This window comes from Jaculus jaculus, chromosome 16, assembly GCF_020740685.1.
Source record: "Jaculus jaculus isolate mJacJac1 chromosome 16, mJacJac1.mat.Y.cur, whole genome shotgun sequence".
Lineage (NCBI taxonomy): Eukaryota > Metazoa > Chordata > Mammalia > Rodentia > Dipodidae > Jaculus > Jaculus jaculus.
The window spans coordinates 25,994,204-26,138,382 of NC_059117.1; the positions used below are offsets into that span (position 1 = coordinate 25,994,204).

Sequence of the window (144,179 nt, forward strand, 5' to 3'; positions counted from 1 at the left end):
TTTCCTTAAAGAAAGACAGATTTCTGTCTGAGTACTTGATGACCCACCAAAGGTTAGTGGTAAGACCCTACTGCTGAAGATGCCTTATGTAGTTGACACGTAAAATGGAATGGCATGGCTGGAAGCTGGAAGAGAGTCAGTCCCCAGACAGTCAGCGCGTCTAGTACCAGAAGGTGCTACATGGGCAACTGGGGGAAAATGACCAATATCTGTCCAAGCAACTCATGGTCTAACCTACTTAGCAGCAAATAACCTGTTGTGATGCCCACACAAGTGCAATAGTGGCACATAGCCATGGTGGGGAATCAACTGCTCTTGATTCAGCTAACTGATCCCCTCAGTGGTACGGGACCCATAGCTGGAGCTGGGAAACAAGTCAGAACCATATCCAAACATAAGCCCACTCTCTATTATCAAGCCACCATCAAGCGTGGACTACAAGAGGGCCTACACCTATTAAATTCTCTATAGAAAAAAGTAAGGGTTATCTCATTTGTCCTGGTGTTAACTTACTCTCTGTTGGAGAATCTGCTTCTCTTTTTCAAATAGATGTAGGTCCTAAGGAGAGAGCCACCCCATCATACCTCAAAACGGCCCTGGCTGAAACTAAGAAAAATTGGTGAAACAAGCAAGTGTGCTGTTTTCCTGGTGAACCGGGTACCAGCACAAGGGGGAAGGAGATCAACACAGAGAAAAATCAACTCCTACCAAATCAGAGAGCCAGAGACACAGAGGCCCCCAACACCTTATCACTGAAGCAGACCAAAAATGAACCCAACATGGCTCAGGGAAATTTTGCAGAAGAGGGGGCGGAAAGAATGTCAGAGCCACATGTTGGGTTATGATATGCATAGACATTTATCCTACCCATAACAGGGCTAACTCCACAATGCATGACCCATTTACCTCAACAAGGTGGGGCCAAGGGGAGGGGGTAGGTCACGGATGAGCCTAATAATGGTAGCAAACTGACTATATTTGCTGAATACAAAACTAATTCATAAAAAAATAAAAAATTAAAAAAAATAAATAAGAGAAAAAATAAAATCACCTCATTTTTATTATATTTAAAAAAAAAAACTTGACTTGATTTTTAAGCTGTGTTCAATCTGTAAACCTGATTGTAAATTACATCCATGGAAGAATTCAAGTTTAAAAGCCACAGATCCCAAATGTGTACTTATTGTTGAGACACTAAGAGGTAGCTATGTCTGGTGAGAAGCCCACACCCATGTCTTGGGGGTATAACATCCTTTTTGTATGCATCTCTCTGTCTCTCTAAATACCTGAGCCTAAGTCTGTAGCATATACTATCCCTTCTCTCTCTCTTCTTAAAGATTTGTTTTTATTTATCAGAGACAGAGAGGGAGGGAGAGAGGGTGAAAATGGGCATGCAAGGGCCTCTAGCCACCGCAAACAAACTCCAGACACATGCGCCACCACGTGCATCTGGCTTAGACAGGACCTGGAGAATTGAACCTGGGTCCTTGGGCTTCACAGGCATGCACATTAACTGTTAAGCCCTCTCTCCAGCCCTCCCTTATCTTTCTCTTAATAGAATTGCTAAATATGCTTCATTCCGAGATGCTTCTGTCCAGCACAGTGCAGGGCCTGGCTTTCCCCCAGAGGCGAAGCTGGGCCGCATCTCCCCTCTGCTGCCGACAAGGCCATGACAAAGCAGCACAAGCTTAAATCAAGCATGAGAGAACTACATAGAAAAAGCTAGAGGAGCCATCAGATGCGTGAGGCTACTGCCAGAGAAGCGCAGCTTACTGTCTACTAGCACACTTTCTAAAAATAAGCAAAGGAATGGGCTAGAGCTATGGTTCAGTGGGGAGAGTGCTCAAAGCACAGGCATGAGGACCTGCGTTTGGATCCCCAGTTCCCATGAACTGGGCATGCTGCTGAGGGGAACTCAGATAGCTTTGTTAGGCAGTTAGGGTGACTGGGCCCCTGAAAATATCCTTGCAGTCTCCACTTTGCTAGAGATCAAAGATCAAAGCATGATCTGACTTCTTATTTCTTCCCTAGATTTTTCCACAGACAACCTGGATTCCCCCCTGGGAGGGAGGTCTTCTTTCTTACAATTTAATCCTAACATTGTGGTTGGTCAAGTGCAGCCCTCAGAACTTGATGTCATGGCTAGACTCTTCCAGAGACAGTCCCCTAGCCCAGATGAATCAGCCCTCACTCTGGCTCACCTGAGCCAGAGGTAGGGCCTATCACCATAAGGTTATATATAACTATCAATACACCATAGGTTATAAGATGGGGGAGGGTAAGCTCTCTGGGCTGCCTGACAGCTCGTGAACCTCCAGCCTCTGGTGAGTTTCTCCTCGTTTTTCCTTCTCCTGTGCTCCACAAGGCAGGAACTCTTTGTACTGTCTTGTCTGTCCTCTCTATGGTTTTTCCAGGCCCACCATGTGGGCTCTCAGGCCACGTGGGTGTATTCATTTTCCTTCCCTTGGTTCTGTACTTCCCTCAATAAATATAATAATAATTATTATATTTAGGTTGGTTTGCCCAATTCTTCAGTTAAATGCAAATGTGAAGGGGTTCAAGGATTTTCCTGAACCCCTGACACCCTGCTTCAGTGCCAGGCAGAGTAGAGAGTGTGTCCATATTCTCAGTGTTGGGGAGATAGAGACAGCAGAGATTTGAGGCTCACTAGAGTCTAGTCAAATTAATGAGGTCCAGGTTCAGTGAGATACCCTGTTTCAAAAATAAGGTGGACTATATCCCTGATACTGAAAACCTACAACAGGGGTAGTCATGAGCCCTAGGGGTGTAACGTCTGCTGCTGTCTGGCTAAATGTATATACTATGCTCACCAAACTGCCCAGTAAGCACTTCTCTCAATGTTCATACCCATATATTACTGCTACTCTCACTTTTGGTTAAAGAAACTTCTCTCTTCAGATGGCAGTGACCTTGGGATGACTCAGAAGACACCATGGTGCTCAGAAGAAGTGACAGAGGAGTGCTCAGCACTGAAATATCTCTATCATACCTTCCAAGGCTCAGGGTCTACTGTGGAAGAGGTGTCAGAAAGAATGTAAGAGCTAAAGGAAGGGTAGGACTCCTTACAATGTGCTCCTTCAGATACAAAGTGGCCTGGATATCCATGACCTCGTAGTGCCTGACACTACCTACACAAGACCATCATAATAGGAGGAAAAGATCATGACATCAAAATAAAAGAGAGACTCGTTGAGAGGGAGAGGGGATATGATGGAGAGTGGAGTTGCAAAGGGGAAAGTTGGGGGAGGGAAGGAATTACCATGGGTTATTGTCTATAATTATGGAAGTTGTTCATAAAAAAATAAATAAAAAATAAGGTGGATGGCGATAGAGGAAGACATTCTGTTGACTCTGGTCTCCACATGTGCATATACATTCACATGTATAACCACACACAAAAATAGGTAATGCATTTTAAATTCACAGTGAAAAATTTAATATAGAGCTGTGTGTAATGGCTTAGAATCTGAAATCCTTGGGAGGGTGAGAAGGGTAGCTAGTTTGAGGCCATCTTGAGTGTAATATCATAAAACCTTGTTTCCAAAAGAAAAAAGAAGTCATACAAATATATAAGCCAGTAACACAGCCATTGACTAGCATTATCTAGCACGATGTACTGAGTCATGCTACGGTGACACCAGGAAGTAAGAAGCTTTCAGCTCCATCCCAATCTCACAGAAGCACAGTCACATATGCAGTCCGATCTTGATCACACTGTCACGTGGCACATGATAGCGCAGAGATAAGGCTTTGCACAACTGTAGCAAAGTCACATACTGCCTGTGGCTCAGTGTTGTCATCTGTGAATGGCTGAAGAATTGTTGTGAAATAACTCAATTTTCTAGTTATGAATAGCCTAAGTTTATGAAAACCTTGGAACATAGCACCTGGCACTGAATAATTGCTGTATACATATTCTATGAATAAAACATTTAAAACTATGTATTCGCATGTACAAAATAAAAAAAAAATATGTAAGGTTCAAGCCAAATGAAAGGAAGCCTGAAAGCTTTATGAGGGAGTAATATTCAGTACTAATTCAAAACTAATATATTTAGAAGTGCTAGTCTGTGGGCTGTGTGAGGGGCCACATGGAGTAGCAGTCCTCTGACTTCTATCTCAAAGAAGATAAAGGGGTAATCGTTGTGAAGAGGAAGAGGAGTCGCAGGGGTGACAGGAAAACTCAAGAGATAATAGTGAGAATGAATATGATAAAATGCCTTCTTAGCACGTGCATGAAAATGCCATCATGAAACCAATGATGCATAATTAATATGTGCTAATAAAACATTTTTAAAAGTTGACCAGAAAGCTTTCTTAATGTGGGCAAGGATAAAATTTTGTCTATGAAAGATGGACATGGAATAAATACTAAAATAAAAAGGCAAGTGGGTCCAACAAAAAAATAACAGATTTCACAGATCTTATTTAAACAAAATAATGTATTAAAATATCCCCATGTTCAAAAGTCATTAGAGAAATTCAACCAGATGTCCAGTGGACAACTACGCATGCTTTACCAGAACTGCTAAAATGGGATGATGAAAACAGCATGAAGGACTGGCGGATATGTGGGGTAACTGGAAGGTCTACACACTGCCTGACAGTAGAAGAAGTGCTCATTGAGATGATACTTTTGGAAAATTATTTTATAATCTATTCTAGCGTGTATACATAACATATGACACAGAATTTCATTCTAGTTATGTCTAGCTAAGATACATTTGGGTCCTATGTATATGCACTTACTGTAAGATAGGCATAGGAAGATATGCATTGCAAAATTATTTGGGAAAACCTTTAAAAACAAGCCCAATGTCCATTAATAGCAGAATATTGGATATATTAATAGTAGAATAGTGGATAAAATGTAGTATATTCGTGCACTGGGTTACTACATAGTCAAAAAAAAATGGGGCTGGAGGGATGGCTTAGCAGTTAAGGCGTTTGCCTGCAAAGCCAAAGGACCCAGATTTGATTCCCCAGGACCCACATTAGCCAGATGCACAGGGGGACACATGCTTCTGGAGTTTGTTTGCAGTGGCTGGAGGCCTTGGTGTCCCCATTCATTCTCTCTCTCTCCCTGCCTCTTTCTCTGACAAATAAATAGAAATAAAATATTAAAAAAATAGAATAAATTATTTAAAAAAATCAACAAATTTTGCTATATGCATATCATATATGAGTTTCAGAAGCATACTAATAATTTTTTACAAAGCTATGTGCATCATTTTATTTATATGGAGGACTTAGTATTCCATTTACGTGCAGGAAAACATCTGTTCATATGTAAGGAATCTAGAAGATAGCTTTCATTTGAAGGAAAATAATGTGAGAACCTCCTTGGTCCTTCTTCTTACAGTCACCTCCAGTTTTTATAAATGTCTACACTAAGCACTCATGAATTGGCTTTCTGGAATCACTGGTTTTCTTTCCTCAGGGAATCAGAATGGGTCTTCTATAGGGCTTCCCTCCAAGGACAATAATGCCTACAGAGAACAAACAAAACAAAACAAACAAACAAACAAACAAACAAACAAACCCCCTCCCGAGTTCTAATTGCTATTTTCAATGGAGTAGAGGATGAACGTACAAGATCTGGCTAACGCACCTTGGAGAAAGGCCGGCGCATTCTTTTTGTGGAACGTGCGTCTATCTCCTAGCGTTTTCTTCTGGGCTTTTGCGTATTTGGAGAAGTAGCAGGAAACATCCCATTTCCACATCCTTATATTCCTTTGCTAAGGGAGCTCTGATTTCTTCTCATCTAAGTGGGACGCCACATGGTAACATTTCTCTGTCCTTTCAACCCCACTGGTGTGGGGGAGAAGGAGGCATTAGGCGCGTGAGACAGGATGTGTACAGGAGTCCTTCGTGTAGTTAGAACGCTTTGGTGGACCTTTACTACGGAACTGAGCCATGGGCAAGCCTCCCATGTGCATAACTTACCCAATTCTCTCGAGATGATGCGATGAATACTTAAGCATTATTGTTATTGCCATCATTATAATTTTATAAACCAGGAAACTAATGTCCCCATTAGAAACATTTTTATTTTTATTTTTATTTTACTTTTTGAGGTAGGGTCTCACTCTAGCCCAGGCTGACCTGGAATTCACTATGGAGTCTCAGGGTGGCCTAGAACTCAAGGCGATCCTCCTACCTCTGCCTCCCGAGTGCTGGGATTAAAGGCGTGCGCCACCACGCCCGGTTTACCATTAGAAGGTTAAAAAAAATTATTTATTTATTTTCAGAGAAAAAGAGAGAGAGGGAATATAGGAGCACTAGGGCCTCCAGCTACTGCAAACAAACTGCAGACATACGCACCACCTTGTGCAGCTGGCTTTCTGCGGGTACTGTCCTTAGGCTTTGCAGGCAAGCCCCTAACCACTAAGCCATCTCTCCAGGCCCAGGAACTTAGTTTAACGTTAATATTAACAGCACTTACTTGAGACAGCACACCAAAACACCCCTATCATGTTGCAGGCCTCAGCTGTGTGTGTGTTAACCACGTGGACTACAGTTCCTAGAAAAAAAAGCCACACCTGTGTTAAGAATTCTACAAGATTGATTGATTAGAACTTTGTGCTTGGGGAGAGTTGGAATACTGCACATCCAGAGCCACGACTATATTGTGCTATCTTTCCCCATTACAGCCACTAATGGCCCACCTCTATGTCTGACCAAACACCTTTGGACTATCAGGTGAAGCCTTGAAATGTATTCACTCAGCAGACCAACGGCATCTCCCAACCTAAAAGCCAAGGATAGCATCAGATGACACCTGAAGCCTATAGCAGCATTTTCTCTGGTTTGCTGACACCTGCCTTCATGATGTTCCCACCGTTGTATTTGGTAAATGCCTTGATTTATAACTTTCTTTTGTTCTGGGAGTATGAAAGTTCACGTGACTGCTTCTACATTGGGATATAGAACTCAGATCAATCTGAATCCATATTCTTGTACAGACGCTGATATTTGACTCAGAATAAACAATTTTTTATTCCTTTTGAGGTGAGAACTATTTTTTTGTTTTGTTTTTGTTTTTTGAGATAGGTTCTCACTCCAGTTCAGGCTGACCTGAATTCACTATTTAGTCTCAGGGTGGCCTTGAACTCACAGTGATCCTCCTACCTCTGCCTCCCAAGTGCTGGGATTAAAGGCATGCACCACCATGCCTGGCTGAGAACTGGGTTTTGTATCAACCACCAACAATCCACTTGACTGGCTAAGAGTTGGTCCTCAGCCCATACCATAGTTGCAGGCAAGTTTGCTGTTGTTACCTCTATGAGCTTAGCTTTAGGTAACTATAGTGAAACGTAGGGACTGAGTAGATGCTATTTTGTACTTGCAGTCAAGATTGTGGTCCAACCCAACATTGACCTCTCAGTTTAAGTCCTGACCATTGCAGAAGCTGAGTTAACACATTTTGTTCTCATCTTTGTTGTTCTTTGGGAAACCCAATGTCCTGAAATAGCCCCTGGCCCATTGTGTGGTACCAGCCTAGATTCTAGAGAATTCTACTGTTTCCAAGAAACACAAGAAATTTCTAAAGCAACAACTGTTTTCAGATGAGAGTTGCAAAATTTTGCAGGGACATAGACATGCTTTATTTGTGGCCTAAATTTCTTAGATAACTTCTTCCTAGAAACACATTTTATTTCTTAGGATTTCTTAGAATCTTAGGATGACAGGTAAAGTTTATAATAGTGCTTATTTCTTAAGAAATAATCATGATGTGTTTGAGTACTATATTTGTATATAGAAAGTGGCATATGGGCTAAAACAAAATTTATTTGGTGTGTTTATGGCCCATTAAAAGCAATGTCTGAGCCGGGTGTGGTGGTGCACATTGCAAGGTCTGAATCTTTTTTTTTTTTGTGTGTGTGTGTGTGTGTGTGTGTGTGTGTTTTCCAATACATTTTTAGAAGCTTGCTTGAAACTATTTTATATATATTAAAAAGGAAGATGATCTCCAAGCAGGAGACAGTAAATGCTTTTTTTGTTTTTTCCCCCAATGTAGGGTCTCACTCTAGCCCAGCTGATCTGGGATTCACTCTATAGTCTCAGGGTGGCTTCAAACTCATTGCTGTCCTCCTATCTCTGCCTCCTGAATGCTGGAATTAAAGGCATGTGCCACCACACCTGGCTGCTAATCTTGAGTATCAGCAGGTTTTTAAAAAAGAATTTCATTATTTGCTTATTTTGAGAGAGAGAGAAGGAGAGGCAGATAGAGAGATTGGGTATGCCAGGGCCCCCAGCCACTGCAGACAAACTCCAGACACATACACCACTTTCTGCAGCTGGCTTTATGTGGGTACTGGGGAATTGAACATAGGTCCTTAAGCTTTGCAGGCAAGTACCTTAACTGCTAAGCCATCTCTCTAGTACCTCAGCAAGTTTTTAACATATTGAAATCATTTTCTAAAAGGCTGTTTAAAGTCAATTAGGGAAATGAAACAGATGACTTGAAATTTCTGCTTTGTTTCTGAGCAAGATTTGGTAAATATCATATTAAATAAAAGAGGAGAGAAAGTTGAAAAAATATTTTATTTAATTATTTGCAAGCAGAGAGAGATAGAAGAGAGAGAAACAGAGAGAATGGGTGCACTAGGACGTCTAGCCACGACAAATGGACTCCAGATGTATATGCCACTTTGTGCATCTGGCTTTATGTGGGCACTGGGGAATGGAACTCAGGACATAAGGCTTTGTAGGCAAGCACCTTAGCTGCTAAGCCATCTCTCTAGCCCTTACTTTTCATTATTTATTATTTTATTGTTTATGAAAGAGAAAGAGAAAGAAACAAAGAAAGAGAGAGAATTGGCCTGCCAAGGCCTCTAGCTACAGCGATTGAACTCCAGACATGTGCATCACCTTGTGTGTCTGGCTTATGTGGGTTCTGGGGAGTTGACTCTAGGTCTTTAGGCTTCACAGGCAAGTGCCCTAACTGCTAAGTCATCTCTTTAGCCCTTATTTTTCACTTTAAGGCGTATTTTTGTTACAATCATTCATGTCTATTGTTTAAGTAATTAAATATTACAATCACATAATAAAAAGCAAACATGAAAGAAGAGAGCATTTTGGATGAAACATAGTAGAAAGGGAAGAAATAATTTTCTACATTTGCCTTTCTTTTTTTACTCAAAATACTCACAAGCACTTTTCTTCTTGCTAACTTGACTCATTAAGTCAAAGTGCTCCATGGCTTATTATAATCTTTGTAGCTAGATAGAAAAAGCCAGTATCAATGCTATATAAAGTACATTGTCTTAATAATAATTTGAATTTTTTTGGGAATGATAGTTTGCAAGCTATAAGATCTCTGGTCCTAAGAACAGTATTTTTTTTCTACATATTCGTAAACCAGATGGTAATAAAATAGTCAATGAGTAACCCAGATTTCACAGTTCATGTGACATACTTCCTGAATTAACATGCTTTTTGGTATGAAAGCTAGAAGTGCACATAGGAAAAAGGCAATTAGGACCACTACATTCATCTCCAGTGATTCTCATCAGTTCCACTGTACTATTCATCAGGCCTCTGAGACTTCTTTAGATCCCTGAGTAATTTTTTTTATTATACCATCTCTAAAATTCACATACTGTTATTTCTAAGTCTACTCTTTAATAATTATGTACTAATATACCAACATTAAATATCTATCATTTAAACAAAGAGAAATAGACTTAAAATTTATTTATTTATTGTTATGATTGTTTTCATTTTGAGACAGGGTCTTGCTATGTAGCCTAGGTTGGCCTAGAACTCACAATTCTTCTATCTTGGCCTCTCTTGTTCAGAGATTACAGGCATGTGTCATCTCTTCTAGAAAAAAAAATTTAAATGTTTGTTACTATTTTTGTTTGTCTTTTGTTGGGATTTTGAATCTCAGCCTGCATAGAATGGAATTGATAGCATTGTTTGGTTCAGAGCTTAAATTTTTTTTTTCTTTTTTTTTTTTTTAGTTCTGGTGATTGAACCTAGGGCCTCAAGTATGCTAGGCAATGCTCCACCACTGAATTATATCTCTGACCTCTTTTTACTTTGCTTGAGACAGTGTTTTAGTATGATGCCAGGCTGGCCTTGAACTCATTTGGTAGACCTAGCCTGGCCTTGAACTTTTGATCTTCCTGATTCAGCCTCCTGAGCAGTGGGGAATCACAGGCCTATACCACCAGGTCCAGTGAGCATGGATAACCAGAGCTCCTTTCCTCTCTTATGCATTATTGCATGGTTCCCAGTCATCCCTCTTTCCTTATAACCCCCTTTCTACCCACACCCACACCTCCTCACATGCACAAAACACGCCTCTTCTAGGCTACATCCATGCTGCACAGTCGTTTGCAAAGGTGCACATCCATGAACTTGCTTTTATCAAATACATATGTTTTAAAAAATATTTTATTTATTTATTTGCAAGGAGAGAAAGAGAATGACAATGGGCATACCAGGGCCTCGAGCCACTGTGTTTGAACTCAAGGCACGTGCAACACCTTGTAGGCATATGTGGCCTTGTGCACATGCATCACCTTTTGTGTGTGGCTTATATGGGTTCTGGGGAGTCAAACTTGGGTCCTTAGGTTTTTCAGGCAAGTGCCTTAATCTCTAAGCCATCTCTCCAGCACATGAAATGCAACTTTTATTTTTTTGTTTTGTTTTTTTGAGGTAGGGTCTCACTCTAGCCCAGGCTGACCTGGAATTCACTATGTAGTCTCAGAGTGGCCTTGAACTCATGGTGATCCTCCTACCTCTGCCTCCCAAGTGCTTGGATTAAAGGCATGTGACACCATGCCTGGCTTGAAATGCAACTTTTTAAAGATAAAATTTTTATGTATCAGTCTAGGAATGATTTTTTTAAATATAAAGATTCTTGGAATGTAGTGGCCAATTATGGAAAAAGTGGTCATCATTATACACTGGTTTAGAGAAAAAGTGTGGAGTTTATATACACCTATAATCCAGTGTGGTGGAGGCTGAGTGAGGAAGATCAGGAGTTCAAGACCAGCCTGGACTACATAGCAAGATCTTGTCCTAAGAACTATAACAAAACAAAACAGTTGAAGTCATATTGCCCAGTAATTCTATTTTTAGAAATCTATTTCAGAGAAATGTCATCCTCTAGATACAAAGATCAATATGCATGGAAAGCTGTTTGCTAACACATTATTGGAGCTGTTTGCTAACACATAACTGGAGACAATTATAAGTATATGAACATTCTGTTAACATAATTCAATACAAAGCCATTATTCCAGGGGAGTGCATGTTTTCATATGAGAGAGGACATTCATAATTTAATAACACATAATTTTGCTGCAAAAGGGTAAGCTACATGCCCACGTTCACTCCACTTTGGCAGACATGCATGTGGGTAGATGCAGATTTATATTTTAGTGTGAGGGATATAAACGTATCGAGAGGTACATTATCTGGCAAGAGCAGTTGTAAGAATTTCATCTGTACAATCGTTTACCTCTCACACCAATCCCGTCACGTGTTTTTTTTTCTCATTTTAGATCTCAGCACATTGAGTTGCAGAACATTTTCTGCCCATGACGCAGCTGGGCAGAGTGGGAAACCTGTGCTCCCGTCCACCGACACGGCGAGAGAGCCTAGACAGGTACGCAGATGCCATGTGGGGACGTCAGCATCATCTCAGAGTTTTTATAAAGGATATGTGTAGAATTGTTAAAGCGCTGTAATCTCTCGGAGATGGAATTTGATGGCCTAAAGATGGGCATTCACTTCTTAAGCAATGTGTGTGTCAATATAATAGAGCCAGAGAGCTGGGATTGTGGATGCCACTGTCATACAGGATGTGTAATGCTTTCATAATTTCCAGATGAAGAGTTAACATTCTACTTTCACTTGAAGATCTGCGTGATGCCTTACAAGCGGGTAAAGTCAGGACTACAACCAAACAAAACTGAATAAAACGTGAATTATGATTATTAGCAGAGAGGTAGAATTGGAAAATAAAGCAAAATAAAAACTCACAGCTGTCATCTCAAGCAGCTTTAGTCTCAATAAAGATGCCTGATGAAATGCAAGCCCCACTTTAACCACTTGTAATCTTAACTATGTGCTGCCTTAGAAAACACCAGCATCGGGCTGGAGCAGTCGATTAGTGGTTAAGGCGACTGCCTACAAAGCCAAAGGACCCTGGCTTCCCCAGGACCCACACAGGCCACATGCACAAAGTGGCACATGTCTCTGGAGTTCATTTGCAGGGGCCAGAGACCCTGGCACACCTGTTCTCTATCTGCCTCTTTCTCTGTCTCATATATAAAAAATGGTGAACCAAGGCTGGGGATGTGGCTCACTTGCTAGTGTGCTGGGCTGGTGTGCAAAAGCTCTGGTTTGATTCCTACACCCCATGAACCAGATGTGGTGACACAAGCCTGTAATCTCTACACCCAGAAAGTGGAGGCAGGAAGATGAGAACTTCAAGGTCACCTAGGGAGTTCTAGGCCAGCCTGGGACACATGAGTTCCTGTCTCAAAAAAAAAAAAAAAAAAAAGTTGAATCAAATATAAATAAATATGCATAATGGCCCTTCTGAATCACAAAAGAAATGATCCTAATAGCAGACCTTCAAGATGCATTAAACTTTCACCCAGTATTGAACCGTGAAGTATGCTTTTACAGGTATTGTTTTAAAGCTGAAGTGTCTTATTTATGAAAGGAGGTGTTGATCCGGATTGAAAATTTAAAATAGAACAATAAGTGACTGAAAAAACTTTTACTTTGTCTACCCTAGGTGGATGAAAGGCAATTTTCCTTGAGTCTCCAGGCTTTGCAGAGGGTCCCTGCTAATCATTAACCACGTGTATTGCTTATGTGCTTGGGGTGGAGCCGTGCATATTCTCTCTTAATCCTGGCAAGGCTCAAGTCTTCTGACTCTAGGTTCCTTGTTTATCCTTGTGAGTAGTTTGGGTAATCAACCACAAATTATTACAGTTTAGCAGTACTGCCACTAAAAGAAATGTACTTTAATCACATTATTTCATTATTTATATGATTTATACTGAAAGGAAAATAAGTGAACAGCACATTTGAAGCCTTTTCTGCCAGGGAAAGAGAAGGTGCACTCTTGTCTTTTGTATATGCCTAGATTCAACCGTCCTGTGGGTGCAGTGAGGTCACAGGAATCAGATGCTGATCAACTCTGATTTTGTGACTTGATTGGAGATCAATTGAAGACAGTGGTTTTTGCTAACCCATTTATTAACCCACTTGCACAAAGACACGGTTATTTTGGTCAAGAGTCAAACAATAATGTCCCCATGGAACACCTGTCTTTTTTTTCCGAGGTAGGGTCTCACTCTAGGCCAGGCTGGCCTGGAATTCACTATGCAATCCCAGGGTGGCCCAGAACTCTTGGCAACCCTCCTACTTCTGCCTTCTAAGTGCTGGCATTGAAGGTTCGTGCCACCATACTTGGCACCAGAACACCTATCTTGAATCAGCCACAATACCGCAACCCCCGACTCTTTGGACTCCGTAGAAGCCTTTTCCCTATTGACGGTGTCCTTCTGGACTGGAAACTGAAATTGTTCACAAATTGATGAAAAAAAAAAGTAGAATACTCCACAAAACTAACGGTTTGCTTGTACCTACTCTGCACGTATTACTGTAATGCCAATGACTTATTAAGATGTTGAGTTTCTAAGTGGGCCTGTGTTCAAAAGAGAGAAAGCCTATGTCAGAGTGTGGTGACTGGGGTAAGGTAAGAGCCCATGCAAAACCCGGGGGGCTGGGAGCAGAGGGCATGCTGGGATTTACTGGCCCGAAGCAGATGAAGAAGAAGAAGGAGGAAAAGGAGGAGGAGAAGAAGGGAACCTTTTAAATTAGCTCATAAAGAATTATAAAAAGGGCTGGAGAGATGGCTTAGCGGTTAAGCGCTTGCCTGTGAAGCCTAAGGACCCCGGTTCGAGGCTCGGTTCTCCAGGTCCCACGTTAGCCAGATGCACAAGGGGGCGCAGGCGTCTGGAGTTCGTTTGCAGAGGCTGGAAGCCCTGGCGCGCCCATTGTCTCTCTCCCTCTATCTGTCTTTCTCTCTATGTCTGTCGCTCTCAAATAAATAAATAAAAAAAAAAAAAAGAAAAAAAAAAGAATTATAAAAAAAAAAAAACTAAAGAGAGAAGGGGTGAGAAGGGGAAAGAAATGTCGTTTGGAGGCCACATGGAAATGGGTAGTCCTTATCCAAGCTAGATTCTGGAAACATCATTCTTATCAAATTGGCTTAGGCGTAGGGGGCTAAGGGCTCAGTGTCTGCCTTTGTCAGAAGATTGGATTCAAAGTGCATTATCACTCTAACTTGAGTTTCCTGCCATCTGCTAGATGCCAACTATGATTCCAAGTTTGCATGTGTCTACTATTTAAAACTGACAGCCCCACAAGGTAAATTTTATCAGATTCTTATTCCACAGATGAGACAATAGAAGTTAACAATGTTGAGTCACATGCCCAGGCTCAGGCAGCTGAAAGGGGAAGTCACACTCTTCAGGAATTCCTAGAACTCGTGATAATTTAATTCCTTAATCCCTTAGCCCTTGTAAAGTTCACAGTCTGCATGACAATTTGAATAATGTTGTTCATCTTTAAAATTATTATTCAAAAAGTATTTATTTATTAGAGAGAGAGAGAATGGGTGTGCCAGGGCTTCCAGCCACTGCAAATGAACTCCAGACGCATGTGCCACCTGGCTTATGTGGGTCCTGGGAAATTGAACTTGGCTTTATAGGCAAGTACTTTAGCTGCTAAGTTATCTCTCCAGCCCTAATTTTTTTTTTTTTTTAAAATAGGATCTTGGGGCTGGAGAGATGGCTTAGTGGTTAAAGCACATGCCTGCAAAGCTTAAGGTCCCAGGTTCGATTCTCCAGGTCCCACATCAGCCAGATGCACATGGTGGCACATGCATCTGGAGTTTGTTTGCAGTGGCTAGAGGCCCTAGCGTGCCCATTCTTACTCTCTCTATCTCTGTCTCTCTTTCCCTCTCTCAGTCTCTAACAAATAAATTTAAAACAAAAGAAAAGGAACAGGATCTCACTCTGTACCTCAGATTACAACTCAGGCTATTGTGAACTCACTATGTAGACCAATCTGGCTTTGAGCTCATGTCCAATTTGTCTGCCACCATGCTTGCTCTTATACATTTGTTAGTATTTATTTTATTTATTTGTGTTTTTGCTTTTTGGAGATAGGGTCTCACTCTAGCCCTGCTGACCTGGAATTCACTATGAAGTCTCAGGGTGGCCTCTAACTCACAGTAATCCTCTGCCTCCCAAGTGCTGAGATTAAAAGATTGTGCCACCACACCTGTCTTTTTAAAAAATAAATTATCTCGATGTTCTATGCAAAGACACTTTATTTAGTAGTAAGTACTCTATCACTGAACCAAATCCCTAGTTCCCCGTCCCCCCCCCCCCCCCCGCTGCCTCTAACACAGTCTCCAGTAATGAGGTATTGGCTGGCAGAAGTTAAAAATGGCTAAACCCAAGGACCCAGAAAGGGGTAAAAGGAGCTAATGCTGTCTGGGCTATTGGGAAATTCCACCACTCCGGGACCTGACACTGAGGAAGGGTTAAGTGATGGAAGGAGAGAAACCAAGAGCAAGTCTCACTGCAAGGTTTTACAGAGGCCTCTGAGATAAACGCGTGTGAGTGGAAGCCACTCAGGCCACAGCGCAACCACGGAGCTACCAGAGGAGGAAGAGGAGGAGGGAGAGCCCCTCCTCACCGAAAGTCTCATGTGACGTGAGCCAAAACTACCAGATTGAAGTAACTGACCTTCTGGACCCTCTGAGGGTCTTACAAGTCTTAATCCCATTTACCTGGGTCTTCAAAGGCCTAAAAGTCAACAAGAGAAGAGCCCTCTCCTGCCCCCCTCCTCCCCTGAAAAATCCTTTCCACTTCAGCCTGGAGAGGCTAGATTGGGACAAATCCACATTCTAAGAGTTTGGGTTCTCACCCCTTAAGAGGGGGAATGATAGATGTATACAGGCAGACAGCAGGCTTGGGGGTCATTAGAGGACAGACTCAGGTTGGGGAGTTTTAGGTGAGCCCCGTGGATGGCAGCTGGTCTAGCCAGGCTAGTCACGTTCACATGTCGAGTTCAGGACAGAAGTCTTAATTCTCCAGGAAGAGTGTTTGCAGAAGGGAGTGGAAAGACTCCCTAAGGGGCAGAGTTAAGAAAAGGCCAGACCTTTACGACAGGTGTGACCTGTAGTAAAGCGTAATGACCTAAATTTCCCCCCTACAGGCCCAACAACAATTTCCATGTTTCGCCAACAAAAAGCTATTCACCCTGGGCCCCTACACTTCTTTAATATGTGTAGCTATCCATCACCAAAGCATAAAATTTTAAATTAGCAACTCTACTCTCTAAACTTTAAAAAATTATCCTCTAGGTGGGTATCTGTATGATGTGTGTGTACATGTGTATGTACATGTATGCATGTGTATGGTGTGTGTATGTGTATGACACGTGTGTGTATGTGTGGACATGTACATGATACGTGTGTATGGGCATGGCACCATGCGTAATGGTCAGAGGACAACCTTGCCTTGTTTGACCATTCATCGGGCCTTTGTTTTGAGACAAGCTCAATCTCTCTTGTTGTTTTGCCATTGTGTGTGTGCGCGGACCTGTTTAGCTGGACCACAAGCTCCCACATTCACCTGGCTCCACCTCCCATTGATACAGGCATGCTGGGATCGCAGATGTGTGTGCCACTTGCATCCAGTTTGGTGTGGGTGTTTGGAATTGAATTCAGGTCAGTGGGATTGCAAGCAAGCAAGCGTCTTTTTTTTTTTTTTTTTTTTTTTCAGAGTAGGGTCTCACTCTGGCTCAGGCTGACCTGGAATTTACTATGTATTCTCAGGGTAGCCTCGAACTCACAGTGATCCTCCTACCTCTGCCTCCCAAGTACTGGGATTAAAGGCGTGTGCCACCACGCCTGGAGCAAACAAGCATCTTTAGCCACTGAGTCATCTTTCTAGTTCACACAGAAGTTCTTTTTTTAAAATTATCTTTTATTTGTAAGGAGGGAGAGGAGAGAGAGAATGCATATGGGTGCACCAGGGCCCCTAGCTGCTAACGAACTCCAGATGTGTGTACCACCTTGTTCATCTGGCTTTACATAGGTGCTGGGGAATCAAACCTAAGCTTTGAAGACAAGCACCCTAACTGCTGAGCAATCTCCTCACCCCCTAACTTTATTTATTTATTTATTTATTTTCATGATCATTGCTATTACTAAAAATGTATTTCTTATGGATACATCATATGTTGGTAGCCTCTTTTGCATCATCCCTGCTCCTATTTCATTGGGAACATTTTATTTATTTCTTATTGTTAATTTTTTTTTTTTTTTTTTTTGGCGGGGTAATTCTGGGCTTTTCTAGTCCAGGCTGACCTGGAATTCACTATGTAGTCTCAGGGTGTTCTTGAACTCACAATGATCTTCCTGCCTCTACCTTCTGAGTGCTGGGATTAAAGCTGTGTGCTGCCATGCCTGGCTGCTGAGCTTCTTTTGATAGATTTTTCTAACTTCTTCAGGTCATCTGGCTATAGTGTGGTAAGACAAACTGATTTCAGAAATATCCCCCTTTTGATCAGGGCATGTTCTCCCTGCCTTACTCTATAGATGTTGCTGAATAAACTCACCACCAGTGAATAGGTTTGCTGTTTTACTGTTAAATATGCTTCTACATATCTAGTTTTTATTTTTTTATTTTTTATTTTTTATTTTTTTTGGTTTTTTTTTTCGAGGTAGGGTCTCACTCTGGCCCAGGCTGACCTGGAATTAACTCTGTAGTCTCAGGGTGGCCTTGAACTCACGGCGATCCTCCTACCTCTGCCTCCCGAGTGCTGGGATTAAAGGCGTGCGCCACCACGCCCGGCCTACATATCTAGTTTTTAAAAAAATATTGTATTTATTTATTTATTTGAGAGACAAGAGAGCAAGAGGCAGATACAGAGAAAGAGAGAATGGGCACACCAGGGCCTCTAGCCACTGCAAATTCCAATCACATGCGCCTCCTTGTGCATCTGGCTTATACGGGTCCTTAGGCTTCACAGGCAAACATCGTAACTGCTAAGTCATTTCCCCAGCCCTTATCTAGCTTTTACAATAAAATCTATTTGCTATAAGTACTTAAAAATTTTTTTTTCATCAGGAGTGGTAGCACATGCCTTTAATCCTAGCACTTGGGAGACTGAGGTAGGAGGATAGCTGTGAGGCCAGCCTGAGAGTACATAGTGAATTTTAGGCCAGCCTGGGCTAGAGAGAGACCCTACCTCAAAATTAATTTGTTGTTGTTGTTGTTGAGAAGATAGATTTGTCTACGGCCATACCACCCCGTTCGTGTCCTATCTCATCCGATCTCGGAAGCTAAGCAGGGTTGGACCTGCTTAGTACTTGTGTGGGAGAAGACAGATTTTCTTCTCTTCTGCTGTATTGTCCTTATGACACCATCCTTGAGGCTGAACTTAGTAGCATGTTTTTTTCATCTAATTATTCTTTTTTTGGGGGGGGGCTTTCTTTTGGGACATTGTAGGATCCATATTGTGATTTAAAAAATAACAATAGATAAGCAACTGTATTTAGTTTTATAATGAAAGTTGTTTGGCAGAGGGATAGAAAACAGGGCTTGTGACCTTCTATATCTCAGATGCCCATACAACATGGAATGGGGGCCTGACCATAAATTGTGACAGGTGATGCGTGAGTCACAGCCAAGGAGCAGGAGGACCCTTAGCACTAAGGATAGTTACCTGTCTTCCAAGTGACATTGGACACTGACTGGTGGCAATGGCAGGTAAAACCTTATTGATGATTGCTATGCTTCACTCACCAGGTCGACAGGAGCCCCTGTAATGTCTGATGCACATTTGACTGCCTGTGCTTGGAAGTTATCCCACTGGAAGCTGCATGCCTCCGTACAACTGCAGCCATACATGCATATAAGGAGCAAGGTCATACATGCTTATTTTGCATGCCACTGTGACATGATGTCACACTTGAGAATGACTCAATCAATTTATTTTTTAATTTAAAAATTTTTATTAACATTTTCCACAATTATAAAAAAAATATCCCATGGTAATTCCCTCCCTCCCCCTGACACTTTCCCCTTTGAAATTCCATTCTCCATCATATTACCTCCCCATCTCAATCTCAATTTATTTTAAAAAGTCACACAAAGCAGGGCATGGTTGTGCATGCCTTTAATCCCAGCACTCGGGAAGCAGAGGTAGGAGGATCACCGTGAGTTCGAGGCCACCCTGAGACTCCATAGTGAATTCCAGGTCAGCCTGGGTTAGAGTGAAACCAAAAATAAAAATACCTCATAAAACCAAAAATAAAAATAAAAATAAAAACACAAAAAGTCTCATAATGTTTTAAGTAAGTTTACACTTTTGAGTTAGGGCCACAGTCATAGCTATGGACAGTGTGGAACTGAGACATATACCCCGACCCCACTCTGTCTGGTCTCCAGCTAAACTCCAAGTTATAGAATATTATGGTTTGTATGAAGTGCCCCCCCCCCCAAAGGCTCATGTGTTGGGTCTTCCAGTGGTACTCTATTGGGAGGGTTTGGGAAATTTTGGAGGTTGGCACTTTCTGGGGGAGTAGGTCACTGTGGTGTGTATCCTTGGGATTCCATCCTGTCTTGGCTTCTTCTCTGTTTCATGACACCATAATATGAGCTGCTCTGTTCCGTTTCATCTTCTCTGCCATGTTGGGCTGATAGCTCTGAAACCGTGAACTAAAATAATTCCCCACTTTAAGTTGTTTCCGCCAGGTGTTTGGTCATGGTGATGAGCAAGCTCACCAATGCCGAGCATCAGAGCCCAGCGACTTCAGCCAAGCAGGTCATCCTCGAGGGGACGCACGGGTGGGAGGGGTGGAGGATGGAAGGAAGCGCAGCGCCATTCACCAGCGGGTCCTCAGCACAAGCCTTCAGCCACTGCAGTTGAGCTCCGGGTGTGTGAGCCACCTAGTGCGCATGTGTGACCTTGTGCACTCGCATCAGCTTGTGCATCTGGCCTATCTGGAATCTGGAGAGTCGAACATGGGTCCTTAGGATTTGCAGGCTAGCACCTTAACCACTAAGCAATCTCCCCAGCCCCCATTAAATCTTTTAAAAAAATTTAAAAAAATGTTTTAATTTATTTTTATTTATTTGAGAGCAACAGACACAGAAAGAGGCAGATAGAGAGAGACAGAGAATGGGCTCGCCAGGGCCTCCAGCCACTGCAAATGAACTCCAGACACGTGTGTCCCCCTTGTACATCTGGCTAACGTGGGTCCTGGGGAATCGAGCCTCGAACTGGGGTCCTTAGGCTTCTCAGACAAACGCTTAACTGCTAAGCCATCTCTCCAGCCCCTTTTTAAAAATTTTATTTTAAAAATTTTATTTACTTACGAGAAAGAGGCAGAGAAAGAAAACACACACACACACACACACACACACACACACAGAGAGAGAGAGAGAGAGAGAGAGAGAGAGAGAGAGAGAGAATGGACATGCCAAAGCATCTAATCACTGCAAACAAACTCCAGATGCATGTGCCACCTGGTGTATTTGGGTACTGGGGAATCAAGCCTGGGTCCTTACTTAGGCTTCACAGGTAAACGCCTTGACCTCTGAGCCATCTCTCCAACTCTTAATAGCAATCTTGACGAAAGCTATTCCAGTCTCGTTCTATGAGGATGCGAGGCTTGCCCTGGATAAGTGACTTGCAGAAAGCCTCGGAAGTAATGAGGAAAGAGGGGACTGAGTGTGAGCAATCGGCACCACAGCGCCTCACTGTGAAGTACTAGCCTGTTTCCTAATCATCACCCTCATCAAAACCACTTAATTCCAACTATGCTAAGTGGTCTGTCCCCCTGCACACATTTCAGAGGTTTCAGTCCATGGACACTTGGCTCTGCTGTTCTGGGGCTGTAGTAGGCAGAACACTAGGTGGGGAGTGGGAGGCACAGCCAAGCTGCTCACCTCCTGGTAACTGGGAAGCAGAGAGAGAGAGAGAGAGAAGAGGGAGAGGGGCGGGGGGGAGAGAGAGAGGAAAGGGCTGGGCACAAGGTATATTTCCCAGGGCAGTACACTCAGTGACTGATTTCCTGCAATGAAGTCCCACCCCCTAGTTTTCACCACTGCCTAATTATGCCATCAAATTATGATTAGGGCAGAGTCCATATGCTCCAATCACCTCTTGATGTTTGTATCCACTATCTGAGGACCAAATCTTCGACGTATGACCCACTTAGGGAATACTTCATATTCAATCCAGAACGCTCACTATGCTAGCAATTACGCTTCTTTTTTATTTCCCCTCTGCATGTTCAGGTGCCTCTGGGCACACATATGGGTGGATATGTGTGCACATGTGTTCACATACAGGCATGGTGGATGTTGGGTACTTTCCTCTATTGCTCTCCACATTTAAAAATTAATAAGTGATTAATTAAATTTAGAGAAAGACTGAGAGAATGCAGTGCGCCAGGGCTTCTAGCCACTGCAAATGAACTCCACATGCATGCGCCACCTTGCCCATCTGGTTTATATGGATCCTGGGGAATCGAACCTGAGTCCTGTGGCTTTGCAGGCAAGCACCTTAACCACTAAGCAATCTCTCCAGCTCTCCACCTTATTTTTTGAGACAGGGTCTCACATTGAACCTAGTGCTAATCGTTTTGGTCAGCCAGCCCCAAGGATTCTCTTGCCTTCACCTCCCCAGGGCTGGGATTACAGACACTTGTTGCTGCACCCAGTTTTTATGTGGGTGTTGGGGCTCAAACCCAGGCCATCACGCTTATACACACAGATCCAGAACACTGTGTTACCATTTGGGTTAAAAACTAAAAGTAATGGGCTGAGGAGATGGCTCGGCAAGGCCTACAGGCAGAGGTTTGATTCCCCAGTACCCACGTGAAGCCAGATGCACAATATTGCACATGTGTCTGGGGTGTGTTTGTGGTGGCATGAGGCCCTGATGCTTTCTCTGTCGCCTTCCCTTGCAAATAAATAAAAGTTTGTGAAAAATAAAAAATAATTGTATTACTTATATTCCTGTTGAAAAAAACAATTTCTCTGGAAGTAAGCTGACAACTTAGTTGCCTTTAGGGAAACCAGCTGGGTGGCAGTGTGATATGCAGATAGATAATTTTATTTATTTATTGTGTTTTTGTGGTAGGGTCTCACTCTAGCCCAGGCTGACCTGGAATGCAGATAAATTTTTATTGTACATTTTTTGTTTTGTTTTGAGACAAGTTCTTACTCTATATCCCAGTCTGACCTGGAACTCACTATATAGTCCAGGCTGGCTTTCAACTCAAAATGTTTCTCCTACCTCAATCACCAGAGTGCTGGGATCGCAGGACTGAACCTCCAGACCAAACATACATTTTATATTATTGAATTTTCTTCCCTCACCCCTCGAGGTAGGGTGTCACTCTAGCCTAGGATTACCTGGAACTATGTAGCCTCAGGGTAGCCTCGAACTCACGGCGATCCTCCTACCTCTGCCTTCCCAGTGCTGGGAAAAAAGGCGTGGGCCACCATGCCCAGCTATTATTGCATTTTTAAATGCATCGTGTAATACTTATTTAAAAACATAAATTAAGGAACAGTCTCATCTTTAATATATAACTTAGACATATTATTAATGACTTTCCAAATTTTGGAAGTAGAGCGAAAGAAGATTGATTTATATCAAAATCAGCTTTCTCAGTAACTGTGGGCTCCTTTGCTGTGTCAGAACCAGTGATTTTCCATCTGTAGTCTCTGGTTGCCTGCGCCCACAACTATATAGGTAAGACCCCGAGAAATCAGCACCTTGAAGTTAAATAACAGGTAATTTAGAAAGCAGGTCAGGCATAACAATTATAACCACAACCAACCTTGCTCAGAGCATCCCAGGAGGGCTGGGGTGTGTGTGTGCGCGCGCGCGCGTGTGTTCCCAGTGTGTTTCTTGGCTAATGGAGGCAGGTGGCACAACGTAACCACCGCTCCTGAACTCCAGGGGATTGGCAGAGCTGGGCCGCCAGATATGATAGATAAGATCTTATCTTTTCCAAGAAAGGTAACATACTGTTCTGTGTGGTGTTTTCAGAACGCATCCCCCAAGACAGCCTTTGGCCATCAGGATGGACAGACTGGCCAGTGGATGATAAACCCCGTGCTGCGGCCCATGGAGTTTTAGCCTTGCTCTGCGAATGGACGGTTCTAGATGGCTCTTTTCCTCTCCTGGGACTCCTGACTGGGGACGAGCTGGAGCAGGGGGCAAAACCACAGGCGGCGGGATGGGTGTGTGCGCTGGCCAGTCATTTCCATGCGCTGCCAGGGGTGGGGGAAAATGACCTTGCATTTTATTTGTTATTTATTTCTGTTTTAGCAATTATTATTGTTGTTAGTGGGGTGGGGGGCGGCATCTCCCGGAGTTTGTATGAATGCGGGGCTGGGGTTGGGGGGGGCGTGGCAGCTGACCCCCACCGGCCGGGGGCCCTCCAGGACCAGCCCCAGCCCCTCCCGGCCCCGCCTCCCGTGGGCGAACCCTATAAACCCTGGGCGAGCAGCTCCGGGCCTCCCTCCCTGCCTGCCTCCCTGGCTGCGGCTCGGCTCGGGGCGCGGTGGTGGCGGGTGCCGGCCCCATGGCCCACGAGCTGCAGCACCCCGAGTTCGCGCGCGCAGGCCAGCGGGCCGGGCTGCAGGTCTGGAGGGTGGAGCAGCTGCAGCTGGTGCCGGTGCCCGAGGGCGCCTACGGCGACTTCTACGTCGGGGATGCCTACCTGGTGCTGCACACGGCCCAGGCCAGCAGGGGCTTCGTCTACCGCCTGCACTTCTGGCTGGGTAAGCGGTACCGCCCCCCGCCCCCGCCGGCTTGGGCAGGGCGGAACCCCCGGGGCGTCGGAGCGCAGCTGGCCTGGGACGGGGCGCAACCTGCCCGTCGTCGGGTACCAGCGACCTTCTCCGAGCCAAAGTCGGCTGCAAACCCGGCGGGGGCGCGGGCTGGGGTCCGAGGAGGAGGCGTGCCCGCCCGCTGGCCTGGGCCTTTGTCGAGCCAGTTTCCTGGGCGCATTCCTGGGGCTTCTCCCCTGCTGGGTCCAAACCCCACTCCCTCCTCTGCGCACCCTCGGGCAAGTTCAGTCTTGGTTTCTGCCAGGGTGGACACAACGTGAAACATGTTTGCGGGCGTCTGTGTCGCTGGCTGGCAAAAAGTACTATTACTATTTTTAGTATGTATGTATGTCTGTCTGTCTGTCTGTCTGTCTGTCTGTCACTTTGGGGTACCAGCTTAGATTTCTCCACTAATTGCAGGGACTAGTCATCCGGGTTGCTCTAATAAAGATTCTCCATGCTCAACACTGCTCACCTATTTGGAGAGAGAAAAAAAGAGAGAGAGAGAGAGAGAGCGAGATCATCTATGGGAAGCAATAGCCCTATATGGTTGACTTGTTTACGTAGGTGGTGTGGTTACTAATTATTAAGTTATTATTCATCTGTTTAGACAAGGACATAGTGTGGAACAGACCTGCCCCTTTGGCAGGCTTAATTACTTGGGGCTGCTTGGAGCCAGGGTTTCAGGACACTAACCTTGTGTGTTCCACTTTCGCCACCTTCTACTTTTACTCGTAAACATCCTGACTGTCCAGCCTCTCTCCCTGTGAGGTCTTGTGCCAGTGGGCACACCCGTCTCACATCGTGCGGATTATATGAGCCCTTTTGCCTTCTTTTGACAACACTGGCTTCTCCTCTGTACCAACTGGAGTTGCTTTCAGTTTAGTATTTATCCCGAGTCCAGAGGGAAACGCACTATGCCACACACATACCCTTTTTGCAAGTCTTTCAAGGTCAACCCTTGAATTTCTAATATCTGAAGACTTTAAGAGACTCGTTCCCCAACTTTAGCAGACTCTGGGGGCAGGCGTGTGAGCCAGGGGGAGGTCCCAGAGGAAGGTAGCATTAGGTGGTGAGTCTTTGTCTCTACTGTACTCGAGGAGGCTGAGCTCCAAACCCTTTTCCATGTCACCTTGCAAATATCACTTCCAACCGTAATGCTAGACTCCTTCATGCTCTAGCTAGAGTTTACACCAGAAAGCACTGGCCCTAGCACGTTCTTGGTGTCCATGACTAGGTGACATCAGATAGAATAATGCCTTCACGGCAGTCTTCCCAGCCGGTCCCCGGATCAGGAGTGACTTTGTGTCTGAAACGGCCTATTTGCCAGTTGAGTGAACTTAAAGGGAACGGTTCTTCATGCTGCTGCTCATAGCGGGCAAGTTTGACTTTGTCAGGAGACGACAGGCATGCAGGCTTTGAGCACAAATCTTCCCTTCTGCAAGTTTCTTCTTATCGAAATAGGTTCCTTAAGCACTGTGTCCTGCAGGGTTTATAGACTCACTTTGACTGTCTTTTGTTTTGGGGGTTTTGTTGTTTGTGGAGACAGGGTCTACAGCCAGGCAGCCTGGCCACTTTGCCCTGCTTCTCCCTCCCTAGTGCTGGGATTCCAGGTGTGCCCCGCCCCACCCAGCTCACGCTAACTCAGACTTATTCACCGAGCGCTTCCCAGGTTCACAAGTACAGTAGGAAGTACTTCGGGCAGAAAAATTCAATGGTCTGCAAAAACTGAGGTTAGTAGCATAGTAATTGCAGGCTAATTTATGTTGTCACCTTGTAGGCAGCCCAGCAGTGTATAAGACACTGGGATAAAAAAATAATTTAGCCAGGCGTGGTGGTGCACGCCTTTAATCCCAGCACTTGGGAGGCAGACATAGGAGGATTGCCATGAGTTCGAGGCTACCCTGAGATTACATAGTTAATTTCAGGTCAGCCTGGTCCAGAGTGAGATCCTACCTTGAAAAACCAAAATAATAATAACAATAATAATAATAATTTATGAGGGCTGGAGAGATGGCTTAGCAGTTAAGTGCTTGCCTGTGAAGCCTAAGGAGTCCAGTTCGAGGCTCGACTCCCCAGGACCCACATTAGCCAGATGCACAAGGGGGCGCACGCCTCTGGAGTTTGTTTGCAGTGGCTAGAGGCCCTGGCATACCCATTCATTCTCCCTCTCTCTCTCTTTCTCTCTATCTGCCTCTTTTTCTGTTTCAAATAAGTAAACAACAACAAGAAGAAAATAATAATTTATGAAACTTCCCTGAGGATTTATCATTTTGGAGGCACAATAAGACAAAAATGATGTAACCCTAGTAGAATGAAATGATGCAAAGGGACGCTGGCTATGGGAAACAGTTGCCTTGATGGAATTAATGGGGGAAGAAGGGGAATTGGGAGGGTTCACGTGCCAAGAGGAAACCGTAGGGAGATGGAGAAGCTTTGAATAAAACTACCAACCAGACCTCAGAGGGAATTGTCCAGCCACCTTTTCTCCATTGGGTCCGTGAGCAAAATGAATTTCATCTGAAAGTGTCTATGCTGAGATCTGAAGTAGGAAGAGTTCAAGGATTAATCAGAGAGAAGGATGGAAGGAGAGCTGAGAGTTCAGGGAAAGAAGTGCTGGATTAAGGAGATGAGGATATCAGTGGGAAGGAGAAGAGGTTAGCGTCAGACTGGGAAGGAAGGAACAGGCCCAAGAGGGGAAAACAGGGCATGGAGAGTCTGATTCTGTTTTTCACAAAGGCCCATCTTGGCCCCATGAAGTCCAGTCAGTCTTTTGCAGACAAGGACTTGGGTGGATTCGCATAGCTCTTCCCAGGCCTAGCGCAGTACATGAACACCATGAGATGAGAGCATGACCTGATTCCATGTTTCCAGCTCATTCAGTGATGTCACGCCTACCATCTGCACCTACCTAAAGAGATTCGTGTTTCTTCTTGTTGAGTAAGAATGTTCTAGTCAATACATCATCCTTAATACCTTTGATATTCACCTTGAACTGAAGCTCTCTCTCTCTCTCTCTCTTCTTTTTTCTTTTTTGTATTTTCAATGTAGGGTCTTGCTCTAGCTCAGGTTGACCAGGAATTCACTATGTATTCTCAGGGCGGCCTCAAACTCACAGCAGTCCTCTTACCTCTGCCTCTTGAATGCTGGGATTAAAGGCATGCCCCATGCCCGGCTCTTTTTTTTGTTTTTTATTTTTATTTTTTTTAAGATAGAGCATGCAAGAGGGAGAGCTTGTGTGTGAGAGAGAATTGGCATGTGGGGGCCTCAGCCACTGCAGTTGAACTCCAGAGGCTTGCACCACTTAGTGGGCATGTGTGACCTTGCCCTTGCCTCACCTTTGTGCATTGGGCTTACATGGGATCTGGAGAGAAATTGAACATGGGTCTTTAGACTTCACATTCAAGCGTCTTAACCACTAAGCCATCTCTCCAGTCCCAAGAGGTTCTGCCTTTTAGGATCTCTGCAAATCTACATGTGTGTCTGTTTTTCAGCATTCTCAGAGTTGCAACAGTAGGCAGAAAAATGACACCAATGTCATTGCATGTGAGTTATATGTGTGTGGGGGGGGTGGTATGTGTGTGTGCGTGCATGTTCATGAGTGTGAGTATGCATGTGCCCTGGTGCTTGTGGAAGTCAGAGGAAAACTTGCATGTGTCAGTCCTTGCCTCCCACTACATTTTGAGGCAGGGTCTCGCATTATTCACTGTTTTATTTGTCAGACTAGTTAGTTCATGAGTTTTCAGGAGAATTCTCCTATTTCCACCTGGCATCTCTTGCTAGGCATGCTAGGGTTACAGAAGCGATCATACAGTCTGGCTTTTGAGAGATCCAAACTCAGGTACTCATGCTTGTGTGGCAAGTGTTTGATCCAAAGAGCCATCTCCCCAGCCACACATAGGGTTTTTTTTTTTTTTTTTTTTTTTTTGATGTGCTAAGATGCTTATGTTTGACCCTAGAAAGCTCAGAAAATTGTTATTTCAGGCTTTTTACCACCTACTGACTGAATATTTGCTTGAGAATACCCTTGAAATACATGTCACCTTTGCACACAAGAGGGGAATATTGTAAAAAAATTTGACTCTCTGTTTCACATAGCTGACTAGCTTTCTTTCTTGAGTTTTGGCGAACACTTTAGTTAGCGTTGTTCAAGTGAACAGTCACTGCTTGTAAACTTCTATGGATCAGTTATCCATGGGGCAAGTTGATATATCTTGCTCATCATGTAAGTTTACAACTAAGAAGGCATTGTACATACTTCCTTTCCCAAGAGCTGGTCTGTTAGAGTCATACAAAGGTCACCTGATGACATCAGGAAAGTTACTCAGGTGCTTTCATGGCAGAACATAGGTTCTGCTTCTTGGGATTACTTAAACATCACTCCGTTAAAGCGCTGATGGTGTCTGGCCTATGGGAAGAGAGCTACATATGTGTGAATCATTATCTCTAGGATCCCTTGTCGTTTTTGTATAGCTCAGATGTAGATTTTGAAGGAATTTTTTGTTTTATTTTAGTTTGTTTTTGGGGGTTTTTCGAGGTTGGGTCTCACTCTGGCTCAGGCTGACCTGGAATTCACTATGGAGTCTCAGGGTGGCCCCGAACTCACAGCAATCATCCTACCTCTGCCTCCTGAGTGCTGGGATTAAAGGCGTGTGCCACCACACCTGGCTGAAGGAATTTTAAAAAAAATAATAGTATTTCTCATGACTCTCTTGGCCTCACCCTCATGTACATTGCACACTGTGATTCTCAGGAATTGTTTTGACCTCAGTGAAGATGCCTGGATGACATCTGTTTTATAATTGCGTAAAAATAGTTGGGTATCATGCCTTCAATTCCACTGGTTATATTAATACTTCATAGATGCTATCACACTAACTCCTTTAATGTGTCTTTTCCTTCAGAGATTATTTTATACAAACAAATGTAATAAGTGAGTAAAGTGAGGAAACAGGTTCAGAAGTGGGGAATAGGTAAAAGCCTTATTCATTTTCCTATTTTAAAAACCACTCAATTTCATAGTTATTAGATTATGGTCATCATGTACATATGCCTAATACTAACACCCTGGCATATTGGAAACCCGAAATTTGACGTCAATAAAGCCTACTGAGATCTTATTGATTATATGAAATAAATCTAAATCTTGCTAGACTATATTGTTTTATGTCCCCAAGTATATCCAGATAACAATGTTTCTTTTTAAAACATTTAAACAAATTGGAAAAATAGAACCAAAAAAGTGGTTTTAGTTATGAACCAAGTATGTCACATGCTGTTTCTGATAAGATATCTTTCTGGAGAAGACCTACGTAATTGAAAAGACAGTTTCTGGTGTCCTTTGCAGCAACAGTTCTGCCTCCAGGCTTCTTCTGTCATGACTGAGGCCCTGTGCTTTGATGGTTTCAGGGAAGGAATGCTCCCAGGATGAAAGCACAGCGGCCGCCATCTTCACAGTCCAGATGGACGACTACTTGGGAGGAAAGCCAGTGCAAAGCAGAGAACTTCAAGGCTATGAGTCCACTGATTTTGTGGGCTATTTCAAAGGAGGTTTGAAGTACAAGGTAAGTGCATCTGCCTGACACTTTTCATTGTGATGGGTTCATTTTCTCTTCCTGGTCACCCATGCCCCGTGCCTTCATGGATTCATGTGTGGTACATTGGGTTTTGTCTTAAATCTATTTTGTTCACAGATTTATTCCAACTACCTGCCAGATACATAGCAGGTGCTCAATAAATGTTGTTTATTGAATGTATGTTGTGACATGTATAGTACTGACAGTTTATTATTATTTTGGGGTGTATGTGTGTGTTTATGTGTGTACAGGTGCACATGTATGTATGTATGTGTGGAGACCAAAGGACAATCTCAGATGTAGTTCCTCAGGATAATATTTTTATGGATAATTTTATTTTTTTATTTATAAAGATTTATTTAAAAATGTTTATTTGTTTGTTTATTTACTTATTTGCATGTGTGTGTATCACATGAGGGGATGGCATATCAGAGTCTCTTGACACTGAAAACGAATGTCTGTCTGGCTTTATCTGGGTAGCTAGGGAAAAGAGCCTGGGCTGTTAGACTTTGTAAGTAAGTGCCTTTAACTACTGACCCATCTCCCCAGTCCCTTAAGGGAACAAGCTTTTGAATGTGTCTTCACAAGGAAGTACTTTTATATTCTGTAAAGTTGTTTCAGTAATTTAATATTCATAACTTTAGTCTTAACAATTTTCATTTTGGTTAGTCTAGAGCGTCTAAATCTGTTGAAAGAAGCCCAATTTTTCAGAATCTCATTTGTTCTGGAATACCTTAATCAAGTAGTTAGAGCAATTAACATACATTGCACCAATAGTATATAGTTTTTCTTTGAAATGATACAAAGGAAACCACTGAGCTGAAAATGTGTGAGGTTCAGCCATCCAAACTCACATATACATGTTCTCACATGACCCACAAAACGTAAGTGGTTTTCCTGAAGCACCAACTGACTTCTAGAAATAGTAAATGAAGATTCACATTTAATATGCATACCCCTTTAAGGCAGCCTACACACAGTAAAGGACAACTATTTTCCTGGAATTCTCCCAGTGATCTTTACAGACAGTTCATCATTGTCCATCATCTCCTCACCACCTGCCCATGTGTTCAAGTGAAGTGTGAAGAGTACCTTCCCCAGATGAACATTCCAGAAATGAGCCTCTTCTAAAACAGACATGCTCAAGCAGGCACTCTGCCTACCCCACTGCCCTGAAGACATCAGAGCAAATGAGATTTCTGAGTAGATATAAATGACCCTTTAAGATAAGAGATTAAGCTATGCCCTGATGATGGTTTGAGGAAAGCCATACTCTCAGCATATGGGAGGCTGAGACAGAAGGATCATGAGTCTGAGAGCAGTAATTTAGTTATACTATATCTTTAAAAGTAAGCAAACAAACAAACAACAATAACCAAAGATGGCAGTTTTATTTCTGTTTTTACCTCATCGTAGCCTTGGTTGAATGTTTTGTAGGACCATGGGATCAGGGAAAATGTACATTCTCTTCAGCCTCTGGAAATCATTTTGCACTAGGATATGCGCCACTCTAAACATGAGATTACCACCACTCATTCTATTGGATCCATTCTATTGAATCTACTCTATTGAGTGCTTCCAGTTTGAGCTCATCGGAACATGTATATCTGAGTTTGAGTGACTAAACCTGAAGCTCCTTTACAACAATGCATCCAGCAGTTGAAGTGAGTGAGAGCTTACAGATGCTCAAAGCAGGGGCTGTGGCATTTCCTTGTCATAAACCCACTTCTATGTAGGATTCACTCGCCACAGGGGAAAATTGAAGCTTTCTGTCTTTGGTTCCTCAAAATGCACTAAGAGTATTAAATCAGCTTTTTCATACAATATTATAAGGACTAAGCATTGCATTCAATAATAAAGCACCAATTCATTACATACATGGTCAGTACAGACTTCTATTGTGAATCCTTCTTCCCAGTAACAGAACCTTGGAAGTCAAACTTCTGAATACATATTCAAAAGTGGACAGGGTAAAAGTAATTTTTACAGTTGTTGGGTAATTTTCTTTAAATTATTGGTGGAAAACCACTGAAAATTAGTATTTTTCTTTTTCTTTGTTTTCTAAAGAGAATATTGGAACTTTGGGTAAGATAGCAGAATAGTAGCCATGATAAAGTAGCTTAGGGAGGGAAATAAGCAGAAAAACAGCAAAATACACTCTTCTATCAAAAAGTGAAGATGCATAAAGAAATATCAACCACAGCAGAGAGACTCAGGTCTTCTAGCAAGCAGGAAAACAGCTAGAATTCCACTGAGCTGCCCTTGGCCCCAGTCTGTGCCTGACCAGCCAGCACAGAGCTGCAGGAGCAAAAAGTCAGGTGAAGGGATTTTCCACTCATACCAGCCTCCTCGTAAGTCAAGAAACCTGAAGAAGACAACAGGGACCAGCTGAGCAGCAACAGAAGGAGAACACAAATGGGACCAGCTGAGCAGCTCTGGTACAACTCCAGGCATCCTGTACAGCCTCCTGTCCCCCACCTTCCAGTGCTGTGAACCACCAGGAAGTTCATCCACCCCCGCAACCACACAGCATCCAGCACAGCCTATCAGAACACCAGGTCCAGTGACCCAAGCACCCTAACCGAGTCCACAGCACAACAGAGAGGGACCAAGGTGGGAACTCAGAAGGGCCTGGAATGATGTATTCCAAGTTCTGAAACTTAACAGCTGTTAACCAAGGTTACTTTATTCAGCAAAGCTGTCCATGCAGAATGATGGAGAAATGAGGACACTCTACAACAAAAACAGGATAAAGGAATATATGAACAATAAACCAGCTCTGCAGAAAATACTTGAAGGAACCCATGATGAAGAGAAAGAAAAGCATACACGTAAGGAAATGGGAAAAAATAAACCGTAGTCAAATAATACTTAATACAAGAGAGTAAAACTGAAAGAACTACAAAACAAGAAGAATGGAAAGAATAAATGCACAACTTTCAATAATAACTCTTAATATCAATGGCTTTAATGCCCCAGTCAAAAGACACAGGTTTGTAGACTGCATTAAAAAGTAGGATCCTTCTATTTGTTGCCACCAAGAAACTTTTCCACAAAAGATGGACAGTATCTTAGATGAAAAGTTGGAAAATGGTATTTTAAGCAAATGGGCCTAGAGAACGCTCCATCAGGAGGACATTACAATTGTAAACATATATGCATCTAACATGGGTCCTACCAATTTCATCAAAGAAAACACTATTAGAATTAAGGTCACAGATGACACCAAACACAGTTGTAGTGGGTCACTTCAGTACCCCACTCTTATCAGTTGACAGGTCATCTCTGAAGAAAATAAACAGAGAAGCATCTGGATTAAATGAAGTCATAGAACAAATGGACCTAACAGATATATATGGGATATTTCATCCAAATGTTGCAGAATACACATTCTTTTCAGCAGCAAGTGGAACATTCTCTAAAATAGACCATATATTAGGACACAAAGCAAATCTTATCACATACAGGAAAATTGAAATTCTTTGCAGTCTATCTGATCACAGTGGGATTAAACTATAAATCAACAGCAAGAAGAGCTACAGGGCATGCATAAAATCATGAAAATTAGGAAGTACACTACTAAATGATGAGTGGGTCAATGAAGAATTCAAGAGGCAAATCAAAAAATTCATAGAACCAAATGATAATGAGAACACAACATACCAAAACCTTTGGGACATAATGAAGGCAGTCCTAAGAGCGAAATTTATAGCTTTAAGTTCCAATATTAAGAAATTAGAAAGGTTGCAAGTAAGCAATTTAATACTTCACCTTAAGGCCTTGGAAAAAGAAGAACAAGGAAAACCAAAACTCAATGGACAGGAAGAAATAATAAAGATTGGGGCAGAAATTAATGAAATGGAAACCAAAACAACAAGACAAAGAATCAATGAAATGAAGAGTTGGTTCTTTGAAAGGATAAACAAGATTGATAAACCCTTAGCAAATCTGACCAAAAGAAAGAGAGAAAAGATACAAATTAATAAAATTAGAGGTGAAAAAGATACCATATTAGAATACATACTAATGAAATTCAAAAGATCATGAGGATGTACGTAAAGAACATGTACTACACTAAGTTTGAAAATCTGAACTATCAAAGTTAAATGAAGATGAGATAAACCATTCAAACAGACTTATAACAAGCATGGAGTTCAAAGCATTTATATATCTAAAAAAAAACCTCCCAGCTAAAAAAAAAGTCCAGGCCCAGATAGATTCACAGGTGAATTTAACTAATCCTTCATGGAAGAACTAACACCAGTGCTTTTCAAACTTTTCCACAAAATAGACAAGGGAGGAATACTACCAAACTCTTTCTGTGAAGTCAGCATCACCCTGATACCAAAACCAGACAAAGACAAAACAAAAAAGATAATACAGACCAATCTCCCTCATGAACATAGATGCAAAAATTCTCAACAAAACAGTGGCAAACAAAACATAAGGATATATCCAAAAAGCCATTCACCCCAACCAAGTAGGTTTTATCTCAGAGATTCAACTATGGCTCAACATATGCAAATCAATAAATGTAATACACCATATAAACCGACTGAAAGACATAATCACATTATCATCTTGATAGATGCAGAAAAGGCATTTGACAAAATACAACATCCCTTCATGGTAAAAGTCCTAAAGAAACTGGGAATACATTTCTCAACATAATAAATGCTATTTATGACAAACCTACAGCCAACATAATACTAAATGGGGAAAAAACTGAAGTTTTCCTACTAAGATCAGGAACAATACAAGGGAGTCCACTCTCCCACTGTTATTTAATATAGTACTGGAAGTCTTAGCTATAGCAATAAGACAAGAGGCACTCAGAAAAGGGATACAAATTGGAAAGAAAAGATCAAAACATCATTATTTGCAGATGATATGATTCTATATATAAAGAACTCTAAAGACTGTACCAGCAAACTGTTAGAGCTGATAAACACTTTTAGTGATGCAGCAGGATACAAAGTAAGCACACAGAAATCAGTGGCCTTCCTATTTACTAACAGCAAACATGTTGAGGATGAAATCAGGGAGTCACTCCCATTCACAATTGCCTTAAAAAAATAAAGTGCCTTGGAATAAACCTACCCGAGGAAGTGAAGGATCTCTACAATGAATACTTCAAAGCATTCAATAGAGAAACTGTAGAAGAAACTAGGAAATGGAAAGACATCTCATGTTCTTGGATTGGAAGAACCAATATTGTGAAAATGTCAGTCTTACCAAAAGCAATCTACACATTTAATGCAACCCCCATCAAAATTCCCATAGCATTCTTCATGGAAATAGAAAAAAAAAATCCCAAAATTCATTTGGAATGACAAAAAACCTGGAATAGTCAGGCGTGGTGGCGCATGCCTTTAATCCCAGCACTCAGGAGGCAGAGGTGGGAGGATTGCTGTGAGTTTGAGGCCACCCTGAGACTCCATAGTGAATTCCAGGTTAGCCTGGGCTAGAGTGAGACCCTACCTCGAAAACAAACAAACAAACAAACAAAAAAACACACAAAAAAACCTAGAATAGCCAAAACAACTCATTGCAAAATAAATAAATAAATCAGTCTAGTGGTATTGCCTTACCTGCCTTGAAGCTATATTACATAGCCTAGTTACAAAAATAGCATGGTAGCAGTACAAAAACAGACACATAGACCAACGGAACAGAATAGAGGACCCAGGTGTAAGTACAGGAAGCTACAGCTATCTGATTTTCAACAAAAATGCCAAAAATACTCATGCTCATCCAACTGCCCAGTGAGCACTTCTCTTAATGTTCATAATCATATATTAATGCTACTCTCAATTTCATAGCAGAGAAGTATCCATTTTTATATGGTGGTGACCTCTGGAATGACTCAAAAGGCACCATAGTACTGAGAAGAAGTGACCGAGGAGTGCTCAGCACTAAAATATCTCTGGCACATCCTCCAGGGCTCAGGTTCTTTGGGGAAGAGGTGGAGGAAAGGATGTAGGAGCCAAAGAAAGGGTAGGACTGCTTACAATGTAGTCTTCCGGACACAAAATGGCCTGGATATCCATGACCTCACAGTGTCTGGCACTACCTACACAAGACCCTCATAACGGGAGGAAAAGATGCTGACATCAAAATAAAAGAGAGACTAGTTGAGCGGGGGAGGGGATATGATGGAGAGTGGAGTTGTGATGGGCAAAGCAGGGGAGAGGAGGGAATTATCTGGGTTTATTGTTTATAATAATGGAAGTTGTCAATAGAAAAGTTAAGAACAAGAGGATGTTTATAAATGGAGGAGAAGCAGGGCGTGGTGGCGCATACCTTCAATCCCAGCACTCGGGTGGCAGAGGCAGAAGGATCGCCTTGAGTTCGAGGCCACCCTGAGAGTACATAGTAAATTCCAGGTCAGCCTGGGCTAGAGTGACACCCTACCTCAAAAAACCAAAAAATAAAACAGTAAATGGGGGAGAAGTCATTCAGTGAGGGAATCAGCTAACTCTATCATTAGCGACTTCATGCAGATGGGTATGTAGTCGCAGTAATGCTTGCTGGGACATGTGGCTGCCGAGAAAGTTTTGTCACTCAGAATAGCAAAGGTGGCCATGGTACACTGAGCTTCATCCCATTTTATTTCTAAGCCTGTAGAATACACTAATCACTCCATGTGTAATACCTCATTTACTATTAACCCACATGTGGCCATGTAATTTACCAAGGTCCCCGAGCTCACATGTGACCTGGTAACCATCTGACCCCAGTGCCTACGCCAGTAAACACTGTATTCCGATGCCCTCCACATACACCAGTGATTCACGCTGGGACAGTTTTGCTGTCCTGTTACCCTAGGAAGCACTGTATTATCTTGTGAGTGGGCAAAACTTGGCAGAACCTGTCATTACCAGGTCTGCAGAGATCATGCTATGTTGACATCTCCCGGAAAAGTCTGAGCTTCGGAGAGCTGCGGTCATCTTCCTGCCTCATCGGGCTGGCTGTGGCTTTTCTTTGAGCACATGAATTTCATGTGCTGAATTTCTGGCTAGCATACAGTTCTCAAATTCATCTAGTCCCTGTCTTCAGCCACCATGACTGTGGATAACGACTACCAGACCTATGCCGGCCTGCGAGCCTGGGTTTACGGTTGCCCGGGTGTAGAAGGCTGCCGGCCTGGCTTTGGTTCTGCCTGAACGCACGGAAGAAGGGTGAAGGTTTCCAGTGCTAAGTGTCTGTGGAAGAACTACTAAACCTCTGATAAAGACTTAGATCTGCCATTATTTTTCTCTGGGCATTTATGACATTAGATGTAAGAGAGAAAATTATTTTACAAAATAATGTTAGCTGGGCATGGTGGTGCACACCTTCAATCCCAACACTCTAAGAAGCTGAGGTAGGAATATTGCCAAGAGTTCGAGGCCAGTCTGAGACTACGTAGTGAATTCCAGGCCAGCTCGGGATAGAGTAAACTTCTCCCTCAAAAAGAAAAAAAAACATTTTTTTCCAGAGTACTTCCCAAATGCTGTGGTTACAAGTGTGTACCACCACATGGTGCCAGCTATTTTTCTTTCTTTAAAAAAAATATTTATTTATTTGTATGCATGTGTGTTCATGAGAGTGTGTATGTGTGTGTCTGTGAGCGTGCACATTCATTCATGTGCTTCAGGGTCTCCTCTTACAAAGGAATGCCATCTGGCTCTAGGTGTGTGGTTGGCAAATTAGACCTAGGTGTGCAGGGTTTACATTCACGTGCCTTTACCCACTGTGCACTGCCCAGAGCCCCTCATTTTTTCAAAACCATTATCATAGGTGGCCTTTTACTTACCAGTGCACAGTTTTGTTTATATTGCCCCATGATAAAGGGCATGGAAATAAAGACACAGTCCTTAGCGTTGAATTGGGAGTAGATGAAAAGGTAAAAAAATGGTTGCAAACACTGCAAGAAGATGGAGTCAGCAACTGCTAATAATTTTTCTTCAGCAACTCACGGATTTGTTTAGTTTAGTTTGGGGATGCACAGTCAAGATAATGCATCTCTCCTAGGGGAAAGCAAAAATATCCAGTTCTAGCATATCTGTTTCCTGGAAAATAAAGAGTGTATTCGATTTTGCTTTAATGTAAAAACCAGCCTGACCCTGGCCAGCTGTTCTGTTCTCTTCTCTGACCTGTGATGGTGGGGAGGTCGGGGCCGTTCCTGGCTCCTTGCTTGCAGCTTTTCCAGCCCCCTGTGGCCTTCTCGCCTGAAATTGTCTGCCAGCTCATGAGTCAGCGGGGAGTCATTCGCTCCCAGAGGGCAGGAGGCACTGTCTTTTCTTTTTGTTTATGCAACAGGGTTCTGCGCTGATGGTTCTCGGTAAATACTTTTAATTTTAAGTTCAATTACTAAGACAGGAAGGACAAGGAGGGAACAAACCAACCGGCCAACCCAACACACCTGTTGTTTCCCAAGGAGTCTCTCTGTCTCCAAACTTGCACACGCACTTGCACACGGGGGTGGCTTGCTTTATGCTGGCCTTGCTGGCACAGTTTTGGTATCAACACCTGCAGTGTTAACCCTTGTCATGGCCAGTGAGCAGCCTCAATGGTTTTCTGTCTGGTTTGTGTCGTGCTTCAGGCTGGAGGTGTGGCATCGGGACTAAATCATGTTGTCACCAATGACCTGACGGCCGAGAGGCTCCTGCACGTGAAGGGTCGGAGGGTGGTCAGGGCCACCGAAGTGCCCCTCAGCTGGACCAGTTTCAACAAGGGCGACTGCTTCATTGTAGACCTTGGCACTGTAAGTTTCTTATGCACACAGATGTTTATAGGCATATGAACTCATTTTTAAAATACCATATCCGATGTATGTGCCATTGAAGAGAATTACTCTTTCTGCACACCTGGAAAGAGGCCACTGGCAATTAGTTAAATGACATATAATGTGGGACTTCAAAGTTGTTATGTTCCTTTGGTAAGTCTAGAAGAGAAGAGTGATTTAGTTCTTCCTACCATGGAACAGAAATTCAATAATTTTAATGTATTTCCCCTTCTCTATGAACAGAGCTTCCGACAATTCTTTCTGTCTTTAATTGTGCGTAGAAAAATGTGACTTGGGCAAAAAAGTAATTTTCTAAGCAGTCAATGGTTCTAGAATTTAAAATGGCACAGGGTGAGTCCATAGCTGAGGAATTTGGGGGTCTATTTTAACGTATACACACGAGTATATATCATAATGCTTTAAACTTTTCATAAGCAATCTTCAGTTTATCAGAAGAAAAGCTCCAGGTATGAATATACAGGATCGCACTCACATCATGGGCAGTAGTACATCTGCCGTGTATTTTCTTCTGGGAAATAGGCTTTTCCAATGTCAGGTTTAGTTCTACGTCGAGGTCGTCATCAAGACAAAGACCCTCGTAGATAGGATTGAAGGCTTTCAAAATGGAAGTAAGGGGCATTCTCTGCTATGAAAATCCATGTGCCCAGGCACAATGAGACAGGGAATCACAGCGCCTGCTGATGATGTCTTCCTCCCTGCGTCTATCATGCCGTACACAACCACATTCTCAAGGTCATTTCACTGGAGACTTACCCAGCACGCATTGCTTCAGGTATGCTGCAGTCAGGTTCGCATTGCTGGTAGAAATCACCCAACCAAGTGCAGCTTGTGGGAAAAAGAGGTTTATTTGGCTTACAGACTCAAGGGGGAATCTCCACAATGGCAGGGAAAAAGATGGCATGAGCAGAGGGTGGACATCACCCCCTGACCCATGTAAGGGTGGACAACAGGAAAAGGGGAGTGTTCCAAACACTGGCATGGGAAACTGGCTATAACACCCATAAGCCCACCCCCAACAATCACACTGCCTCCCGGAGGTGTTTATTCCCAAATGATGGAGATCACCTGGGAACCCAGCATTCAGAACACCTGAGTTTATGTGGGACACCTGAATCAAATCACGGCAAGGTAGCACGAGGTTTGGACTGTCTGGATCTCACTTAGGGTTACACAGCCAACACATGTTGAAGCCAGAATTAGACTCCAGGTATATCTGACTCTCCTCTAAGCATTTTGTTTTACTGGCTCTACCTGGGTACTATTTTGGGATAAGGCAGCGCACAGAAGTCTAAAGAGCTTATTATGCATAAAGGAGGGATACTAAGGGTTCTAAAAGTGGAGGGACACAGTCAGGTTTAATCACTGTTATTTTGGTAACAGCACAGACATTAAATGTGTTAAGTTTATAAAAAGTATGGGGACTGGGGAGATGACTCAGCAGTTAAGACACTTGACTGCAAAACCTAACAACCTTATTTCCCAGTACCTACCTAAAGCCAGATAGATGCTCAAAGCAGCACATGCATCCAGAGTCCAGTTACAGCAGCTAGAGGCCCTGGAGCACCCAGGCTCATATACATACATTCTCCCTCTCTCTCCTTGCAAATAAATAAATAAAATACTTTAAAAAAAAATAAGCTTATGAATTCTTTTTTTAAAATGTTTTTATTTATTTATTTGGGAGTGACAGAGAGAGAGAATGGGTGCACCAGGGCCTCCAGCCACTGCAAACGAACTCCAGACATATGCACCACCTTGTGCACCTGGCTAATGTGGGTCCTGGGGAATTGAGCCTCGAACCGGGGTGCTTAGGCTTCACAGGCAAGTGCTTAACCGCTAAGCCACCTCTCCAGCCCTAAAATACTTTTTTTTTTTTTAAGTTTGGGAAGTAACCCCATGATATAAAATTCTATCAGTTGCTGTAAGTTAGGGTGCATCCATAGTTTTAATACTGTTAGTGTATAATCTAACTCTTTGATCATACCGGCTTGTGTATACAGTTGAGATCCCAGTAATATTAATGTGTAAAATACAGTTCCCTGTGTTATACTTGGACATCTGCAACCAGAATGGCAGTCCTTTCATCCCAAGTACCGTAGTAAATTTCATGAGAAAAATCCCTTTCAACTTCAAAACCCAGTCCACTCTCCTGACCCGATTTGAGTCCTGGCCTTATGCACAAAGTGGCTGTATTATTCCAACTTGCATTTCTCTTACACCAAAAATGAATAGACAGTACAAACACATGCCCATAGCCATCAAGCCACAGTTTCAAACATTAATTGCAGCCATTTCTCAAAGCCTGTGCACAATGAAGCATTTATTTCAACTTCTATTTTCACCAATTATATTTTAAAACCTTTTATAATTTATAAAATGGTATACATATAAAAGGATATATATATTTTTTAAGGACACATCAGTTCTCATTCCAGTTACTATAGTCCCAAGCTGTCACCTAGAATGGTAGGAATTTTGTCAGGGAATATCTAGGAACCCTGGCAAGAGGGGCATTTCCAATGGTAATGTAATTCAGCATTGCCATTGCTTGGAAGTATTTACTTCCTTTTTTTTTAAAAATATTTATTTTTTTTATTTGAGAGCGACAGACACAGAGAAAGACAGATGGAGGGAGAGAGAGAGAATGGGCGCGCCAGGGCTTCCAGCCTCTGCAAACAAACTCCAGATGTGTGCGCCCCCTTGTGCATCTGGCTAACGTGGGACCTGGGGAACCGAGCCTCGAACCGGGGTCCTTAGGCTTCACAGGCAAGCGCTTAACCGCTAAGCCATCTCTCCAGCCCATTTACTTCCTTTTTAAAATAAAATTTTATTTATTTATTTATTTGTGAGAGAAAGGAAGAAAGAGAAAGAGAGGGAGGAGAAGCTAGATAGAGAGAATGAGCACCCCAGGGTGCCCAGCCACTGCAAATGAACTCCAGATGCATGTGCCACCCTGTGCATCTGGCTTACATGGGTACTAGGGAATCGAACCAGGGTCCTTAGGCTTCAAAGGCAAGCACCTTAACCACTGAGCAATCTCTCCAGGCTGGAAGTCTGGGAGAGAGAGTGAGAATGGGCATGCCAGGGCCTCTAGCCACTGCAAACAAACTCCAGATGCATGTGTCCCCATGTGCATCTGGCTTCCATGGGATCTGGAGAATTGAACCTGGATCCTTAGGCTTCATAGGCATGCACCTTAACTGCTAAGCCATCTCGCCAGCCCCGGAAGTCTTTACTTTCTAAAAATAAAATTCATATGTAACATAATGACTGTACAATGGCCATAATCTATTTAATTATCATGAATGGCTTCCAATTCAGTATTCCAACTAGCTACTCTTTGACCTTGAGCAAATCATTAACCTCTGGAATCTTAGTTTCCTCATTTTTTCACATCCTGGCCTGGAACCTGATGCTATCTCCAGCCTTAGCTGACTGGGATTCAGTCAGGCTCATCTGACAACAGTCACACCTGTGAAATGGCAACTGTCATTCCAGGTCCCCAAAGGAACCAAAGTCTGTGAAGTTGTGTGCAAGTCACTCACATTGATGCCAGTCGAGCAGTGACCTCAGAAGGGACCTGGGTGGGTCTGCTCGTACATCACGTTCTTGTCACTGCACAATGCTAACTTGCTACCGATGGGGTCGAAAGGGATCACAAAATGTCTTGCAACAGATTCTGAATCTGCTGAAGACAGAGATGATGAGGCACAGTGTAGATGGGAGTCTACTGAAAGCAGGAGTTGTCACTAAATCACTTTTTACCTTGTGAGACAAGAATTTAGTTGACCTAATGGGCTAGATGGTTGGATGTTGTAGTTGGGCTATGGTCCTGGTGACACATGCTTTCTTCCCATAAGTAATGTCAGCACGTGGGAGTATGGCCCATTGGTCTAGCCTCCTGTAAAGGAACAGAATATCTATTACAAGGATCAAGGACATTAATTTATTTCATAGTAAGTGATCTTTACTTTTTATTTTTATTTAGATGTGTGCATGTGCACATATGCGCATGCATGTGGAGGTCAGAGTTCAGTCTTGGGATATTTGCCTCTCCTTCCGCCTTCTTTCTGAGACAGGGCTTCTTCTTGTTTGCTGCGGGTTTGCAAGTTTCCAGACTCTCCTGGATCCACCTCCACCCATGAAGGTTCACTGAGATCACAGACGCGCATGCCACGTTGACTCTGGCTTTATGTGGGTGCTGGGAAATCAAACATGGGCCAGCAGAGTTACAAGCAATTACCTTTAAGCTCTGAGCCGTCTCCCAGCCCCAATTATCTTTACTTCATATCTCTAACTACCTTCAACAACTCTTAAGTTGTCTCCTGTTTACAGACATCTGGAATGATCTTGCCACAAAGAAACTCATGTTTGATTATAGTTTATCACATGAAACTTTCCTTTCTGAAGGAATACCTGGGTGTCACAGTCAGCTTTGTGTTTCTGGTAGAAAACACCCAACCCAGAGCAGCTTGTGGGAGGAAGGGGTTTATTTTGGCTTACAGACTTGAGGGGAAGCTCCATGACGGCAGGTGAAAACGATGGCATGAGCAGAGGGTGGGCATCACCTCCTGGCCAACATCAGGTGGACAACAGCAACAAAAGACTGCCAAACACTGGCAAGGGGAAGCTGGCTATAATACCTATAAGCCCACCCCCAACAATACACCACCTTCAAGAAGATCCAATTCCCAAATGGCCGCCACCTGGGGACCTAGTGTTCAGAACATATAAATATATGAGGGACCCCTGAATCAAAACATCATACTAAGCTGGGTGTGGTGGTGCACATCTTTAGTTCCAGCACTTGGGAGGCAGAGGTAGGAGGATTGCCATGAGTTCGAGGCCATCCTGAGACTACATAGTGAATTCCAGGTCAGCCTGAACTAGAGTGAGACCCTACCTCAACAACAACAACAATAACAAAACAAACAAACAAACAATAACCCCCCCCCCCACCATGCTGGTACCCTAGTAGGGATTCTACAGGCACTAGAACCAATACTCACAAGATAAGTGTTTGCATCACTAACCTTTAACCAGTTGATATGTTGCCAAAAGCTTCTAAAAGTGATAAGATCTTGTGATTATCTTGATAATTTTATTTTAAGGTGTGACAGCAAGCAAAGTGCATAGGACAGAATTTTCGCTGAAGCATAGAGTTGCTATAGCATCACCGAGCTAATTATTTAGAGTTAGCCTTCTGTGTTGAAGGCCACTGTAATTTTATTGCTCAGATATGACAATTGTAGGATAAATGCTTGAAGCTGTCACTAAACTAATGCCAGCTAGTTTAAAACTAAGGTAATGGATATAACCTAAATCCCACTGGTGTATGTGCATGTGTGTGTGCGCGCGCGTGTGTGTGTGTGTGTGTGTGTGTGCGGACGTGCGTGAGTACAAATGTGTGTGTGTGTGGAGGTGCTTGAGTACAAGTGTGTGTGTGTGTATGCGTGGACGTGTGTGAGTGCAGGTGTGTGCGTGTGTGTGTGCAGATGTGCGTGAGTACAAGTGTGTGTGTGTATGTGTGCAGACATGTGTAAGTACAGGTGTGTGTGTGTGTGTATGTGCGGACGTGCGTGAGTAGAAGTATATACATGTGGATAGGCCAGAGGATCACCTCAGGTGTAATTCCTTGGGCACTGTTCTTCTTTTTTGAGACAGTGTATCTCAATGACCAGTGCTCAGCAATTAGGCGAAGCTGGCAGGACAGTGTGCCCCAGGGATCCTTCTGTGTCTGATTCTTCAGCTCTGAGGTTAAAAGTGAGCACCATTAGCGCTGGAGAAATGGCTTAGCGGTTAAGGCAGTTGCCTGCGAAGCTTAAGGATCCAGGTTCAATTCCCCAGAATGCACATAAGCCAGATGCACAAGGGGCACATGCATCTGGAGTTTGTTTGCAGTGGCTGGAAGCCCTGGTGTGCCCATTCTCTCTCTCTCTCTCTCTCTTTCTTTCTGCCTTTCTTCTATCTCTATCTCTCTCTACGTGAAAATAAATACATACAATTTTAAAAAATGAGCACCATTATGCCTGGGTTTTATTTTGTTTTAGTTATTATTATTATTATTATTATTTTGGTTTTTTGCGGTAGGGTCTCACTCTAGGTCAGGCTGACATGGAATTCACTCTGTAGTCTCAGGATGGCCTTGAATTCATGACAATCCTCCTACTTCTGCCTCCCGAGTGCTGGGATTAAAGGTGTGCACCACCATACCTGGCTTGCTTTAGTTTTTTTTTTTTTTTTTTTTAAATATATTCTATTTATTCATTCATTTGAGAGAGGGGGAGGGAAAAAGAGAGAGAAAATGGTTGTGCAAGGGCCTCCAGCTCCTGCAAATGAACTCCAGATGTATATGTGCCCCCTTGTGCATCTGGCTTATGTGGGTCCTGAAGAATCAAACCTAGATTCTTTGGCTTTGCAGGCAAACGCCTTAACCCCTAAGCCATCTCTCCAGCCCCCTTGGTTTAGTTTTAAATGTAGTTTCTAGGGATTGAACTCAGGTCTTCATGCTTGAAAAGCAAACACTTTACCAAATGAGCTATTTCCCTAACCCTAAATCTCATGTTTTTTAAAAATTACATTTAGGGAATGTCAGGTTTTATGAGCTACAGTCACTGTTATTATTAATTCCACCTGCCTTAGAAACATTTGTTCTTTTAGAGGATGGCAGGGGACATTGCCTAGGCTTGCCAATGTGAATTCTTCAGAGTGAAGCATGAGGTTATAAGATTATTAGTTTAATTAGTATGAAAGTAAAAGTCATGAATATTTCAGAGAAGGACTTATATGCATTATTTTAGTATGTTATTAAAAATAATTTACTAAGAATGGCTAGATCTTTGTCATTTTATAATTTACTAACCTTAGAGTAATTTTGAAAATTCATACCAGTGTTAATGAATTTGTTATTTTTTCCACTGTCAGAAAATGCCAGCTGGTATTTGTAGAAAGTAACAGAAAATTTAAAAATATTTTAATAGTTTTACTTATTTGCAAGGAGAGAGAGCGAGCGAGCGAGCGAGCGAGAGAGAGAGAGAGAGAGAGAGATAAAATATGCCAGGGCCTCTTGCCACTGCAAATGATCTCCAGATGCATGTGCTATGGTGAGCATCTGCCTATACATGGGTATTGGGGACTTGAACCCTGGGCCATCAGACTTTTCAAACAAATGCCTTTAACTGCTCTGAACCATCTCTCCAACGCTCAAATAAGAAATGAGTTAGTAGGCTAGGTGTGGTGGTGCATGCCTTTAATCCCAGCACTCAGGAGGCAGAGGTAGGAGGATCACCATGAGTGAGAGGCCACCCTGAGACTACATAGTGAATTCCAGATCAGCCTGGACTAGAGTGAGACCCTACCTCCAAAAACTAGAAACAGAAAGAAAGAAGAAACTAGTTAATAAAATCACATCTAGAACTACTGTAGCTGAGTGAGCAAGGCATGGTGGCAAAGTGCTTGTAACCCTGGCACTTGGGAGGTGGTAAGGAGTTCATCATTATCCTTGGCTACATAGAAGTCAAGGCGACGTGAGACCTTGTCTCAAAACAACACAAATAAAGCTAACAAACAAGCAAAAATTATAGCAAGACACCACCAATGAATATAGAATGTGAACGATGAGGAAAAAGCCCGTATTCCACGGTTTGAGGTGTAGGGTGAACTTTTAGAACTCCGTCAGCCACACATGGAGAATTAAGTCTCCCAGAAGTAGGGATTCCGGTGGTGAGCTACCAGGCTTGGTATCCCACGTGTCTGTATCCTTGCTGATTGGTTAGGTCAGTCATGCAGTTTTGCTCCGTCTCCTGGTGAGAAGTGCCCCCCCCCACCATGGCTCAGTCACTGCAGTTTGTCAAAGCGCCCTCCGCCTCCTCATTCACCAGGCTGCAGCCCACAGTGTCTGACCTGCACGCCCACCACTCCTTGGAGACTGTTTCTGTGGCATTGTTGATGACCTGGTACACCCTGTGCTAGTGCCCACAGGCTTGACCAGCTGCTGCACCATGGCCCACAGTCCATTCTGCTCTTAGTGATCGGGCTCAAGGATTCACATGACCAGTGAAGTTAATCAGCTCTATGTTATTGTTAACTAAAGATGTCATCAAAGAGTCGAGGTTTGTACTGGCCCATGGTTCAGTTCATGTTTGACACAGTGTCTTTTGAGCCTGTGTGAAACAGTACCTCACGGTGAGGACGTCTGGTGGAGGGAGCGGCTTGCCTCATGGTATGTGAAAAGCAAAAGGGAGGAGGGTGGGGGCTGGGATCCCACTATCCCCTTGATGGTTTATATTGATTATCAACTTCACGGGATTGACTTGAAGGGCTGTGGTTAGCGTCTGTGCATGTCTGTGGGGGATGATTTGGTGAAGTTAATAAAGGTGGGAAAGACCCATCTTAGCTGTGGATGGCACCTTTCTATGGGCTGGGGTTCTGGACTATATGAAGAGAGCTGGCTGAGCAGCAGTATTCATTGCTGCCTGCTGCCTTATTTTGTGTTGAATGAGACCAGCTCCTGCCTCCATGCCTTCCCCACCTTGATGGACTATAGCTGGAACCGTGAGCTGAAATAAACTCTTCCTCCCCAACCTGATTCTTGTCAGGTAGTTAATCCCAGCAATGAGAAGAGAACGGATACAGTTTCCTTGCAAGGGCAGGCCTCTGACCAGAAGACTTTCCACCAGGCCCCAACTATGGAAAGATTCCACAGCTTCCCGATAATGCCCTGGGCTGTGCTGCTTATCCACGGCCTGCCAGTGACAAATCAGATAAGAGGAAGTATCTTGATGTCTCAAGGATTCCGGTCCGATTTCCCAGTTCTTTTTCCTGCCTTATTTTTTCTTTTCATATTAGACAAACAAGTCTTAAATATTATTTTATCCTCTTGAGCAGTCAGTGGTTCCTGCAGTACACCCTAGCACCTGAAACCAAGTCTTCTCCTTGGTATGTAAAAATCAGTATTCTGTCTTATTCCCCGCTACCCCCACAAGAACGAAATATTCTTCTAGAAAAAAAAAAATCACACTTCTTTTAAATTAAATGAAACTATGTTGGGTTTTAGACCAACTGTGACTGCAAGTGCTTAGCTTAAAATTAAAGACTGAATAAATAATTTCTCTTTGTTCTGGATAAACTTGTCCTTATCCCAAGGTAACGCACAATACTAGATTCATAAGAGGAGAGCCTCGAGGAAAGAAAAAAAAAAAGAGATCAGGGGAAAGATAAACTTAATCTTCAAATCTCTACAGTTTTCCTGTAGTAAAAGCAACGACCAATGGCATTTATTGTGTGCTTGGCAAAAGGAGGCTAAGGGTGGGAAGCAGGTACCCTTCGACCTCTAGGTAGTACTGAGTGGTTGGAAGCGCAGAGTATGACAGGGTGGGATGCGAGAATGTTGAAGCTGAGACACAACCATGCTGTCATTGGAGAATGGATGAGGAGGGCCCCAGGAAAAACAACGCGGGAGGCATTAGGATTTCTACCTGGGCTAGAGCGAGACCCTACCTCAAAACAACCACAACAACATAATACTGGTGCTTTTCATTTGTTTCCTAAAGACTCTGATTTTAAAGTTTTGGGATAACATTTTTTTTTTGTACATGTAATTTTTTAAAACTCTGTCTCCTAGGGTTATTCCAAGGTTCTAAGATTGTTAAGAACCACTTTGGGACGGGAAATGTTTAAAGGTGTTCCTAGACAGTCCAGGGTCATATGCAGGAAGAATCAATGAGTCATTTGAGTAGCTGAGTCCCCAGTGTATGGGGCTGGCAGAAATGGCTTTGGTGAAGTGTGACCATAAACCTTCTTTGGCTTTTCAAATATGTTAGCATAACAGAGAGCATGACTTCCCCGACTCTCAGTGGTGCCAGAGCAAGAACCTCCCAGAGCTGCTCACCTGGTGCCAGTGGGTGGCATCGCTGCCAGCAGCTAAACTAGAATTGGCCACATTTGTTCCTTTTCCCTTTTCCCTCCAGGGCAAGTGTCATTGTCAGCCAATCCTGGAGGCTTTATCCTCCTAAATGTCCCTGATCTTTTTCTCTGCTACTGCAGCTCTGCCCGAGTTCCTATGCAGTTACTTTCTTCCTCAGTCTTCAGAGGCCTGGCACATCATGCCTTTCCTCTGCCACCCTTCATTTAGTGGTATTTAAAAAAAATGCATATGTGCTGGGTGTGGTGGTGCATGCCTTGAATCCCAGCACTCGGAAGGTAGAGGTAGGAGCATTGCTGTAAGTTTGAGGCCACCCTGAGAATAGGTCAGCCTGGGCTAGAGTGAGACCCTACCTTGAAAAATCAAAAACAAAACGACAACAACAACAGCGACAAACCAAAAAAATAATATGTTATTGAAGAATATTGAATTAAATTGGCTTTGAAGAAACAACAAAATAAGGTCTAAGCAAATATCTATTCAAAAATAAAACAAGTTGGGCTGAAGATATTAGCGGTTAAGGTGCTTGCCTGCAAAGCCGTAGGATCCAGGTTCAGTTGCCAGAACTCACGTAAAAGCAGATGCACAAGATGGCATATGAGTCTGGAGTTCTTTTCTAGTGGCTGGACACCCTGGCACACCCGTTCTCGCTCTCTCTTTCAAGTAAATAAATAGATCTTAAAAAAATGAAACAGTCATATTCTAAGTTTTTAACTGGAAAAGTAGATTTGCAGAGGTATCTCATGAACCATTTTTAAACTTAGAGATCTTCCAAGCAAAAGGAATATCTTAATGGATGTCCCTGTATTTCATTAATGAGGTTCTAAGGAAAAACTTAACCACAGTAAAAATAAAGCCAGATGTGAGGCAACAGGAGAATTCTGGGCTTCAGTTGTTCTTTCATAACGTTTTAGATCAACTTGGAATAACAACTTAGAAAAAGAACAAAATCACAACACAGCCCTGCCAGTTTCTTTGCTCATGTTGTGAGTCAACATCACACGGGCTGTCTGGGATGTCCCTTTAAACCGGCTTCTGAAATCTTGCTTCCTCTCAAGGGCATCATTGAGTACTGTTTTATTTTTGCTTTTATTCCCTGTCCCCAAATGATGTTTGGCTGCACTTTGATGCATACTTATTAACTTCAACCACATCGTTTAAAGGGTATTTTAGAAACTGCTCGTTTTCCATACCAATAATAGCTCTCCCCTCCTCAAATGTAGTCTCTATAATTGTCACTGTTTTCTTTTATTTCTGATTACTTCTAGACTGGACTTATACCCTTGTTTCTTCTTTTTCCAATTATGTGGAGTAATTCTGTGTATCTTCAAAGGTTTGAATACTAGGAATTAATGATGGCTTCATGAACTTCTACTGGAGGCTTTGCTAAAATTTAAGCTAGCTTCATTCCGTATTAACATGAAGCCTTTTTATTCTTTCCCAAAGACATCTGAGCCCAGTGTGGTGGCGCATGCCTTTAATCCCAGCACTCAGGAGTCAGAGGTAGGAGGATAGCCATGAGTTCAAGGCCAGCCTGAGTCTACATAGTGACATAGGGAATTCCAGCTCAGCCTAGGGGCTAGAATAAGACCCTACCTTGAAAACAACCAAAAAGAGAAAGAAAGGAAGAAATATGACATCTAATGTTGACTTGTTAGATGTCTTAGGATCTTAAGAGGTAAAATTAGAAATAAAATAATGAAAATTGCAGCACATTTTTGTTGCAACAATACATGTTAGCCTGTCACATCAATCTAGGGATTTTGTTTTTAGCTCTGTTCAGTGTTCACTTTTTAAAGGCTACGACCCCTAGTAAACAGGATAGGTGGAATTATAGGAGAGAGTTTTTTTCAAGCATAGTGCCAAGTGAATACAAAGTTTCCCTGTGTAGGGAGTGGTTGAGCAGTCTTAACCATCTACCTCTGAATAGAGCAAGTGTTGGGCAGTTCAGTTATTAATAGTACTATTCAAACTTATTTCAACACAGTAGGTCTTTGTTAAAATGAAATGTCCTAAATATATCATCCACATATGGTTTGATATAAAGTTTACCTTTAATGCTAAAGATCTGTTTACATTTTTTAAAGAAAAAAAATTAAATGTTATATTGCTACTGTAAAATGAGCTACTTGCATAGTAAATTAGTTAGATTAAATGACAGTTTGAGTTAACCAGTGAAAAATGTCTAGTAAGAAAATATGTCACATGTAGATAAATGGTAGTATAGAATGGGTGAAAATAATAACATAGAAATTATTAATTTTTTCATTAAACTAGAAAGTTTTCTATAATAATTTTAATAATTTAGTCATGTTTGAGTGCACAGGAAAACTTCCCCTTTAAAAGGTTTGTTTGGGGGTCTGGGGGGAATGCTGTACAATCATGAGGACCTGAGAGAGCCTGATTGGTCCTGAGTTTGACTTCCCAGCACCCATGGGAACCGCTGGGCACAGCCATGTGCATCTACAACTCCAGGCCCATGGGAATGGCTGTTGGAGAATTGCTGGTCTCACTGGTCAGCCAGTCTACCTGACAGTGGCAGCTCTGGGTTCAGTGAGAAACTTGTCTCACAAAAACACGTGGCTGGGTGAAAAGGGGAAAGAGGACATTGCTGTGCCCCTTGGCCTTCACCTGTCCTCCCGTAGGGGGCACGAGCATCTGCATGTAGCTGTGCACATACCGTATGCACACACGCTGGCGCAGTTTCCTCTTCTTGAGTTGGGGGCGTGGCTCAGTTGGTAGGGTGCTAGCTTAGCATGCATGAAGCCCCGAGTTCAGTTTCTAGCACTGCATAAACTGGGAGTGGAGGCAGATATCTGTAATACCAGCCATCAGGAGGTACAGCAGGCAGGAAGATCAGAAGTTCAAGGTCATTCTCAGCTAGTGAGTTGAGTTTGAAGCCAGTCTGGAATACATGAAACTGTCTAAAAAGAAATTTTGTCATTCTTGTGAGAATCTCCTACATAATTTTTTTCGTGTGTGTTTATGTGTGTGTGTGTATGTGTGCGCACACACACATGCATTTGTGTAGAGGCCAGAGATCCATGTTGGGTATCTTTTGTCCCTCAACTTACTTTCTGAGATAGGATCCCTTGCTTAACCCAGAGTTTACAAATTCGACTGGGCTGGCTCGCCACTGAGCCCCTGGGGTCCCTGCTCCACCTCCACAGCTCTGGACTGCTGGCGGGTCACCACACCCGGCATCTTAGATGGACGCTGGGTCTCTGGATTTATGTCCTCAAGCTTGTAGGGCAAGCATTGTATCCCCTGAGCTATCTCCCCAGTCCGCTTTTTTGTTTTTACTATTTTAAAGGTAGAAGCTAGTCTATTTATTTATTTGAGGGAAAAGAGCAGATGTATATAGAAATAATGGGCACACCAGGGCCTCTAGCCACAGCAAACAAACTCCAGACCACTGTGTACCTCCTGCTTTGTGCATCTGTGTGCTGGGGAATTGAACCTGGGTCCTTTAGCTTTGCTGGCAAGCACCTTTAACCACTAAGCTAGCCCTCTAGCCCTAGCAAGGGTGAGGAAAATTTTAATCTAACTGAATCTATCTGTGAGTTGACAAGCACATCAAAAAAAAAAAAAAAAAAAAAAAAGAAAGAAAGAAAAGAAAGAAAGAAAGAGAGTTCTTTGGAACGTATACAATATTATAAAACTCTATTATAAATAATGATGTTTGTGACATTATCATTAAACACAAACCATTTTAAACACATTCTACCAAGCCTCTATAATGCTTTACAAATGCTAATCAAATTTAGCATGATTTTTATGTAGATCTCTTTGAAGTAAATGAGAGGTCATTTATACAACTCAGGTAATGATAACATAACCATCTGTTAGATGATTATAAAACTATGGAGAAAGTCAATTATGAAAGTTGCTAATAAGTATCAAAAATCTAAAGAGCTAATTTCTAATCTACTTCCTCTGTTTCAGTATAATCATCACTTGTCAGAATGGTGTGCGGGCTCTGTTGGTAACTACTTAGATGTAGTTTGCCGTGTGTCTCCATGGTGACCCTCGGTGGCAGTGATCCTGGCTGAGTGCTAGAGGCTCCTGGCAAGCTCTTAATAAGCAGTTGCTCAGTGAGTGTCTCCGGGTAGGGCTCATAGCTCCGTGTTTTTAAAAATCACCTTCCTACTCCACTAACCTTAATACTCAGTGACTAATAGTCATTGGAAACTATTTGTTTTCATATGTTGTATTGCTGACCTTGGCGTGGTATTAAAATGGGCTCCATTTATATGCCTCATATTTTAGTGCCCAGATACAGAAGAGGCCAGAGAAGAAACAATAGGAGGGCACCATCCTCTTGTAACTATAAAATACACTTGACCATATCGAGTCACATTCAATCCCATGATAGAATGCAAAGAATTATAAGGCATATATTTTTTGGTTTTATTTTCTATAAAAGTTTAAATTCCTAAGAGGCACGTATTATTCTTTTTAAAAATTTTTTAATTTTTTTACTTTTTTGGTTTTTCGAGGTAGGATCTCACTCTAGCCCAGGCTGACCTGGAATTCACTATGGAGTCTCAGGGTGGCCTTGAACTCACGGTGATCCTCCTATCTCTGCCTCCCAAGTGCTGGGATTAAAGGCATGCGCCACTACGCCCGGCTCACATATTATTCTTAAGGAGAAATATAGATTAGGTCAGTCAGGGACGAGGTGAAGAAAATGAGTTAGAAAAACAGTTGCAAGCCAAGCTGTCTCCTTGGTATCCCGGAGAAAGACAACTCCATCTTTGTATACTGTTGGTAAGTGAGAAACAAATGACTCTGGCCTGGAAATATCTTGCACTCAGGGTCCTTCTCTCTGGATGTTTGGGTGCTGTTATTTTGCTATTGTCTATTTGTAATATTTTGAGGTTGGGCTCACTCTAGCCCAGGCTGACCTGGAACTCACGCTGAAACCCCACCTGGCCTTGAATTCACGGCAATCCTCTTACTTCAGGAGGCATGCGCCATCACTCCAGCTTCTGATGAACTTTTTAATTTTTTTTAATACAAGACACCGAGAGTGAGAGTAGAGAAAGAACTGGCATGCCAGGGCCTCCAGCCACTGTAATCAAATTCTAGACTCATGTGCCACCTAGTGTGCATGTGTGATCTTACGCACTGTGTCACCTTGCATCTGGATTACGTGGGACCTGGAGAGTAGAACCTGGGTCCTTAGGCTTCGCAGGCAGGAGGCTTAACCACTAAGCCATCTCTCTGGCCCTAATATACTTATTTTTGAAAATTGCAAATGCAGTATGCCGTACTCAGAGAATGGCAGCCCAAATCGACCTACCTCACACTTAGCTGCTATGATAACCAGCCCTCCACAGGTCACTAGTGAGGCACGTGAAAATGGACAACCAAGAGTGTTACAAATATTTGTTAACAAAGTGTCCACAAGTCACCCTCTCCTTGTGGCTTTGTCTTCTTCAACTCTGTATCCCAGTATATACTTCACTATAGGCACCTAGTATATGTCTGGGACACAGGGTAGGCATTCTTTCTAGATTGTCATGCCCCCCAATATCTCTTAAAATCATGCATTCATAAATATCTTTTTGAGCAGATACATTTTTAAACTTTTTTGATAAGTTCCATAATTACAGACAATATACCATGATAATTCCCTCCCCCATTTTCCCCTTTACAAATCCACTCTCCACCACATCCCCTCCCTCTCTCCATTAGTCTGTCTTTTATTTATGAGGGTCTTGTGAAGGTAGTGCAAGGCATTGTGAGGTCATGGATATTGAGGCCAATTTCTGTCTTAGCAGACATGTTTTTTGCCTACTTGAATGTGTCATTCTGTGGCTTACGCTTGTTGGTATCCTTCGAGCAGTTTTTGACCTCAGTAGTAAAAGATCTTTTTCAACATTTATTTCCTGATGAGAAATCTATGGGTATCCATGTGCGACTGTTACATATCTCTCTGTTGTTAGTTTTTTTTTTTTTTATTTTCGTTGTCGTAATTCATGTTTGAGCCTTTTTGTAGTCTAAATCTGTAGAAATGCCTGATATGAAACTACATTTACTTGCTTGATGTGTTACCAGTTTTACCTTCACAGAAAGCTTTAAGAGGTGCGTTATAATGCCTAACCTTTCCTCCACGCTGGGGTGCCATGAAATAACTTCTCTATTTTGTTAAACCACACTGTGTAGGTAAAATGATTTACTACTATTTTATATTTTTATATGTATACTTTCTGAACACAGTACTCAGACCTAAAATCTGCATTTCAACCTAAATGGTACCTAATGTTATCTCTACAAAATGCCAAAACCATTGTTTTTATTTTTTGGTATTTCTATGTTAAAACATAATTTTAATAGTTAAGTATACTTTTATGTCATAATTTATGTAAGTTATTCAGCTATTGAATATTTTATATCTTTCTATCACTTCATTAATATAGTCATATAGAATTGAAGATTCTTATGCACATGGGTTTTTCTTTTATGAATAATTTATTAAAATCAGCTATAGATAATGATATTACTAAGTTAAAGGTTTCAATATTTTTATGGCTTTTGATAAGAATTGGTAAAGTAGGGCTGGAGAGATGGCTTAGCAGTTAAGCGCTTGCCTGTGAAGCCTAAGGACCCCGGTTCGAGGCTCGGTTCCCCAGGTCCCATGTTAGCCAGATGCACAAGGGGGCGCACGCGTCTGGAGTTCGTTTGCAGAGGCTGGAAGCCCTAGCGCGCCCATTCTCTCTCTCTTCCTCTATCTGTCTTTCTCTCTGTGTCTGTCGCTCTCAAATAAATAAATAAAAATTAAAAAAAAAGAATTGGTAAAGTATTTTAGATATCTTAGTTTTCTAGATTTATCTATTCAATAATATGTGTATTTTAAAAGTATTTTTATTTATTTGTTTGAGAGAGGGAGAGCAAGAGAAAAAGGCAGATATAGAGAGACAGACAGAATGGGTGCACCAGGGCCTCTAGCCACTGCAAACCAACTCCATATGCATGGGCCCCCTTGTGCATCTTGTTTACATGGGTACTAGGCTTTGTAAACAAGGGTCTTAACTGCTCAATCGTCTCTCCAGCCCAATATATGTATTTGTAAAGCATCATATTACATACGGTAAATCTATTCAATTTATGTTTTGTAATTTGAGTGAATCAATAGATGAATGATAATTTGTGTTACAAAAGTGTTATATCAATTTTATGACTATCAAGAGTTTATTACCTCTTTAATCCCAGCACTCGGGAGGCAGAGGTAGGAGGATCACCTTGAGTTCAAGGCCACCCTGAGACTCCGAGACCCTACCTCGAAAAACCAAAAAAAAAAAAAAAAGAGTTTATTACCTTAACAGATTTTGATTATATTTCTAAGGTAATAACTTTAGATTTAAATAATCTGGGCTGGGAAGATTGCTCAGTGATTAAAGGTGCTTGTTGGCAAAGCCTGGCTCAATTCCCAAGCCACCCATGTAAGCTGGCCGCAGAAAGTGGCATAAGTGTCTCGTGTTTGTTTGCAGCAGCCAGAAGCCCTGACATGCCTATACACACACACACACACACACACACACACACACACACAAATAAATAAATAAAACATAAGTAATACATGTATTTTACTCTTATAAATTATAGTTAGTAGCTGTTATAATACATGAAGGAGAGCGAGAGATATGTTTGTATTTTCCTTGAAGTGCCTTCTTGATAGTGTTAGCAAATTAATAAGATGCAGAATGAGATATCACTTAAATATGTAAAATTACATAGTCCTCAATATTAACTATTTTACTTTTTGTTTATTTGCTATTTATTTCTGATATCTCTTTGATTTTCCCTTACTAATCATGATGAGTATTATAGTAAGGCTGGAAGCCCTCTGCATATATTTCAAGTCCAAAGCTCTTCTTTTTCTTTTAGGAAATTTACCAGTGGTGTGGCTCCTCGTGCAACAAATACGAGCGTCTGAAGGCAAGCCAGGTTGCCATTGGCATTCGGGACAACGAAAGGAAGGGAAGGTCTCAGCTGACTGTGGTGGAAGAAGGAAGTGAGCCCGAGGAGCTTCTGAAGGTGTTGTGACTTGTGGTGTTTGTTGAAGGGCTGCTGCTCTGAGCCACACACCGGTGCTGGGGGAAGGAGGGAGACAGAGGAGCAGAGCAGAGGGTTGACCAAGTTTCCTAAAGTGAAGTCTGGCCTAAAATGAGGTGAGGGGAAGCATCAGGGATGGCAGGTCGTGGTACTTTGAGAAGTGCAAGTCATGCCTGCTTTCTCTCACCATCTGTCTGTTGCTCGGAGAAATTCCCAGCACCCCCTTTTCTTGAGGGTTAGGAATGTAGCTCCGTTAGGAGAGTGCTGGCCTATTGTGAAAGAAGCTCTGGGTTTAATCTCGAGCGCAACAAATGGCCACTGGGGATGGGGGCACACACCTGCAACCTCAGCTCTTGAGAGGTGGAGGTAGGAGGACTGGAAGTCCAAGGTCCTTTTCCACTAAGCTCAAGGCCAGCCTGAGCTACCCCAGCCCTTTCTCAAAATATGTTTATTCATAGGCTGGAGGGATGGCCTAGTGGTTAAGGAGTTTGCCTGCAAAGCCAAAGGACCCATGTTCGATTCCCCAGAACCCACATTAGCCAGATGCACAAGGGTTGCATGTATCTGGTTTTCATTTGCAGTGGCTGGAGGCCCTGGCACGCCCATTCTCTCTTTCTCCCCCTGTCAAATAAATAAATAAATAAAAATAAAATAATTCTTTAAAAAAGTTTATTCATTTAGCCTTAAAAACTTTTTAAATACGCTAGTATTCTTCAAATTAAAATTTAACAATTACCTTATTGAGAATGAAATTCTTATAGCAAAGTAAAAATACACCAATATATGTCAATCAAGCTTAAGAAGCTTGTCTTATAGACAAGATATTTATGATTTTACTTGAGTTTTTATTTATTTATTTATTGGTTTTTTTGAGGCAGGGTTTCACTCTAGCCCAGGCTAACCTGTAATTCACTATGTAGTCTCAGGGTAGCCTCAATCTTTGAGTGCTGGGATTAGATATGCCCCACTATGCCTGGCTACTTGAGTTTTTTTTTTTAACTTAATGTGGAAATTAAATCTCCATAACTCAATAAGCCTAATCATTTACTTAACATTTATATTGATTTTGGGCATTTGGTTGTAACCCATCTTTTTTTTATGAAAATCATATGACTTCCTTAGTGTACATATTATATGTGTTCCTTAAGGAGTATTATCAATCAGAAATTACTAAAATGGGCTGGAAAGATGGCTTAGTGGTTAAGGCAATTGCCTGAAAATCTAAAGGACCCAGGGTCAATTCCCTAGGACCCATGTAAACCAGATGCTCAAGGAAATGCATGCATCTGGAGTTCATTTGCAGCAGCTGGAGGCCCTGATACACTCATTCTTTCTCTCTCTCTCCTTGCCTCTTTCTCTCTCTCTCAAAATAAGTAAATGAATAAAAATTTTTTAAAAGTTACTAAGATATCTTGATGTACATTAGAAGACTTATTCTCATTTATTCAACTCAACTGCAATGTGCTAGATGCTCAATGTCTACATCAAATACTACGGCCTTGGCTGACTTTTAAGAGAGCTTTTGGGATTCATTGCTATACTATCTCTTTGAGTCTTCTACATTTAATAGCTAGAAGTGTTCTGTCTTTGAATTTTCATTTCCCTAGCATCCTGGAATATTATACATTCCCCTAATGAGTTTTTGCAATTTGCATTTATATTTTTATAAAGTCTATCTTGTAAGTATAGTTTAATATGTTTGAGTGAGAACAGCTTAATGCAGTAGTTACATGATCCTACGATAGCCTAAATTTCCAGTGATCAAAACTACTATAATGTGTGGCTGGGAGATGGGTCAGCGGCTAACGCACTTGCCTACAAGTCCTTATGACTGCAGTTAGATTCCCCAGGGCCCACATAATGCCAGAAGCACAGAGGTGCATGCATCTGGAGCTCACTTGCAGTAAGTGGAGCTTTCTCTATTTCTCCATATCTCTTCTAGCTCTCTCTGCTTGCAAATAAAAATGTTTTCCAAAAAATTCATTAAAAATAATATAATTTGCTAACTTTGTTTATTATAATGTCTTTAAGCTTTATTTTCTTTTCCCTTTTTTAAAAATTATTTATTTATTTATTGGAGAGCGACAGACACAGAGAGAAAGACAGATAGAGGGAGAGAGAGAATGGGTGCGCCAGGGCTTCCAGCCACTGCAAACGAACTCCAGACGCGTGCGCCCCCTTGTGCATCTGGCTAACGTGGGACCTGGGGAACCGAGCCTCGAACCGGGGTCCTTAGGCTTCACAGGCAAGCGCTTAACCACTAAGCCATCTCTCCAGCCCCTCACTTTTTTATTATTGACAATTTCCATGATTATGGACAATAAACCATGATAATTCCCTCCTTACCCTCACTTTCCCCTTCACAGCTCCATTCTCCATCTTATCCCCTCTCCTTCTCAATCAGTCTCTCTTGTATTTTGATGTGATCATGTTTTCCTCCTAGTTTGATGGTCTTGTGTAAGTAGTGCCAGGCACTGTGAGGTCATGGATATCCAGGCTATTTTGTGTCTGGAAGAGTGCATTGTAAGGAGTCCTACACTTCCTTTGGCTTTTACATTCTTCCTTCCACCTCTTCTGCAGTGGACCCTGAGGCTTGAAAGGTGTGATAGTGATGTTTCAGTGCTGAGCACTCCTCTGTCATTTCTTCTCAGCACTATGGTGCCTTTTGAGTCATCCCAGAGGTCACTGCCATCTGAAAAGAGAGGCATCTATAACCCAAAGTGAGAGTATCATTAATATATGGGCTTACCAGACAGTTTGGCAAACCTAATATATGCATTTAGTCAGATACCAGCAGGCATTACACCCCTAGGGCTCATGACTTCCCCTGTTATAGATTTTCAATCTCAAGCATGTGTTCCCTCCTGTGGAGTGAGTCTCTAATCTAATTAGAGAGCATTTGGTTTTGGAGCTGGCAAGATGGTTTAGAGCTTGCCTGCAAAGCCAAAGGACCCAGGTTCAATCACCCAGGACCCACATAAGCCAAATGCACAAGGTGTTGCATGCATTTGGAGTTTGTCTGCAATGGCTCTCTCTCCAATAAATAAATAATTATAAATATATTATAAAAAGTAGAGTGGCTGGTTTCCCCCATAAAAGACATGCCACTAGTATACCCATTGGCTGACTGTTGTTGATATCCACTGATGACTTCTCTCTCTCCCATGATAAGCTTTACCTTCATGATAATCTCCAAACACAGACTCTTACATTAATAATATTATTTTTTGTTTATTTCAAAGTAGACTTTCACTCTAGCCCAGGATGATCTGGAACTCACTCTGCAGACCCAGGCTGGCCTAGAACTCACAGCAATCCTCCTACCTGTGCCTCCTGAGTACTGGGGTTAAAGACATGTGTCACCATGCCTGGCTAATAATATTTTAGAATTAATCTTAACTCATAAGGGAAAATGCTCATGGTATATAAAATTTTATATTCAATATTATCTTATGAAAATTTATGTGTGTTTATGTTCAGACATACATATATGTTAAAAGAAACAGGTTAAAATATTTCCAATATAATTTTGACTCTAGGGATATTGCTGTTTATTATTTTCTTTTTCGTTCTGTCCTTTAGTTTCAAAATATTATAATGAACATGTATAATATTCATTTTATAACCAGAAAAAAACAGTAAAGTTATGTTCAACATAATTTTAATAAATTTTCCATAATCATAATGGCAGATATTAAATTAGACTTTAAAAAACTGTTCAAAGTAAATATTTGAGCCTTTAATTTTGTTTTAGGGCCTCTGTTAGACTAGAGATGTAACTAATCATTTAAATCTTTACATTTTTGGAAAGAAAAATCCACATAGAGTGTATTTCAATAGCCATATAGTACATGTTCCTAGATACATTCCGAGTTCCCCAGGGGATCCACAGAGTGTACCAAAGTGTGTATATATTATGGATTTTTCTAGTATAACCTTGATAAGGTTGCATTTGCAGATTGTTTATAGAAGAATGAACAGTAAAAAACTAATATTCAGAACTGATGTAACAGAAAATTATAGGGATACATGGCTGTAACAGTTATGTTCTTGTGATAACTCTCAGAAAGAATATGGAATTTTCCATGTAATGTTTTTGAATGGTAGTAGGTCTCAAGTCATGCTGTGAACTGAAATGAGTTTTCAGTGAGAATCTTCCATCCTTAAATCAGAAAAAGGAGCATACAGCCACTTTTTAAATGTTTCATTTTGTTTGATTTTAGAGAGAGAAAAAGAGGGAAAGGGAGAGGGAGAGACAGAGAGAGAGAGACAGTTGGCCCACCAGAGCCTCAGCCACTGAAATCAGACTCCAGATGCTTGTGCCACGTAGGTGTGTGACCTCACCTTTGTGCGTCTGGCTAACGTGGAATCTGGAGAGTCGGACATGGGTCCTTAAGCTTCGCAGGCAGGCGCCCCATCCACTAAACCATCTCTCCAGCCCGGCAGAGCCTTTTTGATGTAAATATTTTCTGGCCTGGTGGCTGGAGTACGTAGTTACTCGTTGAGGTGAGTGTGTGCCTGTGGTAAACTAGTTTGACTTCTAGGACTTCTTAGAGTTATTAACTGTGAAGATAGAATTCAAAAAAGTCCTCAGCTTGGCTGGGAAAATTACAACTTTATTTTCACAAACTTGTAAAGTAATGTGGCATTTCCTTGAATTGTGAATGTAACCAACAAACTGAAGTAGCAGGAACATTCCTGTGACTTTAGGCCACAGTTTCATCCCAGAGGATAGCCTCAAAATATCACTTAGAATCACCAGTGCTTGTTAATTATCATTATCAGATCTGCTGCCCAGTAATATTATTTAATGAGTTTATGAAGAAGCTCATTTATTACCTTATCGGGTTGCATAAAAATATAGTTAGAAGCCTGGCATGGTGGTACGCCTCTGTAATCTTAGTATCACTTGGGAGGTAGAGGCAGGAGGATCAGGAGTTCAAGGCCAGCTTCGGCTATGTATTAAGTTTGAAGCCAGCCTGGGCAATATGAGACTCTGTCTTAAAACAAAATGGTGGGCTGGGGAGATGGCTCAGTGGTTAAAGGCACTTGCTTACAAAACCTGACAGCCCAGGTTAAAGGGTTCAGTTCCCTAGCATTCATAGAAAGTCCGTTGCAAATTGGCACATGTGTCTGTGATCCCAGCGCATCTATGACAGTGGGAGGTGGAGCCAGGAGAAGCTGAAGCTGGGTTTGCAGTTAGTCTCATGCTCATCTGCAGCCTGGCAGTTCTCTGGCAAGAGACCCTGTCTCAGAGAAGGTGGGGTGGACACCTTGGAGTTGTCCTGTAACCTCCACATAACGCTCCCCTCATGCATACACATGAATAAGTATTTAAACAAAAATGAAACAAATTATGTATAGGTGTCAGGTTCTGGCTTCGGGATACAGGAGAACTTGACACAAACTGTTTTCTTTGAGCCCAAGAACTTTACACCAGGAGAAACTGGAAGGATTTAGAGACAGGAAAAGAGACAGGTGTTTCAGAATGGAGAGAGAGAGAGAATGAATGAGAATGAATAACTAGTTGTATTCCATAATTTTTTTTTGTAATCCTTTGTATTTTCTCTTGTGTATTTTAAGAAAATAGTTTTTTTCAGGAGGGATCCCAAGTACATTCGTATATATCCATAGCATGCACACACAGTCTTCTTGTTCAAGATATCAAATGTCATTTTTTTTATTTTTTATTTTTATTTATTTGAGAGTGACAGAGACAGAAAGAGGGAGAGAGAGAGAGAAAGAAATGGGTGCTCCAGGGCCTTCAGCCACTGCAAACAAACTCCAGATACATGTGCCACCTTGTGCATGTGGCTTACATGGGTCTTGGGGAATCAAACCTCGAACTTGGGTCCTTAGGCTTCACAGGCAAGTGCTTAATCACTAAGCCATCTCTCCAGCCCAAATATCATTCTTTATCTGAGACTCTAATGCAACTAGTGTTGCTTTTGGAGGGTCCACAAGTCTAGGTAGCTTTCTTTTAAAAAAGATTTTATTCATTTACTTATTCCCTTATTTGAGAGAGAAAGAGGCAGATAGAGAGACAGAATGGGTGCAGTAAGGCCTCTGGTCACTGCAAATGAACTCGAGATGCATGTGCCACCTTGTCCATCGGGCTTACTTTGGTCCTGAGGAATTGAACCTGGGACCTTAGGCTTCTCAAGCAAGTGCCTTAACTGCTAAGCCATCTCTCCAGCCCTTTCTTTTTTAACCAGTTTTTTATTTATTAGAGTGAGAGAGAGAATGGGCACATCAATGCCTTCAAATGCTGCAAATAATGTCCAGACACATTCCCCACCTTGTACATCTGGCTTACATGGGTCCTGGGGAATCGAACCCAGGTCTTTTGGCTTTGCAGGCAAACATCTTAACCGCTAAGCCATCTCTCCAGCCCTAGCTATCTTTCAAAAAATCTTTGGAGTAGTAACATTGCGATGAGGATCTTTTATGCTACTTAACTTTAATCTTTACATGGGAAAGTTAGTAAAGCCTTGATATCAAAGACTTAATCAGTTTAATGTCCAGTGGTCATAGCCATGTATTTAATGCTGGATATTTGGAGCATGTCATAATCTACTGATCACATTATTCTCACACAATTTAGAGATGCCTTATCTCTATGTGTCCTTTCAAAGCAAGCATTCTATAGAGTGAAAACATCACTAAGGAGACAGATGCAGAATGGACAGGTTTACAAGACTGTCTGGCGAACAGGATGTGTGGTTACTCCCTTGTCTGTATATTTAGCACTTTTAAAAGCCTTGGTGCTTACCTGTGAAAGTCAACCCTGTGTGTAGAAGGAACTAGTTCTTTTAACTAAGGTCTCATTTTACCCTGCATGTTTCTGTTTAGTATGAACATACTTACCATGAAAGGTTGCACATAAATTATGTACAGCCTTTTCATGGTCTTTCTTCTTTTCATATTAAAAATAAACAATGGATGTGAAGGAAAGTTAAATACTTCACCAGCCCCGAGGCTCCAAACTTTATTCCTGGACTAGACTCATTCTTTAGAGTTTATGAGGGAAGGTAAAAGATACCCTAGGAGATCGATAATTTATCCATCTGATTATAGACTACCATTTTTTTAAAGATAGCATCTGGTGTTCATAATAAAAGACCGATGATCTTTTTTTTCTGATTCACAAAAGACACTTTAATATTATGTTATTAACTTGTTGAGCCTATAATTGTGGTAATTGCTGGTGATGGGACACTAACAGTAAAAATATCATAGGGCATTATAAGCAGATGCTGTGGGGGTTGACATAGTTGGTTTCGTGCTTTTATTGAATAAATAGTGGTGAAGCTTCTTGGAAAGTTATATGTATAATCATTGTTTTAGATTCTGAAAAAAAAGAAAGAAAATTTGAATGTCATATTGTGTCTCAGTTAATAAGGGTTTATTGAGCATTGGTTTGGTGCCAATAAAGTTTAGACTCAGCTTACTTTGTTTTCTGGTTGAGGATGTCAACATCAGATGGTTAAAGACACAAACATTAGAAAACAGAGAGTGGGAATAGATAGTGAGGTTCCCCCACGCCACAGAGCACAGATGTGTGGTTGGTTGCTGGACGTCTTCTGTATTGGATATCTTCTCATTGCTGGGACCAAACCCCTGACCCGAGGCAGCTTAGAGAAGGGAAGGGTTTATTTCAGGCTTATCGTTTTGAGGTAAGTTTCATCAGGATGGAGAAAGCATGGCAGAGACTGGGCATCACATCTTCCCATATATCATTTGGGAGGAAGTAGCAAGAGTGAGCTAAGCATTGACAAGGGAAACTGTATTACAAAATCCTGAGGTCCATCCCCAGTGACATACCTCCTCCAGCAAGGCCCCACTTCACAAAGGCTGTACTTGGTGGGGATCTAAGTAGGAGGCTTAATCCCAAACATGTGAGGCCACGGGGGACATTTTACATTCAGCCCATCACACATACCCTTGACAAAATTCATATTTTAGGCTCTTTCTGGAGCATCTCCAAATATAGGAATTGAGGTGCGCTTTGTTTCTATCAGCCTGTCTTTGGGGCAAGTTGGTTGGATTTTTACAGTACCCAACTCTAAGCATCTGGTAAGAAAAAAACTTGAATTGTTTAGATAGTTCTTAAGGCATTCTTAAGTGTTTTTTTTAAAAATAAAACCACCCCCCCCCAAAAAATTATTTCTCTTTAGGCAAAGAGCAAAATTTTAGCCATATTTTCATAAAAATTTGCCAAATAAAATTTATATCATATCCATGTTACCCCAAGGTCTTTGAGGGCAGACACACTGTCTTTTTTTTTTTTTATAGTCCTTACAGCTATGATTTACTGATTGTTAGTGTTTGGATAATTAAGCTGGGCATGGCATGCATGCTTATAACCCCAGTCCTTTGGGGAACTGAGACCAGAGAATCTCTGGGGATTGTTGGTCGACCAGTCTGTTGGAAAATGGCAGCTGCTATTCAAGGAAACAGGTGGATGTGTAGGGGACCATCCCTGACATTCCTTCTGTCCTTCACACCTGAGAGCATGGGGCACGTATCTGCACACACATGCATATTCCAGACACACGGCACTCCACGCACACAGACTACACACACGTGCAAAAAAATTGAATGATCAGTTCCAATGAATGAAATACGTGCCAGAAACAGTTTTTCTGTTTTCCTTTAAATGTTGCCCTGTGTTTTAGTGCTGGCACAGATGTGAGCAAAGCCATAGCATTGGCACAGTAAGTTTTAAGACCAATTCCATATATAGAGTAGCAGCTCATATTTAAATAGCAGTTTATAAAACTGTTGGATTCTTTTGTTTAGAAGTGCATTCCCACATTTAAACAGACAGATATATATACATACATACATACATACATATATATATATATATATATATATATATATATATATATATATATATATATATATTAAAATCCCCAGGCACTGAGAAAGCACAAAGCTCATATCTACAGCTTTATTTATTATATATATTACACATATAGTATATGTTATTTATTCCATTGATAAAAATGTACATTCTAAAAAGTTTGCCTGGATTCTCCCATCTATGGAAACTTCCTTCCCAGGTCAGGTCACCGCCCTTTATACTGACCAACTGCCACAAAAATCTGATCCAGCTCTCACTATTGAGCACTGCCGTCCACTGGCCTTGGCCACTAGGATTGGCTCTTGCCCCCTCAGCCCCAGTGCCCCTCGTTCAGGAACCGTTATGGCCTCCACAGCTCACTACTCTGGGATAAATTCAACTGCTTCCTAGACTCCAAGGATCTGAACTTTATTTTAAAAATATTTTATTTTTATTTACATAGAGAGAGGGAGAGAATGGGCATGCCAGGACTACTGCAAATGAACTCCAGACACATGTACCACCCTGTGTATCTGTCATATGTGGCTCCCGAGGAATCAAACCTGGGTCCTTTGGCTTTGTAGGCAAGCACCTTAACTTCTAAGCTATCTCTCCAGTCCCCTCCCCTTTTAAAAAAAACTACTCAGTATATATCTTATTCTTCCCCAACTTAATAGCAGAAGGCTGTGCACATTTCTAATGATTTGGAAGGTCCCATTAAATGTTAGAAGAAGTGACTTTGAACTTAATAATCTAAGCATTAGAGTATGCATACATTTCAGCAAGTAAAGGAAGATACTAAGAAAGAAATCTGATTGCCAATTAGGAATTTTCAAATTTTGTCAATATTCCTTAAAGTTTCTCTGTGGAAATATTTGTTTTGTAGCATAATATCAGGCTTCCTGAACTTATATGAAGTCACATTTTTATCTCTTAACTAGAATGTAGTTGTACTTTTCAATCAAATGTGACTGCTTTGAAAATGTACTATAGAGACAAAGGAGTGTTTTCTATCTTCATAGAATTGTGAGTGGGACATAAGAGGTGCTGACAAGAAAAAGGAGGTGCTGGTTCAAAAGCCTTCTTACAACCATCATGGAATGATATGTACTGTATATCTAAAGCCTTATAGGAAAATGTAATAAGAACAAAAATCACCTTGTTTCTTCTCCTCAGAGAAAAGGCATGGGGGTCTTGAGCTCCTTCATTGTTCTGGAGGGGTTGTAGTATTCATGTAAAACGTCACTTATTAGGGCTAGAGAGATGGCTTAGCACTTAAGGTGCTGCCTGCAAGGCCTAATGAACAGAGTTCTAGTCCCCAGTCCCTGGGTGAAGTCAGATGTACAAGGTGGCACAAGCATCTAGCTTTTGTTTGCAGTGGTTAGAGGCCCTGGTGTGCCCATTCTCTCTCTCCTTCCCACCCTCCTTGCAAATAAAGAAATACTTTTTCTTTTAAGTCACTCATCAAGCTATTTTATGTTGATCTCTTAGTCAGTTCATTGTTAGGCAAGATTTTTTTTTTTGTTGTTGTTGTTTTTTCAAGGTAGGGTCTCACTCTAGCCCAGGCTGACCTGGGATTCACTATGGAGTCTCAGGGTGGCCTCGAACTCACGGCGATCCTCCTACCTCTGCCTCCCTAGTGCTGGGATTAAAAGCACGTGCCACCACCACGCCCGGCAATTCTGTACTTTTTAAAGATGGAAACTTCAGTTGTTTGAGAAATTAATTTGGTTAATAGGAAGAGACAAGGTTTTGGGACAAAGGTATACATGGCCTTGTGCGTTTTCCAGAGTGTTAGGTCCTGTATTTGTTTCTCCTCTACGCTCCAGGGACATTTTGCAAGTTCTTGAGAAATCGTACAATGTCTTAAATGTTTTGGAGTCCTCCGTGCAAGTGGCCTGGTGCCTGCTGCGCAGTAGTACAGTAGATGACCTTGTGGTCATTGCAGTCCGCCATCTGGTTTAAATGGCATTAGGATGAGCCAGGTGGAAGGCCGTCTGTGTGCAGGTTTGCTGTTGCAAAACCTTTCAGTTAAAGGAATCCACGTATCTTCCAATCCCGCTGGATTAGTGCTGAGGCAGTACTACGTGGACATCTGAAGCAGCTGAGATGCTGGCAATGGGAAGCTTGTCTTTTCTCTGTTACTGAGTGATTGAGACATTTCCTCTGGCCTCCTTTATAACAACGATACTTGGTGCCCATTCGATAGTCACACAAGGACCGTGGCAAGTGGGTGCTAAAGGTTATGATCCTTTCAGAGCCATAGTAGCTACAACCATTTATGTCTACTGTCCCTTGCCACACACTGCATAACGTTAGCTGTGGTAGTTTGAATTTATGTCCCTCCAATATACTCAGATGTTTTATTAAACCTTATAACTTGGGCCTAGAGAGATGGCTTAGTGGTTAAGGTGCTTACCTGCAAAGCCTAAGGACCAGAGTTCGATTCCTCAGTGCCCATGTAAAGCCAGATGCATAAGGTGGCACGTGCATCTGGGGTTTCTTTGCAGTGTCTGGAGGCCCTGGTGTGTCCATTCTCTCTGTCTGTCTCTCTTCTCTTTATCTGCTTGCAATTTTTTTTTTTTTTTTTTTTAGAAAAAGCTTGTAACTTGGATTCCCAGACACCTGGCTGGAAGAGGTGTCACTGTGGGCAGATCCTGGGGTCCAGCTCTAAGGTGTTACTGGGGGCAGATTGTTTTCCAGCCTAGATATGCAGAATGCTTGAACTCCGACTGGGGTTCCTGAGGTGTGCCAGCTTGTGGTACTGGTGGTGTTTTTTCTCTTGTGTGTGGATCTGGTGAAGGGGCCAGCTGTTTCCACTATTATGGAATCTCCCCCAGATCCCAAAGTCTGTAATAAATGCCATTCCTTCCATGAACTGTGTCTCATTTGGAGGTGCATCCTAGGAGTGTGGAGTGCTATGAATTGAAATTAGGGCCTCAAGCATGCTAGGAAAGCACCCTTTCATTGACATATGTCCCATGCCTCTTTTCAGTTTTCAGCTTCAGACAGGGTCTCATTAAGTTACCTAGATTGGCCTTAAACTCATTCTGTAGCTCGGAAAGGTCCTAAACTTGTGATATCCTCCTGCCTCAGTCTCCCAAATAGCTGGGATCACAGGTCTGTGCCACCAGGCTTGGCTCATTCATTTAATCGAATGAATATATTATTTGGGTTTCTATTACTTAATTCAAATACCATTTCATCCCTCATCTACTCCTATTAAGGGGGAAATCAAAATATTCTCAACCAAGATAAGAAATGCATATTGTAATAACATTGGTAACCATATGTTACAAAGTAGCTGGTTGTGGTGGTGCACACCTTTAATCCCAGCACTCAGGTGGCTGAGGTAGGAGGATCACTGTGAGTTCACTACCACCCTGAGACTACCTAGTTAATTCCAGGTCAGTCTGGACCAGAGTGAGACCCTACTTTGAGAAAAAAAAAGACAACAAAAAGGGGTACCCATATGCTACAAAGTAACAATATTTGAAGTGATCTTTGTCTTACCAAAGTTCAGCATGAAGACTTATGACCTCACTGATACGATACCATTTTCATATAATCTATTCAACTTAATAACATGGCAATCATTTACTAATGAGTAATTTTTCTCTCTAGTTTGCAAAGGATGTGAGAAAACATCAGTTGAACCTATGAATGGGATGATGCAATTCCAAGACAGGTGAACTTAATGAGTAGCTCAGGGGGAGGAATGGAATTTAGCCCACAAAGTATACATTGTAATTGATAAGTTAATATAAATATTAAACTAGCCAGGTGTGGTGGAGCACACCTTTAGTCCCAGCACTTGGGAGGCAGAGGTAGAAGGATCACTGTGAGTTTGAGGCCAGCCTGAGACTACTTAGTGAATTCCGGGTTAGCCTGGGCTAGAGGGAGACCCTACCTAGAAAAACCAAAAAGAAAAAAATAATCTATTTTATGATTAGTACATTTTTAATGTCGTGAAGAAATATACTCGTTTAGTACAAAGACCTCCCTGAGGTGGAGGACATCATCAGTTCCCTTGCTGACTGCACGCAGAAGGCTGCTGTCAAGGTTTTGCCTGGAGAAGGATATACATCATCTGCCTTCATTTTGTAGTTTTAAATCTAAGACTTGACAAGGTTCACTATCATTACGTACATCACGGTTCCGTGAAATCATTTGGTGAAGACATGGAGGTGGCGGCAGCTCCGTGGATAAAGTGCTTGCTGTGTAAGCGTGAAGGCTGCCGTTCAGACCCCCACCACCCACGTGAATGCTGGAGGCTTGCTGAGGTCGCAGGGCTTGGGAGGTAAAGATAGGAGATGGCAAGGACAAACTGGTGGCTAGCTAGTCTAGCCCACTTGGGGAGCCCTAGGTTCGAGTGAGAAATCCTGCCTTAGCAAATAAAATGGAGAGTGGTCCAGGAAGATAACCAGTGCCAACCTCTGACCTCCACAGGCACGTGCATGTATGTGCACACACATGTCCCCATGTATTCTTTTTTATTTCTTGTAATATTTATCATTTATTTATTTATTTGATAGAGAAAAGACAGAGAGAGAGGATGGGCACGCCAGAGCCTGCAGCCACTGCAAATGAACTCCACACATGCGCCCCTTGTGCGTTTGTCTTACATGGGATCATAATGCTTTGGCCAGAGTAAGATGTGACTCTTATGCATATAGGTGTGAAGAAGGAGGACCTACCTTTTGTTGAGTTCTCATGAGGTGCTGGTATAAAAACTTATCACTTCAGCTGGGCGTGGTGGCACACACCTTTAATGCCAGCACTCAGGAGGCAGAGGTAGGAGGATTGCTGTGAGTTTAAGGCTGCCCTGAGACTGCATAGTGAGTTCCAGGTCAGCCTGGGCTAGAGCAAGACCCTACCTCAAAACAAAAAATTACTTTACATACAATGTTCTGCTTTAAAGTATCAATAATCGAGTGGTATTATTCACAGTGCCACTTTCAGTATGGAGACAAAGCCCCAGGGCCTTGTACTGCCCGAGTCTGCTCGATGAAGGCCTGTGTCAAGAAGACAAGGGGGCAGCACATAGAAACTAGGGAATCCAGAGGCAAATGTTGGAAGTGTCCATTCAAGCACTAGTCAGACGCTGACTGGGTCTGAGGTCTTACAGAAGACTGTTTAAAGATCCCAGAAAGGCAGATGGCCTAACACCTTTACCCGAGATTTGCCCTGGGGCCGTCTTTAGACCACCAGACCCTAAGAATTTGTATCCAGGGGAGGCGGGAATGTCCCTGAAGCCAAAGCAACCATCAGGCATGCTCTGCCCTGATGGATGAGACCGATGAGATGTGTCGGTGAAACCGATGCCACTACATGTTGAAGTCATGCCACCAAGTCAGGCCAAGAGGGTGCCTTAAATACCCTATGGCAAGTCTTCAACAGCAAAAAGCATCCGAATGTAGAAATGGCACTCAGACATTGGCATTCTCTTTTCTAGCTGCCCAGATGTCTCAGTATGCAGCCAGTGAAAATAGCTGTTTGCGTTTAGTAAGTTGGCATTCTGATCCCTGGCACCACAAATGGAGGAGAAAGATTGGTCTTCTGGCTTATGTATTTTAATAGCTTCTGGGTTCACTTGCCATGTTATGATAGCTTGTATATTAATTTTCATACAGGAATTTGGGAGCCTTATTTTATTTTTTTAGAGAGAGAAAATTGACACACCAGGGTCTCAGCCACTATAATTGCACTCCAGATGTTTGCTTCACCTAGCGGGCATGTGTAACTTTGCACTTACCTCACTTTTGTGCATCTGGCTTACATGGGATCTGGAGAGTTGAACATGGGCCCTTAAGCTTTGGCATGCAAGTGCCTGAACCACTAAGTTCTCTCTCCAGCCCAGGAATCATATTTTTCAATTGAGTCTGGTCCTCTCAGCTAAACCTCTCATACACTGATGTCATAGCAATTCTGAAGGTTAGACCAGCATCCCAAGTCCCGCAAGGCCCAGCATTCCCTGAACCTCTCAAACTTCATTGTCTACATAGCATTCTCAATATATATATATGGACACCTGAGCTTACACTTAGTTAAATTTAATTAGAAATTTAAATTTAGTTAGTCATATTAGCCATGCTTCATGTGATCAGTCTTGACAAACGGCTAGTAACAACTGTGTTGAATCGCACGCACTGTTGTAGGGTATTTTGTCATTGTAGAAGCTTCTTGTCAGCACTTCGCTGGATAAGTAACTAAACCTCTGGGGTTCGCTTTGTCCTGTTAGGTATGTATGTGCCATGTGCTTTCCTTCCTCTAAAACACTTTTACTCACCAATTACTACAGTAAGTTCCCCTGTATTTGGTGTGTCAGTAAAGAGATAAGAGCATTTAAGAGTTAGGTCAGCACATAGTTGTTCAGATGGGGTGGGGCTGCTAAGTGAGGCCCAGCCCTTCCTCAGAAGTCCCTCTGTTTATTTCTCTGTGAATCTTCCCTCTTATCAAATATTTACCTTAGCTCAGGCACAAAATGCCTTGCAGCGGGTAAATACACCATAACAACAAAGACCTGCTTCACTTTTAGCATTGATTTCTCTCCTCCCTATGCTTGCAATCCACTGATTATTTTTCAGCTACGGGAACGAACAGAGCATGACACAAAAATTATCCAGTAATTAATATTCACTCTTGGGACCTAAGAGCTTACTCTCCTTATTGTAAAATAAATTAATTAAGATAGAAAAAAAAGCCATCTGTATTAGAATGATTAAGAATGGGATGCTTCTGCCTCTGGCTTCTTTCACTTAACACAGTGTCCTGTAGGTTCATAAATGTTTGTGCAAATGACAGGATCAAGTCATATTGGTCAAGTTATATTCTTAAACCATAGGAGTCATGTGAAGTAAGGTTCCTCTAGCTAGCGTGCCAGGCAACTTTTAGGGTGAAAAGATATGGTGGGACTGAAGGCAGCAGCAGTGGACAGGAATAACTGTAACCAATGACTGGAAAGATTGGGGGCCTTCACTAGGGTCTGTGTGAATAGTGACAAAAGGAATTTGTGACTCAAAACCATGAAGATAAAGGTAGCATGAGGGCTGGAGAGATGGCTTAGTGGTTAATGCGCTTGCCTGAAAAGCCAAAGGAGCCAGGTTTGATTCCTCAGGACCCACATAAGCCAGATGCACAAGGTGGCGTATGCGTTTGGAGTTAGTTTGCAGTGGCTACAAGCCCTGGCATGCTCTCTCTCTTTCTCTCTTTCTCAAATAAGTAAAATTTAAATGTTACATTAAAAAAAAAAAAGGTAGCATTAGTGACAGCATTAGTGGTGGGGAAGATTTAAAGTCTAGAAAGAGGAGAATGACGATACTCAGACAAATGGCCAGTTCACTTTGCAATGTTAGATGATGGTAATATGTTAAATAGACACAGGAAAGGACTGAAAGAAAGGTGAGCTCTCAATTTATAATAGCTGGGAAATGGAACCAGCCTAGATGACCCTCAACTGATGAGTGGATAATGAAGATATGGCACATTTATACAATGGAGTTCTGCTCAGCAGTAAAGAAAAATGAAGTTATGAAATTTGCAGAAAAATGGATAGACCTGGAGAGGATTATACTAAGTGAGGTAACCCAGGCCCAGAAAGCCAAGCGCCACATGTTCTCTCTCATATGTGGATCCTAGCTACAGATGATTGGGCTTCTGCATGAGAATGAAAATACTTAGTAGCAGAGGCCAGTAAGTTAAAAAGGAGACATAAAGGGAAGAGAAAGGAAGGGAGGAGGGTACTTAATAGGTTAATATTGTATATATGTAAGTACAATGATTGAGATGGGGAGGGGATATGATGGAGAATGGAATTTCAAAGGGGAAAGCGGGGGTGGGGGGAGGGAGGAAGGGTAATACCATGGGGTATTTTTTTATAATCATGAAAAATGTTAATAAAAATTGAGAAAAAAATAGAAAGGTGAGCTCTGAGCTTGACTGACAGGTGTGGGGCTGAACAATAGGAATAGACTCCTTTGTTTTCTTACCGCTTTACACTATCAAACCATTTCAAACATGGGGATTACAAGGGCCAAATACCAATTACCAGGCAACCTAACATGAGAATTTTTTTTTCTTTATGCATGATCCTGCCAGTAAGGAAAGAGGAAAGTTGTGTCAACAAAGGTCAAAATGTACAGCATAGTTGATAAAATGAGCATAATTTGATGATTTTTTTTTCTTTATAAGCAAGGTGTAAAATCTTTAAGGGTTGAGCAAAGGGGTTTATAGTCCCTAGTGAGGTACTTGGCAAATGCTTATTTTAACTGAATTTTTAAACAATCCTTAGAGATATGTGACCTGGAGTTCAGCCTGTTTTCATTATCCCCTTTATCCCCTGGGTTCAATTCCCAATTGTGCTATAGTCCTTTGAGAGGCTAATTAAGATACCCGGTTGATCTTGGAATTGTTGTCTGAAAATTAAAAGTTAGCATGTACCCTAGACTTGGCTGGCCCTATGGGAGACTTCCCACTATTACCTGTGCCTTTAGGCTGAACTGCTTATTGCAACCACTGTCTTGGCTGGAGTAGAAATTCAGGAGTGTGCATGAAGAGATGTTGGATGGCTTTGATGACCTATATATGCCTCTACCAAACTACAGATAGTTTTTAAAGCTTTTATGTGCAAGGGTTTAAATTTTGTATATGATCCTACTTATATAAACAAGATGATGCCATGTTCCCAGAAGGCAAGTCCTCTACTGTACACAGTTCATAAAAGTGTTGGAGTTGAGCACATTTTTCTTGTCTGATTTTCAACGGTGGATATCATCATTGGGTATAGTATGAGGGACTTCAAATATAAGGCACAATATAGGGTTGGAGAAATGGCTTAGCAGTTAAGGTGCTTGTCTGCAAAGCCAAAGGACCTTGGTTTGATTCCCCAGGACCCGTGTAAGCCAGATGTACAAGGTGACACATTCGTCTGGAGTTTGTTTGCAGTGGCTGGAGGCCCTGGCACACTCATTCTCTCTCTCCCTCTCTCTCTCTCTCTCTCTCTGTGTCTTTCTCTCTTTGAAATAAATAAATAAAAGTAAAAATATTTTTAAAAACACAGTGTACAAAGAAATTGATTATTAAATATTTGTTGAGTCTAAATGAATATCCTCTGTCCCTTTTCTGTATTTAAATTTATACTTATTATGAAAGTCATGTTAATTTAGAATAGGCTTACATTTTATTTCTGTTCTTAATATATTGTCCATGGTATTTGTGTCAATTTAAAGGATTAATTAAATTTCTCATAAATATTTTATGATTTATTTAAAATTATTAAATTATTGTATTTATTGAGGGAAGTACAGAGCCAGGAAAGGCACCCACGTGGCTAGAGATCCCACGTGGAGGACCTGGGAAAACCATGAAAAAAAAAAAGAGAGAGAGAAAGAAAGTTCAAAGAGCTCCTACCATGGAGCCTAGTTCCCTAGACCTGTTTTTCCACAAACAACCTGGGCCCCTCTTGGGAGGGAGGTCTTTACACTCTGGTTGGTCAAGCTTAGAGCCCAGAATTTGGCTAGCCTCTTCCTGAGACAGTCCCTCGTCCTAACCAATCAGCTACCCCTCTCATTCACCTGAGCTAACTATTCCCTCTCATTCCCCACTCTCTTGAGAAGATACTTTAAATGCTGTTAGAGGAAAGAGGACGATGAGTGATCAGTCTTTTAACTGCTTTTGTCTCAACAGGGGTATAGACATATGGCAGTAAGAGAATCTCTCCAAAAGAGAGAAGCTATTCTAAAAGTACCCTGAAAGTGTATTGATGTAGTACAGGAAGATAGTCCTGGAAGAATATGTTGGGAAGAAACAATAAAAGCAAGGAGTTAATGAGCAGTGGGCACACAGCAAACTGGTCACCTTCAGGGTTGTCCTTGTGGACTTGTAGGCCTTGGGGAGCATTTGAGGGGACCCAGGTAGATGGACTTGGATTGTCTTAGGGCCATCTGAGCATGAGCTAACTGATTTCTTTAAATATTAGTAATTCAGGGCTGGGGGATGGCTTAGTGGTTAAGGCATTTGCCTGCAAAGCCAAAGGACCCAGGTTCGATTCCCCAGGACCCACCTTAGTCAAATAAATAAAAATAAAATATTTAAAAATATATTTAAAAAATAATTCACAGCAGATTCAAATGAATTTCCTCCTGAACACTGTACTTGAACTTCTGGATGGTAGCATGCATGCAAAGAACAGATACATTTATTCATCCAGTTGACAAATCCTCATGGAGCATTGACTGCGCCCTGGTCCTGCTCCAAGGGCCGGAACATAGCAGGAAACTGGTTATGTCCCTCAAGAACTTGGACTTCTCCTGTGGGTATGGTGGCCCATGCCTGGAGTTCCAGCACTCGGGGAGGCAGATGGAGAAGGACTTCAAGCCAGCCTGGGCTATGTAGTGAGAACCAAGATCGGTATTTCATCTATCATATTCCAATAGCACAATATTTTATCCTCAAAATAATAATTTTGATGAATTAATAAAAATAGAGGAAGCTGAGGCCAATTCTGTGGTAGAGCTGAGGTTAAGAACTCTAACTCCTGTTAGTTTAAAAAAAAATGGGCACCTAAATTCTCGCATGTGGGATTTGGACTTCTTGGAAATCACTAGCAGGTGTGTTTGTTTACTTAATGCCTTGGAGGTATGGAACATGAGAAAAGTCCTATGCTGGATGAATGATGAGATGTTTGAACCTGGTGATTTTAATCACAGTGGTTTTGTCACGGATGTCTTTATAGATGTAAAGTGTGCCGCTGTTTTGTTTTAGTTTGCATCCTTCAGTGATACGACTTTTACTTCTCGTCACATTTTCCAGGTTTTAGGGGAAAAGCCGGAACTTCCGGATGGCGACAACGATGAGGATGACATCGCGGACATCACCAACAGGAAGATGGCAAAGCTCTACATGGTGAGTCTGCCTGGGAGCCATTCTGGGGTGTCCACAGCACAGGATGGGGGGACTGTGTTGGAGGGTCTGTCTTTGCTCTGGTGGACAGTTCTCCCTTTGCTCTTATAGAGAAAAAACTATTGCAGACAGTTTTTTTTTTTGGGGGGGGTGGTTTTCGAGGTAGGGTCTCACTCTAGTCCAGGCTGACCTGGAACTCACTATGGAGTCTCAGGGTGGCCTCGAACTCACAGTGATCCCCCTTACCTCTGCCTCCCGAGTGCTGGGATTAAAGGCGTGCACCACCACGCCTGGCTTCAGGGTTTTTTTTTTTTTATCTTATTAAAAGTATTATTTCTATTATGGTTTGTTATATTTACTAAAAATAACAAATGAAAGTATTGCTGTGACTTACATAAAATTACGCATTACTACCATATTAGTTTGCAATAATATTTTGATATATTGTAGTCAGTAAATAATAGAGTAAAATTTTCGTAATATGATTCTTATGAATTCATAGTAAGATTATAAAACCTTCACCTTTTTTAGAACGTCCTCATCAGTCATGATTACAGATTTCTTTGTTCTAGGGCACAGCTCTGAAACTAGTTGGTTGGAAGGAACCAGGAGAAAACCAGTTCTGTCCTGGGCACTGGCTCACCTCGTGCTATGTTGACTGTGTGACCTTGGGCAGGTGACCATCTGAGTGTGCATGTCCTAGTCTGAACGGAAGAAGAGTGGAGAAGGGAGGGAGGGAGGGAGGAAGGAGAGAGAGATTTCTTTAGAAATGAGAGTGGTAAAATCCCCGGCTCACCAGTGTCGGAGACTAACAGGAAATTTCAAGCATTCTCCCCCCATACAACTTCTAAGCAAGTAATTTGGAGCAGGGGATAATCCACCAGAATACAGTCGTTTCCTCATTTGCAGCGGGAGGAAGTTGCCTTTGGTGCTCCTTAAAGGACTTTTTAGCTGATAATCTTCATAATTTTAAATAAAGGTCAAGCAGCCAGCTTGTGTACCATGACCTCCCTTTTGCAGTGAGAAAGTGGCCTATTTGCAGAAGAAGGCAAAGGAAAATATGGTTACCATTTCTGCTAAGCATTGGCAATTTTAACATGAGCTATATAGAAATTGTTATCTAAATACTCTGTGGTTTTGCTACTCTCTTGAAAACTTTTTTTTTTCCTACAGCCTAATAAATACCATTTATTTCACATCACCAATCAAACTTCTTTTTCCTCTTGGACAGCATTATGTATTAAAGAAATATTTTGAAATAGGAAAGTGTTGATCTTGAATCATGGCCCCCTCTAGTGGAATCATAACATATTGCACAAAAGTCCTTTTGGAAATAATTTGGGGCCAAATAAGATTGAGATGCCAAATAACCAAGGGCTCTTTCCAGTAATGCAGGATTCAAACTCCCCTCTGGTTCTGTCAATTGCCACCACTATTTTATAAAAGGTATGAGTTCTGCATATTTAACATATAGGTAGCAGACTGCCCTGCAATCCTGCAAGCTGACTTTGGAAACCAGTGCATTCTGCATTCTGATCAGTACCTGAATTTCACTTTCAGTTTTGTAAAACCGCTTGAAAATATAAAGCCAAAAAACAGAGGGGGGGGGGACCGGAGAGATGGCTTAGCGGTTAAGCACTTGCCTGTGAAGCCTAAGAACCCCGATTAGAGGCTCGATTCCCCAGGACCCACATTAGCCAGATGCACAAGGGGGCGCACGTGTCTGGAGTTCGTTTGCAGTGGCTGGAGGCCCTGGCGTGCCCATTCTTTCTCCCTCTCTCTATCTGCCTCTTTCTCTCTCTGCTTGTCACTCTCAAATAAATAAATAAAAAATTTAAAAAAATATTTAAAAAGTGTTACTTCCAAAAGGGATATACAAGGATTATCTTGATAATTTTCACAAATACATTATTCAGTCATAGGACTCAATATCTATAAGGCTACCTAGACTCTACCGAGGCACCCTGAGCTCCCCCAGTTCAGAACCTGACGTGTGACAGCCCCCCAGAACTGTGGCCTGAGCGAGTGTGGATGCTTCGGCTTTTCATGTGCACGCACCGGGTGTGGGATCCGTTGTTCTTCAGGTTACGAGCAGTGATTCTGGAAGGAAGGGACTCACGGTGCTGAGAACATGTGAGCCGTACAGTGAACACACACGTGTTATTGTCACCACGAGTTTCCTTATGTTTAAAAGAAACCAAGCAAACAAAACAAACCTTCGCGGGAGACTGGTTGGGGAGGGGAGGGGTGCTCAGAATGGGGGCGGGAGGGGGACTAGCGAGGGCGTGCAACATGATCGAAATACATTATAGATCTGTAAACTGTCTAATGAAACTCCTTACGTATCAGTGCTATATGCCAATAACACTAAAATAAAACATCTGGAGGTAAAAATCAGGTTCAGGGACTCTGTTCTGAGACGGTCCTATTGAGATACAGTACGGACACCACAGACTCCTGTTCTTTTTTTTTTTTTTTAATTTTTTTTTGTTTATTCTTATTTATTTGAGAGCAACAGATAGAGACAGAAACAGGCAGAGAGAAAGAGTGAATGGACTCACCAGGGCCTCCAGCCATTGCAAACGAACTCCAGAGGCGTGTGCCCCCTTGTGCATCTGGCTAACGTGGGACCTGGGGAACCGAGCCTCGAACCAGGGTCCTTAGGCTTCACAGGCAAGCGCTTAACCACTAAGCCATCTCTCCAGCCCCAGACTCCTGTTCTTAAAGCGCGCAGTCTGATTGCATGGCATTCACGCAGCTCTATAGCTACAGCCGTGGCACAATTTTAGAACACTTGTGTTCTCCCCAAATGCCATGGTGTTTTAAACACTTTTTCTTGACAATTTTCATTCATATACATAGTGTATTTTGTTCAGAATTCCTTCTTATTACTTTCTTTTGTCTCTCCTTCCCATCCCTTCCCACTGAACCCCTTCTTCTTTAGAACAAGCCCTTCTTCTAGTTCAATGCCATTTTCTTTTACCTCCTCCATCATCCAAGACAACATTTTGACAGGCCCAACGTGATGCACGTCGCGTGCAGGTAACAAGGTCATGAATACAACTGCCGCTTTGTGTCTGGAAGGCAGCATTCAGCATTCTTTGACTCTTGCATTCTTTCCACCACCTCTTTCTTTTTTAAATTTTGTTTATTTTTATTTATTTATTTGAAAGTGACAGAGAGAGAAAGAGGCAGATGTAGAGAGAGGGAGAGAGAATGGGCGCGCCAGGGCCTCCAGCCACTGCAAACGAACTCCAGACGCGTGTGCCCCCCTGTGCATCTGGTTAATGTGGGTCCTGGGGAATTGAGCCTCCAACCGGGGTCCTTAGGCTTCACAGGCAAGCACTTAACTGCTAAGCCATCTCTCCAGCCCTTTCCACCACCTCTTATGAAATGTTCATGGAACCTTGGGGTGATAGCAGTGTCTCATTTAGTGCTGAACACTCGACTGTAGCTTCTTTTTAGCACACTGATGGATTTTGAGTCTCCCCAGTGGTCACCACCATCTGAAAAGAGAAGCTTCTCTGAGCTGGGCGTGGTGGCTCACGCCTTTAATCGTAGCACTCGGGAGGCAGAGGTAGAAGGATCACCATGAGTTCGAGGCCACCCTGAAATTACATAGTGAATTCCAGGTCAGCCTGGGCTAGAATGAGACCCTACCTCGAAAAAAAAAAAAAAAAAAAAAAAAGAGAAGCTTCTCTGACCAAAAGTGAGAGCAGCACTAACATATGGACATAAACACAATATTTACAGGGAAATCTGATGGGCATAATATATCCATTTAAATAAACAACCAGTAGTACCTTCCTTTCCAGGGTTTCCTTATGACTAGGTTTTCAGTACTAAGCACGAACTCTGTCCTGTGGAGCAGGCCTCAAATTCAACCGGAGAGCAGTTGGCTATCCCCAACAGGCATGCCACTGTGGCGCCAGTGGGCACATCTTGTCTGGCTGGCCAGCTTGCAGCGTCCACTGAGCTCGTGGTTTCCATGTCAGGTTTCAGATGCAAGCGGGTCCATGCAGGTGACGGTGGTGGCGGAGGAAAACCCCTTCTCCATGGCAATGCTGCTTTCAGAAGAGTGTTTCATCTTGGACCACGGTGCTGCAAAAGAAATTTTCGTTTGGAAAGGTACAAGATGCCATTGAGATGGTGACTGCATTTCAGATTTGTAGCTACTTTCTCAGAAGGGCAAAGAAAACATCTTCTTAATTAAAAATAAAGTTGACCTTTTGATAAATGTTCTACGAATCTCTCACAAAAATCTACCCATGTTCCATATTCCTACTGGCATCATTTAGCAGGGATCATGGAGTCAAAGATGGCATTTGGGCGATACATATATGTTGTTAGTATTTAATTTAATTTGCAGGGAAAATTTTTTTAATGTTATGTGTTTCTTACAGTTTGACTTCTTTTTTAAAAAAATATTTTATTTTTCTTTATCTGAGAGAGAGAAATGGGCAGGGGGAGAGAGAAAAAGAGAGAGAGAGAGAGAATGGGCACACCAGGGTCTCCAGCTGCTGCAGATGAACTCCAGATACATATACACCCTTGGGCATCTGGGTTACGTGGGTCCTGGGGAATTGAACCTGGGTCCTTTGGCTTTGCAGGCAAGCGCCTTAACCACTAAGCCATCTCTCCAGCCTCAGGAGTTTTTGCCATTCTTGCAGTGCTATACTAAAATTAATTTTAATTATATTTACTTTTGGTGAGCAAGTATTTCCTTTTTATGAAATATTTATTTATTTGCACACACAGGGAGAGAATGAGAATGGACATGCCAGGGCTTCTTGACACTGCCAATGAATTCCAGATGCATGTGCCACTATGAGCACTTGGCTTTACTGGGGAATCAAACCTGGACCTTTAGGCTTTGCAAGCAGGCATCTTTAGCCACTGAGCCATCTCTCCAACCCCAGCAAGTGTTTCTTAATCCTAACATAGTTTCTCTGTCTGAAACTGTCTCTCCAATCTGTCTTTTATTTTAGGCAAAGATGCTAATCCACAGGAGAGAAAGACTGCAATGAAGACTGCCGAGGAATTTCTACAGCAAATGAATTATTCAGCCAATACCCAAGTATGTGTGAAATGAATTCATTAGAAAACACTTACAACATGAAAGTCATGGCATCTTCACAGAGCTCATGAAAAATTTGATTCAAAATAATGTATGTTTATGTGTGAACACATGCCGTGGGTGTCATACGTCCCTCGTCCATTCTTTGTGTAGGGGAGAGTTTTGCAGAAACTGGGCACCAGACCTTTTTAGGGCTCTATGGGGCTGCAGCTCACTTGGAAGAGTGCTTGCCCAGCATGCACTCTGGGAGAATCAGAAGTTCAAGGTCTTGCTCGACTATGTAGTGAGTTCAAGACCAGCCTGGCATACACAAGACCCCCCCCCACCTCCAAACAAACAAACAAAAACCAGCCCACTCATTTCCTCCACAGCCTTTAATCTCTAACTCAACATAATCAACCATGGCTCATTAACTAAGAGCACATACCATTAATTCTTGAGGCAAGTTGGGCGGACCTAGGCTGACACCCAGGTAATAACTGACTTCCTCAAGACCAGCTTAGACGCTGGCTAGCTGCTCTTTTCCCCTGTGAATCACTTTCTTTTATTTACTCCCTTTGTTTTATGACCTGGTACAAGTGCCACAGTGAGGTTTTGGACCCAGGTCTCTTATGAGCCTAACATATGCAGACTAATTTGGCCACAGTGGTAACACATGAAAGAAATTTCTTCTTACCTCTCATGCAGATTCCAAGGCAGTGACTTCTTAAGGTAAAGCAGCTTGCACAGTTTTCTGGATTGACAATTGCAGTCACAGGAACAGTGCTTTTATTTCCTTGGTTCTTTCTCCTACTCGAGTAATCTTGTTCCTTGAGCTCTTATTTTCTCATTTATTATTATATTATCTATTTAGTTTTGATTTCTCAATGTAGGGTTTCGCTCTAGCCCAGGCTGACCTGGAACTCACTATGTAGTCTCAGGGTGGCCTCGAACTCATGGCTATCCTCCTACCTCAGCCTCCCAAGTGCTGGGATTAAAGGCATGAGCAGGTACATCTGACTTATTTTATTTTTTAATATTTATTTGCAGTCGAGGAAGACAGAATGAGAGAAAGAGAGAAAGGGAATGAATATGAATGGGTGCATCTGGCTTTATGTACTTACTGGGGAATTGAACCTGGGCTGTCAGGTTTTGTGAGCAGGTGTTGCTAACCACTGGGCAATCTCTCTAGCCTGCATTTATTATTATTATTTTAAATCTCAGATTCAGGTTCTGCCAGAAGGAGGTGAAACGCCAATCTTCAAACAGTTTTTCAAGGACTGGAGAGATAAAGATCAGAGCGAAGGCTTTGGGAAAGTGTACATCACTGAGAAGGTGGCTCAAATACAACAGATCCCATTTGATGCCTCAAAACTCCACACTTCTCCACAGATGGCAGCTCAGCACAACATGGTGGATGATGGCTCTGGCAATGTAGAGGTATTTCTATACCTGTTTCTATGTGGGTAAGCCCCTTTATACCAGTATGGTGGGAATATCACTTTGGGAATCTACAAACATTTTTGAAGGTGATTCTAATTGGTAATGGAACTGGTCCTGCACTGTGTACTAAGTCATGAACATTACAGCTGGAAGGGACTCCAGCTGACCTTTGTATGCAGTTTACACATGTGAATGTTGACATCCTGAGGGGAGAGGTGATGTGTGGACAGCAGCTTTTCGTCCCAGAAAGCTCGTGTCTCAGGTTGTCCGATGGAGGGATATTGCTCACAATGTGCTAACGACCATCAGGTTTTCATTCCCCTACATGTTGGGAGACATTCTTGAAGCAAACTGAGCATGGATGATCTAAAAACAAATCCTTTCAGAGCATTCAAGTTGAGTGGGATGATTAACCCAGTTTAGGTTTAATATGTGTTTTGAAAAATCTCCTAATCATTCTAACTCAAATCTCTTCAAACTCAGTCCATTCCTTGATAGTTAACTCAATGAGAACTAGATGATGCCACTTTTTTTTTTTTTTTTTTTTTGAGGTAGGGTCTCACTCTAGTTCAGGCTGACCTGGGATTCACTATGTTGTCTCAGGCTGGCCTTGAACTCACAGCCATCCTTCTACTTCTGCCTCTGGAGAGCTGGGATTAATGGCATGTGCCGTTATGCCTGGCAGAGAGACAGAGAGAATAGGCACCAGGGCCTCCAGCCCAAATGAACTGCAGATGCATGTGCCACCTTGTGCTCTGGTCACTGGGCTTTGCAGGCAAGTGCCTTAACTGCTGAGCCATCTCTCCAGCCCTAGCTACCAGAGACTTAGATAATGTCACTTCTGACGTGTATCCATGGGTCTTGCTAAGTACATTCATCAATGCTGGACCTGTGAGGATATGAACCTTCATGACATGAACCTTGGTCTCTCGCTTCACCCTTCCAGCACTGTGGGGACTGACTTCCTTCTTCCCCCTGGTTTGTGTTCTCATTCCTCCCTCTACCATCTGGCTAACATTCCTTCTTTTCTCAGCAACTCAGTCTAGTTACAGCCACACTTCTTCTAGAAGCCTTGCTCAACATGGAAAAGGCCTTTCATGGAGTTCAACTCATAGGTAACATTCCCCCCCAACTCAGGACTTATTACATAAATATCCCAGCACTGTTCATTTACTTGCAGACTCTTCCTAGACTACCAGTTCCTTGAGGACAAGTGTTAAATGTTTTATGTTTTCGTTCCACGATTTTTCTACAATGCTTGGACCAAGCTATTTCATCCAGACACTTGGAGAATGATTTGTCCTCTTTTCTAAGACATGAACCATGACCCTAAGCTGCACAGGGTTTGGGGAGTGGGAAATAGCAAAGGAAAAAAAAAATTGCAGATGTCCCAGATGGCCATTGCCAAAGTGGCATCATCATCTGGGTCTGGGCATGTCCCTTGTCAGATGTCCTTCCTGAGCTCGCAGGCAGATCACAGAGGACGCTCACCGCAGACGTGACTCCTCAGCACGAGCTGGGCTCAGGGTGCTGTCTCTACCTCAGGCCACGGCGTCTCTGTGATGCCCTCCTGAGCCACCCAGAGCTGCTACAATCAGGTGGCTGTGTGAAGGCTCCCAGGGTCAGTGTGGCCATGCGGCTGGCCCTCTGCTCACCAGAAGGCATGGCGCAGGAAGGCTTCCCTCTTGCTCCTGCAAGTTCTCGCTGAAATTTAAGGCCCTGACCCTCCCCAGCCCCTGGGTGGGACGGCGTGTGCCAGGTGCAGGTGCATGCAGAACACAGAGTCTGGAAGCCTCTGGCTTACCGACCACTCTCTCCTTCCTCACCAGCTCTCACCTGTCCACCTTAGAATGCTTTTATTTTTCAGCATAAACAAGGGTTTACTGGGGAGGACCCAGGCTCAGACCTTCTTGGTGGCCACCTTGCGCATAGCGGCCAGCACGCTGCTCAGCTCCTCACATGTCCCCATGGCGTGCACGTGCGTCCCCACCAGCTTTTTTTTTTTTCAAAAAGATTTTTTTTATTAACAACTTCCATGATTATAAAAAAAAAAAATCCCATGGTAATACCTTCCCTCCCCCCACTTTCCCCTTTGAAGCTCCATTCTCCCCATCTCAATCAGTCTCTCTTTTGTTTTGATTTCATCATCTTTTCCTCCTCTTATGATGGTCTTGTGTAGGTAGTGTCAGACACTGTGAGGTCATGGATATCCAGGCCATTTTGTGTCTGGAGGAGCACGTTGTAAGGAGTCCTACCCTTCCTTTTCCATCACCTCTCCTGCTTTAGACCCTGAACCTTGGAAGGTGTGATAGAGATATTTCAGTGCTGAGCACTCCTCTTTCACTTCTCAGCACCACAATGCCTTCTGAGTCATCCCAAGGTCACTGCCATCTGGAAAGTGAAGATTCTCTACCAAAAGTGAGAGTAGCATCAATATAAGGGTATGAACATTAAGAGAAGTGCTTACTGGGCAGTTTGATAAGCATAGTATATACATTTAGCCAGACAGCAGCAGATGTTACACCCCTAGGGCTCATGACTACCCCTGTTGTAGGTTTTCAGTATCAGGGATGTATTCCCTCCCACAGAGTGGGCCTCCAGTCCAATTAGAGGGCAGTTGGTTTCCACCATGATAGACATGCCACTATTGCACCTGTTGGCTCATTTGGCCTGGCTGGCCAAATATAAGGCTTACAGTGTCCACTGCTGAGTATCTTCACTGGTGATTTCTCTCCCATTGAACTGCATGCAGAATGGCTTCTTCCAGCTTTCTGTCAGCTGGTCTACATGGAGGAGGTTTTCAGCTCAGTTCCAGCAGGATTTTTCAGTGGCCTTGTAGCCCAAGTATGCAGAGTCTTCAGCAATAGGGTCTTACCATCGATTCCTGCCCACCCGCTTCTTGATGAACTTGAGCGTGCGCCTATCCTTGCACACCCTGAGCAGCTCCTTGCGCCGGGATGAACTTGGTGTGCTTGGTCCGACACCCGCTCTGCTGGCTGCGCCTCTGCTCACGTTCTTTGTCACCTGTGGCCCTGGTTGAGGCCCACGGCCATGGGGTGGCGCAGAGCCATGGCTGCTGCTCGTCTGTGGTGGCTGAGGCAGAAGGATGCCCTTAGGAGCCCTGTCTGCTCTTACGCATATCGGGCCTTTTCAATTTAATGCCTAGATGGCCCCTCGTGAGAATAGAAGTCATGCTACAGCCACATCCTTGTCTGGGTACTGTAGGCGAGAGAGCATAGATTGAAGGCTTTAAGCAACACATATTTGCTCCTCGTCGTTCTAGATGCTGGGGCATCCAAAATGAAGATTTTTGTGGGTTTAATGTTGCAGTAGGTTCCTCTTCCTAGTTCATAGCTGTCCTTGCACGGTGGAGAAGAGCCCACACAACGTTCAGCGTATCTCTGTTAACGCCTCTGGTCCTATTCATGGAGGGGCCTGCGACTTTTCCTGGGAAAATCATAAACAAATGTCTGTTCTTGCTAGATAAGGTACCAAAGACAGATTAAAGGAGTTATTTCAACCAAGTTTAACTTGGCAAACCAATGAGACCTTTGGGGTTACTTAGGAGGAGTGTGAGTAAGGGTTTATTTACAGGAGCATGGGTGGCAGTTGTACCACCCAAAAGCCCACCCCAACATGAGTGATGACTCAGTAAAACTGCCAGCCCAACTTGCAGGCAGTTCTACTGAAGAATCTTCTTTTTCCCAGAAATTGTTTACTGCTTAATATAACCTCAGGGCAGGTGCTTTCCTGTCAGTCTTCTAAGATTTGTGAGCTTCGTGAGTCCTGTGAGGCCCCCTCCTCCCTCTAGAAGGGAGTGTTTCGACTGGGAGGAAAGAAGCACACAACATGATCCACCCTCATGGACTGACTGATCACTGCTCAAAGCCCCACCCCCAACTGCATCACACTGGGGGTTCACTCTCCGTACCAGTCTTGCAGGGGACAAAACACTCGGTCCATTGAAACGGTTTTATTATTTGACCACAACTCACCGTCTTTCATCTTGGAAAACAACAGTCTCACGTTTTAAGGAGTTGATAAGAAAAATATATTTCATAAATGAAAAAAAAATTTTTTTTTACTGTAATGTTGAGATCTAGTTATGAGCTGAATATTCAGTTTGTGTTTTCATTAGAGTGTGGTGTTGCTTTCACACATGGCTCAGCAGTGTGTACTTATTGAGCAATAGTCTCAGAACTGCTGAGCACAGTAGCATGCTCCTATCTGACACCTGGCTGGCTATGGTAGGAGGACCATGTGTTCAATGCTAGCCTGGACTTCCTGGGAAGAACCTCTCTCTCACAGTAAGTAAGTACGTAAGTCAACGATAGTAATAGGGCTGAGGAGATGCCTCAGTCCATAAAATGCTTACTGTGCACAAGAGAGGACTTGAGTTTGGATTCCCAGCACCCATGACCAAAGCTAGGTACAGTAGTGCATGCCTGTAGTTCTGGTGCTGAGAGACAGAGATAGGAGGATCCCTGGCACCTACTGGTTAGCTCCAGGTTCAGTGAGGGATCCTGTGTCAGAAAATAAGGTGGAAGACTGGAGAGATATCTTGGTGGCTAAGGCACTTGCCTGAAAAGCCTAAGGACTCAGGTTTGATTCTCCATTAGCCATGTAAAGCCAGAGGCACAAGGTGATGTATGCATTTGGAGTTCATTTGCAGTGATTGGAGGCTCTTTAACACCCATTCTCTCTCTCTTTCTGTTTCTACTTCTCTTCTCTCTCTCTCTCATAATAAATAAATAAATTTTAAAAATAAGGTGGTAAAAAGCTGGGCATGATGGTGCACGCCCTTAATCCCAGCACTTGGAAGGCAGAGGTAGGAGGATCTTTGTGAGTTTGAGGATAGCATGAGACTACATAGTGAATTCCACCTGGGAAAACCAAAATCAAAAACCAACAAATAAACAAAACAAAACAAAACAAAACAAAATGATAAGGTGGGGACTGATTGAAGAAGACATTTGAAATTGACCCCCGGCCTCCCCCCCCCCTGCATGCACATGCATACATGGACATGCATGCCCACATGCATGTACACCCCACACAAAAGAAAATGACTAAACAGTATCAATAACAACAAAATGAAAAGAAAACCAAAATTAAAAAAACAACACACTCTGGGTATGGTGGTGCACACCTTTAATCCCAGCACTCAGGAGGCAGAGATAGGAGGATCATGGTGAGTTCAAGGCCAGCCTGAGACTACATAGTGAATTCCAGGTCAGCCTGAGCGAGAGTGAGACCCTACCATGAAAAACCAAAACCAAACAAACAAAAAACAAAGATTAAGCAACAAAGCAGTCTTAGAACCAAGCTAAATATTATGGAGGAAGCAATGATCTAGAAGTAGTTGAAAGTCAACGCATTACCAAATTGATTGACCTTCTTCCTTTTACTTGGTCTATAAACTAGTTAAAAACGTAAATATTGTTTAGTAGTATAACCAAAGTAAAGTGATATAAAGCTTATGAGTAGTCTATAAGCCCAAGAACATTTTGGTAATTGTGTATGTCTACTCTACCTTTTCAGATTTGGCGTGTGGAAAACAACGGGAGGGTCCAGATTGACCCAAACTCCTATGGAGAGTTCTACGGCGGTGACTGCTACATTATCCTCTACACTTATCCCCGGGGACAAATTATCTACACATGGTGAGTTTGCCTCTTCCTGGAGGTCAGGTTCCACAGGGACTGGGTGATGGGACAAATGACTCAATCCGCTCTGCACGGGCTAGAATCATCTCGTCATTGCCCCCGTGAGGATTGTGTAGTAAGCATATTGTAATCAGACTATTTGCACTATGGGGGTGGGCTTCACATTAAAGTCAGGCAGACATAACTACCTAGATAAGGTATGTTAGGAGCTAAGGGTAGTTTCTATAATATGGAAACAAAAATTTCAACCTCCTACACATCTACCAAACTCGCAAGACAATTAAGTGTTGGTACATAGAAACCAACTGCGGTTTTGTTAGCTCCCTTCACATTAAAAAGTTGTGTCTGGGCTGGAGAGATTGCTTAGTGGTTAAGGTGCTTGCCTGTGAAGCCTAAGGACCCATGTTTGACTCTCCAGGTCCCACATAAGCCAGACGCACAAGGTGATGCAATGTGCAAGGTTGTACATGTGCTCAAGGTGATGCCTGCAGCTGGAGTTTTATTTCAGTGGCTGAAGGCCCTGGTGCACCAATTATCTCTGTCTATCATTAAAAAAAAAATACAAAAGCTGGGCGTGGTGGTGCATGCCTTTAATTGCAGCACTCAGGAGGCAGAGGTAGGAGGATGGCCATGAGTTCAAGGCCACCCTGAGACTCCATAGTGAATTCCAGGTCAGCCTGAGCTTGAGTGAAACACTACCTCGAAAAAACAAACAAAAAATACAAAAAAAAGTGGTTTCCTCATCTTTTTAAAAAATTTGTTTATTTATTTATTTAAGAGCAACAGAGAGAGAGAAAGAAAGAATGGACACACCAGGGCCTCCAGCCACTGCAAATGAATTCCAGATGCATGTGCCCCCTTGTGCATCTGGCTTATGTGGGTATTGAGGAATGGAGCCTCAAACCAGGGTCCTTAGGCTACACAAGCAAATGCTTAACTGCTAATCCATCTCTTCAGCCCTGTTTCTTCATGTTTATAATAACTTTAGTCGCTATTTAAATATTTTTATTTATTTACTTACAAGGACAGAGAGAGAGAAAAAAAATGAATGGACACACCAGGGCCTCTTGTCACTGCAAACGAACTCCAGATGCATGGGCCACTTTGTATATCCCGATTTATTTGGGTACAGGGGAATTGAACCCAAAAAGTTGGGCTTTGAAAGCAAGTGCTTTTAACTGATGAGCCATTTCTCCAGCCCTTCAGTCTCTTCTTGAAGTAGCTTCATGGCAAGGTCTTGAAATTTAAATATCAGCCAGTATCATTTAATTTCATTCCTCTAGGCAAGGAGCGAATGCCACAAGAGATGAGCTGACAACCTCTGCATTCCTGACTGTGCAGTTGGATCGGTCCCTTGGAGGAGAGCCTGTGCAGGTCGGTATGGTTTTATCTGCCAAACTCATGCATGCCCGGTCTTGCCAGCTTGATTTCTAGTTAAAGCTAACCTATGCTGGATGGGTTTTGACCTGTGATCTATATTAATTTTTTTATTTTGAATTTCAATTATTTCTACTCCCATGCCATACTAGTTCTCTCAGATTCTGGAGAGGAGGAAGCAAACAAAAATCAAAAATTTAAAAGCAGGGGCTGGAGAGATGACTTGGCACTTAAGGCACTTGCTGGCAAAGCCAAAGGACCCAGGGCCAGGTAAAGCCAGATGTACAAGGTGGCACATGTGTCTAGAGTTTGTTTGCAGTGGCTAAAGGCCCTGGCATGCTCATTCTCTCGTTCTCTCTGTCTCTGTCTGCCTCTTTCTTCCTTTCTTTTTTTTTGTTCTTTTATTTTCTTTCTTTCTTCCTCTATCTCTCTGTCAAGTAAATAAAATATTTAAAATATATTTAGCACTGGAGAGATGGCTTAGTGGTTAAGGTGTTTACCTGTGAAGCCTAAGGACCCGTGTTTGACTCTTCAGGCCCCACATAAGCCAGACACACAAGGTGATGCAAGTGTGCAAGGTTGCACGTGTGTACAAGGTGGCACACGCATCTAGAGTTTGATTGCAGTGGCTGGAAACCCTGGTGCACCGATTCTCTCTTGCTTGCTCACTCTCACATACAAAAAAAAAAAAAAAAAAAAGGCCAGTCTGTTGGGCTTGCCTCTCTCTATATAAAAATTTAAAAGCAACAAAAACCTAACAACCACCTTAAGAGCCCAAGAAGAAAGAGATTTCCCATCTATCAGTGAAGGTCATTACAACTGTTAGCACTTCCAGCTCTGTCAGACAGTTGTGGTGGATGGAGCAATGCCCCCAACATGTGCAGACCTTAATCCTGACAGCCTGTGGGTGAACTATGTTCAAGGGCAAGGAGATTGAAGGTTTGGACATGGAATCACAGTTGCTCACCAGCTGACTGCAAATGAGGGAGCTGACGGGGGGTTACCGGGTGGTCCAGTGGGGGCATCAGGCTTCTAGAGTAACCAGGGAGAAGGGCAGAGAATGAGAATGGAGCATGGGGAAGATTGCCGACAGGTGCTGGTCAGAGAGGAGGAAGTGCTCCCCCGCAGAAGATACAAGTACCCTCTGGAATCAGCAAAAGGCAAGGAAAAGAGTGCACCTTAAGAGTCTAGAGGGAGCCGGGGGTGGTGGCGCATGCCTTTAATCCCGGCACTCGGGAGGCAGAGTTAGGAGGATTGCCTTAAGTTCAAGGCTACCCTGAGACTATATAATGAATTCCAGGTCAGCCTGAACTAGAGTGAGACCCTACCTCAAAAAACGAAAACAAAAACAAAAACAAAAACAAAACAAAAACCAAAAAACAAAGAGTCTACAGAGGAGCCCAGTCCCACAACAATCTGGCTATAGCCTGGTGCTAAATTCTTATCTTAGCATTTATCCCACTGCCTCATTTAGCTTAATAGCTACTCAGCTCGGATGTCTGCCCTCCAGAAGTGTAACACGACAGATCTGCGCATTTGTTAGAGCAGCAGCAGCAATAAACACAACACAGAACTTGTGCAGATAAGTAATTTTAAGTTAGTAGATAAAAAAAAAAAAAGGTAGGGGATATTTTGCATACTAAGATCATAGGAGGCCCTAAGTTGTGTTTTGCACAAACAAACGAGTCAACTTTGAAAGAGTGATGTGAATATTATTTTTCCTGAGACTCAAAAGTGAAGTGGCAGAGAGGAGAAAGGGATAGAAATAGGAAGGGAGGGAAGAGGACAGAGGAATGACAATGGAGAGAAAGAAACGAAAAGCCATGGAGAGTGGGGAAATCAGCAGAAACCGAAAGGAGAGGGTGATGTGATGGAGGGAGAAATGGATTCTTGGTATATTTCTGAAATTGAAAAATAATTTGTTGAAAATGACTCAGCCTGATTCGAAGTCACAATTTTATATAAATATAAATGAGCCTACTTTTTCATGTGTATGTGAAGGGGAAGTGTATAAGAAAATACAATGTTTGTCTTATTGATTTCCTTATTTTTATTTGCTTGTTTGAGGCAGGGTCTTTCTTCTCTCTCTCTCTCTCTCTCTCTCTCTCTCTCTCTCTCTTTCTATCCCTTCCTCCCTCCCTCCCTCCCTTCCTTCCTTTCTTCATCTCACTCCAGCCAAGGATGATCTGGAACTCAGAGATCCTCCTACCTCAGCCTCCTGAGTGCTGGGATTACAGGCACATACCACCCTCCTGGCTTGACATATTTATTATAAACAGACAATATAAATGTCTAGTTCTAGATCCAATGTGTCTAAATGGTGATTCCAGACTGGCTCAATATCCTCTTTTTCTCAAGTTCAACTGTTCTCCTCGTGTTGATGCTAGATTATCTGCTGCTTCTATGTGTAAACACAGGAAATTGTGGTCCTGGTTTATGTAACTCCTGTCTCCCTACCTGCAATGTAGCTGTCTTCTCTCTTGTTAACTCTGGGAGTCGTGCTTGCTTGTTCCTTGTCCATACAGGCACCTGGGCTCTCTGTTTCTGCCTCCCACATCCTCTCTCTTGATAGCAGGAGCTGCTTGCCCTGCCACCTGGGTGTTTTTTTTCCTGGAAAGGCATCTGTTCCCTTGTGTTGGGAAAAGTATCTTCCAGATCCGCATTCCATTTAACCCATGTGGTGACCTTTGTGATGAGGTACCATGAAACATTCCTTTTCCAAGGTTGCGTTTGCTTCACTACCTCGTGCCCAGCATCAAATGAGCTAAGATTCTATGTGTCATACAAAATATTAAACATCTTTATAGATGTGCAGTTGAGTATTTAAGTATAATAATCAAGTAGAGAGGTAAATCATAATTTAAAACATAAAATTGGAGATGTGGAGGCTGAATTTGGACCTCAGGCTGTTTTTTTTTTTTTTTTGTTTGTTTGTTTGGTATGTATTAATAGATGTATAAACAAGTTGGACTTAAATTTAAAGGTGCATGGTAGCCATTTCTATAAATGCATTTGCTGTCTTTAAAAAAATTGCCTTTATCAGGCTGTAGAGATGGCTTAGTGGTTAAGGCATATGCCTGCGAAGACTAAGGACTCAGGTTCGATTCTCCAGGTCCCACATAAGCCATATGCACAAGGGGGCACATGCGTCTGGAGTTCATTTGCAGTGGCTAGAGGCCCTGGTGCACCCATTCTCTCTCACTATCTCTCCCTCTCTCTGTCTCTAATAAATAAGTAAAACTAAACTTTAAGTTATCTTTATTTATTTTAAATAGAGAGACAGATACAGAGAGAAAGAGAGAGAGAGCGAGCATGCAAATGGGCATGCCAGGCCCTCTAGCCACTGCAATGAACTCCAGACACATGTGCTACCATATGCATCTGGTTTACATGGGTACTGGGGAATCAAACCTGGGTCCTTAGCCTTCACAGGCAAGTTCTTTAACCACTAAGCCATCTCTCTGGTCCAATTTGCTGTCTTTTAACTAGTTAACAAGATTATTGAATTTTTTAGATACACTCAACTCCCTTCTCCTCAAGTACTTATTCATTTGAATATTTCTAGCTAAGAACTGAAATCGCCTATGCCATTTAGTTGACCTTTAAAGCAATAAAGTACCCTGGATTGAAATGATTCAAAGTTTTGAAAGATACGCATTGTCCCTCACCATATCCATTGCATCATAGTAGAAAAGATGGTATTTCTAGTTAATGAAATTCAGAGATTAGCCAGTTAAATCCTAGATCACGAATGGTAATTGCTAGATTGATCACTAGATGGCAGCAGTTTGCAAGCAAGCTCGGCCTCCCACCCACTCCTGACTTGCTGTTTAAGACATTCTTTCATCAAGACAGTTGACAATATTGAAGCAATTTAATCTACCTTATTTCTCTCTGGTTTGCTTTTATACTAACACGTGGGCCTTGATCAGTGCCCTCTTATTTTTATGTTGGCAGCTGAAGGTTTTCAGAGTTCCATGAAATCCTAATCAGGTTTTCAGTACTTCCTCCTACCCATTTCCAAGCTATGCAACAGTGACAGGGGTCATGCTGCCATCAGCAGCTGCTCCCTTATGGAAACATATCTAGTCAGTCATTTTAGAGTCCCCCCCCCACCCCTACATGTGGGCATATCTCAGCAAGTCCATAGCCCTAGACACTTACTGTCTTTCTCTAATGCTCCTGCCCTGTCCACCCAGGTCCGGGTCTCCCAAGGCAAAGAGCCTGCTCACCTGCTCAGTTTGTTTAAAGAAAAGCCGCTCATTATCTACAAGAACGGGACATCCAAGGAAGGCGGCCAGGCACCTGCTCCCCCCACGCGCCTCTTTCAAGTGCGGAGGAACCTGGCCTCCATCACCAGGATTGTGGAGGTAAGGCCCCGTGTTCTGTGAAACCCTGGCTATACATTTCCCAGGGGGACTCACCATCAACAATATCCTGTGCACAGTCTGCAAATAAGTGTCACTCATGCCAATGTGACAACTGCTCGCAATGTAAAACAGGAGGAACTGGAATGTTGAACAAGAAGCAAGCTCCGGTCCTAGGCCTCCCAAGTGTGTTCAGTGGCACTGAACGCAAACAGATTTTAAGAATTCTACAATCAGGGGTGGAGAGATGGCTCAGTGGTTAAGGCACTTGCCTACAGAGCCCAATGACTCCGGCTTGAATCCCCAATACCCGTGTAAAGCCAGATACACAAAGTGGTGCATGTGTCTGGAGTTTGTTTGCAGTGGCTGGAGACCCTGGTGTGCACATTCTCCCCCCTCCCTTTGCTTGCAAATGAATAAATGAAAGCATTTTTAAAGAACTGCCAGAGTTGTGAAGGGGAAAGTGAGGGAGAAGAGGGGCAATGTCATGGTTTATTGTCCTTAAGGATAGAAGTTGTCAATAAAAATTAAAAAACAAACTGCCGATAACAAAGCACAGCTAAAGTTAAAGTGTCTTGAAAGGTCTGGGATAGAAGAAGGGTTGTAAGGGATGGTCAGGTGACAGACCACACTGGGGAAGTCTGAGGGGAAGGAACCCTGTTTGTCCAAGTGTGACCCACGCATGGAGCAAACGCACTGGAGAAATCCTGTTATACTTTACATCCCAAATAGCACTGAAATCCAGGTCTCCAAGTCACCCCTAAACTGCTCTCTGGATATCCCCAAATCTGGAGCTGTCTCCCACCTCCTTCCCCTTGGCACAAACCATTTGGCTGAGCTCACAAACTTGGTCAGCCTTGCCTTACTCTACGGAAGTGTCACCTTCTCTGACGACGAGAGACTCCCGCAGCACCCACCCCTCTCCAGGGGAAGCGGTGGCCCTCACCCCCATGCCCACTCACCAGGACCCCTAAATGGGGCTGGGCAGTGCCTTGTTCATCCCAGCCCCTCTGGTTTTCTCTCCTTTTATCATGCCCTTCCTCCCCTGGCCTCCCTCTCGTGTCATTTGCTGGACCTTCTCCTCTCAGTTTTTGATGGCTTCAACTGCAGGCTCTGTCACCTTAATTTCGGCTTCCCACACTGTCACTCATTTATGCAGTGAATCCTGTTGCTGAGGGTAATCATGGCTCCCAAGAACTCTGTCCCAGTCATCCCATCTCTGACAACCATCTCCTGGTTTTGAGTAGCTTTACCTCAAGATTCACTTTCAGGGCTGGAGAGATGGCTTAGCGGTTAAGGCGCTTGCCTATGAAGCCAAAGGACCTATGTTTGACTCTCCAGATCCCCCATTAGCCAGACAGACAAAGGTGAGGCTAACACAAGGTTGCATATGCCCACTAGGTGGCGAAAGTGTCTGGAATGCGATTTCAGTGGCTGAGGCCCTGGCGTGCCAATTCTCTCTCTCTCTGTTTCTGTCCCTCTCTCTCTTTTCATTCTTGCTCTTTCTAAATTAAAAAATTTAACCAACCCACTTACAAAACCTGAATAAAACACTTCACACTATATAAGAATCTTTAAAAAAGAAGAGACATTTCCAACAATTCTCTAGTTCTAAAGCCCAGTCCATCAGCCCTCTGAATCCTTCTCACCTTCCCTGCCTTCATCACTCCCCAAATCTCCAGCACCCCCTCCCTTCTAGTAAAACTGATTCCAAGGTAACCAAGAAGGTAAATATGACCTCACGTGAATCACTGCATGCACTCCCTCTGGTTTCCCTTAAGTACATTTCTACACATGTATTATCTTTTCCTATGATTTATGAAATAAATTTTCAATTTCAACTTATTTATATTTTTAATTATCCTTATACTAGTAATCTACCTAAAAGTAATGAAGTGTTTTATCAACATTAATATTGTCCACATTATAATAAATAATATATTTTTATTAAGAGATTTCTCAGTAAGAATTTCCTAAGTATTTATTGCATAGAATAAAGAATGTGGCACCTATCTAAGGCCAATTGCTCTTGTCCACACCCCCACCCTTAACACCAACTCTGTCCAGCGTCCCCCTTTTGCTCTCCTGAGGTCTTTATTTGGTTCCTCTCTGGGCACACAGTCCACTTCCCACCCATCCTGATTGCAGACAGTCATCGTTTGCATCTCATCACTAATTTGTTTTTGTATCTTAGGTCATTTATTTTGAACCTGAGAGATACCTTTAAAAAAGTCTTTAAGCAGTCAGGCATGGTAGCACATGCCTTTAATCCCAGCACTCAGGAGGCAGAGGTAGGAGGATCGCCATGAGTTCGAGGCCATCCTGAGAATACATAGTGAATTCCAGGTCAGCCTGGGCTAGAGTGAGACCCTATCCTGAAAAACCAAAACCAACCAAACAAAAAAGTCTTTAAGCACTGCCTCTTTCGTAATCCTGACCTTCTTAAACCTGTTGTTTCTCTGTCCTATTTTAAGCCCATTCTCTCTGAAGCCTCTCCAATCAGGTGTCCACAGCATGGGGTGATCTGCTGGTGTCACAAAGGCTGCTTCTCTCATCATGATTTTCGTAGCCTCCCTGGCATTGCCACACTCAGCTTGGACTGTGCATTGTGCGTACTTTTCTTCACGAGGGTCTTGTCCTTCCGTAGATATCCATGACGTCCTCCAAAGCCCCTGGCCATCTTCTAGGGGAAGTTTTTGCTGGGTTTCTTGCTGCTTGGCTTCTAAGTGCTCCCGGTTCAGACTTGTCCCTCCTCAAGGTGATCTCGTGTAGTCAAATCATTTATATGTCACCATATGTATTAGTCTTGTCTGGAACATTCTGGGCACAACTTCTCATGTGTTCAGTAATGACTTTTTGTTAAATTGACAGTGAAGTTCTTTTTTATTTTTATTTTTTAAAATATATTTTATTTATTATTTTGAGAGAAAGAAAGAGGCAGAGAGAGAGAGAGAGAGAGAGAGAGAGAGAATGGGTGCACCAGGGCCTCCAGCCATTGCATATGAACTCCAGATGCAAGCACCCCCTTGTTCATCTGGATTATGTAGATCCTAGGGAATTGAACCTGGGTTCTCTTTGGCTTTGCAAGCAAGCACCTTAAGCTCTAAACCATCTCTCCAACCCCGACAGTGAAGTTCTTAACTGTGGTCACTGTTACAGTTCCTTCTTGTTGCTGGGACAAATGACCTGTGGCCAAAAGCAGCTGATGGGAGAAGAGTTTTTGTTTTGTCTTACAGTCTCAAGGGGAGGCTTCATGATGGCAGAGGAAAGCGTGGCATGAGCAGAGGCTGGACATGCCCTCTGCCATAGCAGGTGGAAAACAGTGGCAGCAGAGTGAACTGAATGAACACTGGCAAGCTTGTTTTTTTCTTTTTTTAGGGGTCATGAGTAGGGTGGAGACAAGATCTTGCCATGTAGCCCAAACTGGCCTCAAACTCATGACTCTCCTGCCTTAGTCTCCAGAGTACTGGGATGGGGTTATAGGTGTGAGCCACCATGCCTGGCCAGAACCCCCAGTTCTTGACACTGGCGAGCTAGGGCTACTAAACCTCAAGACCCACCTGTAGCAACCCCTCCTCCAGCAAGGCTCCACCTCCCAAGTTGCCACCAGCTGGTGACCAAACATTCAGAACACACGAGTTTATGATTGCATGATTCAGACCCCCACAGTCACTGAGTTGATTTCTGATCAAGACTCAGCCAGAAAGCTCCACAGTCAAACGCTCTCCTGGGCTCCTGCACGCCGGCCTTTCTCTCTGAGCTCTCACCCGTTGCCTGCCGTGCACTGCCGCGTTTCCGGGAAGCCGCTCCCTTCAGCCTTCGCTGCTCCGGGCTCGCTGACACGGTCTCATCATCATTTCACAAGGCTCTCTTTCTTCATCTCCTGATGTGGCAGGATAGTGTTTTTTTTTTTTTTTCAACTTTTTAATCTTTTCCCCCTCTTCATTTCCTTCCTAGTGGTTTCTCTTGTCCCTCTTCCCCCACCCCTTTCGTTGAACCCCTCCTTCTTTCTGACCTTCCACTTTGACGCCCCTCTTTGCCCCTCACCCTGCCATCATGTATGATAAACAGTATGTTAATGGACCCCATGTTGTGCAGGTCTTGTGCTCCTGAGGATAACAACAGCGGTGGTCATCTGGCTTCCATACACACATGTGCACTTGCACACACACAGTTCATCCTCACACGTGGCAACATGCATATACACATGCATACTCATACCACATGCGCGCACATACACACACACACACACACACACACACACACACACACACACACACACACCAGTTCTCCTTCCCTGTCTCACATCAGTCTGGGCACCAGCCTTCTGCCACCCTTTCTCTATCCTCTTTGAAACAGTCCTCTGTACCAAAAAGGAGAAGTAGGGATTGGAAATCTGAAGTTCTGAAGTTTAGGCGTGGCTGCAATCACTGACCCATGTTCCACCTGATGAGTTCCTTGAACTGGGTCCGGATGGCCTCATTCCTACTGGAGGAAAGTGGTTACCACTTCCCTGAATACCACTAGCCCCTGGGGCTTATCTGTGCAACCCCAACAGCCACTCCTTCTTCCTCTAGTGTTGTCTCTGGGGACAGGGTCCTGACGAAGTGGTAAACACCGTCTCTCCACATAGCATGAGCCTGTATCTGGGCAGTTCAGTGAGTGGGGGGAGGGCAAGCAGTGTCATTCAGCACAGAGGACCACCCTGCCTTCAACACATCCTTTCCCTTGTCCCTAGGCTAGCCACACGCCCATTTTCCTCCTCCCTCCTGGCTCCTCCATCTCAGGCTTGCTTACTGGTCCATCTTCAGCTTCTGAAATCACACTCCACACTGAAACACACGATTATGCAAAGTCACGGCACAGCTACATACGACCACACCAGTTCTTCCAGAATCCACCAAGAGTCATCAAGCCTCATGATCACCGTGAGGCATGCCTGAGATTCTCTATGTTGTCTAGTTTGCCACTGTCCTGAGGTTCTTTCCATCAGCCATACCTACGGATCTATGTCTGAGCCCAGCTGGGTGCCATCTCCCCTGTGGCCATAGGGACCAGGCAGCAGTCACAGTGTCCCAGTTAGAAAGTGATCTAGTCTTGGGCTGGAGAGATGGCTTAGCAGTTAAGCGTTTGCCTGTGAAGCCTAAGGACCCTGGTTTGAGGCTCGATTCCCCAGGACCCACGTTAGCCAGATGCACAAGGGGGCGCATGCGTCTGGAGTTCGTTTTCAGTGGCTAGAGGCCCTGGCATGCCCATTCTCTCTTTCTCTCTGTTGCTCTCAAATACATAAATAATTTTTTTTTAAAAAAGAAAATGCTCTAGTCTTCATTGCTATGCACAGTCTTATAATTAGAACCCTCAGATTTCCAAGTCTGAAGAAACTTTTAATGAATCCGAAGCCATCTCTTTGCCCTCCATTGGGCTAGAAACCCTGTTTTATGGGTTCCCTTTGATTATTATAAGACAAATGGGGAACAAAAACTGAACATCTCCACTTGATGTGTGCATTTGAGCATGAAGCCCTCTTTCCGGTAATCATCCAGTTATGCTTTGCCAAACATTTATTTCTGTTTTGGGGGATGGAGAACAAGCTCTTGCCATGTAGCCCAAACTGACCTCAAATTTGCCTAGTCTCCAGGGAACTGGGGTGGGATTCTAGGTGTGCGCCGCCATGCCTGGCCAGATCCCTCAATTCTTGACTAGTGTCATTGTTAGAGCTTGCACTGCTGTCTGTGGACAGTTGAGCATTAATGTGACATCGACCAATGTACTTCTCCATTATTTCAAGAGCCATTTTGCAGCCTGCCCTGAACTGATTTCCTGCAGGGGCCAGGGAGGAGTGGGGGAGGATGTGGGCAGCGAGACAGAAGGCTCTGAAGGGTTCATCGCAACCTCAGCTTCTGGAAGACTGTTTAGGGAGGGTGCAGCAATGACTTCGAATCATTGTGCTATTTTTCCTCACACTCTAGGTTGATGTGGATGCAGGTTCGTTGAATTCCAATGATGCTTTTGTTCTGAAGCTGCCAAACGACAGTGGCTACATCTGGGTAGGAAGAGGCTCCAGCCAGGAGGAGGAGAGTGGAGCCGAGTACGTGGCAGACGTGCTCAAGTGCAGAACTGAGAGGATCCAGGAAGGCGAGGAGCCAGGTGTGTGCTGTTGGACAAAGGCCACCGACCACATTGACACCCCGCATGCTTGAGACCTGGCTTTGCTCAATAGGCATCTGTTTGTGGTTAAAAGAGTTTCTGAATCCCTCCATTAAGGAGGACATGAGGTCCCTAGCCCTCCCCGAGGAGATAACACCTAATAATGGTCACTGAGGAAGAAGGGGGCATTTTCTGCAGTAGCTTAGCTGCTGGCAGCTTGCATATGGTCTAGTGCATCATCCCCCAGCCTGCTCATGTGGCGACCATAATTCAACTCAGTGGGTCACACACTTACACAAGTGAAAACAATCAGAGTAGAAAAAGGGCTACTTGGGAAGAAGGGAAGGAGTGGACGGAGGATGGAGAGAAGATACAAGATAAGGCAATGGGGGATAGTTATGATCATAATACATAATAGACACACATGAAATGTCAACTAAGAACACAGAATTTAAAAAAAATGAAAAGAAAAGTGATTCCTCCAGTAATTGAAGAAGTGGATGATTGCCCCTGGTAGATTTAAGTAACTTCTTAGTGTGAAAGTTGAGATAATGTTTCTGTTAGTGTATGCTCCTGACTGTAAACTGGGTAACTATTCCACAGAGGAGTTCTGGAACTCCCTTGGGGGGAGAAAAGAGTACCAGACCTCACCACTGCTGGAAACGCAAGTTGAAGACCATCCACCTCGGCTCTACGGCTGCTCCAACAAGACAGGAAGATTCATTGTAAGTGTCTGAAAGCTTGCAGTTGAACCCAACACAAAGCAAGGCATTCCGTGTTGATGGTGACACTTTCCAATCATGTGACATTCGAGATTCCTAGGCTCTGCTTCCCTGAAACCTACAGGTGGCATTCCTCACTCTGTATGGGGTGGTTTAAGAGCTGGTGATGTGACAGATGCAAGAACGGCGAGCGATCCGCAAAGCAGATACACGGCTCTGTGATAGAGGGCTCGCCTCCCATGTGTGAGGCCCTGGGTTCAATCCTCAGTATTGGAAAAGGAAAAGGGAAATGAAAGAAAAGAAAAGGGTAAAGGACTATATAAATTAAGGTGCTCTTAAAAATAGCCACGTTACATGTATGTCAGCATTTCATGTTGCTGTGCGAACTGTGTGTGGTTGGACTTTCTCAGGGTAGCCATCATTTCTCAGGCAAGTGTAAATTTTCTACTACACTTTCACAAGGAAGTGAACATTTTCTCTCTGTTAAGGGAATGAAAGTTGTTGTGGGAGTGCTAGGGTCACTGGACAAAGTCACAGGGAGACACGTGTGCCCCTGCAAACTCCCTGGTGGCCGCGTGGATGCTTTATTTTAGTCAGGTACGATTCAAGCAAATAAAGCAAACTTAGAAGAGGGTAGACATCTTACTTCGGTCTAGCGTCACAAAATCTGGTCCATGGTCAGCATGGATTTCGCAGAGTTCTGAACAGTGGGAGGTTCCAGGTCAGGGCAGCAGCACGAGCGACTTCCCGGGCCCTCCCTGGCTGCTTCTCGGGATCTTCCTATGGCCTAGACTGAGCTGAGTCTCAGTGTGGTCCTGGTGTCCTGCTCTCACCCCTGTGCTTTTGACCTCCTCCCCCCATCCCATTGGGGTTTGTGGTGTTAACTTAGGAATTTTAGGGGAACTCAGACATGAGAGCACAAGGCTGATTTAATGCAGTAGTTACCCTCTCACGACGGGGACGGAACACCAGATCAGAAGTGGCTTATGGAAGGGAAGGACTTATTTCCAGCCTAGAGTTTCTAGGGGAAGGTTCATCATAGCATGGAGAGCAAGGTGTGAACAGAAGTCGCGTGAGCCAGGAGGGAGCTTGTGAACACCCAGTGGGGCTGAACTAATCCCAAGGCCCACCCTCAGAGACACACCTCCTCCAGCAAGGTCCCCCCTCCCAGCTGCCCCATCAGCTGGGGATTAAACACATGAGGTTATAGGGGACACTTTACATCCAAATCACTAAAGGCAGGCTCCGATATAACCTGCAGATTGATTCAATACATTTCAGTGGATACAGGCTTCATTTTTTTGTTTGTTTGTGGGTTTTTTTTTTTTTGTTGTTTGTTTTGTTTTATCGAGGTAGGATCTCACTCTAGCTCAGGTTGACCTGCAGCTCACTATGTAGTCTCAGGGTGGCCTTGAACTCACAGAAATTGTCCTACCTCAGCCTCCCAAGTACTGGGATTAAAGGTGTGTGGCACCATGCCCGACTTATAGGCTTCATTTTTAACACACACGCAGGAAAATTTCCTGAATATTCTACCAGACATAATTATTACTAGAAATAAAATGTGTTGTAGAAGAAACTGTCCATGAACAGACCACACTTAGAGCAAATGAGGTATTTGGCCAAAACAATTAAAGATGTAATAGTGGATTGTGATAAATATTCAGTTATTCAGAATAGGTTGTTACCATCTTTGTAGAAATCCCTGTTCTTGGGCTGTAGAGATGGCTTAGCAGTTAAGGGCTTGGCTGTGAAGCCTAAGGACCACAGTTCAAGGCTCAATTCCCCAGGACCCACGTTAGCCAGATACACAAGGGGGCACACGCGTGTGGAGTTTGTTTGCAGTGGCTGGAGGCCTAGGTGTGCCCATTCTCTCTCTCCCTTTCTGCCTCTTTCTCTCTCTGTCGCTCTCAAATAAATAAATAAAAATGAACAAAAAAATTATATAAAAAAGAAATCCATGTTCTTGCTATATTTGATTTTATCAGAAAAATCTATGTTATTCTTTTGACTGTTAAGATATTAGATAAGTTGTTAAGATAATAAGATATTGCATTGCATCCAAGCATTTCTTGGTCCATGGTTTACACAAGGCATATGTAATCTCTGTGATCAGTGTCATTGACTATTGTTGCTGTACCTCAAATGTCTGTGTCTTAGGAAGATTTCTTTTATAAAAGCAAGCATGTAGGCTTTGCTGTGTGCATGGTTTAAGACAATCTTTGTGTCTTTTTTTAAATCCTATTCTTTTTAAAATTTTTATTTATTTATTAGAGACAGAGAGAGAATGAATGGGCACACCAGGGCCTTTAGCCATTGCAAACAAACTCCAGATGCATGTGCCACTATGTGCACCTGGCATAAGTGGAACCTGGAGAGTAGAACCTGGGTCCTTAGGCTTTGTGGGCAAGTGCCTTAACCGCTAAGCCATCTCTCCAGTCCTGTGTGTCTTTTTTTGTTATGCGCATGCTAGTCTTTAGTAGAAAGATATACCTCCTCAGTACCTCATCATGTTCTTGTTTGATATTTGGAGTTCCTCCTGTTTCCTTCACAGTTTAAGGGAAGGACTATTATTGATGTGGGTTTGATCTTAGATTCACTAACAGAAAGTTGATTCGAGACATGTAGATTACTTTGAACATTACGATCTATAAATACCACAAGTTTTAGAACCTACCTGTCTGTACATATCACTTAATTGTTGATATTACATGCTGGCTATGTGACTTTAGGCAGCTTCCTTACTCTGTTCTCTAGTTTCCTCATCTGTAAAATGTGGAAACTTGTAGTACCTACTTCATATGGTTGTGAATATTAAATTAATGATTTAATATTAAAAATTAGAACAAGGGTTGGAGAGATGGCTTAGGGGTTAAGGTGCTTGCCTGAGAAGCCAAAGGACCCAGGTTTATTTCCCCAGGATCCACAAAAGCCAGGTGTAAGGTGGCACACACATCTGGAGTTCATTTGCTGTGGCTGGAGGCCCTGGAATACCCATTCCGTATGTCTCTCTCTCAAATATACAAATAAATAAAAATAAAATATTTAATTTTTAAAATCAGAACAGTATCTGGCAGGGAGAAAGTGAAATTTAAAGTTTGTTCTTAAAATCCATCCTGTGTTTGCTAAATATGCTATGGAGAGCTTATAGAAACAAATTTCCTTGCTCTTTGAATATGCTTAGGTGGTTTTAAAAAATTATGTTAGATGTAATTCAACAGGTTATACTCTTATCCCCTTGCCCAGCAGCCATTACCCTGGTGGCCCTCCTCAGTGGAGTTATGGTATTCACTGTGGGGCATGAAGACCACAGTAGATTCCTGTGGGATAGTGGGGGACCATGTCTTAGGTTATTCCCACCCATTCTAAGGTTCTCAAAATTTTTCTACCCTCTCATCCACAATGTTCCCTGAGCCATGCAGGCCTGTTGAGATCTCTGTAGCCTCTGGATTTCTGCTTTGATAGGCTTCTTTCTTTCTTTCTTTCTTTCTTTCTTTCTTTCTTTCTTTCTTTCTCTCTCTCTCTCTCTTTTTTTTTTTTTTTTTTTGAGGTAGGGTCTCACTCTAGCCCAGGTTGACCTAGAATTCACCATGTAGTTTCAGGGTGGCCTGAAACTCTTGGCAGTCCTCCCTTTGATAGTTTTTTTTTTTTTTTTTTTTTTTTGAGGTAGGGTCTCACTCTAACCCAGGTTGACCTGAAATTCACTATGTAGTCTTAGGTCTCAGGGTGGCCTCAAACTCTCTGTGATCTTCCTACCTCTGCCTCCCAAGTGCTGCGATTAAAGGCATGTGCCACCATGCCCAGCCCTTTGATAGGTTTCTGATTGAACACCATGTCAGTCGCCATCACCCTGGAGCTGGTTGTCAGACTAGCAGTAAGAGCAGTGCTCATGGCTCCATTTCCACTGCATGTTCCCCTGGCCCCTGGCAGGTGTGGTAGAGATGGCAAGTATCGTGGTAGGCAGTCAGCTATCTCCTTGTTTTATCGATGGATCTCGGTTCTCCTCTTTTTTCTCTGCCATCTGTAAAATGAAGCAGATTCTCCAACCAAGAGTGAGAGCAGCTTGGGTTACATGGGGTTTGCAAAGTTATTTGAGAGATCTTCTGTTGTTGCTGTTGTACAAGCCCACACTTCTCTGGAGAGCAGTGTTGGGGGGTGGGGAGCTTCTCTCTGAAGTCTGGGTTTCCTGACCATGGGATTGTGACTTGGTTTCCAGTACCTGATATGTATTTTCTCCCACCGAGCTGGCCTCACTTTCAATCAGAGAACAGTTGGTTACCCACAGAGGCTGAGTGCCACTATTGCACAAGTGTGTACTTCTTGTCCTGCTGGTTGATTTTGTAGTCTGCAGGGTCCCCTGCTTATTCATGTTGTTGGTGACCATTGTCCCCGAGTGGCTCCCAAGGGCTCTTCAGCACTCGGAGGACTAGTGGGAAGGGGGGAGGGGAGCTAGTATCCCTTTTGGTACCAGCATGGTGTTCTGATGTGCAGGTGGTTTTTGTTTTGTTTGCTTTTTTTTTTATTGTTGATATTGTTTAAGGATCTCCAAATCTCATCAGAAAACATGAATTATGCTTGGAAATTAAGAGCACCCAGAGTACGTGTGCTTCAGTCTGGACTCAGCCTGGAAGCCCTGCTCTGGGTGCAGGTTGGGTTTCTGCCCATTTTTCTGTGACAGGCATCCAGGAAGGCCCCTTCTGAGTCGCCTTTGCTAATATGACACAGAGCAGGCTACAGTCAATTCGCCTGCTGACTGAACTGCAGAATCACAGGGCAAACAAAGGGAGGGTGTGAGGAATAGGGACCGACACAGAATTGGTTTCACCCTCTTATGAGTCAGGCAGAGTTTTGGATTCTCTGAAAACATTGAGCTTTAGGTGAATGTGTGTCCACTGGTGGTGGTGGTGGTCTGCTGGTCTTCCCATTTCCATCTAATGGGAGCTATAGAGAACACAATTTAATCCATTAGAAATAAAAACAATGAAAGTTTGCATGCATAGTACTGTATGCTAGAATGTCTTCTTATTAAAAATTATGGCCAGGCATAGTGACACATGCCTTTAATTCCAGCACTCTGGGAGGCAGAGGTAGGAGGATTGCCGTGAGTTTGAGGCCATCCTGTGACTACATAATGAGGTCCAGGTCAGCCTGGGCTAAAGTGAGACCTTACATTAAAAACACCCCCCAAAATTGTTCATCTACTGAAATGATTTATTGATTTCTTTTATATTGATTTATTTATTTGCAAGCAGAGAGATAGAGAGAAAGAGAGAGAAAGAATATGGAACCAGAGCATCCAGCTACTGCTGGTGCATGCAGTACTTTCTGCATCTGGCTTAGGTGGGTACTGGAGACTCGAAGTCAGGTCATCAGGCTTTGCAAGCAAGTGCCTTAACCCTTAGCTATCTCCCCAGCCCTAGACCTATTAATTTTTACTAAAATAATCTGGATTTACAAAGGAAGGACAACATCATACTGAGACTGTGATATCAAATATCTTTAGGCAGGCAAGGAAACCTGTGAAATTACTTGCCATAGGAATTGCATGCGCAGAAGTACTGACTGTACTGTTCTCCCTCAAGGCAACTCAGATCAACGATACTGGCCAACCTGTACCATCAGTTTGTGATCCTCCATTATACATATGAACACTTATTCAAATCTGTTACTCAAAAGAATTTAAAAAAAATGACAGAGCTGGAGAGATGACTTAGTGGTTAAGGTATTTATCAGCAAAGCCAAAGAACCCAGGTTTGATTCCCTGTACCCATGTAAAGCCAGTTGCAAAAATGTGGCATATGTGACTGTAATTCGTTTGCAGTGGTTGGAGGCCTTGGAGCACCCATCCTCTTTCTTCCTTTCTCTTTCTCTCTCTGCCTCTCTCTCTCTCTCTCAAATAAATAAAATATTTTTTAAAAAGGAATAAAAAATGGCAGACAGGTTCACTGCCATCCACAATACAGGTTGGCATTTGCATCCATCAGAGATGTCCTTGCTGTACTATTAGGCCCTAAAGCTCTTCATACATTTCAGATTGAAGAGGTTCCAGGCGAGTTCACCCAGGATGACCTGGCAGAAGATGATGTCATGCTACTTGATGCTTGGGAACAGGTAGAAACTGTACTTTGCTCATCACAGGAGAATGTTCTTGTGGTTGGGAACTGACAGAACTTGCTTTGAAAAATGGAAATTCTGTTAATAAATGGGCTTAATGATCTGGGAAAAGAAATTTTACATGATTTGCAAAAAGTCACACTGATGTAGAGGGCAAGATGATTTCTTGCAGTGGAAATAATTCCACAGGTGACAGTTATGGCTTTGTGGCTTTAGGAAAAACAAAACAAATCCTGTTTGCTTATTTGTAAAATATAATCACTCACATGTAATTTACTCATCCATTTCTATTCATTTTACTAATAAGTGCATAATATGTACACTAGTGGAAGAGAGACCAAAAATATGGATCATTCCTCTTGAATTTTGATAAGAGTTCCTAGGAAAACCATCTCCAGGGGAAGAACAGGTACAGAATGGGCTTGACTCTAAACAGCAAAATATGTTACTGTTATATATATCTTAATTTCAGAGAGAATAAGTAGTTATTTGATATGATACTTCTGATCGTCTTTTCAAATTCCTGTGTACAACAGTGAAAGGGGAAAACACACATATTAGAAATTAAATTATACAGAACAAGTGTGAAATAAGTCTGGTCTCAGAGTCAGCCACAGAAGTTGCTGGTCTTACGTCTGTCTGTAACGGCTAAGCCATTCGTCTGGGTTCCACCGTAGCCTCTGGTCTACAAGGACTATGTTTGAGTTGCGGTTCTCCTCACAGTGCATTTCACTTATTTATAGTTTACACTTTTTAATCTAAGGTGTCATGCTATCATGGTGTCTTCTGTGCCTGCACACAGGTATTCCAGCACTTTCTGTGTGAGGTAGAAGACAACCAAACAAGATTTTCAAACAAGTGATTTGAAAGGGATTTAAGTATAAAATGCTTCAGGAGGCTGCCTCAGCATTAAAATACTCAACCACACGCTTGACAAAGAAAATAATATGTACAGATTATATGTACATATATTTATATATTATACAGATTATATGTATTTTAATTTAAAAGTTTTAAAATCTTGATATTTAAGTACTGAGTATTATAGTACCTTCTTTATCCAAGTTATACAGAGTACAATAATACAGAAACTAGACTGAAGCCAGAGATGTCTGGAGACCTCCAGAAACAAGCTCTGTGTTGCAATGTGGCCCTTTCCTGCTTAGACCCACAGCAGGAAAAGGCGGTATAAGGACAGTCTGACGCAGCCGGGGCTGGGTCCAAATAGTGACAAGAATCTGTTGGTTTTCTGAAAGAAAACTCACTTTATAAACCAGAACATACCCTGTGAGCCTGTGAGAAGTGAACTGTACTCACACTGGCCAGATGGAAGTGCAGGCGTTTCTTGGCGGCAGTGAGTTTCCCCAGGCCCCGCCTCCACCTCCCTCCTCTCTGCGGTTGCTGGGAAGATGACGGGATTGTGGGTAAAGCACTTGATCATGGTGCTCAGCACTGATCTGTGTATTCTACACGGGACTTTCAAAACAGTTCATGTTGCCATTCCACTTTCAGATATTTATTTGGATTGGAAAAGATGCCAATGAAGTTGAGAAATCTGAATCCCTGAAGTCTGGTGAGTAGATCCCGGGGACCAGCATGGTAATTACTGGCCGCTCCCTTCTTATCCTGTCTTCTAAAATACATGTCAAGACTGAAGAGTAGTTCAGCCCTCTTCATCAGAACTCACAAGTAATGCTATCTTAAAATTAAAGAATTATAGATACAAGGAAAATGTTTCCTTGCCAGATTTAGAATGTGATTTTTTCTTTTTTTTTTCTTTTTATTGACAGCTACCATACTTACAAACAATCATTCCCTCCCCTCCCCCACTTTCCCCTTCACAAATCTGCACTCCATCATATCCCCTCCCTCTCTCCATTAGTCTCTCTCTTTTATTTTGATGTCATCATCTTTTCCTCCTATTATGAGGGTCTTATGAAGGTAGTGCCAGGCACTGCAAGGTCATGGATATCAAGGCCAATTTCTGTCTGGTAGATTGCATTGTAAGCAGCCCTGCCTTTCCTTTGGCTCTTATATTCTTTCCACCACCTCTTCCACAAAGGACCCTGAGCCATGGAAGGTGTGACAGAGATGTGTCAGTGCTGAACATTCCTTCGTCACCATCTTCTCAGCCTTTTGGGTCATCCCAGTGGTCACTTCCAGCTGAAAAGAAAAGCTTCTCTAAGCAAAAGTGAGAGTAGCATTAATATATGAATATGAACATTAAGTAAAGCACTTACAGGGCAGTTTGATGAGCATAGTATATGCATTTAGTCAGACAAGAGCAGGCATTACCCTCCTAATGCTCATGACCTCCCCTTAGGCTTCCGATTAGGTTTTCAATACCAGACATGTATTCCTTCCCGTAGAGCAGGGTCTGCAGTCCAAATAGAGAGCAGTTGGTTTTCCCCCATCACAGACGTAGCACTGTTGCACCTGTTTGGTCATTTGGCCTGTCTGGTCAAACTTGAGGCTTCCAGTGTCCACTGTTTTCACCACTGATGGCTTCTGTCTCCCATAAGGCTGCATGCATTGCAGCTTTTTCCAGCTTTCTGTCAGCTTGTCTACTGGGAGGAAGTTTTCAGCTCAGCCCCAGTTTGATTTCTCAGTGACCTGTTGCAGCGAGGCATATGGATTCTTCAGCAGTAGGGTCTTATTATCTATTCTTGGTGAGAAACCAAGATCCTTGGGGGCACCAGGGCCTCTCTGGCCCTGAAATTTTTATAGTAACAGTCTATGACTTCTGGGTGTGCCATTAGTCAAAAAAGTAGGTTATCATGTGGCTGATTTACAATATTCTGAGTTTTTTTTAAATATTTTTTGTTCATATTTTATTTATTTATTTGAGAGTGACAGACACAGGGAGAAAGACAGATAGAGGGAGAGAGAGAGAATGGGCACACCAGGGCTTCCAGCCACTGCAAACAAACTCCAGATGCGTGAGCCCCCTTGTGCATCTGGCTAACATGGGACCTGGGGAACCGAGCCTCGAACCGGGGTCCTTAGGCTTCACAGGCAAGCGCTTAACCACTAAGCCATCTCTCCAGCCCCAATATCCTGAATTTTGATCACCCCTTCAGCCACACTGCTTTTACTATATCTTTTCCTCTGGCCTTGATCAGGCTATTTCACCTGCAGTAATCTGTCCATCTACTTACATACGTACAGTACCATCCTGTTATGGCCCTTTTCTAGCTTACTGGCCTCTGCTACCCAATTTTTACTCCATCTCACACACAAGTCTGAACATTTATAACTAGGATCCATATATGAGAGAAAACATGCAATGTTTGGCTTTCTGGGCCTGGGTTACCTTACTTAGTATAATCCTTTCCAGATCCATCCGTTTCCCTGCAAATTTCATAATATAATTTTTCTCTTTACTGCTGAATAGAACTCCATTGTGTAAATGTACCACATCTTTATTATCCACTCATCTGTGGATGGACATCTAGGCTGGTTCCATTTCCTAGCTATTGTGAATAGAGCAGCAATAAATATTGTTGTGCAAGTGTCTCTAAGGTAGTGAGAAGAGTCCTTAGGATATATGCCCAGGAGTGCTATAGCTGGGTCATATGGTAAATCTATTTTTAGCTGTCTCAGGAATCTCCACAGGGATTTCCACAATGATTGTACCAGTTTACATTCCTACCAACAGTGTAGAAGGGTTCTCCTTTTTTCTGCATCCTTTCCAACATTTATTGTCATTTGTTTTCTTGGTGATAGCCATTCTGAAAGGAGTGAGATGGAATCTCAAAGTAGTTTTAATTTGCATTTCCCTGATGTCTAAGGATGTAGAGCACTTTTTTAGATTTTTATATGCCATCTGTAATTCTTCTTTTGAGAATTCTCTATTCCATAGTCCATTTTTTAATTGGGTTGTTTGATTTCTTATTGTTTAGTTTTTTGAGTTCTTTGTATATTCTGAATATTAATCCTTTGTCAGATGTATAGCTGGCAAAGATTTTCTCCCATTCTGTAGGTTGTCTCTTTGCTGTGTTCACAGTGTCCTTTACTGAAAAAAAGCTTTGTAATTTCATGAGATCCAGTGCAACCACTTAGTGGTTTTATTTCCTGAGCAACTGGGGTTATATTCAGGAAGTCATTGCCTATGCCAATATGTTGAAGGGTTTCCCCTACTTTTCCTCTAGCAGTTTCAGAGTTTCAGGTCTGATAGTAAGGTCTTTACTCCATCTGAACTTGATTCTTGTGCATGGAAAGAGACAAGAGTCTATTTTCATCCTTCTAGATATAGATATCCAGTTTTCCCAGAACCATGGGTTGAAGAGGCTGTCTTTTCTTCAGTGAAGTTTTTGGTTCTTTTGTCAAAAATCAGATGGTGTAGCTGCCTGGATTAACATCTGGGTCCTCTATTCTATTTCATTTATCTGTGTGTCTGTCTGTTAGGATTCCTTCAGGAGTTTGTTTTCTTCTTTGATTCCTTTGATTTCTGCTTTTATTTATTTTTTTTTTTTTTTGAGTATAGATAAAATCATTTTTTAAAAAAATCTTTGTCAGGCATTTCATCTAAAACCACCTCATTGGGGGTCACTTCTGATGGATTTATAGTTTTTGGTGGGATTTTGTTGTCTTGATTCTTTGTGTTTCTTGTATTATAATGTAGAAATTTTCGCACCCTGAGTTGATTTGATGTTTGGGTTTTCTAATTATCTACAGTGCTCTTAGACTTGGAAATACAACTTTCTATACCTTCAGTGTAGGCATTTAACGTGCCAAGTGCAGCTCTGTACTCTGACCCAACTGCAGAAGTCATCCTAGGTGTTGTTTACCTGCTATTCAGATATTCTAGTTGGCTTGGTGGTACAATTTACTGGCAAATTTTAAAATTTAACTGAGCAGTATACACATTCTATAAAAAACCAGCACAGAGCATGCAAGTGTGGGGATTAAAACAAACAGATAACTTCATAAAGCCCAAATCCCTAAGGGTGTGTATTGTTTTGCACCCTTAATCCTGTCAGCTGGGAGGTTGAGGTTTTTGTTCTGAAATGGGTTCCAGGTTTGCATGGAGGCTGATGAGGTTGGAAAATCCTCTTGTTTGGTCTCTGCTCCTGTAGTTCGGTGCCAGGCTGCAGATCAGGGCCGTAAGTCCCTCAGCGGGATTCTGGCTGTTTTCCTCCTTTCTGGTAGATCTTGATCTCTCCTGCTTCTTCTCTGCTATGACTAATAAAAACCTATATACGGGCTGGAGAGATGGCTTAGCGGTTGAGCGCTTGCCTGTGAAGCCTAAGGACCCCGGTTCGAGGCTCAGTTCCCCAGGTCCCATGTTAGCCAGATGCACAAGGGGGCGCTCGCGTCTGGAGTTCGTTTGCAGAGGCTGGAAGCCCTGGCGCACCCATTCTCTCTCTCCCTCTATCTGTCTTTCTCTCTGGGTCTGTCGCTCTCAAATAAAATAAATAAAAAATTTAAAAAAAAACCAAAACCTATATACCTTCACTTTTTGGAAGAAGAGTGTGTTTTGCTGTGGTTTTGCTTAAGTCTCTCCCTAGGCTGGTTTGGTGTGACTCCGGGGCCGCCACCTTACCTGGAAGTCTAGAATGTGATTGTTTTTTAAAAAATGTAATCCACTTATACCCTTGTTTGATTGATGAAATTATAAAAGCTCCATAACTTATATAGCTTAGATTTTTTAAAAAATACTTTTTTTGAGTAATTCTGTCCTTTCTGGCATAGTTTTCTTTTTATTGCAAAGTATCACAATAATTATGTCATGAGAATAATTCTACAGAGCTTGGAATTCCCTCAGGTGCTATTGAAACTTTACAATGGTTATTTTCATGGCAGAGGAGAGAAATGAATGAGAAAATTGTTCATATTTAGCTACTTGGTGGCAGACAAAATTTAAGTCTTTACTTATATTGGAAGAATTTTCATCATATAGTTATTTCAGTTTGACCAAAACTTACTGAATTTATGTCTTTAATTTCTTTTTAGCCAAAACATACCTTGAAACAGACCCTTCTGGAAGAGACAAGAGGACACCAATTGTCATTGTAAAACAGGGCCATGAGCCACCTACATTCACAGGCTGGTTCCTAGGCTGGGATTCCAGCAGGTGGTAAACTAAGTTTCATTAAAAAAAAAAAAAAAAAAATCAGGCCACACTGGGACAGTTGTCCCCTTAGTGTTTGGGGGCTTGTTTACTTCTTGCTTTTCTGGCTTTATAAAATTAACCTCAGCCCAATGGCTATTTTTCTTTAATGCCAAATATTGGTCAGAAATTCTTTTTTGAGAAGGAATTTCCTTATGTTACTCTGCTTATTGTAGTCAGCTTCACATTGCTGAGATGAACCTCCAGACCAGACACAATTTATGGGAGGAAGGGATTTATTTCAGGCTTACTGACCCACGGGAATTTCCATAATGGCAGAGAAAGCTTGCTCCCTTTCACAGAGCCACTGAGCGAGAGAAGAAACCACCAGCAACACCACCAAAAGCAAGCACCCTCGGACAACCACAGGCAGAGCTCAAGCACTCTGCACACCTTGAGGCTAGAATTCTGACCCGCCCCATAAAACCTTAGGACTAGACCCTAAGATCTGCCCACAGTGACAGGTCTTCTAGCCCGGAGGATAGCGATTCAAGTTATAGCTTTAATAAAACATTGGAGTCTATTGGGGGACAAAGATTCAAACTACCACAAAGCTGAAAGAACCTAAACTTTTGTTGTGGATCAATATTAGCTATCCTGGAAAAGGACATACTCCTTTGTGCATGGCCTTCTCAAAGTAGAAGACCATAGTGTCTGGGGAATTTGTGTGCAGAAAGGATTGTTAGAAATGAGCAACCACTAGCCAAACTCATTATGCAGTCTGCCAGAGAGGAAAGCCATGATGCTTTGGAGTCTTCTCTCTCATCTGTGTTGTGTCTCCAAAGAACTATGTGCTCACTGTGAGGTTCCTGTTATATGAGTCCACGTGACTTTGATGCCATTTATTCTGAGGGCTATTTTCTAAGAGGAATTTCTTTTACCTTTATGCGAACTTTTTAAAATCACAACTCTTTCCTGAGAAGTCAAATTATATTCTTACCAGTCTAGCTTTGAACACTTGACTGGACAGTTTGAATATTATAAAAGATAAACTTTGCAAATGCTTTCTTTCATTATTAAAGTATATCTCTTTTTGAAAAGGTTTTGGTTGTGACATTTTGTTTAAATTTGACACGAGGGCTGGGCATGGTGGTGCACGCCTTTAATCCCAGCACTCGGGAGGCAGAGGTAGGAGGATCGCCGAGAGTTCAAGGCTACCCTGAGACTACATAGTGAATTCCAGGTCAGCCTGAGCCAGAGTGAGACCCTACCTCGAAAAAACCAAAAAAAAAAAAAAAAAAAAAAAAAATTTGACACGAGTTCTTGGCACTGTTAATTGTACAGTTAACTACTTTTATGCCTGAGTAGATACAAATTTAATGTTTCTTGAACCATTCTCATTCAGTGGTCAAACAACTTTTTTATGGCCAGGTAATTATAACAGATTTTACATATCATAGAGTGCATATGAAACATGGGCCCCCAGACACCAGAAGCTATGGAAGAATCTAGAACTCCAGTGGCATTGACATGGACTTTGGTAATTGTGTCAAAGGAGTAGATCAGGGAAGTGACCTGAGGAATTCTTACGTGGTGTGGGGCTGTAGGGCCTGAGCACTGTTTCCAATTGGCTTCTGCTTGGGACAATGGGCCCCGTTTCTGTATTGCCTAGTGGTCAGTAGTCTCATGATGTACTGGGGCTTGTGTGAGTGATGGAAGGTAAGAAGCAGCAAGAAGCTGCATTTCTAGGTGCTGTTCATTCAGTAAATACTTTTTAAACATCTACTCAGTATCAAGTGTAATTCTAGCTTATTTGGATGTAATATAAAACAATCAGACAAAATCCCAACTTTAAAAAAAAATTATTTATTTGTGTATTTATTTGCAAGCAGAGAGAGATAGAAGAGAGACAGTGAGAATGTGCACACCAGAGCCTATAGCCACTGCACATGAGCTCCAAATGCATGGGCCACTTTCTGCATCTGGCTTTACGTGGGTTCTGGGGAATTGAACTCCAGTGGTTAGGCTTTGCAGGCAAGCACCTTAACCGCTCAGCAATTTCTCCAACCCAAATTCAATGTACGGAGTTGATATTCAAAGGAAAAGGCCAACAAAAGCTGAACCAATGGACAAATATGTTAGGAGGTAAGATCTGTGAAGGAAAAACAGGGAAGGAGATTAGGGAACAGTGAATGAAAACTGGGGTGTGTGTAGCTTTCATAAGGTGGGCCAGGGAGGCCTTGTTGGGTAGACGATATTTAACCAGAGTCAATACAGGTGGGAGAGTGAATCTAGTGGTTAGATCCAGGCACGAGTGCCAAGCACCGTCTCTTAAACAGGAAGTGTTCCTGGTATCCTGGTATCCTACCATCACTGTTGGCAGAAAAAGAATTCGTCTTATGCAGAACTTCCCAAATGCTGCTTTCTGTGGAGACAGAGGGAACCGCAGGGTGGCCGTATAGCATCAGCAGCTTCAGCTGCTTGTCACGTCCACACTTAGTAAATACGGTTGGTGGGAATAAAAGATTTACAGAACTAGTCAGGCGTGGTGGCGCACGCCTTTAATCCCAGCATTTGGCAAGCAGAGGCAAAAGGATTGCCATAAATTGGAGGCCAGTCTGAGACTACATAGTAAATTCCAGGTCAGCCTGGGCTAGAGTGAGAGCCTACCTTGAAAAACCAAAAAAAAAAAAAAGAAAGTCAAAAGACACAGGTCAAAGTGTGTAGGATAGAACCAACTTAGTGCTTAAAAGGAAATTTATAGCACTAAATACTTACATTAGATAGAAAGGCCTCAGGGGATTGATTTAAACATCTTCCTTAAGAAATTGAAAGCTGGGGCTGGAGAGACGGCTTAAGCAATTAAGGCAATTGCCTGCGAAGCCTGAGGACCAAGGTTTGATTCTCCAGGTCCCACATAAGCCAGATGCACATGGTGGCGCATGTGTCTGGAATTCGTTTGCAGTGGCTAGAGACCCTGGTATGCCCATTCTCTCTCTCTCTAAAAAATTAAAAATAAAACAGAAAAAAAATTTCAAAAAAGAAGTTGAGGGCTGGAGAGATGGCTTAGTGGTTAAGTGCTTGCCTGTGAAGCCTAAAGGACCCCAGTTTGAGGCTCGATTCCCCAGGTCCCACGTTAGCCAGATGCACAAGGGGGCACATGCATCTGGAGTTCGTTTGCAGTGGCTGGAGGCCCTGGTGCGCCCATTCCTTCTCTATCTATCTCTTTCTCTCCCTCTCTCTCTCTGTTACTCTCAAATAAAGAAATAAAAATGACAAAAAATATTAAAAAACAAAGAAGTTGAAAGCTGAACAAGGTAAGCAGAAGAGAATGATATAAATAACAGGGAAAAAAAAAAGTAAAATCAATGAAATCAAAAGCTGGTTCTCATGACCCTACAGTGAATACCAGCAACCCCGCTGGGTAGGGCCTGTAGTGGTATGGGAGCAAGGGGAGGACAGAAGAGAGCATAACTATGGGAATATGACCAGTATGCAATATGTTCATGCAGTAAAGTTCACACTTCATTTACTTTAAAGTTGGTTCTTCAAGGGCTGGGCTCAGGTGGCACACTTGCCTCTCATGAATAAGGCTCTGCATTTAATCTCAGTGCTGAAAAATATCTACATCTTCAAAATAGGATTTTAACCATACTTGCACACAAAAAAGGGAGGAAACAAGAATTACTAATAGCAGGGATTAAAGAAGGTATCACCACAATTTTTGTGGGCATTAACATAAAGGAGAACCAAGCTGTAGGATCAAAAATACATTTATATATTGGTATAAACATTTGTATGTCAATTAATTTGACATTTGGTGAAATGAGCAGCTCCTTGGAAGACAGAAACTACCAAAGTTAAGAAACAACTGGTGGCTAAGTGTACACACACACACACACACATGTGCCTGGAGAGATGGCTTAGCAGTTAAGATGTTTGCCTGTAAAGTGAAAGAATCCAGGTTCAATTCCCCAGGGCCCATGTAAGCCAGATGCACAAAGTGGCTTATGTGTCTGGAGTTTGTTTGCAGTGGCTGGTGGCCCTGGCATACCCATTCTTTTTCTCTTTCTCTTTCTCTTTCTCTTTCTCTTTCTCTTTCTCTTTCTCTTTCTCTTTCTCTTTCTCTTTCTCTTTCTCTTTCTCTCTCTCTCTCTCTCCCTCTCTCTCTCTCTCTTTCTCCTTCTCTCCCTCTCCCCCTCTCTCTCTCTCTCTCTCTCTCTCTCTCTGTGTGTGTGTGTGTGTCTGTCTGTCTGTCTGTCTCAAAAATAAAATATATAGATTTCCAGTTAAGATGGCGGCGTAGGCACCACGCCAAAGCAGCCTGGGGAGAAAAAAGACCAAAAAAACTCAGCAAAATACACACTTTTGCTAAAAAGTGAGGTATATAGGAAATTGAAGCGGCAGCGGAGAAGTAGAAGAGTTATAGAGCATCCAGAGCCCGCACAGGCCGGCAAAAGCGGCTCCGGCAGCTCGGCCAACCACTGCAGCCATGGCGCACCAGAAAGCCGCCAGGCTCGGCTCGAGCCACAGGAAAAGCCAGGTGCGGGCGCTTCCCTCACACCGCGCTCTCCACAACTCGGGAAACATGAGGGGAGAGCGGCAGCGAGCAGCGGAGGAGCAGACCGCGAGGTAGAAGAACACGTGGAGCAGCGAGACAACCAGAGCAGCCGCGGCTCCCTCCCCTCCCCCACCGCCTGAGCCCAGCTCCAGCGAACAGAGCAGCGGCCCTGGACCGGCCACGCCAACTTGAGCCAACAGCGGGACCCAAGCAGGAGCAGAGTCCGGCAGCAACATCAGCGCCTCTGGCAGGCACCGGTACCAGCGGCCCCAGCAGCAGCAGACCCAGCAGCAGCAGACCCAGGAGCAGCAACAACAGCAGACCCAGCAGCAGTGGCCCCAGAAGTGGCAGCTACAGCAGCAGCAGCAGCAGCAGCAGTGGGCCCAGCAGCAGCAGCTTGAGCTGCTGACAGACCCAGCAGAGGCACCTTTAGCAGCAGCAGTTCCAGCAGCTGGGAGTGCTGATCTGCAGGGCCACAGTTGCCAGCCTCGGATTGCCCCACAGGAAAAGCCGATGCCCAGCTCCAGAAATCAGAAGACCAGCCTGTTGACCCAGGCAGCAACTTGACTGAGACCAAAATCATCCAAGGTAACTGGGATTGCACCAGGGAAGGGTCTCACTTGGTCACAAGCTGACTTGGATCCCTCAACAGACCAGAAATCTTAACCTCTATGTTGATAGAGGATCTGGTTGTTATAATAACTACTCTGGCATACATACTTGGGGCTGTTTTTGATTGAATGGGTACAGTGTTTAGTTAAGTTTTAGAATCTACCTGTATTTTATTCCACTCAGCCTGCTTGAATACTCCCATAGCAGGGAAACTCAACCCCTAGGAGCACCTTTGTAGATACTCTGAGAGTCTTAAGAGCCACACCTAACACCTTAAGCTCCTACCCTGAAAATATATAACATCAAATCAATTGATACAGCTAAGACTACCCAGCTAGCTAGAAAATCCAAGCATTAACTTAATCCAAGATGCAAAAATATATACACTATAACACAAGAAACACTAAAAAGCAAGACGACATAAATCCACCTAAAAGTATTAATGCATCAGAAATGACCTCCAGTTAGAACGATTTAGAGGAAATGCCTGAGAAAGATTTCAAAAGAATGATTGTAAATATGTTCAAAGAAGTCAGAGAACAAATCAAAGGAGTCAAAGAGGAACTTAAAGAGGAAATCAAAGGAATCAAAGAAGATGCAGGACACCAATTTCATGAAATAAAGAAGGCAATACAAGACATAAATAAGGAAATAGAAATAATAAAGAAAAACCAGTCAGAATTACTAGCAATGAAGAACACAGTTAATGAAATCAAAAACTCTGTAGAAAATCTCACCAGTAGAATGGATGAAGGAGAGGACAGAATATCTAAGCTAGAAGACCAGGTGGCAGATCTAATACAGGCCAACAAAGAGAAAGACAAACTTATAGAAAAGTATGAGTGGGAATTTCAAGATATTTGGGACACTATGAAAAGATCAAATATTAGAATTCAGGGTATAGTAGAAGGAGAAGAATTCCACTCCAAAGGCATAGTAGGCGTCTTCAACAAAATCATAGAAGAAAATTTCCCCCAAATTGGGAAAGAGGTGGCAATACAGATACAGGAAGCCTTTAGAACCCCAGCCAGAAAAAACCTGGAAAGAACCTCTCCTCGCCATATTATAATCAAACTTCCAAACACACAAGCCAAAGAAAAAATATTGAAAGCAGTTAGAGAGAAAATCAAGTTACCTACAAAAGCAAGCCCATCAGGATTACAGCAGATTATTCAACACAAACTTGTAAAGCCAGATGGGCTTGGAGTGATATATTCCAAGTTCTGAAAGATAACAACTGTCAACCAAGGTTACTTTATCCTGCAAAGTTATCCATTCAAATAGACGGAGAAATAAGGACATTCCATGACAAAAGCAGGTTAAAGGAGTATTTGAAGACACAACCAGCTCTACAGAAAATACTTGATAGAATCCTCCATGCTGAAGAAAAGGAAAAGCACACATATAAGGAACCTAGAAAAAACAAGCAATACTCAAATACTAGTTAACACAAGAGAGCACAGGTAGAACCAGAACCACAGAAAGAAAAAAAATGGCAAACATAAATACACACCTTTCAATAATATCTCTTAATATCAACGGCCTCAATGCCCCAACCAAAAGACATAGGTTTGCAGACTGGGTTAAAAAGCAGGATCCTACAATTTGTTGTCTTCAAGAAACTCACCTTTCTACAAAGGATAGACATTATCTTAGGGTGAAAGGTTGGAAGACGGTGTTTCAAGCAAATGGGCCTAGAAAACAAGCAGGGGTTGCTATCCTAACATCTGACAAGGTAGACTTTAGTCCAACGTTAGTCAAGAAAGATAAGGAAGGTCACTTTATATTGATTAAGGGCACACTCCAACAGGAGGACATTACAATCCTAAACATATATGCACCTAACATGGGGGCTCCCAAATTCATCAAACAAACACTATTAGAACTAAGGTCACAGATAACACCAAACACAGTGGTAGTGGGTGACTTTAACACCCCACTGTCATCAATTGACAGGTCATTACAGGAAAAAATAAACAGAGAGGCATCTGGACTAAATGAGGTCATAGAAGGAATGGACCTAACAGATATATACAGGACATTTCATCCAAAGGCTGCAGAATATACATTCTTTTCAGCAGCACATGGAACATTCTCTAAAATAGACCATATATTAGGACACAAAGCAAATCTTAACAAATTCAGGAAAATTGAAATAATTCTTTGCATTCTATCTGACCACAATGGAATTAAACTACAAATCAGTAGCAAGAAAGGCTATAGAGCATACACAAAATCATAGAAACTAAAAATAATATATATATAATTATTTATTATTAAATATCTGACAGAAAACAAAAATAGCCCAATTATTGGTTTGGTTTTGTTTTTGTGAGACAGGGTCTCACTTCCTAGTCCATACTTGCCTTGAACTCACTAAATAGCTCGGGCTGGCCTCAAACTCATGATCCTCCTGCCTCAACCTCCCAAGTGCTGGGATTGTACTCATATGCAACTATGCCTGGCTCACTTGTGTGTTTGAATGATTCCAAATGTATGTTCCTGGCCATGAGTTCTACAGCATTTTAAAAAGTAGCATGTTCATCTCTTGTTTCTCTTCACTCAATCTTTTCCCCATCATTCCTTGTTCAGCAAATGGCAGCTCCTTTTCTCTTGGTCTCATATGTGATTCATTGGTCTCCTCCTAGATTTATACTCAGAAGGTATCTAGTCCCTCCTCCATGCCACCATCAGCTGTATCTGGATCCTAATCAAGATCACTTGACTGGGGCTGGAGGGATGGCTTAGCAGTTAAGGCATTTGCCTGCAAAGCCAAAGGACCCAGGTTTGATTCCCTAGGACCCACGTTAGCCAGATGCACAAGGGGGCACACACATCTGGAGCTCGTTTGCAGTGGCTGGAGGCCCTGGAGCTCCCATTCTCTCTCTCTCTCTCTCTCTCTCTCTCCCTCTTTCTGTCTGTCAAATAAATAAAATAAAAAGAAAATATTTTTTAAAATAAGATCTCTTAACTGGCTTCTTTACGTTTGCCCTCCTGCAGTCTCTTCCAAATCTAGGGACTGAAGTGATCCTTTTTTTTTTTGGTTTTTCGAGAGAGGCTCTCACTGTAGCCCAGGCTGACCTGGATTCACTATGGAGTCTCAGGGTGGCCTCAAACTCACGGTGATCCTCCCACCTAAAGTGATCCTTTTAATATGTGGGACAAGCCATGCCACCGCCAGTCTCACTCACAAGGGAAATTAAAATTCGATAAATTCCTTGTGGAATAATGCTTCAACTGCCTTTCTGATTTTAGCACCTATATGTTTCCATCTTTCTCACCCCTATCTAGCTATATTGCCTTCCTCAGAATTCCTTCCTCCTTGTGAAAGCCAAGCAGCTTCCAAAACCATACTGGCTGGGGAGGATGGTTTGGTGGGCAAGAGTGCTTGGCATGAGAACCTGAGCACCCATGTAAAAAGCCGAGCATGGCCACACCTGCCTGTGACCCCCAGTGATGAGTGGGCTGGAGGCTAGTTGGTCACTGGGGCTCCCTCCTCAGCCAGTCGAATGGAAAAAGGAGGAGCTCAGTCTTTGTGAGAGACCCTGTCTCAGGGAAATAATGCAGGGGAGCTATCAAGAAGGACAGCTGATGTCCTCTCTCGGCCTCTGTGTGTGTGCGCATGAGAGGTTATGCCTGCCAAAATGTCTTCCAAATGCCTTGGATCCATGCAGCTCTCACTCTGGGTTAGAGAATCTGCTTTGTACAGATGGCGGTGGATTTAGGGAAACCCAAGACCCATCAGAAAAGAGAGCCAACTGCCTAGCACAAGGCAAGTCATCTCTTTCACATATTCCAGCCCAGGAATGTGGTGGATTAAATATAAATGCTGCTCTCACTTCCAGCCTAAGAATCTCTCCCAGGGAAATTGTAGTAGACAATGAGGAGACTCAAAATTCATGAAAGTAGTTACCAGCCGGGCGTGGTGGCACACACCTTTAATCCCAGCACTCGGGAGGCAGAGGTAGGTGGATTTCTGTGAGTCTGAGGCCAACCTGAGACTACATAGTGAATTCCAGGTCAGCCTGGGCTAGGGTGAGACCCTCCACACACACACACACACACACACACACACACACACACACACACACAAAAGCATAAAAGAAAATCAGAGGCTGCTGAAAGCCCTCCAAAGCTCAGGGAACACTGGAAGAGGGAGCAGAAAGAATGTAATAGCCACACTGTTGGAAGGTGATTCTGAGTCAGTCATCATCTGCCCAACATAGACTGGTACATTCATGACCCCACAGTGAATCTGACAACCCCACTGAAGAGGACCCTCTGTGGAAGGGGGTTGGGGGAGGGGACAATGGATTAGTCAGTCCTGGGATGATCCAGTATAATTTCCCCATCTCGGTATCCTTAACCATACCACACAGCCCTTTTGCTGTGTGAGGTAACACAGAGTCCAGACGTCGTTGTCACAAAATATGAATATCTTTAGGGGGAACTGTTCATTTGCCTGGGTAAAAAGTCTGTGCAATAAGGCGGGTATCCTAGACAGTTGGCATATGGGTAGAAGCTGATATATTTTTTTAAAAAACTGGTAGATTTTCTGACTCTGTGCTGTCAACGATACTTCACCCTAAATCTCATTTCTAAAGTAGAAGATAAACTGTGGCTGGAGATAGCCTCTCAGCTCCTTCCTCATCCTTGAAAACTTGCTGTTCTTGTCCTAACCTAGTGGTTCCGTAAAGTCAGAAAAAAAAAGAAGTCTCTCATACTGAGCTCGTACAAGACTGGTGTTGTTTGCACAATACGGAAACCCTACTGGAAAATCAAAAGTGTATGTGGGACAGCTGTGAACACAGCAAGTTAGTAGCTATTTCACTTGAGTCTAACTAAAGTGGGAGTATTTTCAACTAAGGAGGTAACTTTGAGTCTTTTGTTGTTGTTGTTGTTGTTTTTCGAGGTAGGGTCTCACTCTTGCCCAGGCTGACCTAGAATTCACTACATAGTCTCAGGGTGGCCTTGAACTCATAGCGATCCTTCTACCTCTGCCTCCCGAGTGCTGGGATTAAAAGTGTGTGCCACCACACCCCACTAACTTTGAGTCATTTTGGGGGGATTTTTTTTTTCCCCAGAGTGGCATTATTCTATTCTTGGTCACAATATCAGTGGGTTTTATGCGTTTGAAGATCCAGTGGGGGCATGGTGATGTTCTTGCAGGTCCTTAGTGAGGGTCAGAGGACAGGCCTCTGATGATACAGGTTCAATAAGAAATGTCATTATGTTGAGATTTTGACTTCTGAAGATAAAAGTGCTTCAAAAAGGTCACGTTCTGTAAGTCCAAGCATAATGTTACACGGACTTTCACTGAGGACACCAGAGGTAACATCTTTTTATTCTGTTTTTTTTTTTTTTTTTTAATAATCCTTTATTCCTCTGCTCATTTGGGTGTGCACTTTTCCCTTTTATGTTCCAGGTGCCAAGAAGTCATTAGTTACTCACAGCTGAAAGCTTATATAATGCCGCACTGGCCCTGTAGTACCCACATATTCTCTAGCATCACCCACCACAGCATTCCCAAGGACAAGAGATTGCTGGCAAACATGAGTGCAGTGTTTCTCAAATGAATGTCATTTATGGGAGCAAATCATTTTGTATTCCAGAACCAAAACTGCCATGAGCTCAGACCATGAGTATGAAAAATAACCACAATATCATGATTCCTCAATTTTTTTCCCACTTTTCTTTCTTTTTTAATGTGTGGTATGGTATGTGTGGTATGCCAAACACAGTTGTAGTGGGTGACTTCAACACCCCACTTTCATCAAGTGACAGGTCATCCTAGCAAAAAATTAACAGAGATGCATTTGGATTAAATGAGGTCATAGAACAAATGGACCTAACAGATGTATACAGGACATTTCATCCAAATGCTACAGAATACACATTCTTTTCAGCAGCACATGGAACATTCTCCAAAATAGGCCATATATTAGGACATGAAACATATCTTAACAAATACAGGAAAATTGAAATAATTCCTTGCACTCTATCTGATCACAATGGGATCAAAGTACAAATCAATAGCAATAAAAGCTATGGAACATACACAAAATCATGGAAACTATAGAATACACTACTAAAAGATGAATGGGTCAATGAGGAAATCAAAAAATTCATGGAGTCAAACGATAATGAGGACACAACATACCAAAACCTTTGGGACACAATGAGGGCAGGCCTAAGAGGGAAATTTATAGCTTTAAGTGCCTATATTAAGAAACTAGGTGTGAGGTGGGAGGGAGGGAATTACCATGGGATTTTTTTTATAATCATGGAAAATGCTAATAAAAATTAAAAAAAAAAAAGAAATTAGAAAGGTCGCAAGTAAACAACTTAATGCTTCACCTTAAAACCTTGGAAAAAGAAGAACAAGGCAAACCGAAAATCAGTAGACGGGAAGAAATAATAAAGATTAGGGCAGAAATTAATGAAATAGTATGTGTGGTATGTTGTAGTATGCGTGGTGCATGCATTTGTGTATGCAGATGTGCACACCCTCAGCACATGTATGTGGAAGCCAGATGAAAATGTCAGGTGTTCTATTAGTTTGAATGCATGGCCCCATAGACTGAGGTGATTTAGTAAAATTAAACTTCCTACTTGAGCCCATAGCAGGCCAATCCTTGTTATAGGGGGGCATGTCCTTGGGGATGGGGCAGGATCTTGGAGCCCAGTCCTAAGGTATACTCTGTGATCTTGAGTCTAACCCTAAGGTGTGTGAGAGCAGTTTGAGCTCTGGGGGTTTGTGCTTATTGGTGCTGGTTTCTCTTTCTTTGTTCTGCTGATGTATGAATGGAAGCCATCCTTCTGCCATTGATGGTGTGCTCCTGGATTTTGTAAGCTTGAAACAAAACCCTTCCTCCCATAAGCCATGTCGGGTTGGATACTTGTCCCAGTACTGGGGAGCTGACTGCAACAAGGGTCCTCCTCTACTGGTCTTCCATCTTATTAGCCTGAGACAGTCTTTTACTGAACCTGGAGCTCACCATGAGCCCCAGCAATCCTCTTGTCTCTACCACCTTCAGGGCTAGGATCTCAGGCATGTGTGGCCATTCTGGCTTTTTTTACATGGGTGTTGGGGGTCAAATTCAGGTCCTCATGCTTGCAAAGCAAATGCTCAAATTTTAATGAAAAAGGCTAATAACAAAAATGTATAGAGGGCTAGACAGAATGCTCAGTGGTTAAGGCACTTGCTTGTAAAGCCTGATGGCCTAGGTTCAATTTCCTTAGCACCCACATAAAGCCAGATGCACAAAATGGTGCATGCATCTGACAAAGGGATCTGGTGTGCCCATACTTATTACCCCCCTCTTGAAAATAAAAAAAATTTAAATGTATGTATAAAAATTATGTTACTTATGTTCTGTTTCCTAATAAGGATTATTATTATTATTAGGCACACTGGTTTAAAAAGCTTTGTGTTCCTAAAATTCCTGACTACTTTTTTTTTTTTTAAGTATTTTGTACTTGTTGACTTTTAAGGTATTTATTCAGGAAGACCAGAAATAAAAGTATAATTTGTTTAATTATTCAAACTTAGACTTCCCCTACCCCAGAACAGTGAACATTCTAGTGAAGTCTTGGTGGAATCAAACCCCTTTTTTGGGTATTCCCATGGCAACACTGGCAGCCAGATATAACTGGCAGATGCTCTCGGACTTAGCTTCTGCTTGGTCTGAAAGCAGTGCGGCTGAACAACCTAACACTATACAATGCAGCACTATGGAACACTGTCTGCTGTCTACATAGGTCATTTGAAAGGCCCTGAGAAAAAGCTTGGCTCCAGATGCAGCACCACTTGGGGCATCTGCATCGGGCTTCAGGAAAGCTGCAACCCCCATGGTTAGGTTTTATACCTGCTGAGTCATCTCACAATCTTTCACTGACGCAATATGGATTAGGAATGAGGTCATTTTCTTTTACAGGTGGTCAGCTAGCGACACAGGCCCAAAAGAACACAAATGCCACCCTGCCCTGGCGAGACTAGAGGTCCGGTCTCATTCAGTCTGATCCAAGATGCCCTTGAAGAGCAGCTTCACTAGTCTTCCTCCTTTTTTCAAGCTTTATCCTGCCCTTGGCCAGCCCTTTCTGAGTCTGCGCTCTCCTCCTGGGGTCACTGACCATTAGAGGTCCTTCCTAAACACTTGAGCTTAGTAATGAAGCTCATCCAACTGGATGCCTGATTAATTAAAAAAAAAAAAAAAAAAAAAAGACCCCATCCACGTTTCCCTGGGTTTTCCCTTTTGGGACTTCTCCCAGTCAGGAGGGGAAAATCCCTCCTATCTTGGGAGCTTTTCGTCTCTCTTATTTTAACTTTTTTTTTTTTCTTTTTCTTTGTTTTTTCAAGGTAGGGTCTCACTCTGGCCCAGGCTGACCTGGAATTCACTATGTAGTCTCAGGGGTGGCCTCAGACTCACAGAAATCCACCTACCTCTGGCATGCACCACCATGCCCAGCTTTTAACCCTCGCTTAAAATTAACCTTGTCAGGCGTGGTGGCATGCGCCTTTAATCCGAGCACAGGGGAGGCAGAGGTAGGTGGATTTCTGTGAGTCTGAGGCCACCCCTGAGACTACATAGTGAATTCCAGGTCAGCCTGGGCCAGAGTGAGACCCTACCTTGAAAAAACAAAGAAAAAGAAAAAGAAAAAAGAAAAAATAGTCATTTCTGTCAAAGTAGCGAATACTTGAATGCAGAGGCAGTCAGATTGCATTCCTCTTTCTGTTAATTTCCACCTGTCAGCTGGGCTAGAGTGAGAGCCTACTTCACCCTTAGTGGTGTCTAGGTTTTCCAATTCTTTGCTAATTGTCAACAAGAGCTTGAAAGCCACTGGCTTGACACCTTGGGGCGTTCGTTCTAAGTTCACCCAGAGTCCAGGCTCTGAACCCTGCTACAAGGGTAGATAGAGAAAATAGGAATCATAAATACATAAGATGGAAAAAATGTTTTTATATGAGGTGGTCGGATGGGGGGTTCACCTTAGTGTTTACTTCTCCCCGCTGTGCATACGGAATGAAAGTCACTGAGCACCACGTCCTTCACACACACTGTACTTTCTGGTATTCAGTTTTCCTCACCACCGCCTGGCCCTTTTGAACATTACTGTATTATTTGCGTCACCCAATCACTGGGCTTTTACTCCTTCTTCTTTTCTGAAAGTTCCTAGACTATTATGAGGAGCTGAACATTAATGTTCCCTTTCTCTGCATACCCAAGTGTGCGTGTGTGTGCACGTGCGCATGTGTGTTTTGCTGGAATGGAACCTAGAGCATTGAGCATGTTGGGCAAAGGCCCCATCAGTGCATTGCACCCTAGCCCAGCACAACCACTTTTTGGCCTAACACTTCTATTTATTTTGGGTTTGCTCTGTGTCAACTACTCCTTTCTCTTCTCAGCGTCTTGGCTGCTTCCTCCTCATTCCCAGCAGCCGGGCTGGCGTTGCTCTACCTCATACTCATCTGTTGCCAGAGAAGAAGAGGAAGAAGTGGAAAGTTGCTCTGTATTCTATCTTGGACCAACTGCAGCTTTAGTCTTGCCACGTTCTTTTGGGCCTGTGTCTCCAGCTGACTACCTGCAAAAGAAAATTATCTTGCTCCTAACTGTTATCACCAGAATATCTTACAGTCAAACACACAAGTGAGAGCTATAGGTTTTATTGAACATTTCAGAAAGTGGAAAGGAGACATTAGAGAAGTATTCTCTCCACGGTGAAGGGGGGGGGGCAGTGTGAAACTTAAATGATAATGGCGAGTAGAGGAACTAACTGCATGTATTGTGAGAAATCGTTTTAAAGTACTTTTATTTATTTATTTGAGAGAGGGAGAGAATGGGTGCACCAGGGCCTCTAGTCACTGCAAACAAACTTCAGACACATGGGCCCCTTTGTGCATCTGGCTTACATGGGTCCTGAGGAATCAAACCTGGGTCCTTTGGCTTTGCAGACAAGGTCCTTAACCACTGAGGCATCTCTCCAGCCCAGGAATGTTTTTCATCAGTTGCTCATGTAGTGATGCTAAGCAGTCTGAATATTAAAAACAATCTCAAATCTAGGTTGAAAATACATTCACTCTGCACATTACTTATAAACTAAAATGTCATTTCTAAATATATATGTCATTTTCCCCAAAATGATATGAAAGAACAAATCAATCAGGAGACTAACAAAGTACACCAAAGATGGCATTCTGTTTGCTGCGTGAGCTCCATTTCTCACTCTTTTTGCTATAGTAGCAGAAGCCCTGCTTGCACATGTAGTAGGTTCCATTTTCCTGAGCCCCATCAGTAGACGTGTGGGCATCTGAACAACTTGTAGCTTCCTGCATGCAAGCAGTTCTTTGAGGAGGGAGAGCAGCATTTACAAAGGCAGCCGCTGGCCCTCTCCTCTTCTATTCCTTTTCCCTGGCTGGGAAATAAGGGGAGCTTGGGTCCCCACTCTGAGACCAGAGACAGAGCTATCAGTAGCCGGTTGTAGGCTTCCTTCCTTTTAGAACTGCCATGATCTGCTTCTTTTCAGACAAGCAAAAAGGAAGAACACCATCTAGCACTTGAACCATCATATGTTAATTTTTTTAAAGCAGATCACCTGTACTGTAACATAAAAACTGGTAACAAAAATGGGGTGTTACCACCAAAATGTTTCGGCCATGTTTTGATGGCAGATTTGCTGAGAGGACATGAACAGATATGTCAGGCTGGGAAATGAGTAATCCTTTTTATGGTACAAGCACCAAGTAAAACTTTTACCGGCAGAGGAGGTCAGACAATTCAGGCTGCTAATGAGTGTGGCCTGGGCCTTACTGCTTTCAGCAGTGTGCTAAATGCAGTGGAGCCAGGACCTATTAATGGTTAAATGCACAGATGAAAGGAATCTAACTCTTCTCTATTCTCAGCAGGCGGTGCATGCAGTCTAAATTGGCAGTGGGATTAGTAACTGGGAAAAGCCACCTCGGTCTGTAAACAGAGCGAAAGTAGATAAGGACCTTGCTCAAGGGCCTTCCTTCAAGTGTTCTCAACCATGAAAGGGAGCCAATCCAGCTACAGAGTCAGATTAGGGGTGTTGTTTTCATGCCGAAAGAAAGTAGCTGCTGTTAACTGAGAAGAGAGAGGGCTGGTTACACTGTGAGGGCAATGTGCAGACGAAGCCTTTGGCCATTGCTTCTTTCCATGGAAACAAATAGGCCAGGGGTTAACTTTTTTTTTGGGGGGGGGTAAGAATCATATGTCTGTGTGGTGCATGTGTCTGCATGTGTGTGTATGCTTGTGAGTGCATGTGTGTGTAGATGCACGTGTGGTGGCCAGAGGTTGATGTTGGACACCTGTCTTGATCACTCTCCACCTGACTGTGCCAGGGTCTCGCGTTGTGCCCAGAGCTCACTGCTCTTGTTGGGTCTGGCTGGCTCGCATTTCCGGGAGAGTCTGTCTCTGCCTGCAGAGTGCTGGGGTGACGGGCAGAGGCCTGCTCAGCCTCTTTGTGGGTGCTGGGCATCTAAAGTCAGTTTCTTACACTTGTCCAGCAAGCTGCTTATCCACTAAGTTAGCTCCCCAATGCAACTGTTTTTAAAAATATTTTTAAAAATTATTTTCTTTATTTGAGAAAAAGAAAGAGAAAGAGGGAGGGAGGGAGAGAATGGGTGTGCCAGAGCTTTCAGCCACTGCAAAGGAATTCCAGATGCATTGCCACTTTGTGCATCTGGTTTATGTGGGTCCTGGAGAATTGAACCTGGGTCCTTTTGCTTTGTAGCCAAGTGCCTTAATCACTAAGCCCTCTCTCCAGCCCTCCTCAACCATTTTTTCAGTAACTTACTTTGCAAATAAGTTGGAATGCCTAACTGATCATTTGCCTCGAGTACTTTCTGAGACAGCTGAGAAACCTGAATTGCATTCAACTTGAAACATGGGATTCCTTGTCCACTCCCCCATCTAAAGCAGAAAAGGTGTACAGCTTCCAACATGTGATACAGATGTATCCCAGAGGATTATAATAAGGAAAGAATTCCCTGAAGGGCAAAGCCAGGAGGCGAGAGATACAATGGATAGTATTTTCCTCCAAAGCAGAGTATAACTCACCAGATAGCCTATCCCATTGCCAGAGAAGGAGACTTTGGAATTTCTTTCCAGAAAGATTCTAGCCTTGGGAAAAAGTGGTTCTTCTCTTTCCAACTAGTCATTTGCATTTAGTTGACAGGAAAGAATCAAAATGAACAATAAATAATGAAAAGTTTCTTTAAGGGGCCCTTAATTAAGTTTATAATAAAACAAAGAATTGTATTTTATCTATAAGATGACCAAATATTAAAATACGTAAACACTAACAGTCATCAAAGTGTAAGGATACAGAGTCACCACACTCTATTATCGGGTGTGGAGAACAATCAAGCTGCTGTTTTTTTTAAAGTATTTTTTTATATTTATTTATTTATTTATTTATTTATTTATTTATTTATTTATTTCAGAGAGAGAGAGAGAGAGACAGGGAGGGAGAGAATGGGCGCGCAAAGGCTTCCAGCCACTGCAAACGAACTCCAGATGCATGTGCCCCCCTTGTGCATCTGGCTAATGTGGGTCCTGGGGAATCGAGCCTCGAACCAGGGTCCTTAGGCTTCAAAGGCAAGTGCTTAAAATGGCTAAGCCATCTCTCCAGCCCAATTAAGCCGTTTTGATCCATAGCACAGTGTTGTTTCTGTGTAAACATACACATAAAACATTAGACCTGTCAAACATATACATTAGTCTAAAACCCAGGGGATTAGCCTGAACACCTACCGAGAGCTGTGTTCACAAGCAAGCAAATATGACCCTTCAAACTGACATTGGCATATTTGTGCAATATTTAGTGAAAGGAAAGGAATGAGAAAGACCAGGAAGCTACCGTCAGCGGAAGCCAGCCTCTCCTCTCTCTCCTCTTTGCTTCCAAAAGTGGATACTCAGCTCAAACATTCAGCAATGCTGCCGTTCCCTCTGCCTTGCAGAAGCACTCAGCAACATCTAGTATGCAATCAAGCACAATTTAGCGTTCTCATTGCTTGTCTCAAGTAGCTGATGAAATCATTTGCCCACTGTCTATTTCTAATACCATGTTTCTAGGTTGTATTTTGAGTAGTTTCTACGTTGTGTCTGAGTAGTAAGTCTCCAGCAGTGGCTAGAGACTCACTCTAGATTAAAACCACTGACTGTTGCTGGTTGTGGTGGTGCATGCCTTTAATCCCAGCACTAGGGAGGCAAAGGTAGGAGGATCACTGTGAATTCGAGGCCACCCTGAGACTCCATGGTGAATTCCAGGCCAGCCTGGGCTAGAGTGAGACCCTACCTTGAAAAATGTGGTGGTTTGATTCAGGTGTCCCCCATAAACTTAGGTGTTCTGAATGCTAGGTTCCCAGCTGATGGATATTTGGGAATTAATGCCTCCTGGAGGGAATGTATTGTTGGGGGTGGGCTTAAGGGCTTTATAGCCAGGTTCCCCATGCCAGTGTTTGGTACACCCTCCTGTTGCTGTGGTCCATCTTATGTTGGCCAGGGGGTGATGTCCACCTTCTGCTCATGCCATCGATTTCCCCTGCCATCGTGGAGCTTCCCCTCGAGCCTGTAAGCCAAATAAACCTCTTTTTCCCAGAAGCTGCTCTTGGTTGGGTGATTTCTACCAGCAATGTGACCCAGACTGCAACAGTAAAGTGGTACCGAGGAGTGGGGTTGCTGCTGGACACCTGACTGTGTGGCTTCAGCCTTTTGTAGCTGATTTTCAAGAGGAATGTGGAAGGAGTTGAAATCTTGGCCTAAGAGATGCCTTGCAGTACTGTAAGTACAGCCTGATGGACTAATCTGGTCAGAGCTGAGAGACCTGAAGGCAGTAAGACCTATGGACTGTGAGGTTTGGCTTATGAGGGTGAGAAAGAGCTTTTGCCTGGACTGGGCTAGCAGTTTGTATGAGAAGCTTGCTCTTGTGCCCATGTCCTAAGAAGTTGTACAGGGTTGCTTTGCGTAGAAATGAACTGGTGTGAGCAGAGGAATATGGCACAGAAAGAAAAATCTTTGGGTGAACTGCTGCCCGTTCAGCTGCAACTGAGAGATTACAACCTTTGAGACTGGGCTAGCTGACCTGCGCTGGGGCAACAAGAAGAATGTAGACTCTTTTGAAGGGGCCTGAGTGCTCAAGGAGTCCTGTTCTTCAAAGTCTGCTTTATTCTCCCCTGGATTAACAAATTGGCACCCTACCTGGTATCATGGAGTATAAGAAATGCTGGAAAGAGGGTCATTGAGTTTGCAACACGGTCTTGTGTTTTGGAAATGGCCATGGGCAGTGTGAAGCGGGTTTGCTGGTTGCCGGATAGAGACCCCATGGGGCCATGAGGATGAACCGTGGCTTGCAGTGGAGACCCAGTGGAGATGCCGGGACCATGAGATGGCTGCCGAGGTGCTGCCGGCCCCGATGAAGTTTTCCAGGACTGTGAGTAGCCTAGCTGGAGGGGCGGAATTGGAATGCCAGAGACTTGTTGCTGGTTAGAATTATCGGACTTGAATATTTGTCACTGGCTAGAGTTGTTGGACTTGAAGCTACAGAGTTTGATGTTTACCCTGTTTGTTTTAAATCTTTTATTGGTTGAATGTTTCTTTGCTATGCCCAATGCCATCTTTTGCAGTGTGAATATTTATTCTGTGCCATTATGAGTTTTTTGAGGTTATTTTTTGGTATTATGGCTCAGTTAAAAGATCTTGGACTATGGGGATGTATGAACATCATTGGAATTGATAAAACTATGGGACCTTTAAAGTTAGATGAACACATTGTATTTTACATCATGTATGGATATCAGTTTATGGGGGCCAGGGGCGGAATGTGGTGGTTTGATTCAGGTGTCCCCCATAAACTTAGGTGTTCTGAATGCTAGGTTCCCAGCTGATGGATATTTGGGAATTAATGCCTCCTGGAGGGAATGTATTGTTGGGGGTGGGCTTAAGGGCTTTATAGCCAGGTTCCCCATGCCAGTGTTTGGCACACCCTCCTGTTGCTGTAGTCCACCTTATGTTGGCCAGGGGGTGATGTCCACCCTCTGCTCATGCCATCGTTTTTCCCTGCCATAGTGGAGGGAACCTAGCCTCGAGCTGTAAGCCAAAATAAATCTCTCTTTCCCAGAAGCAGCTCTTGGTTGGGTGATTTCTACTAGCAATGCGAACCGGACTGCAACAAAAAACAAAAAAAAAAACAAAACAAAAAACAAAAAGACTGTCACTCTGGCAGTGTGGTGGCCTTCGTGCCCATCTTTCTCCAGCACTCTACACACTGTGAACATCTCATGCCCCCCCCCATACATTCCAAGACTTCTGACCTAGCAGATGATTCAACACCGTGTCTTTGTGCACGCTCTCCACCATCTCCGTATCTCAGGCCTTGTGCATCACTGCTCTCCCGCTTCCAGAGCTTCTCTGACTAAGCAGCTGCTTGAACACAGGCGCAGGAAAGCTCAGCAGCCACAGCGGAAGCTAAGTGACTACTGTGCAGAGAGGGTATACAGTGGGCATAAGCAGGACAAAGGAGTGATTCATGCCCCGGCAGGACAGCCAGAGCTCAGATCTTTGGGGTGCAATCAGACCCACCCCCAGTGACACAGTAGGGTTGGATTCCAGGGTCCGCACACCCTCCACCACCCCTGGCCCCCGCGTCATGACAGCTCCTCCAGCCAAGTGGCTGGAGATTCAAGTTACAAGTTTAATTTTAATACTTGAGTCGATGGGGGGCCATACATCCAAACTACCACAAAAACTTAATAAATGTGTTCTTAGACATTAAAAGTTTACATTTTGAACTGATCTGGCTAATCTCCAGCACCACAAAACAAAATAGATAAAGGGAAGAGAAAGGAAGGGAGGAGGGTACTTAATAGGTTGATATTGTATATATGTAAGTACAATGATTGAGATGGGGAGGTAATATGTTGGAGAATGGAATTTCAAAGGGGAAAGTGTGGGGGGAAGGGAGGGAATTACCATGGGATATATTTTTTTAATAATCATGGAAAGTGTTAATGCAAATTTAAAAATGAAAAAAAAAAATAGAACAAAACAAAACAAGCTGGGCACTCGGGAGGCAGAGGTAGGAGGTGGGAGGATCGCCGTGAGTTTGAGGCCATCCTGAGACTACATAGTGAATTCCAGATGAGCCTGAGCTAGAGTGAAACCCTACCTCAAAAAAAAAAAAAAAATTAAATTGATCTTCTGGTACTAATAGTTTAGCCACTGCCACTATTGTGGTGAAATTTTCCAACACTCACACACACTGGAATCTGTAATCATCTGACATATTTTGGTGGGCTGCTGGAACTGTATGCCATGATTTTAGAATAAAATAATGTTTTTTTTTCCAATATGAGTCAAAACAGTAGGAATGAATTTGATTTTGTGGCCTGTATCAAAAACCATCCCATACACAGCAGGATGTCAGATTAAGTACTACTCATTTTTGTAATCATTTAACAAAAATTACACATGCAACATTGGGATATTTAATATTTTCCCAAAACATATCATCTTATTATACTTAGCGTTTAAGATATGTTACAGAGAAGTTTATTTTTAATTATTAAAATGCCCAAGAATCTTGTTGCAGAGCATTTCTAATGTCTTAACATGCGATTTATAATAAAAGTGACTTTTCAGTCTGCCAGTCTGACTTATTAAGTTCTTAAAGAGGCATATTAACTATTTAGCCAACTACAACACTTCCAATTTATATCAGAAATGTTATTCTAGCGAAAATACAAATTTAACTTAAACACACATTTTATTTTATTTATTTGAGAGAGAAAGAGGCAGATAGAGAATTGGCAGGCTAGGGCCTCCAGCCACTGCAAACAAACTCCAGATGCATGTGCCACCTTGTGTATCTGGCTTACATGGGTCCTGGGGAATTGAACCTGGGTCCTCTGGCTTTGCAGGCAAGTTCCTTAACTTCTAAGCCATCTCTCCAGCCCCGTAAACACACATTTAATGATCATATGGGGCATTGAGATAATCTCCAATTTGCTATTTACAAGTAGCATGGAGTGTGTTTTTGTTTTTCAGTTTTCATTTCTATTGTTTATTTCATTTTTTTGAGATAGGGTCTCATGTATTCAAAACTGACTTCAAGCTGACTATGTTGCTGAGAACAACCTTGGGTTTCTGATCTTCCTGCTTCTATTTCTTGAGTATCGGGTCCTGGTGCGTAGGTCCTTGGGATGGAACCCAGGGCCTGTGCATGCTAGACAAGCACTCTTCCAACTGAACTCTTTCTCCAGACCAGTGTGGCCTCCAAACAGGTAACAGGGTAGCCTTCAGCATGAGGTTGTTTCTGTTGGGTCATGTTGTAGGTTTGATTTCACCCCCCCCCCCACATTCGAAACTACATCTGGATGCCTTAAGACCACAAAATGGGTTGAGAATGTCATAAACTTGCTGCCAGTTTTCAATAGATTACAGACTGTTAGCCGTTAATCCTTAACTATTACATCCTCTTGAGAAACGAAGCATATGGAGGAATCACTGTCAAGACAGAAAATGGACTTCAAAACACAGACATGTTATTCTTCCGAGTTCTGTTCACTGTCCCTCATCTGCAGTTGAAACTTTCTGGAAGAGCTGCTCCCCTCCCTGGGAGCTGGACTGCAGTGCGCTCGCCTGAACAGCGCTGCCCAAAGCTAGTTAGCGTGTGGTTGCAGATAGACCTGTAATGTAAACTCAGACAAGTTACACTTCCAAAAGTCACTGTCCCCGTGAGCCTTGGCAAATAAGTCACTTAACCATGTTTCTTTATGAAATAGGAATAAATCACACAACCTTGGTTTTCTTACAATCAGTCTTAATGATAATTGAACCTAAAAAATTACTTGGGAAGGGGGCTAGGGAGATGGCTTAGTGGTTAAGGTACTTGCCTGCAAAACCTAAGGACCCAGGTTCGATTCCCCAGGATCCACATAACCCAGATGCACAAGGTGATGCACGCATCTGGAGTTCATTTGCAGTGGCTGGAGGCTCTAGCATGCCCAATCTCTCTCTGTGTCTCTCTTTTTCTCTCTCTGTCTCTATCTTCCTCTCTCTCTCTCTCATAAATAAGTAAATAAAATATTTTTTAAAAATAACTTGGACTGGGTACATGGCTCTGTGGTTAAAGGCACTTGCTTGCAAAACCTATGGGACAAGGTTCAATTCCCCAGTGCCCATGTAAAGCCACAGAATGGTACATGCTTCATTTGCAGCAGCAAGAAGCCCTGGTGTGCTCATACTCTTTCTCTTTACAAATAAATTAAAAAAAAATTTTTAAACAAAGCCAGGTGTGGTGGCACATGACTTTAATCCCAGCACTTGGGAGGCAGAGGTAGGAGGATCACCATGAGTTCGAGGCTACCCTGAGAGTAAATAGTGATTTCCAGGTCAGCCTGAACTAGAGTGAGACCCTACCTCAAAAAACAAAACAAACAAACAAACAAAAAACAACAAAAAAATTAAACATTATCTTGACAAAAAAAATGGTTCTTTATTCAGCATAAATTGCTTTTTTGGCATAGGCATAGTTTGTGTGTGTGTGGGGGGTGTATGTGTCGATGCAGTGTCCTGTATGCTTGTCTGTGGAGGGCAGGTGTCCCCCTTCATCACTCTCTTGTTTTTCCCTTGCAATGGAGTCTCCTACTGAGTCCAGAGCTTGCCCGTTCACTAGCCCCAGTGGTTGTTCATTCTCTGCTCCCCACAGGATGGGGGTTAATGGGTGTGGGTGGTCACACGCAGCTGTCTCATGCATTCTGGAGATTCAAAGGCAGGTGGTCTCCGGCCCCCTCAGGCCCTCGTGCTTGTGCAGGAGCACACTTAACCACTGAGCCATCTCTCCAGCCCCTTAAATTGATTTTATAGAAATACAAATAACTTGCCAAAAGTCAAATTTAATTTAGATCTCAGTTCATTAAATTATTTGCAAATAGCGGGCAACGGTATCTTTCTCTTCATTGGAAAGTTTGAGATCCTACTGTGTGCTGAATTTACTTGCTATGCACAAAAAACAATGCTTGAATCATAACCGCTAATGACAAAATGCTGGTAAGTTCTGTGATCTTCAGAAGGCTTAGCACACAAGTAATTATGTATCAGCAAAGTACTATGGTATTCAATCGTTAGCGGGGTTAATCATGAGTAACTTCAATGCCTTCAGAACAGCCCAATGAGGAAGGCGAGGCACAGACACACCAAGGCACACTGAATTTGTTCATCTACGCTCCCCATAAATAGGTAGTGAACCCCCACCAACTGCCAGGTTTATCAGTAAGGACAGAACCAGTGAGAACTAAGGCTCTTTTCAATTCTTCCTTTGCTCCTGTACAACCTCAAGAGGGTGCACTTGCCACCCCTAGCTCTGACAATCTGCCTGAAAGCTTGTTGGGGTGCAGTGAGCAGCTCCTCTCTCCTCAGCCCCCTTTACAATCGGCAAAGATTACAATATTGGCACAGACTGGCCTGCATGGTATGTAGTACAGAAAGTGTCCCCTGTCACAGCAAATACTTTGGCCCCTGTCACCGTCTCTTCTGAACCTTTCCTAACTAAAAATAAAATAAAATAATAATAATGATGATGATGATGCATGTAATTTTTGAAAAATGCTATGAAAACAATATATAGGCTTTTCCCCAAGTTTTTGCCTTCCCTCTTCTCCAATAATATCCCTTACCCTCTCTCTGCATCAGTGATTCTGGAAATCTATCTCATACCAACTTCTGTCCTCAGCTTCAGTCAATGGCTCTAGCTACTTCTTGCTCCATTTGTTTCTAATGAGCTACCACTGGATGGTCTAGGTTGTCTGCCCATCATATAAGTGATAATCCTAAGAAACTCTGAATTTCCAGAGTGCACACTAAAACAAGCATTCTATAAAAATAGAGTTAAAAGGCAGTTTTACTTATATAGAAAAACAATGATGGCTCAGTGATTGAACGCACTTGCCTGCAAAGCCTGCCAGCTTGGGTTCAACTTCCCAGCCACCTACCTAAAGCAGCAGGGCATTTGTGTTCAGTGCCATACATGTGCAAAAAAATAAGTAAATGATAAACATTTTTAAGAGGGAAAATATTTCTTTCTGTACTTTTATTTTGTTTTATTGCTTTTTTGAGGTAGGGTTTCACTCTAGCTCAGGCTGACCTGGAATTCACTAGGTAATCTCAGGGTGGGCTGGAACTCATAGCAATCCTCCTACCTCTGCCACCCAAGTGCTGGGATTAAAGGCGTGCGTCACCACACCCGGCTCTTTCTGTACTTCTAGAATGACAGGATGGATATAGTATATAAAAACAAGTAACTCCAACTTTGACTTCAAATAAGTTTATTATTGTATTTCCCTCCCCTACCAGAACTCTCAGTAACAGTGGAATTTTTATACATAATTTACCATGTTTGTGAATTACTAATATAGGAGGCACAAAACAGCCATTCTGCCCAAATAACAGCTTTCATTTCAGAGCCTGATTCAAGCCTCCAACCATTGCTTTCTTGCTACTTATGATAGACAGCATTATAATTGGTGCAGTTTACAGTGTGACTAAACCAAAATGCATTCTCTGTTTGGGCAACTGCGGTATATCTAACTTGAAATGTCAGTTCTTTTGCTTCAATAAAAATGATTGCCTTGAAGCTGAGCATGGTGATGCACATCTTTAATTCCAGCACTTGGGAGGCAGAGGTAGGAGTATGACTGTGAGTTTCGAGGCCACCCTGAGATTACCTAGTGAGTTCCAGGTCAGCCTGGGCTAGAGTGAAACCCTTCCTCAAAACAAAACAAAACAAAAAGAAGAAGGGGCTGGAGGGATGGCTTAGTGGTTAAGGCATTTGCCTGCAAAGCCAAAGGACCCATGTTTAATTTCCCAGGACCCATGTTATCCAGATACATAAGGGGGTGCATATGTCTGGAGTTCATTAGCAGTGGCTGGAGACCCTGGTTCCCCCATTCTCTTTCTCTCTGTCTCTCTGTCAAGTAAATAAGTAAATAAATAAAAGAAAAAGAAAGATAGATAAAAAGAAAGAAAAGAAAAAGATTGCATTGAAAAACTTGACCTCACCAGATGATTCTAACAGCCAGTTATGAAAACCACTGTTACATGGTTTTAACTAACCTCTTGAGCCATTGCCATGTCAAACCCAGATGAAATGTCCTGAAATGTCTTCTCCACCACACTGATTCTGCCCTGTGGGGTTCATGGTTTTGCTTATGGTTCCAACATCTTTGCATCTGCTCTGATCTTAAAGCTTCATGATTTCTCTCTTGCCTCAGGAATCAAATACATTTCTAAGACCTGTCAATATTCTCTCCAAATTATTAGACTCCTTTTTTCCCTTAAAAAAATTAACTATGTATTCTGTGAGTGGTATGAGCACGGGGTTTAAAAAGATCACATACCTCATTTTTCAAAATAAACTACCTTGGGATAAAATTCTAGGAAACCCTTCTTTTTCTCTTTTGGTGAATGATCCCACAACCATAGGAACTTACTTTATAAAGCCACTTCTGCTTTGAAATCCTTGTGATACTAGAAGTATAAACAGGCTCCAGCAACCTCTGATTTTCAACATTGCTGTTCCAGTTTTAACTGTCATGAATGAATGATGAAAACCTCTGTGGAGACATCACAGTTCTGATACAAAGGCACAGAAGTTAACATCCAGAGAAAGTACAGCACGCTAGGACAATCATCTTGGGAGGGGCTTTCGGATTCACCCACAGGGTTTCAGAACTCGGCGTTTCTCTCATTTCTATTTGAAGTGTGAGGCTCGGTCCTGGTCACCAGCCCAGATCTTCCTTCTCTTACGGAAGTTCACACTTGGAGCCTTTTCCTGCTGCAAACCTTCTAGAGATCACTGCTGTCTAAAAGAAATGGCAATCACCACATCTAGCTGGGGAAACAGAGAAGAGAAATGCTGAGGATGGAGCCTGGGACTGAGAGGGAAGTGGCAAAGATGGAATGGTGGGGATGCCATTATAAAGCAAGCCAAGAAAGAATTTAAAGTTCTACAATGTGGGATGTTACAATTTCAAGGAGACTTAAGGTGTTTTAGGAGTTTGCAAGTCCATCATGTGCATCTTGGTGAAACATTAATTTCACTGCATGATGGACTACAAGGTGACTTGTTTCATGTACGCAGAGTTGAATAGTTTTCTTTCCATATTGTCTGAGAAGCCATCAGTGACCTTTCGCATGCTGAGTCAACCATGGCAAGGGACACCTAACGGGATCTTTAGTTCAGCCCTGATCCGCTGTTGTTCCTTCATAGCATCTCCACTTTTCAATGTTTTTTAGAAAGCATAAAATATACACATAAAAGAATTTACTTCACAGATGTGCAGCTTGATAACAAAGAGTAAATAAGTACATTTTATATAATCACCATGGTGATGAAAGACTCTCTGCCAAGTGCTTTAGGGGGTTTTTTGGACCCTCCCCCCAGCATTTCCTCTTGTTCCCTGTCCACTGGTTCCACTCTTCCTTCCCAAGTAGGGTCTCCTCTACTACCATGTCATATATATGACATATAATTGTGTACATATGGCACATATAGAAATCTAGCTTCAGCATGTGAGAGAAAATGTGATATTTGTCATTATTCTCTCATTACTTTGTCTTGTTCCTCTTCCCTTCTTTTTAGCTCCCCTTCTTTCCCATTTAATCTCCCCTTTACTTTCAAGTCACACAAATACACAAGATACTGCATAGGGGAGAAAAAACATCCACTATATTTATCTCTCCGAGCCTGGCTTGTTTCACTTATTTCAAATCCCTTTACTCCTTCATCTCTTGATGAGTGCCTAAGCTGGTTCCACACCTTGGTTCTTGTGAATAGTGTGGATATGCATGAATGTGGTCGGCTGACTTAAGATTTCTTTAGGTAAATACTGAGGGGTGATACAGCTTTTTTGTCCCTAGGACACAGCTGCTTCTCCCTGTATCTTCCTTGGCCTTGCTCCTACACCCTTTACAGACTCAGAATCTCTTTCCAGGATTTAGTTTCAGCACCATCTTTTCCATGCTATGTACTTGCTCTTCCTGATTAAAAGTAAGCTCATGTCTTTGGATATCTCCACAACATTCTATGTGTGCTTGCTACATTATCATATTCTGTACTGCATTATTCCTAACTTGGTGAAAGTAAGTTTATTTACCTATCATCTTACATCCCCTTATCATTAAAACATCATCTTAAAAGATTAACTGTGACAATTTTCCATGTATCATTTTCTCAAACGTCATTTATATTTTTAGTCATAAAAATAATTTGGCCAAAACTCAAATATCAAAGTAAAATAACTTCTGCACAAATGGTGACATCTCAGATGTGAGAAAATATCCTTTATGTATATTGAAATATGAAATAAAATATCAAATTGCAATTTAAAATAATATAAACTCTTTGTGTTGATGGCTTGTTTAGATTAATTTTGTAACTTTTGTACCACTTTTCAGTTTTGTAATATCACCATAGGCAACAAAAATATTTATATTCAAACACACAGTGCAAAGAGCAAGGTACAGTTTTATAAGTATCTGTTACTACTTAATAAAAATTTGTGCAATTTTTCTTCTGAGGTAGGGTTTTGCTCTAACCCAGGCTCACCTGGAATCACTGTGTAGTTTCAGGGTGAACTTGAAGTCACAACAATTCTCCTACCTCTGCTTCCCAAGTGCTGGGATTAAAGGCATGCACCACTACACCTAGCTTGTGCAAATTTTTAAGTGAGCTAAGGTGAAAAATAATTTTAAAAGAGAAGTGTACCACAGTTTTCTCTTTCCATTATTTTGTTTGGGACCTTAAGCCATAGTTTTCCTACATTGTCTTAATAAAATCACCTAGTACGTAGCTCTTACAAAGAGAACTAATCTATGATTTGTTTCATATGTAGCCACAGAGATTATTTTAAAGACCTCTTAGGGCTGGAGAGATTGCTTAGTGGTTAAGGCACTTGCCTGCAAAGACAAAGGACCCAGGTTTGATTCCCCAGGGCCCACATAAGCCAGATGCACAAGGTGGCGCATGAACCTGGAGTTCATTTGCAGTGGCTGTGTATTTGACACAAGGGACACTTCAGTCATATGTGCTTGCTCTGCGTCTTTCAAGAGTGACTAGCGTACCTGATCCCAGGCACACATGAGCCCTTAGCCTAAGAGTGATCTTCCTTTATCTAGACAGACAAAAGAAAGAGTACAGGATGGCAGTGAAAAGGAGAGGGCAAGAAACTATTTAGAGAAGATGTAAGGAAGGCCTGAGCCTGGGGGAAGCATTCTCCCTCTGAAGCACACAGAACATGAGGAGACCAGAAGCAAGGTGGACATGATCTGGAGGGGCAATGCGACAGGGAGTCAGAAGTGATTAGTGGTGGACGTGTGGGTCAGCAGAACTTGCTTGGCATCTTGTGATGCATGAGGATTCTCCTTAGATGACTGTTCCCAGCAAGTGGGAAAAATGTGCTGGCAATCAATGAGAAGGGAATTGCTGAAGCCGAGAAACATGCTTTCAGGCTGTCTGTATCTGTCAGCAGTTGTGAAGTTCAGGATCAGAGAAGAGATCCACACTGAAGGCCAATTTATGACAATTCAGGGTGATTAAATTCTTGGTACTTAGCTGGTTTGGTGGTGCACACCTTTAGTCCCAGCACTTGGGAGGCAGAGGTAGGAAACTTGCTGTGAGACAGCCTGAGACTACATAGTGAATTCCATGTCAGCCTAGGCTACAGCGAGACCTTACCTTGAAAAACCAAAACAAATAAACAAACAAAAAAACCTTGGTACAGTGATCTAAGAACTGAGAATGAAAACTCTACAGAGATGATATAAATATTCTTGATAGAAGAAATTTAAAATGCGTAGTTGGATTGTTGAAATAAGATATACAATGTTGGGCTAGAAAGATGGCTAAGTAGTTAAGGCACTTGCCTGCAAAGCCTAACAACGTAGGTTTGATTCCTCAGCACCCATGTAATGCCAGATGCACAAGGTGGTAGCCATTGTGTCCATATTGTTTCTCTTTCTTTCTTCTCTCTCTGCTTCCAAATAAATAAAATTAAATATATATTTAATATATATTGCGTATATATATATATATATATACATGTCTCGTGTTATATGTATACTCACACACACACATATGGTTAGTTAAAGCTGAATGAACCTGGACTGATCCATTCTAATGTCTGGCCCTGCTGAGATCTTTTGACTTGGTCTGTCAATCATGGCAGCAAGTGACCATTCCAAGGTCAGGGGGCAGATACACAGAAAGTAGGCCATGTGTGTGCTGGGATGAAGCTTTTCCAACACTGGGCCTCTTGGCAGTTGTTCTTGGACTCAAATGTAGACAGGCACCTGAGTACCCTATTGGAGGAAGGAACAAGTTGCTTTGACTTAGAAACTGGATGGAGATAGGCCTTAAAGCTGCCCATAAAAGAAGTTCATAGGGAGCATGGACTTCTAGACCTTGGGAATCCTTATGTAGGACCTATTCTAAGTGAATCTTAGGTTATATTTTCCTTCTAACATTCTCTTCAATCAGATAGATAGACAATAGTTAGATAGATGGATGATAGATCCTATCCTGGCTTTATGGTGAGGCCAAAGTAAACAAGCTCCTTTGAGTGTAGTGGATAAAAGACAAGACTCCGAAGCCAGTCAGGGGCCAAATCTTTTTCCCTCTGCTTATTAGCTAAAAATCCATTTAGGAATTCAATTAACTAGTTTAGGCAAGAGACCATGGAAGTGCTAATGGGAAAGGAAAGGAAAAAATGGATTGAAGGGAGACTGGAGGCTAGTCATAGTGGAACACCGAAGGAATTTCTAAATGGCTCTGAGATTTCTAGTTGAGATTGTTGAGTGAATTGCCATAAACCAAAACAGGGAGGAGGGCATGTTTCAGCAGGGATGGTCATGAAATAATGGAATGAATGCTAAAAGAAATTATGAATAATATTGCATAACTATATGTAAATGTTACATAGGAATTATGAAATTGTAATTCCCAAGGTAATAGCAGTAGA

At 42.7% G+C, this 144,179-nt stretch overlaps 1 protein-coding gene and 1 pseudogene across 1 annotated transcript; one reads left to right on the top strand and one right to left on the bottom strand.

Moving 5' to 3' along the window:
* Positions 1-23,666: 23,666 nt before the first annotated feature.
* Positions 23,667-114,074, top strand: Scin (scinderin). The gene is made up of 16 exons (XM_012947554.2): positions 23,667-23,885; positions 29,343-29,497; positions 38,097-38,258; positions 56,116-56,265; positions 75,941-76,033; positions 80,026-80,158; positions 81,019-81,107; positions 82,311-82,526; positions 88,071-88,192; positions 89,479-89,569; positions 93,772-93,942; positions 99,909-100,086; positions 100,690-100,811; positions 106,842-106,919; positions 108,435-108,495; positions 112,878-114,074. Exons 1-16 carry the CDS (start codon positions 23,687-23,689, stop codon positions 113,003-113,005), a joined length of 2,148 nt encoding a protein of 715 aa, XP_012803008.2. The 5' UTR covers positions 23,667-23,686; the 3' UTR covers positions 113,006-114,074.
* On the bottom strand, positions 84,430-85,600 carry LOC123455346 (annotated as a pseudogene).
* Positions 114,075-144,179: the final 30,105 nt, after the last annotated feature.

Excerpts from the sequence above, each read along its gene's own strand:
- Scin (XM_012947554.2), top strand. The coding sequence starts at position 23,687 with ATGGCCCACGAGCTGCAGCACCCCGAGTTCGCGCGCGCAGGCCAGCGG. Across the intron at positions 80,159-81,018 it reads AGAAATTTTCGTTTGGAAAG|GCAAAGATGCTAATCCACAG; the intron begins GTACAAGATGCC and ends CTTTTATTTTAG. Across the intron at positions 93,943-99,908 it reads CCATCACCAGGATTGTGGAG|GTTGATGTGGATGCAGGTTC; the intron begins GTAAGGCCCCGT and ends CTCACACTCTAG.